At 40.9% G+C, this 144,179-nt stretch overlaps 1 protein-coding gene across 3 annotated transcripts; it reads left to right on the top strand.

The window, feature by feature from the left end:
* The first annotated feature begins 27,545 nt into the window (after positions 1 to 27,545).
* LOC142158211 (phosphatidylinositol 5-phosphate 4-kinase type-2 alpha) lies at positions 27,546 to 141,958 on the top strand. Of its 3 annotated transcripts, none has more exons than XM_075211946.1 (11): positions 45,725 to 45,869; positions 46,045 to 46,624; positions 114,738 to 114,835; positions 116,266 to 116,362; positions 124,830 to 124,982; positions 131,115 to 131,261; positions 133,424 to 133,462; positions 137,062 to 137,175; positions 138,439 to 138,682; positions 140,514 to 140,617; positions 140,913 to 141,958. In XM_075211946.1, exons 2-11 carry the CDS (start codon positions 46,484 to 46,486, stop codon positions 140,991 to 140,993), a joined length of 1,218 nt encoding a protein of 405 aa, XP_075068047.1. In that variant the 5' UTR covers positions 45,725 to 45,869; positions 46,045 to 46,483; the 3' UTR covers positions 140,994 to 141,958. The 3 variants fall into 3 exon arrangements, with proteins under 3 accessions (XP_075068049.1, XP_075068047.1, XP_075068048.1); XM_075211947.1 differs by having other exon boundaries at positions 45,725 to 45,902; XM_075211948.1 differs by lacking the exons at positions 45,725 to 45,869; positions 46,045 to 46,624 and adding an exon at positions 27,546 to 27,655.
* Positions 141,959 to 144,179: the final 2,221 nt, after the last annotated feature.

Below are 144,179 nucleotides of genomic sequence, written 5' to 3'. Positions count from 1 at the left end.
TCTGTCCCTGATGATTTTCCTGTAGAGAAGTGGCTTCTTTGCTGGCCTTCTTGACACCAGGCCATCCTCCAAAAGTCTTCGCCTCACTGTGCATGCAGATGCACTCACACCTGCCTGCTGCCATTCCTGAGCAAGCTCTACACTAGTGGTACCCTGATCCTGCAGCTGAATCAACTTTAAGAGAAGGTCCTGGTGCTTGCTGGACATTCTTGGGTGCCCTGAAGTCTTCTTCACAACTATTGAACCTCACTCCTTGAAGTAATTGATGATCCAATAAATGGCTGATTTAGGTGCAAACTTACTAGCAGCAATATCCTTGCCTGTAAAGCCCTTTTTGTGCAAAGCAATGATGACTGCACGTGTTTCCTTGCAGGTAACCATGGTTAACAGAGGAGAACAATGATTTCAAGCACCACCCTCCTTTTAAAGCTTCCAGTCTGTTATTCTAACTCAGTCAGCATGACAGAGTGATCTCCAGCCTTGTCCTCGTCAACACTCTCACCTGTTTTAACCAGAGAATCACTGACCTGATGTCAGCTGGTTCTTTTGTGGCGGGGCTGAAATGCAGTGGAAATGTTGTTTTGGGGATAAAGTTCTTTGTCATGGCAAAGAAGGACTTTGAAATTAATTGCAGTTCATCTGATCACTTTTTATGACATATGCAAATTGCCATCATAAAAACTGAGGCAGCAGACTTTTGTGAAAAATAATATTTGTTTCATTCTCAAAACTTTTGGCCACGACTGTAGATTCATGAGTACCCAGGAAATATATTATACATTTGGACCTTTATTCATTATTATATTTTTACTCCACTAGGTATCTTTTCACTATTACTTATCTCTGTATTTTTTTTATACATGTACTTCATTAATTTCTGTATTGCATTTAGTGCTTCTTAATAAATATTTTGGTTACATACATTCCCTCCGCCATATCCTTGGTCATTGTTATGTGGTTTTTGTTGGCGCACCTTTCTATCTCTCCCCTTTAGGGTCCTGTAGCAGCCTCACCCAGTGTTGGACTAAAACATAAAGAGCCCACCACGAGGGAATGCAATGGTCATTTGTTTTTTTTTCCTGTGCTACTGTCATCTGTCGACATTTTTTCATGAAATTGTTTTGGGGACATTTGTCTGACCCCTGTAGTGGTGGTAACTATGAGTAAAAAACACAGAACTAACTCTGTACCCAAAAGACAATGTTTACCATAAAGCAGTGTGAGGTCCCGGCTGTACCCAGTTGTCTGTAGAGACAGCAAAGTGTTTAGACCTTGCTCAGTGTTTTTAGTGTTCAGCTCAGCTGGTTATGATATCAATGATAAAGCTTGTACACTTAGTTCTCACTGTAGTAGACTGTGCTTCTTTCATACACTGTTCATAGGAACACACTGGAAAGTTCCTTGTTGAATCATAACTTTATATTAAACTGTGCAGTTATATTAGCATCCAGACAGAACACTTCTTGCATGTAACGCCATAAGAATAAGCTATTAGATTCCATGTGCAACAAAGTACAATACTATGATGCAGAGTGACAACACAATAACACATTTAGGAATAGCTCCACCAGCCGTCCTTCCAGTGTACTCACTCATGCAACATTAAGTCTGAATCTGTTGCAGTATCATCATCATCATCATCAACAATTATTTATATAGTGAAAGCAAATTCTGCAGTGCTTTACAATTGGGGACAAACAGTAATAAACAATACTGGGTAATACATACAGAGTGGTAAGAGGGCCCTGCTCGCAAGCTTACAATCTGCAGGTCAATGGGAGTCAGATACATGAAGTTAAGTCTACATACTGTATATTGGTCCAGCCAGATTGCAACGAATACAAAGTGATTTTTATGCTATGTTATACTTGCCTACTTTTAGGCACTGAAGTCCGGGAGATCCCAGACAGAGGGCGTGACTAGATGGTGGGAGAGGGCGGTCAATTGTGTAATTTGGCCCCGCCCCCCCGCAGCGGAAATAATATTTTGATGGGGGGTCGGGGCCAATATGACGCGAGTCACCATGAATGGCATTATTTTGGCCAGGTATTTGCCGGATGCAGAAGACTTGCCTGTTCTCACAGGAGTCCGACCCGGATTTCAGGAGTCTTCCGGACATTCCGGGAGAGTTGGCAAGTATGTGCTATGTGATGCAGTCTCAAAGCAATGTTGATCTGGGGTCAGAAGGTTGTTGTCTTGTATGAATTGTGTAAAGGGTGGTAATAGGGTAACCTTGTGAGGTTAAGAGGGTGGTTGAGGAATATTATAAGATAGCCTGAAGAGGTGGGTTTTTAGAGAAGTCATGAAGGTTTGTAAACCAGAGGAAAGTCTTTTTGTATTAGGGAGGGAATTCCACAGAGTGAGTGCAGCCCGAAAAAAGTCCTGTAAACAGGAATGGGAGGATGTGATGAGAGCGGAAGAGAGAGGCAGATCTTGTGCAGAATGGAGGTGTCGAGTTGGTAAATAGTTTGGGACCAGTACTGGACGTATCCTGCAGTGTCTTGTGTAGTAAAGGCGAACAGACCTACACCCAAATTCATCAGCGCATGTATATTTAGATCCTAATTGTTGAATTCAGGCGTGCGTATATCCAAATTCCGTGTGTTTTAAAACAAGTGCAGGTTGTGCTCAGTAAGCGTGCTTTGATGAAACAGGCCCAGGGCAGGCAGAACACGGCAAGCGGGGTAAGCTAGGCCGGGGGGGGGGGGGGGGGGCGCCATGCTGGAGAGGCGCTCCCCACGACCTGCCTTCCCCAATGTCCACTGCTCCAGGAAAGTAAAAAAAAATCACTGGACCCGGCGCCCTCCTCCTCCCTGCTACCAGCTCACTAACAGTGTTGGGTATCACGTCATCACATCCAGACACTGTCAGTGAGGAACCACACAGGGAGCAGCACAGAAGGAAAGAAGGCAGAAGAAGAGAACATAATATAAGGTAAGCAAGAACGGAGGGGACAGTGTAATAAAGGGGAAACAGTGTGATGATTAAGGAGGACACAGTGTGACAATCACTCTATTGATTTGCATCTTGTACTGAATAGTTCTATTGCTTTATCGTTATAGTATCTGTGTTTTATTGAAAACCTTTCAATGATCTAGGTAGAGTCATTTTCATGCATCTCAGGCCCACACTGTTCATTACAGCTAGAGTAGTGAAAATATTGAATGCATCTCCATAAGAATCGGAAGACACTGCAATATAATTCAAGAAAATAATGGACACATCTTAGAAAAATGTAGAACATACAGGGTTGCTGCCATTAATAAAAACACATGGTAATGTGTTGATGAGACGGGTATTCTGAATGCCGATATAGGGTTACGACCAAGTCATACTATAGGCCGAGCAGTCTATGGAACTGTTATGGGTCCAGTAGTACAGGGGGCCATGTCCCACAGAAAAAAAATGTACCTTGTAATACAAACTTAATATCATACTTGCCAACTCTCCCGGAATGTCTGGGAGACTCCCGCATTTTCCCGGGCGAGTGTGGCAATATCCCGGATCTGCCCACTTCACTAGGAAGTGGGCAGAATTAGCTACCAATCGCCACGATTCCTGGTGAATCGCGGCATTTGGCCCCGCCCCCCGCTGTCAAATGACGCATGTGCGTCATTTTGGACCCGCCCCCATCACACCCACCTCTCCCGGAAACCAACTTTATCAAGTTGGTAAGTATGCTTAATATTGCTTCAATACAAATTGTATCTAAGCAGTTATAATAATAATTATTAAAATTACTTAATATATAATTCTCACTAATGTGCAAAATAGCTACTAGTGCAATTAGTTCTCTGATCTTATTAGATAGAGACTGAAATTGGGGCAGACGGTGTAGTGGGTATGACTTTATGGTGCTGCACATCAAAATTTTGCTATGGGTCAAAGCTGGATTATCTGTTAGAAAGTGCGGACCTAGTTGGTGTGACGATGAATGTGGGCACAGTGTGACGAATGAGGGCACAGTGTGACGAAAGAGGGGGCAAAAGTGTGACAAAGGAGGGCACAGTGTGATGAAGAAGGGGGCATTTTCTTCTCTTCTGTACTTCTTACCAAATTAATTTGCCAAAAATGTAAAATTTTATTACAAAAAATACATATTCTTCATTTATATTATTCATATAACAATAAATATTCGCTGTTTAATATATGTATATGTCTTACTCTCCTTATTAAAGTTTATTATATGATTTGTATTAAAAGACAAAAAGCATTATTAAATGAACAAATAATTTATAAAAGAGGGGGGCAGAAATATATATTTTTTGCAGCGGGCTCCGGACATGTCAGCACCGGCCCTGATCAGGCTCTATATTGTTACAGCAGAGCTGCACTAGTGGGGCTGGTATCCATTTAATCATGAAAGTCTTTCCTAAGTGCTCCAGGGATTGTATTCCACCAGCTGTGAAACAATGACTTAAAGTAAAATTGACAGTGTTCATAAATCCACTTTGTGTCAGAGAAAGGGAACCGTGTCATTCTGTCAGACATCTATGAGACATTTCTGACTGAACTAGCCCTGGATTTCACATAGCTGATTGCCGAGACGCAGGCGTACTAACTACCTTAATGAAATACAGACATCCAGCTTCCCGTTCCTATTATACAACAGAAGATTTCCCCTCTCCCGACGCTGTGCTGCTGTATGAAAGACATGTTAGACAATTAAAGTAAACAGAACAGGTCATGTTTACAAAGTGGTGATATGTTATAAAACACACAAACAATGGGTGGTCTGCACATCTCTATAACTTTAAATACAGAACAATCAGGGGCTGGGGGTAGAGGTGTCACTGTGCTACCTGAGGCTAAAAATTGCCAGCCAGCCCCTGAGAACAATGCACCATACTGCAGTGGCTGACTGGGTAGAATACAATCAAGACGTAAGAAACGCTTTGAAAATGCATATATCATATTATAATACACAAGTGATGTATATATGTAAAATATATCCTTATATAAATATAATTATATAATCACTTATGATTGGAACAGTGATCTCACTCCTGTAAAGTATGACCTACATTTTGAGAGCAGTGATGTGTCACATGACTCATTGTGAAAGTGTTCCATAATGGAATATATGACTGTCAGTAATGGTAAAACATACCCTCATACAAGCAACTAACTTTGTTTTAATCAAAATTTGTGTATTATTAAGAATAAACTATTCTCATACAAAGGGTGTTTTGTGACCCTGGCTTTTTAGTGCCATCATTTTCTGGCTGAACAGTAATAATGTATTTTATGGTAGAGGTATTTTACGCTGTAACCCGTTTTCATAATATTATTAAAGCCATATATTGTCATCAAGTTGGAGAGCCTAAGCCAATGATGACACTAATTGCCTCATTACACCCCTACCCAGTTGCATGCTCTCAGACCCAGGCAATTAGCCAAATAAAGAATGCTTATGTTTATTAACATAAAATGACCAACAGATTTTTTTGAAAGGGTTAAATCAATCACACTATAACAGTTGTAACATAACACACAGGAAATACAATACAACACAATACCAGTCTCCTTATATCTAACCCTGGGGTATCCCTTTCAGGCTCAATTTGTGGCATGGCAGTGGTCTTGCTGCAATGTCACCCCGCTTTCAGTAGGCACACACAATCACAAACACAAGGGTGAAGGAAGAAGATCACTGGTCCTTGCAGTCCTTCCCTGTAGCCCTCATTTCGTGTAACCCATAGCCAGTCCTGATATCCAGCTGCCATGATCTAACTACTGAATCTCTCTTCTGGTCTGCAGACATTGCCATTACCCTTGAAGCTTCTGAATACAGGGAGGGAGCTAGCTGTGCTGGCTATAGGACTGGCAGCCCATATCTCTCGAGGAGTGACAGGGACTGATAGCTGACCACCTCACTCCTTGACCCTGCAGAGTCCGTAGATAACAAATTTACTCAATGGTTCTCAAAAAGGGAGCCTAACCACTGATGATTACTTTACCTCTCTCAATTAATCCCTTCCAGTCTTTTAGTGAGATCCAGAGCTCAAACTTAATTGTACACACTGTGTGGTTTAGTCAGCCCTCTGTGTGCATAGTTCCATTACTAGCTGTGTATCATTGCAAATGTACTGATTTTTGTATTAGAAATGTATTAATTTCTGATGCAGTAGGCATATGTTGGAGGAAATGTGTTTTATAAGAAATGACGAAAGGAAATCCCATGCTAATTAGGCCTTTTCATTTGTGAATGACCAAGACCTCTATTAACCTGAATGCAAAGGAGGGGGTTGTCAGAATTTAATTCTGTGTCTTAGAGAGAAAGGAAACCAAAAAAACGAGTAATTTAGGAAATCACAGATTGATGTAAATTTTGTTATGTTTAAATTGCATTTAAATCCAAGTTTAGAGAACATATTACATCCTGATGCTAATCATTGAATGTCATATCTCACACTTTGTGGTGCCAGGTATAAAATGGGTCTGGTTTACCCCCTGCCAATATTTGTGTCAGAAACAGCATATAAAGAGCTCTGTTTGGCCATATAATGTATTATACCATCTGTACTTCTGGATGATCACTAATACCTCCAACCAGTGTGTAATGGTCCTTTGGTATGGACCCCTTGAGCAAAAAAAATCACTGCTTGAAGATTCTGCCTGACGCCTTTTGCCTGCTGTATCTTGTGACCATGTCACTCACCGGACCGTGAGTGCCTCTTCCCGGACATTTAGGAACCGTGGCCGTCCTCCATCCTGAGGGTCTGCGCATGCGCAGCCCTTTTCTATACTTCAGTGTATGTCCCTTTAACTCAATTGGCAGATCAGGCAACACTCCCTATATTAAGCACCTGTGGTCAACACCACGTTGCCTGATCTTGGAGTCTCATTCCTCATGAGTCTCTGAAGGTGTTCCTGTGTTTCCTCGTGTATTCAGCGCTGCTGATTCCTGTGGTTTCCAAACCACTTCTACCTCTGTGGTTTCCAAACCACTTCTACTACTGTGGTTCCATACCACTTCTACAATCAACTGTATCATCGTGACTGTGAGCTGATTCCTATCCGCTGCCTCCGTTCACTACAGTCTCCTATACCACTTCAACGCTATTATATTCCATAGTGACTGTTCGCTGATTCCTATCCGCTGCCTCCGTGCACTACAGTCTCCTATACCACTTCAACGCTTTTATATTCCATAGTGACTGTTCGCTGATTCCTATCCGCTGCCCCCGTGCACTACAGTCTCCTATACCACTTCAACGCTATTATATTCCATAGTGACTGTTTGCTGATTCCTATCCACTGCCTCCGTGCACCACAGCCTTCTCTCCTTATCCACTCACCTGTGCATCATCAAGTCTGTGAGCTGATTCCTAGCCGCTGCCTCCGTGCACTGCAGTCTCCAACTTGCAACTCGCCTGTGTTCATCATCGTGACTGTGAGCTGATTCCTATCTGCTGCCTCCGTGCACTACAGCCTCCAGCTGGCAACTCGCCTGTGTTCATCATCGTGACTGTGAGCTGATTCCTATCCGCTGCCTCCGTGCACTACAGTCTCCAGCTGGCAACTCGCCTGTGTTCATCATCGTGACTGCTAGCTGATTCCTATCCGCTGCTCCTGTGCACGTCAGCCTCATCTCATCTCTCCCGTGGGTCCGCAGAGTCCTGCTGCCGCTGCCAGCGCTATCGTCCATCTACTGCTGATCCGCTCTCCACGCCTTCCTGTTTCCCGCTGGTCTCTACCCTCCTGTCAGCATTGGATTCGTATCTCATCAGCTACTCCTCTGCTAAGATCATCTCCATTCTCCTGGGTGCTCCATGAGTCCAGTTCCATGTGTTACTGATTCCTGTGGATTCGTGTCCCTGTTGGTCTACTTACCTGTGCGCTGCACCTACTAGACCCCTGCCTCTTACATCCAGGGACTTCTCATCCTGTCGGCCTCCTGCCGCCCAGGTATCACTGCACTCCTATCTGACTGCCTTCTGAACCACGGTATGCATACTTCTCATTGACTGTGCTGGTGTATTGCATATGTTGCTGGACTGTGTTGGTTCTCCTCTGGAGTCTGCAATCCGCTGAGTCTTTTTGCCATCATTGACTGTGTTACCTTGTGCTGGATTACTTCAGAGACTTCCTACATTTGCAGACCTGTTCAGTCATTTATATATATTGTGCATATTACTGTGGATCGTGTTTAATGTGCCCGTGTACATCCTGTGTTGCAGTCCCTCCTCGTACACCTCCTCACATATATATTCAGTGGTACAACTTGCTGAAGGCAGACCACTGATTCCTGTTCCGGTATCACCTGTTCCATTCCTCTCACATAGCAGTGGTACAACTTGCTACCGCAGACCACTGACTTCCCGGATACCTCCACTTGGATTCCATTCCTTCACTCAGACAGCGGTACCACTTGCTATCCGCAGACCGCTGACTCTCATCACCTCCTCGTTTCTGTTGGACATTCCTCTTCACTATAGCAGTGGTACAACTTGCTATCGCAGACCACTGACTACCTCCACTTGCCCTTGTCCATACAGTTCCTCGTGTATTATTACCCCCACATCACCAGTGCTGCTAGTCATAGACTTTCCTGAGCATCTCATCATCTACTATTGCCTGTTCCGTGATCACCCTGCTACCAGAGCACACTATTACCATCTACATTGCTCTGGTAAGCTTACCATCTGGTGATTCCTGGGTAAAGACTCCTAGTGCCCGTGACAGTAAGATCAGGCCATGACAGACCCAGATACGGAACCTACCGCCAAAGAGATGCTGCAGCATCTGGTCAGCCGTGTGGAGCAACAGGATGCCCGCCAACAGCTGTTACTTCAGTGTTATCAGTCATTAACCTCCCAAGGAACATCTGGACAGACTGTGACAGCTATTCCTGAGGCTTCTGTGCTTTCCTCCGTTTCCCCAGTGCCATCCCAGGTGTCTACAGCTTCCACGCTTCACCTGCCTACTCCGTCAAAGTACGATGGAGACCCCAAAACTTGTAGGGGTTTCCTTAACCAATGTTCAGTCCATTTTGAGCTCCAACCTCAAAATTTTTCTACCCATCGTTCCAGAGTGGCCTATCTTATCTCTTTGTTTTCAGGACAAGCCCTGGCTTGGGCCTCCCCTCTGTGGGAGAGAAATGATCCTATATTGCAAGATAGTGCCAAATTCATTTCTACATTTCGAAGTGTGTTCGATGAACCAGGTCGTGTGACCTCCGCTGCTTCCAGCATCCTCCGCCTACGACAAGGACCTCATACAGTAGGCCAGTACGTCATTCAGTTTAGGATCTTAGCCTCTGAACTTCAGTGGAACACTGAAGCCCTAGTTGCCGCCTTCTGGCAGGGGCTCTCCGATAAAATTAAAGATGCACTGACTACTCAAGAGCTTCCTTCGTCACTTGAAGATTTGATCTCTCTATGCCATCGTGTTGATATGAGATTTTGTGAAAGGGAGGCTGAGAAAACAACTTCTGCTAAAGCACCTCTTCGTTCTAACCCTCAATTTCGTCCAGTTTCACCCTCTGTGATTCCCATGGAGATAGGACGTTCCAAATTATCTTCCGAGGAGAGAAAACGAGGAGTAAAGAATAGACTCTGTATCTATTGTGCTGATTCCACTCATATTCTCAGCTCCTGCCCTAAGAGATCGGGAAATGCCAGGCCCTAACTAGTTCCGGAGAGGTGAAGTTAGGGTCCCTGGAGTCCTCTCCATCTTCCATGAAATCTAAAGTCTGCGCTTTTGATGTTACGATTTCCTCTGCTACCAAGACCTTTGAGTCACAGGCATTAATTGATTCCGGAGCAGCAGGAAATTTTATTTCCAAATCATTAGTAAATCAATGGTCTCTACCAGTGATTACCTTAGAAACACCCATTACTGTGACGGCTATAGATGGATCACGTCTCATCAACGGTCTCATCACTCAGAGTACGTCTCCAGTAACACTTCAGATTGGTGCCCTGCATCATGAAGTAATATCGTTTTTAATCCTTCCTGTTACGACAAGTCCGATTGTCTTAGGCCTTCCATGGCTTCAGTGTCACTCTCCCCAGATTGACTGGCGCACCCCTCAAGTCACGTCTTGGGGGTCTGAATGTCACCATCGTTGCCTTTCCCAAGTTATTCCTCTCAAAGTACAGCAATCTTCCATCTCATCTACCTCACCGGGACTCCCTGATCAATATGCTTCATTTACCGATGTGTTTGATAAAGCTCAGTCCGAACGTCTTCCTCCTCATCGTTCTTGGGATTGTCCGATCGACCTTCTACCTGGCAAGACTCCCCCCAGGGGCCGGGTCTATCCACTCTCGTTACCTGAGACTCAAGCTACATCTGAGTATATACAGGAGAACCTCCAGCGTGGGTTTATTCGACCTTCCACCTCTCCCGCTGGAGCTGGGTTCTTCTTCGTCAAAAAGAAGGATGGATCATTACGCCCTTGCATAGATTTTCGTGGACTCAATGCCATTACTATCAAGAATCGGTATCCCATTCCGCTGATCACTGAGCTATTCGATCGCATCAAGGGAGCCCGTATTTTTACTAAGTTGGATCTTCGTGGTGCCTACAATTTAATCAGAATCCGTTCCGGTGACGAATGGAAGACAGCGTTTAACACCAGAGACGGGCATTACGAATATCTGGTAATGCCTTTCGGGCTGTGTAATGCCCCCGCTGTTTTTCAAGGCTTCATCAATGAGATCTTTCGGGACTTATTATATGAATGTGTCGTCGTCTACCTGGACGACATATTGATCTTTTCCCAGGACCTGCCTTCTCACCACAAACACGTGGCAGAAGTCCTCTCCAGGCTACGAAAAAATTCATTGTTCTGTAAATTAGAAAAATGTTCATTCGAATTGCCCCAGATTCCATTCTTGGGGTATATAGTTTCCGGAGTTGGCCTGAAGATGGATCCAGACAAGGTGAATGCTGTACTACATTGGCCCCAGCCAACTACTCTTCGTGCTATTCAGCGTTTTTTAGGTTTTGCCAATTACTATAGACGCTTCATTCAAGACTTTTCTTCCATTGCATCTCCTATTGTGGCCCTGACTCGAAAAGGGGCTAATCCTAAGCAATGGTCGCCTGAGGCTCTTCAAGCCTTTCAAACACTCAAAGAGTCCTTCTCTTCGGCTCCAATCCTTCGACAGCCTGATGTGACACTCCCCTTCTTTCTAGAAGTAGATGCCTCTAATGTGGGCTTGGGAGCTATTCTCTCCCAACGCTCTGAACAGCAAAAATTCCATCCTTGTGCCTTCTATTCTCGGGGTCTTCTGCCCGCAGAGAAGAATTATACTATCGGGGACAAGGAGTTACTGGCTATCAAAGCTGCATTAGAGGAGTGGAGATACCTATTGGAAGGAGCTCGCCATCCGGTGACGATCTTCACGGATCATAAGAACTTGTCATATCTTCAGTCTGCTCAATGCTTGAACCCTCGCCAAGCAAGATGGTCTCTTTTCTTTTCCCGGTTCGAATTAATAATAACCTTCAAACCAGCTGCCAAGAACAAAAAAGCTGACGCTTTATCTAGAGCTTTTGTGACGTCCTCTGATAGAGAAGAGGTTTCCAACCATACCATTCTAGACCCCAAATGTATCTCACTGGCTGCCTCATCCACCAAAACGCTACCATTTGGGAAGACTCTCGTGCCTCCTACTCTAAGGAGGAAAATCCTTTCGTGGTTCCATGCCTCTCGTTTTTCTGGACACGCCGATGAACACAAGACCTTTGAGATGCTCTCTCGAAGTTACTGGTGGCCTTCAATGAGGAGAGATGTCAAAGAGTTCATTGCTTCCTGTGAATTATGTTCCCAGTTCAAATCCTCTCGCAGAACTCCAGCAGGGTTGCTGCGACCACTACCCATTCCGTCCAAGCCGTGGACCCATATTAGTATGGATTTCGTTACTGACTTACCACCTAGTAAGAATCATAACACTATTTGGGTGGTGGTGGACAGATTTTCGAAGATGGCTCATTTCGTCCCTCTGTCTGGTTTGCCTTCCTCGTCTATCCTGGCTGAACATTTCATTAAAGAGATCTTCCGCATCCATGGATGTCCGTCTGAGATTGTGTCAGATAGAGGAGTACAATTCGTTTCCAGATTCTGGCGAGCCCTTTGTAAAACCTTGGGCATACGATTAGCACTCTCATCTTCTTACCATCCGCAATCTAACGGACAGACTGAGCGTGTCAATCAAGATCTTGAGACTTTTATAAGGATGTTCTCTTCAGCCAATCAAGACAACTGGGTAGAGTTGCTTCCTTGGGCCGAATTCGCCCATAACAACATGTACCATGAGTCATCATCCAAAACTCCATTTTTTGTGGTCTACGGTCACCATCCGTCTTTTCCGGAATTTCCTGCCCTCCCGCCCACCCAAGTTCCAGCGGTGGAGATTGCCTGTCAGACCTTTAAAAATATCTGGTCTCAGGTCAAAACCTGTTTGAAGAAAACATCTATCAAATATAAATCTTTCGCTGATAAGAACAGGCGGGCTATTCCACCACTAAAAATTGGAGATCGTGTCTGGTTATCTACTAAAAACATTCGTTTGAAGGTCCCATCTATGAAATTCGCCCCTCGTTTTATTGGTCCATATAGGATCATTCAAGTAATCAATCCAGTATGTGTGAAACTTCTTCTTCCTAAGAATCTTCGGATTTCTAATGCCTTCCATGTGTCCTTACTCAAGCCTCTTATTATCAACCGTTTCTCAACTCCTCCCTCAGCTCCGCAGCCAGTTCAAGTTCATCAGGAGGAGGATTTCGAAATTACTGAGGTACTAGACGCAAAAATTTCGCGAGGAGTACTCCGTTTCCTCGTTCATTGGAAGGGCTTTGGTCCTGAGGAGCGCTCTTGGATCAAAGCTGAAGATCTTAATGCTCCTGCCCTTTTGAAGAAGTTTTATTCCAAAAATCCGGACAAGCCCGGTTCCAGGCGTTCTGTGCCCACCTTTAAAAGGGGGGGTACTGTCACTCACCGGACCGTGAGTGCCTCTTCCCGGACATTTAGGAACCGTGGCCGTCCTCCATCCTGAGGGTCTGCGCATGCGCAGCCCTTTTCTATACTTCAGTGTATGTCCCTTTAACTCAATTGGCAGATCAGGCAACACTCCCTATATTAAGCACCTGTGGTCAACACCACGTTGCCTGATCTTGGAGTCTCATTCCTCATGAGTCTCTGAAGGTGTTCCTGTGTTTCCTCGTGTATTCAGCGCTGCTGATTCCTGTGGTTTCCAAACCACTTCTACCTCTGTGGTTTCCAAACCACTTCTACTACTGTGGTTCCATACCACTTCTACAATCAACTGTATCATCGTGACTGTGAGCTGATTCCTATCCGCTGCCTCCGTGCACTACAGTCTCCTATACCACTTCAACGCTATTATATTCCATAGTGACTGTTCGCTGATTCCTATCCGCTGCCTCCGTGCACTACAGTCTCCTATACCACTTCAACGCTATTATATTCCATAGTGACTGTTCGCTGATTCCTATCCGCTGCCCCCGTGCACTACAGTCTCCTATACCACTTCAACGCTATTATATTCCATAGTGACTGTTTGCTGATTCCTATCCGCTGCCTCCGTGCACCACAGCCTTCTCTCCTTATCCACTCACCTGTGCATCATCAAGTCTGTGAGCTGATTCCTAGCCGCTGCCTCCGTGCACTGCAGTCTCCAACTTGCAACTCGCCTGTGTTCATCATCGTGACTGTGAGCTGATTCCTATCTGCTGCCTCCGTGCACTACAGCCTCCAGCTGGCAACTCGCCTGTGTTCATCATCGTGACTGTGAGCTGATTCCTATCCGCTGCCTCCGTGCACTACAGTCTCCAGCTGGCAACTCGCCTGTGTTCATCATCGTGACTGCTAGCTGATTCCTATCCGCTGCTCCTGTGCACGTCAGCCTCATCTCATCTCTCCCGTGGGTCCGCAGAGTCCTGCTGCCGCTGCCAGCGCTATCGTCCATCTACTGCTGATCCGCTCTCCACGCCTTCCTGTTTCCCGCTGGTCTCTACCCTCCTGTCAGCATTGGATTCGTATCTCATCAGCTACTCCTCTGCTAAGATCATCTCCATTCTCCTGGGTGCTCCATGAGTCCAGTTCCATGTGTTACTGATTCCTGTGGATTCGTGTCCCTGTTGGTCTACTTACCTGTGCGCTGCACCTACTAGACCCCTGCCTCTTACATCCAGGGACTTCTCATCCTGTCGGCCTCCTGCCGCCCAGGTATCACTGCACTCCTATCTGACTGCCTTCTGAACCACGGTATGCAGACTTCTCATTGACTGTGCTGGTGTATTGCATATGTTGCTGGACTGTGTTGGTTCTTCTCTGGAGTCTGCAATCCGCTGAGTCTTTTTGCCATCATTGACTGTGTTACCTTGTGCTGGATTACTTCAGAGACTTCCTACATTTGCAGACCTGTTCAGTCATTTATATATATTGTGCATATTACTGTGGATCGTGTTTAATGTGCCCGTGTACATCCTGTGTTGCAGTCCCTCCTCGTACACCTCCTCACATATATATTCAGTGGTACAACTTGCTGAAGGCAGACCACTGATTCCTGTTCCGGTATCACCTGTTCCATTCCTCTCACATAGCAGTGGTACAACTTGCTACCGCAGACCACTGACTTCCCGGATACCTCCACTTGGATTCCATTCCTTCACTCAGACAGCGGTACCACTTGCTATCCGCAGACCGCTGACTCTCATCACCTCCTCGTTTCTGTTGGACATTCCTCTTCACTATAGCAGTGGTACAACTTGCTATCGCAGACCACTGACTACCTCCACTTGCCCTTGTCCATACAGTTCCTCGTGTATTATTACCCCCACATCACCAGTGCTGCTAGTCATAGACTTTCCTGAGCATCTCATCATCTACTATTGCCTGTTCCGTGATCACCCTGCTACCAGAGCACACTATTACCATCTACATTGCTCTGGTAAGCTTACCATCTGGTGATTCCTGGGTAAAGACTCCTAGTGCCCGTGACAGACCAACAGATAAGAGCTCTCAAATTCCTTCTGCGGCTGTCTTTTGTTGAAACCAACGCTCTGCCTGCTACCCTGCAGTTATGATCCATAGTAAGTGGTCAGCAGGTACCAGCCAACCCACAGCAAAGAAGCACTGTAGCAGCTATACCAGCTACCCCAGAAGTAAGCAGTTCTAGGTGCCATAAAGGAGCCTAGTGGTGGCAGTGAGATTCTCCTGCAATTATTGTGCAGTTGACATTTACAGTCGGCGAGTGTATCGTGGCAAGGTGACACCAGGAGGAGTGGTCAGTAACAGGTGGTGAGAAAGAAACCCAGATAAACTGTGCAGGAAGAAGATCCCGTCATCCTTCTTCCCCAACAGACTGGGTGGTGAAGTAAGTACATTCGGTCACGCCACCTGTCCCAGAACATGAAGATCTGGGGAACAAGAGCAGTAAAATGTTCTCCAACCAAACTCTTTGTGCAAAACAAGGAGCATACGTTCTAAATTGTCAACCCCTCAAGACCTCCCCGAAAATCTTCTTTGAACTGATATAATTAAATGTTTATGTAAAAAGTATTTTATGTTGTAACCCACAAGAAACAACCATATAGTGTATTTGTACTATTTCCATAAGTTTATTAAAGCTTGTTTACTTGCATATGATGAGCTAGTAACACTATTATTAGATAATTGCATGATTTTAACTATACATCATGGGTACTGACCTTCCCTACTCTTCTCAGAAACATCAACCTGTGGAGATTCTGAGAATGAATGAGCCTAAAACCTGTCTGCTTAGTCTATGATATGTCAGCATGGTTTTACACAGCCAATTAAATATATCACAAATTGTTATTTCAGAGGACAATATTCAAATGCAATACAGCACATCTGACCTGTATTCTAGTTAGAGATGGTCACTGACCCCCGTGTTTTGGTTTTGGATTCGGTTTTGGATCTGGATTACCGTCGTGTTTTGGTTTTGGTTTTGCAAAACTGCCATTGCGTGTTTTGGTTTTGGTTTTGTTTGGTTTTGTTTTGCTATTTTTTGGGAAAATCCATGTTTTTGGGCCTAAATTAACCCAATTTAGTGCTCCAACTGTTTTAGAGACAAGTAATCTAATTGTTGAGGTAATAAATCATCCAAAAAAACAGTTTAATCCTTCGTTGGTACACAAAACAGATTGTCTTCCTCTCCATCTATGCATATTGGCAATGCAGCCATCGTCTTTGATTGTATATTACACCCTACACTTATAGTTAAATATGTAAAGAAATGGAAAAAGCCAGTTTGGTTTCTGTCTCTCAAGGCTCCCCTCCACTTGTATAAAATACCAAAAAATTCAGCCATTATAGACTGTACAATATTAATTGACATGGAGAAAGCCAGTTTGGTTTCTGTCTCTCTAGGCCCCCCTCCACTTGTATAAAATACTAAAAAATTCAGCCATTATAGACTGTACAATATTAATTGACATGGAGAAAGACAGTTTGGTTTCTGTCTCTCTAGGCCCCCCTCCACTTGTATAAAATACAAAAAAATCCAGCCGTTATAGACTGTACAATATTAATTGACATGGAGAAAGCCAGTTTGGTTTCTGTCTCTCTAGGCCCCCCTCCACTTGTATAAAATACTAATAAATTCAGCCGTTATATACTGTACAATATAAATTGAAATGGACAAAGGCAGTTTGGTATCTGTCTGCATCAGATCCTCTCTCCACTAGGAGTAAAATAGAAAACTATTCAGCCGTTATATAATCTAGAATATAAATAGAAATTGAGAAAGGCAATTTGGTATCTGTCTGCATCATAATCATCAACATCATCATTAGCGCCCTCGTCGCCTACACAAATCTCCCCCTCATCCTCTTCTAATTCCAAAGTGGCATCCTCAATTTGGGTATCACCGGCTACACTCGGGCTATTAAGGCACACATCAGCAGAATGCTCACGATTAGACATCCCACTGTTGGATGGACTCTCCACAGGGATTGTTGTCATTTGTGAATCAGAGCAAATATTCTCCTGTAATGCCTCACTGTTATCTTGCAGCTCGGCTTTGACGCGTAACAGTAGTTGTGCACCAATTGTAGGCTGGGTAACTTTTTGGGATCTGCCACTAATAGCCAAAGGTGAAGGCCTCATTCTCTCTTTGCCACTGCGTGTGTAGAATGGCATGCTTGCAATTTTTTTTTTATCGTCACTTAACTTTTGCTCAGTTACACTTCTTTTTCGCTTCAATACAGTAAATTTTTTTGGGGTTTTTGTTTTTTGCACTAATTTGAAAACACTCTGTTGTTTGACATCGCCTTGGCCAGATGACGTACTGGGAACACTAACATCAGGACTGGTGACAGAACCTGGTTGCTCATTCAGATCATATGTGGACTGCTTTGAATCCATTCTGAGCGCAAACCACTGGGGAGTGCTAAAAATTATTTAGTAGATACTGCTGACAGATATGACTTTTGACAGCCAGAAATATTAATGCACAATTAGGGAGGACACCCCAAAAGCACTGAGGAGTGATAAAAATTATTTAGTAGATACTGCTGACAGATATGACTTTTGACAGACAGAAATATTAATGCACAATTAGGGAGGACACCCCAAAAGCACTGAGGAGTGCTAAAAATTATTTAGTAGATACTGCTGACAGATATGACTTTTGACAGACAGAAATATTAATGCACAATTAGGGAGGACACCCCAAAAGCACTGAGGAGTGCTAAAAATTATTTAGTAGATACTGCTGACAGATATGACTTTTGACAGCCAGAAATATTAATGCACAATTAGGGAGGACACCCCAAAAGCACTGAGGAGTGCTAAAAATTATTTAGTAGATACTGCTGACAGATATGACTTTTGACAGCCAGAAATATTAATGCACAATTAGGGAGGACACCCCAAAAGCACTGAGGAGTGCTAAAAATTATTTAGTAGATACTACTGACAGATATGACTTTTGACAGCCAGAAATATTAATGCACAATTAGGGAGGACACCCCAAAAGCACTGAGGCGTGCTAAAAATTATTTAGTAGATACTGCTGACAGATATGACTTTTGACAGCCAGAAATATTAATGCACAATTAGGGAGGACACCCCAAAAGCACTGAGGAGTGCTAAAAATTATTTAGTAGATACTGCTGACAGATATGACTTTTGACAGCCAGAAATATTAATGCACAATTAGGGAGGACACCCCAAAAGCACTGAGGAGTGCTAAAAATTATTTAGTAGATACTGCTGACAGATATGACTTTTGACAGCCAGAAATATTAATGCACAATTAGGGAGGACACCCCAAAAGCACTGAGGAGTGCTAAAAATTATTTAGTAGATACTGCTGACAGATATGACTTTTGACAGCCAGAAATATTAATGCACAATTAGGGAGGACACCCCAAAAGCACTGAGGAGTGCTAAAAATTATTTAGTAGATACTGCTGACAGATATGACTTTTGACAGCCAGAAATATTAATGCACAATTAGGGAGGACACCCCAAAAGCACTGAGGAGTGCTAAAAATTATTTAGTAGATACTGCTGACAGATATGACTTTTGACAGCCAGAAATATTAATGCACAATTAGGGAGGACACCCCAAAAGCACTGAGGAGTGCTAAAAATTATTTAGTAGATACTGCTGACAGATATGACTTTTGACAGCCAGAAATATTAATGCACAATTAGGGAGGACACCCCAAAAGCACTGAGGAGTGCTAAAAATTATTTAGTAGATACTGCTGACAGATATGACTTTTGACAGCCAGAAATATTAATGCACAATTAGGGAGGACACCCCAAAAGCACTGAGGAGTGCTAAAAATTATTTAGTAGATACTGCTGACAGATATGACTTTTGACAGCCAGAAATATTAATGCACAATTAGGGAGGACACCCCAAAAGCACTGAGGAGTGCTAAAAATTATTTAGTAGATACTGCTGACAGATATGACTTTTGACAGCCGGAAATATTAATGCACAATTAGGGAGGACACCCCAAAAGCACTGAGGAGTGCTAAAAATTATTTAGTAGATACTGCTGACAGATATGACTTTTGACAGCCAGAAATATTAATGCACAATTAGGGAGGACACACCAAAAGCACTGAGGAGTGCTAAAAATTATTTAGTAGATACTGCTGACAGATATGACTTTTGACAGCCAGAAATATTAAAGCACAATTAGGGAGGACACCCCAAAAGCACTGAGGAGTGCTAAAAATTATTTAGTAGATACTGCTGACAGATATGACTTTTGACAGCCAGAAATATTAATGCACAATTAGGGAGGACACCCCAAAAGCACTGAGGAGTGCTAAAAATTATTTAGTAGATACTGCTGACAGATATGACTTTTGACAGCCAGAAATATTAATGCACAATTAGGGAGGACACCCCAAAAGCACTGAGGAGTGCTAAAAATTATTTAGTAGATACTGCTGACAGATATGACTTTTGACAGACAGAAATATTAATGCACAATTAGGGAGGACACCCCAAAAGCACTGAGGAGTGCTAAAAATTATTTAGTAGATACTGCTGACAGATATGACTTTTGACAGACAGAAATATTAATGCACAATTAGGGAGAACACTCCAAAAGCACTGAGGAGTGCTAAAAATTATTTAGTAGATACTGCTGACAGATATGACTTTTGACAGCCAGAAATATTAATGCACAATTAGGGAGGACACCCCAAAAGCACTGAGGAGTGCTAAAAATTATTTAGTAGATACTGCTGACAGATATGACTTTTGACAGCCAGAAATATTAATGCACAATTAGGGAGGACACCCCAAAAGCACTGAGGAGTGCTAAAAATTATTTAGTAGATACTGCTGACAGATATGACTTTTGACAGCCAGAAATATTAATGCACAATTAAGGAGGACACCCCAAAAGCACTGAGGAGTGCTAAAAATTATTTAGTAGATACTGCTGACAGATATGACTTTTGACAGCCAGAAATATTAATGCACAATTAGGGAGGACACCCCAAAAGCACTGAGGAGTGCTAAAAATTATTTAGTAGATACTGCTGACAGATATGACTTTTGACAGCCAGAAATATTTATGCACAATTATGGGGGACACCCCAAAAGCGCTGGGGAGTGCCAAATATGAAGAAAAAATAATAAACCTCTATCCTCCTCTCTGCACTAGCGATTTTGGTTAGAGCAATTGCAAGAACAATATTGTATTCTCTGTCCCTGCTCTAATTAGCCTATGACTACACCCTGCTCTCTCCCTCTGTCAAATGGCGATGGATTGCTGTGGAGGCGTGTATTTATAAAGTTGAAGTATCGCGAGAACCGAGCCCCGAGATCCGACGACGTCACAATGACGTTCGGCCTCGATTTGGATTCGGAATGGGCGGGAGAGTACCGAGCTGCTCAGCTCGGTACTCGGATACCCAAAGTTTGGGTGGGTTCGGTTCTCGGAGAACCGGACCCGCCCATCTCTAATTCTAGTGACCAAAATACAGAGAGCATTTTAGTGTGATATATATACAATACAGAAAGCAATCTAGTCACCACTATACCTTACAGAGAGCATTCTAGTGACCAATATACTATACAGAGAGCATTCTAATGTTATATACACTGAATAGAGAAAGCATTCTAGTCACCACTATACCTTACAGAGAGCATTCTAGTGACCAATTTACTATACAGAGATTATTCTAATGTTATATACACGGAATAGAGAAAGCATTCTAGTCACCACTATACCTTACAGAGAGCATTCTAGTGACCAATATAATATACAGAGAGCATTCTAATGTTATATACACACAATAGAGAAAGCATTCTAGTCACCACTATACCTTACAGAGAGCATTCTAGTGACCAATATACTATACAGAGAGCATTCTAATGTTATATACACGGAATAGAGAAAGCATTCTAGTCACCACTATACCTTACAGAGAGCATTCTAGTGACCATTATACTATACAGAGAGCATTCTAATGTTATATACACACAATAGGGAAAGCATTCTAGTCACCACTATACCTTACAGAGAGCATTCTAGTGACCAATATACTATACAGAGAGCATTCTAATGTTATATATACCTTACATGGAGAATTCTAGTGGCCAATATACCATAAGGAGAACATTATAGTAAGCAACAGACAATACAGAGGCCATTATAGTGAGTAATTTACAATACAGAGAGTATTCCAGTGACAAATATACAATACAGAGAGCATTCTTAGTTACAGAAATGCTATACAGAGAACATTCTAATGATCACTTTACAAAACACAGTGCATATTAGTGACCACATTACAATGCCTATCCCATTCTGGAGTCCTTTACAGAATGCAGACCATTAAATCACTGTGGAGCCCAAATTCCTGGTGTTAATACAATGCAGATCCCCAAAATCTCCTGCTGCCTTCATTATGAACCTATCAAATTCCATTCACTTCCAATCGCATTACAATTTTCATACCACCACTTCTTAATTTCCACTTCGACCACTGCACTAGACAGCTTCCTGTACTCTGTTTAGTGAATGACTGTGACTATCCACCAGAGAGCCAGAAGCTGTCTAGTGGGTGATAACTTGCTTTACCACTAAAGCATGGGGTAATGTCAGGGCCGGTGCTAGGGTCCATGGCGCCCTAGGCATTTTTACAAAATCGGCGCCCCCCCCCGCGCAAAAATCGGCGCCATCCTCGCTCCTCACCTTATCTTTCCTTACCTTGTCTCACCACCGCCGCCTCTCTGCTCCATCTCCTCCCCTCCACTCACTGACACTAGTGAGTGGAGGGGAAGAGACGGAGCAGAGAGGCGGCGGTGGTGAGCAATAGCCTCTTCCCCCCTCCCCGTGCATCTGAATGCTGTGCGGCGGCCGTGACAGGTACTGTCAGCGGTCGCCGCACAGTTTTAAAGTCATTTACCATTCTGTGGCGCCCTCCAGGCGCCCTCCAGAGCCCGGCGCCCTAGGCAAGTGCCTAACCTTGCCTAATGGGAGCGCCGGGCCTGGGTAATGTAGGGATTTTACAGCTTTATCTCTCTGACCACAGAATATAAATGGCGATAGATCTGGACCCTTACAGAAATCTGCTCTGTCATTGGTTCTATGTTACATTTCCAATTTAGTGCCATTCCCTTGTGGTGGATGAGAAATTCTGTATGTTTCTGCGAGAGCGAGCACATCCCTTACTTATCATTGTATTGGTAGATAAAAGAGAACACAAGGGGAGGTGGTAGATCCATGGAATATTCTCCCAGCAGATGTCATGGTACGGCTAAAAAACATTGACAAGGTAGGAACATGAAGAATACAGGACGATCACGTTACAGGACATTAATGCTAGACAAAGGACCATCCTGTATAAAATGGGACATAAGTCTGTTATTATTATTTACTAACTGAAACCTTCCTCTTTGTGTTTGCATTTTTTTCCCCCAATGCATAATCTTTATATCATTGACCTGGCCTATGATAATCCCAGATTTCAGTTATTATAGGACTGACGAGAACAGTTTTAACAATAATCTATGTGATTATCCAGATTATCACATAGATTATTGCAGAAAAATCTGCCACTTCACGGCTTTCCAGCTATCCTGCTAAGATCCCTTTCACCAAATATACTGTGGGTGACATTTCTAAGGTAACTGTCCTCAAAAGGTGCAACAGGAATGTGAGCAGCAAAACATCACAGTGATAAAAACTGACAGCCGTGTGCATTGACCATCATCATCATCATGACCAATGTTTATATATATAAATATATATATATTGTGGCAAAAGCCCGCTACTGCAGAAGCACACGCAAACAATTTCTTCCTTTTATGTAGTTTTATTGTCAGGATGGTAAATGTTTTGACACCGTACAGATTTCACAGCATTTCTTGGAGACCCTAAATGCTAGCTAGACATAGCTCTGCTCTCTCAAGACCAGCCAGCTTCCCCAGCGTTGATCTCTCTGAACAAATGGCACAAACAAGCTTTTATACATGTTACTCCTCCCCCAGCCTTAGCTTGATGGACAGGTGACACACCCACCTTCTCTTTAAAAGAAAACACCCATCAGTGGCTCTGTTTGCCCAGACACACCCTGTCTGTTTGCTGAGAGGAAATCATGTAAGTTAACAAACTTTAAACTACACATACGTTTTTACCTGGTTTAATCTCAACCTAGGTGCATAACTGTGCCAATGTTTTATTCTGTTTGTATACTTTCTCTGCCTCTTGTCAGAAAAATGCCTCCCTTTGTTACAATATATATATATATATATACAAGTTAACCCGTGCATGATACTCATGCAGTCTAGTCAAATCAAGCTACTTAAGGTGTTAAAAAGGTTCTTGTCATGCATTTGGGCCATAGCCCAGGCCTCAACCACCAACCACTCCCCACTGTCACCCCCGGCAACCACCAACCACTCCCAACTGTCACTTCTCCTTCAAGAAATATATATATATTTTTTTAAAATCTTTATAAACACTTTTAACAATTAACAAATTTAATTAACAAATTAAAAACATCTTAGTATACCAAATTTCAGCCCTTTCTGAATTTTTTTTCCCACACACACTAAGAATTTAGTAGGTCAGTGTATAACTCCGCCCAGCAGGTGGCGCTGCAGCTTGGTTTTATTTTTTCCACACACACACAGACAGACTAATACACGCCACTAGACATTTATATTATAGATATATATATATATATATATATATATATATATATATATATATATATATATATACACGCACACACATATATATACTCCCCAATACCTGTATAGCAGCGATGCTCTTGCAGTATATTTCTGCATCTATAGTACACATCAGATCATGAGCAGATGGAATTGGAATACGGTGCAGCATAATTACTACTGATTAATCTTGTAAGCTTTTTTCATGTTCAAATCATGTTGCTTTTTTTCCTAACTTTTTTATTTAAATATTACATTATTGTGCATTTTTAAAATATAATCATAATTAGTTCCATATCTGTTTGATATAGAACTGAAATGAGATTTCTATAACAATTTTCTGAACTCTTACAGGTACTATAGGAATATATCTTGGTCAAAGTCAGCTGTGGGTCACCATATATTACCCCATTAACTTATATTAAGTTGACAGTGCATTCAACGGATTCATAATCAGGACCCATTTTTGGGCAGAGCAGAGAGGTAACTTGTCTTCATTATAACATTCAGTAGATCCTCAGGGCAACAGATCAGCCACACCAATGAAGCACTTGTCAATACATTTGTCACATTTTTGTTTCATCTAATCATTTGCGATATATACTCCAAAAAAATACAAGTAGGTTAATTGGCTGCCATCAAAATTTACCCTAGTCTATCCCTCTCTGTCTGTCTGTGTGTGAGTGTGTGTCTATATTAGGGAATTTGGACTGTAAGCTCCAATGGGTTAGGGACTGATGTGAATGAGTTCTCTGTACAGCGCTGCAGAATCAGTGGTGCTATATAAATAAATGATGATGATGATGATGATATATTAATCAATTCCCGGGTTTTAGTATTAATCAAGCTGACTAGTGGGGGCCCAACTTTCTTTCTTCCCTGGCACCTTCTCACTCCAACCTCAGCCCAGCGCTCGAAGTTATAATGATAATGGTATTCTGATAACAATATTCCAATTTGTAATAAAATATATCAGATTCTGCCATGCTTGAGTCAGAGAAGTGACTTTGCACAAAGCTCTCCTCCCCCACGGTAATCAGAAAAACAGGATTTGGCTTTTGAGGCAGGCTACATGCTGTGACGAACTTCCTGTGGCGGGTTAACTCCATCCAGAAGAAAGGTTTTCATATCATGTAACAAGAGGAAATGAAACACTGTTCCTCTCCTGCTTTCACCCAGGTAAGACACAGAGCCCAACTGTTGGTAACTGTAAGTTGAATGGAATGGAGGGTTGTGTACAAGTGAAGTGGCCTGGGAGATCATTTATAGTAGAGGCTGGTTAGTATGGAAAAATCATGACTGCACATATATATATATATATATATATATATATATATATATATATATATATATATATATATATAGGGGATACACACACCTCTCCTTCTCCCCACACACAAACAATACAGACACACACCTTTACCAATAGGTAAGACCGATTCCTACACTCCCATACACCACACAATAGCTAGTCAAAATACACAGACAATAACTTGCATATTTGTAAAACAGGCAATGAATGTTATGTATTGTATGAACATCTAAGCTATACCACTATACCACCTATGTTAATAGAGCAAAAAAAACCTGTTGATTTTGCATAATAGACACTGCCTACTGTTTTATAATGTGTATATATATATATATATATATATATATATATATATATATACACACACATTTTACATTTGGAATGTTAGTTAAGAATACAAAACATTGTAAGGGGAGCTACATCTTGTGTGCAGTTTTTCTTGACGATATAAGTGGCCAATTTTGCTTAAAGAACACAGCCATGAATAAAGAATGGTACAAAAATATCCTCCAAGAGCAACTTCTCCCAACCATCCAAGAACAGTTTGGTGAAGAACAATGTCTTTTCCAGCATGATGGAACACCTTACCATAAGGCAACATTGATAATTAAGTGGCTTGGGGACAAAAACATCGAAATTTTGGGTCCATGGCTGGGAAACTCCCCAGACCTTAATCCCATTGAGAACTTGTGGTCAATCCTCAAGAGGCGGGTGGAAAAACATAAACCCCCAAATTCTGACATACTCCAAGCATTGATTAGGCAAGAATGGGCGGCCATCAGTCAGTATGTGGCCCAGAAGTTGATTGACAGCATGCCAGGGCGAACTGCAGAGGTCTTCAAAAAGAAGGGTCAACACTGCAAATATTGACTCTTTGCATAGACTTAATGTAATTATCAATAAAAACTTTTAACACTTATGAAATGTTTATAATTTTACGTCAGTATACCATAGCAACATCTGACAGAAAAGTCTAAAAACACTAAAGCAGCAAATTTTGTGAAAACCAATACTTGTGTCACTCTCAAAACTTTTGGCCATGACTGTAAGTTGTTATATAAATTGGTCCTGTGGATTTAAGGGAAAAAAAGAATTATATTTCTTAGGTTAAATCAGAATTATCTTTGGAAGGAGTTGGTAGACGGTAATAGTCATAAATAACCTTATTAAATGGTCATCCATACATTTGCCAGACTATTAGGATAATACCCCAGTAGTCAACCTTTAACATATACCTTCCAGAACTGGCTGACATAGGTAGCTCCTATTTGACTAATAAAGTATTGCAAATGTTTAATTGTTTACTCCACTATTAACACGACATAGCTATGGACACTCACACAACTTTCCAATAGTGTACAAACAGTTATAATATAGGTGTAGAGACCAGATTAACTCCAGACACATGAAATACTCGTCACAATACTAGCCTTGTATGCATACATACATTATGCTTGTGCAATTGCAAGGAAAACATGCAGCATGTGTATTTTATAGGTGTCCAGATTTACTGATTGTCCACTTAATCCTGGATATAGTGCAAAAAGCTGAAGTGATTAAGCGAAGTGTGTTATGTTTGCTGTGACATAACTGGTTCTTCTGTGCATGAATCCACCAGCCTGACATAGAGAGGATTTTTTTTTGCTAAGAACACTGAGAAATCAATTAAACAAGCTCTAGATTCTGAACCAGAGTGATGCAAGATAAAGAAACACCACCATCCTAACCATCATCTGCTTTCCTTAAGTAATAGAAAATACAGTGTATGTATGTATGTACATATATATATATATATATATATATATATATATATATATATATATATCTACTATATAAATGCCTAGTGGCGTGTGTGAAAAAAACCAAACCAAGCTGCAGCGCCACCTGCTGGTCAGAGTTATACACTGACCTATATATTTCTTGAAGGAGAAGTGACAGTTGGGAGTGGTTGGTGGTTGCCGGGGGTGACAGTGGGGAGTTTTTAACACCTTAAGTAGCTTGATGAAGGATGTGGCGATGAAGATGAAGGATGAGGTGATGGAGAAAAATGATGAGGGGGTGACATGTGGACAAAACCACGTTAAAAAAGGACGCTTGCGTAGGGAAGTAACGCTCTTCCCCTGAGGAAGCCTGGGCTAGGCCCAAATGCATGACAAGAACCTTTTTAACACCTTAAGTAGCTTGATTTGACTAGAATGCATGAGTATCATGCACGGGTTAACTTGTATGTATATATATATATATATATATATATATATATATATATATATATGTAATGTCCGAATGTGTTGTTATTTGTCTTGTAACGTTTTTTTTGAGGAGTATCAACTAAGTCATTCAGCAAGTGTAAAATAAGTGGGATAAAAATGTAGCAGATGAATTGCATACAGGGTTAAATCGTTGGTCTTAGATTGTCTATGAATCCAATGAACTTTCAATCAGTGTCGGTATAACCACTTAATGGCTCATATAAATAATTTTCCAACAGCTTTAAACCAGATTAATTCTTATATGCTCCGTGTGTAAATCTAACATTTTTCTCTCTAGTCCCTCACGGCACTAAGCGGCTATTGACATATAGGAGATGTCAGCTGCAAGCCGGAATCCTTCACAGCTCCTGAACATGCAAGAATTCCACTGTTATACGGGGGGAACCACATGTGACAACTGGCCGCTATAACAGGTGCGTCTGTTGCAGACTGAATTGTAATTCTGTGTTGTATGCCAAGTCATGCAAGGATCTTAACTCCTTCCTTCTGGAGGAGACCAGTCATTAATCATAATTGTGTTTCATGTTATCCTGTTCTTTGTTATATTCACTTCTCAATAGTCTAACCATTCTCCTCTTGTGTAATGAAAGAAATATGTTAGAATTTTCTCAGCAATGAACCTGTTAACGTCTGTAGAATTCTATGGTAGAAAGTACTTAAATTAACTTTACAGCAAGATAAAGTTTAGCTTTTTTTGGCTCTTAAAGTGCAGTAACAGCTGCTTATCATCAGATATGATATCAGATATCATCTGTATGATAAAAATAGCAGGGGGGGGGAGAAATATACAAATCAACATTATTGTGACAAAACTGAGTTATACATGGTAGTATTAGGACTCTTGTTTATTCATATGATATTTCTAAGAAATACTTGTACGTTCTTTTGCTTTTACACGTAGGGCCTGAACCAGGGCCTGATTAAGGGTTCTGGCCGCCCTAGGCTAATACGGCCGCAGCGCCCCCCCCCCTTCCCCTCCTCCGAATATATAGGTGTATAGGAACACTCCTGAATATGAATGTTCAGGTGTATTCTCCAGCATTCAAATTTAGACAGATTGTGCCATTGTCTCTTGCCTGTCCTTGCTCTTCTCTCTTGCAACTTTGTTATCCTCTCGCTGGCTTTTGGAAAGTTGGCGTCCTTTTTTGAAAATGCAAAAATGTATTATAATGCAAACCCTGAATGATTAGGCCCTTTAGTTAAAACAAAACACTCCATTATGGCCAGCTAAAAGTACCCCATTGGACAGGCATATATAAGCAATATCTGAATATTTGTTGTCAATCAAATACAAACCTCTACCAGCCCCATCTCACTAATATTTAGTATTCTAGTGATTGCTGAGACCACCCATGTGACCACCACACAATCATGAGATTCTGCCCCCCAAAGCTGCTCTATTTTTTAAATACCCCCTGCAGCCATTTTCCTTAACCACAACCCCCCCCACAGCCATTTTCCTTAACCCCTACTGCAGCCATTTTCTTTACCTCCCACCCTGCATCCATCCCCCTTGCAGCTATTTTCCTTACCTCCACTCTGCTAGCTAGCTATCCCCCCCCGTCACATCAAAACTCCCCCAGTCACATATATCAGCCCCCCTCCTCTGCCCTCCTTCATACATATCAACCTCTCTACCTCCCTATAGATTTTCATGGCAGCCCCCCCCCCCCCTCCCACCCTATAGATTTGTATGACAGTCCCCCTCTCCCTCCCTATACATATGCATGACAGTCCCCCCTTTCCCTCCCTATAGATATGTAGGGTAGTCCTCCCCCCTCCCTATAGATATGCAGGGTAGTTCCCCCCCTCCCTATAGATATGCAGGGTAGTTCCCCCCCCCCTTCCTATAGATATGCAGGGCAGTTCCCCCTCCCTATAGATATGCAGGGCAGTTCTCCCCCTCCCTATAGATATGCAGGGCAGTTCCCCCCCTCCTTATAGATATGCAGGGCAGTTCCCCCCCCTCCCTATAGATATGCAGGGTAGTTCCCCCCCTCCCTATAGATATGCAGGGCAGTCCCCCCCCTCCCTATAGATATGCAGGGCAGTTCCCCCCCCTCCCTATAGATATGCAGGGCAGTTCCCCCCCCCCTCCCTATAGATATGCAGGGCAGTTCCCCCCCCCCCTCCCTATAGATATGCAGGGCAGTTCCCCCCCCTCCCTATAGATATGCAGGGCAGTTCCCCCCCCCTCCCTATAGATATGCAGGGCAGTTCCCCCCTTCACTTACCTGTAGTTGTGCCAGCGTCGCTCCTCTCCTCAGATCAGCAGATAGGAAGTGAAGACGTCCTGCTTCCTGTCTGCTGCACAGCAACAGGCAGTCTGGCGATTGGCTGTGTGTTGCTAACCACTGACCACCAATGCTTTTGATCGTCGAGCCCTCCACCCCCCCGCGGCGATCCCCAGCGGCGACCCCCCCCCTCCCCCACCCCAAAAAAAAAAATGAATGAAGAAAAAAAAAATAAAAAAAATAAAAAAATAAAATAAAAAAATACCCACAGTGCAGCGCCCCCCAGGACCCAGCGCCCCAGGCTGCAGCCTGGTCAGCCTAGTGGTTGATCAGGCCCTGGCCTGAACATACAAGCTTTTTCCAGAAGTTATTTTGGGCCATTTTAAAGAACAAAACGCACACGCAATAAGCCAATAATATGTTATCTATGTAGTCTATTGCTCATTGTTTTCCACGATTTTTGGGGTTTCGTGTTCCCTTTATTCAGTAGCAGCCCGTGTTAATGTCACACTGTTTTTTCTCTGCTCTCAAGGAAAAAAAGTAAATCAGATAAACAGCAAGAACAACATATAAGCAAAAAAGTAACACCAAAGTAAAAAGTAAAGACAAAACGTTTGTATGTCCAGGCACTAAAGAATACATTCAATGATTATCAGAAGATAAAGGGAAAAAGAAATGGATAGAAAAAATGTTCTTTTGCCTGGTGAAAAATATATTCACGGCCAATCATCTTTATGTACAGGTATGTATGGATTCTGTAGATATGGCACTGTATAGAAGACATCTTAAAGATTCCATCCAATAACTGGGAAATTCTACGCTTCCACTTTTTTCCTATTGCAGCTATAAGGGCAGAATTCAGCAGTAGGATAATAGGTGGGAGGCTTCAGGACAGAGCATCTTTGTTCACGTTGAAGGGTCTAAATTTACTTTGTGCAGCCCACATAACTATACCTTTTGAGGGGAGGCACTTATGGGTCTATCTGGAACCAGCAAGGCCATCTTTCAGAAGACTTTATTGTTTTGTGCATGCCCTCCTGCCCTAAGTCTATGTAGCACAAAGTCCAGATGGATCCAGCACCTTCATTTGAGAGTTTAATGGGTTCATTAAAGATAAGCATAGTGTACCTTTTTTGTTCCTTATGGTAATTTGCACAGGCCATATTGTCAAAGCTAAGTCTGAGTTACAATATAAAAGTTGATCATCATTAGAACGGATCTAGGTATGTCAGGCGCTGCCTCAGCACTGATAGTAGGTGTGAGAGGCGGCCACCTATAGCTTCCAATCTCGGTGTCCCATTGCCTAGCAGCGGCTACACCAGGCAGCTTCCATTCGCTGACCACCAACACCCCCCCTCCTATCAGGTCTTTACCAGGGGTATTTATGGAAGGCTCTGGCACCACTAGGGTGCCAGAGTATTGGTTTCACCCTGCTACAGCACTTGTTCGCTTCCGGATCCTGTTCCAGTTCTGAGTCGGCTATCTCTTTGACCTCCCTTTGGATTACGCTTTGTATCTTGCTGCTAGTTTGGTTTCCTGATCCCCGGCCTGCCCCTGACTATTCTTTGGATTATCCTCACATACCTTGCCACCTGTTTGGTTCCGACCCGGATTGATTGACTTTGCTTTGTCCACTCTATTGCTACGCTGGTGGCTGTCCTGGAGAACCGCGACCTGCGCACCCTCTTGCAGCAAAGCCCAAACTCCATTGCCGGGGTCCCTGGTGAATATCAGGGGGGGTTAGACTCTGCGCCTACTTGCTCAGCTGTGCCAATACGCTACGGAATTTGCTGGCGCTATATAAATAAATGTTGATGATGATGATGAATACCAGCTAGTATGTCCTCTCTGAATGTGACAATGTAGTAGTCAAAACCACAACAGCAATGTGATAGTTTCGTTAAATGCAAAAATGTGATGCTCTTTTAATTTTATTCAATGTTCTGCTAATCACAAGGAGTGGTGCAATAGTCTACTTATATCATGTAATATTGTTCTACACTACCTCATCATCTAATAGTTATGTCTAGCAGATTGATTTTCTTATGGCTATCTTGTAATTTGAGTGTATATTCTGTCCTGTCTAGATTCCACTGTGTTACCATTGGACAGCAAAGCCTATCATTAAAGCCGTTTGAGATACTTGGCTTGAAATACTAAGATCACAAATGGAAAAGATCACATATATCCAGACAGATGGACAAGGACTATGCACATACCTATGAGTGACAGATAAGACATGAACATTTGCAGGTAGACATAATAACAGACAAGGATTGATTCATTGCAACTTTAAATGTTATAATATGACATTTCTCAATAGCACAAAGCATACTGAGGACATAAAATCAATATTATTTATCTAAGATTCTATTAAATAGTTAAGGATACACTAATGTCATAATGTCAAAAACATTAGCATTATAATAATTGTAATGTCAATACAGCAATGAACATACTGTATGTGTCAGGGAAGGACTGGCATGATGGGAACCATCAGAAAACAGTTTCCACTACATGAACTAAATGGTTGCTCAGAGGGCTGAAATTTGGGTGGCCGGCTCCAGGCTTAGCTCATGTTGTCTTGTCCCTCCCCCAGGATATTTTATACAGTCCCTGTTCCTGTTCACTTCCTCAGGTAAGAGTGCCAGAGTTCAAGTTTGAAGACATGGACTGAAAGCAGTACAGCAAGGACCTTAGTGTGTGGTGGGAAATATACACTGTACTCTGGAAGTTGATTCAGTGATGGTAATGGGCTGTCAGGGAGGTTCTGGGAGACGGCCCTGTGATACCTAACACAGTTTCAGCATCAAAGGCGAAGCTGAGTACTGACCATTGACTGCCTCTCTGCCCACTCTGATGGCATTGTTGAGGATTAAGATGGCATTGTTGAGGAAGCAGAGGGGTGCCAATTATGCAGCCTCAAGAGGCATAAGATATCAGAATTCCAGTCAATGTTGCATCAGAGTGACCCGCTGTTTAATGGGTAGGGATTGGACAGCAGTGTCTGGTTAAAGTAGTCCTAGAAGTGCAACAAACCATCTGATAAAAGTAAGGATGAAGTTTGATTCAAGGACATCTATGGTACTCACCAGTTAAATCAATTACAGGATTACTCTGTATTCATTGCCACCTTCTGTTCAAGAATTCCATTTTGCAACTTATTTTAGGTCCTAAACCACTGATGATTAGCAAAAAAACCCCAAAAAAACAACTTAATTTAAAGCATTTATTACTCTCAAGTCACTTTTCAAAATCACCAATTGTATTTAGCTCTGCTTTGAGTAAAATGTGTTCATTAGACAATTTGTGACTATGTGCAGGGCCGTCGCTGCCATTAGTATTGCACCACATTTTAGTGGTGCCTAAAACACTGAATGAGCCACATCAAGTCATTCATTTACTGTTTTTATCTTTGACTGTGGTGCCCCAGCCCTGAGCGCTGGTGGCCCTGGAAATTTACATTAAACACACCCCCTTCCTCCTTGGCTGACCATGGGGAAGATTGGGTGTGTTTTATTAAACAAACTTGAATGCACCCTGCATGTTTCTTACCTTGTGCTGTAATGCTGCTGGTCTCTCCTTAATGTCAATGATAGGCTGTGAGTATGACATCACAGGGCAACGCCAAACTCCCAGCCTATCAGAACAGAGGAAAAGCAGTATTCGGTTCTCCTGTGTCGCTATAAAGAGATCAGTGATCTCATCATCATCATCATTTATTTATATAGTGCCAGCAAATTCCGTAGCGCTTTACAATTGATCTCAATCAGATGTAATTGCTCTATGGCACCATAAAAAACTAGGACTGCAAAACATGTGTATACACGGAAGTCCAAAACAATGGGTCCAAACTCGTCCACGTCAGCCTGACGCGTTTCTCCGCCTACGCAGTTTCATCAGAGGACCTCTGATACAAAAGAGCGCTAAAGAAAACTAAGTTCCAGCAAGGTACCCTACCAATATACTGTGGATGTATGTGACTTTCAGCTGCACTTTAAGTGCCAGGAGAATGTGAGCTTCATCGGTCGGATATCTTTACCCACAGCTGGTTTCTTGTAAACAATCCTTACCTACAGGAGGACCTGCTCTCTTAATAACATTGCTATATCATACCATCTTCCAGTTCAGGAATACCAGTATATCGCTATTCATAGATCTTTTTTATATGCCTATGTCTATACATGTTTGTGTATGCTTACAGAGCTCTGTCAGCTATTAAGGTGTTTAAATATCCAGCTCGATCCACGGATGTTATATTACATTTTTATGTTCACAACATTATTTTACTATATGTTTTAATAAATTTGATATATTTTATACATCAGCGCTGCCACATTTTCTATTTTTTAATTCAACAGCTAGACAGCCTGGGTTGGTTTACACTATAACAGTTACACCCTGAGCTTGGGGTCAGCTGCCGAAGTGAACACCGACACCAGGCAGGTCAGCACAGGACTCACATTTCTATGGGGTATGCAAAAAAACAGCATGTCTTTCTCTCAGAAACTACCAGGCCCACACTGAACAGCACCGGGGCAAACCTTGCACAGTGTGCTGTAGTGAACAAGATAAGGGTCTGTGGAGGTGTACAGCGATAGGAGCAGAGGGCCAAGGACTGAGGCGTTTGGGACCCCCAATGGGAGGAGTCATGCGAGAAGTGGAGGAGCTGGAGGTAGAAACAGAAAAGAAGTGACTGGAGCGGTAGGAAGTGGCCCAGAAGGGCCACAAAGTCCAAGGGAGTGAAGTGTGTACAGGAGAAGAGGGTGGTCAACAGTGTTGAGAGCTACAGACTGGTCCAAATTATGAGGATTGAAAAGTGACTCTTAGGGGGAATTCCATTCCTGGCGATGTCCTATTAAAGTCTAGTGTGATGAGGCTCTGCAGGATGTTAGGACAGTACAATAGTGATGATTTTTGCTCACACCTCATATATGTTGACACCTGGAAGTGCAGACAGGAGTTCTCATTGAGTTGAATTTCCCCCTTATAGTAGAGAGAAGATCATTGGTGACTTTAGTGAGGACAGTCTCAGTGTAACGGAGGGGATGGATGCTAGATTGGTAGATGTTAGGCAATAACCATTTATGTAAATATGTTTTAAAGTTGTTTGTTACAAATTAATTTCAAGTATACTCAATGATTGATAATAATTCAATTAAAGTTTTGTTAATTTTATATTTTTTGGTTAATATTGACGTAATTTCTCCTTCTTGTGATTGCCCCTCTACAGTAACCCCTAGACCAGGATAATGAGGCTTCCATGTGTACCAGGACTACATACTGTGCACACCTGCAACATTCCCAAATGGAAAATCAGTACATATTAGGTCATGCCCCTTATCAGCCCAAACCACACCCTGATAAGTTCAAAACATGCCCATTTCAGCGAAGCCACGTCCACTTTAGGCACCAAAACCACAATCAGGATGCTTAATTTGAAAAATTCTAACAAGACCATTATATAAGTTTCTTTTGTTCAAGCACAAGTTCCTCTCCCGGGATGACTCACAAAATAACAGTAAAACCAAGGTTATTCATCAGGGAAAGAAATGAGAAACTCTACAGGTCGCAGTAAGCATTAAATGGTAGCACAAATAATTTCTTTTATGTGTAAATTCTCAAATATTATTGCACAAAAATAGATTCATCTGCACTCATTTGCAACATAAAAGAAGAAAATAGCAAAAGCAGAAGTTCGCACATTTCCAAAACTTACATGGTGCTTCTGGTCCTAACTCTAATCACTGGCAATACCGCCAGTAAGTAAAGTACATTTATAAACTGAGACAAACATTACAAGGAAGTCAGCCCAATACTATAGGCAGCTAATTAATCACCTACGATGCCCGGAACATCCACAATGAAGCTACAATCTTGTTTTTTTACAGGCAATGGTACAAAGCTCTTGTGCACTTGTAGGGCCTTATTCATCAAGGAACGTATATACAGCTAATTTGTGCGTATAAGCCACAAAATCCTGTGCATGCCCAGGATCAGCTCATACGCCACAGAACGCAACCACGTTCAATTAATTTTTGAGCGCAAAGAACACATAGTACAGCCTACGATTTCAAGGAGGGAACGTGGAAGGCGCGTTTGACTGTAGTCAATGTACAGTAAGGGCGTGCCAATCCAGAATGCACACAGCAGCGGACATCCAAGTTCTGGGCAATCTCAAAAGTACTCGTTTTTCAGACATATCTCTTGTTCCAGCTATACGGCTAATCTAAGTGCCTCTGTAGTATCTTGTGTAGAAGAGCAGACCTACACCCGTATTCATCAGCGCATGTATCTTCAGATCCTTTCCTTGTTGAATTTGGGCGTGCGTAGACCCGACTTACGTGCGCTCTGAAACAAATGCACAATGCGCTCAGTATTCGTCCCTTGATGAATCATGCTCATAGTGAATATTCCCCATATTTGAACCTTTTACTAGGGTTAAACTAATTGTGCAACTTGACTGTTTATAAACTTTAAGCGCCTAGGTGATACATAACTTTAAGTAATGCATTACATTAAGTTTTGCTCTCAACTTCTAAATTTCTGTTATCCAATGTTGGTCTTCGCATTATAAAGAATTAGGACCATCCCACTACTCCATCTGTATAGTTGATATAACTTGATCTTCAAGTATCTGATGACTGCGCACCCGAGGTGCTTTTAACCAATCCATGGAATATGTAGCGTGCATACCGTTCAAGCCAAGTGGTGAATACAACATAAACATTGGGTCTAATTCAAATCTGAATGCAACTTACATGTAACTTGTGTTTGAAAAAAGAGCACAGAACTTGTGCGTAGTTCTGACCATATTCAAACCCAAGCGCATCTCAAAATATGTTTCCATTTGTATCTGGGAGTAAGTGTGCTCTGCCTACACAGTAATTGCCGTATGCAGACACACAGAAAAGAGTGTAGTATACGCACAAGCGTAAGTACAATAAAAGGTCACGTCTATAACAAAAATGTAATCATAATATAAAATAACTATTTTATCAGTATAATCCATTATATAGATATTAAGTTTTTATTTTATTTTACATTAATTACTATTTTTTTTCTTTCTAGGCATGCGCAGAGATATTTTGTGCAAGGCACGCTACACATGATTCAAGCCCATTATGAGGATTTAGAAGTATTGTTGAACAAATTGCTATTTAGTGTATTTTTTCCAGCCGTGGTCCATCCAGAGTTTAATATAAATGCTTTATGCAGTGTCAGATCACACCTATTCTATAGAATGTGTATTCTGTGGCCACTATGAGTAGGCTCATTATTCTCTAGACGGATGCAAACCACAAGGGAGCGTAAGACTGAAAATCTTACATCCAATTGTGGACCTGCTTCCAACAGAAGTCCTTATTATACATATATGGAGACATTAGCATATACAGAGACATCAGACCCATTTCATCTGCCCCTGAACTTAGCACTAAAATGACCTGGGCTTAATTAGCTGATGTAAAATGCTTGTTCTATATCATTTAATTAATTGAATCCAAGTTAATTCAATTAGAAAGTCAATGCTCAGTCCAGTAGCCGACAAATATTATCTCTCAGGTGAAATGGATCAGGATGACATCTCTGACATATCATTTGCTGCCCTGGAAAAAGACAACAACAACACATCACACTGCCCTGCAAAGAGGTCTTCTTCCATGCTAGAAATTGTGATGCTAAAGCATTTTTTCCCTCTGGTGTAGATGGGAATTCCAGACACCTGTAGCTTCTCCCCCCTCTGTGTACCCACCACACTGATCTTGCACCACAGTCAATAAGCATGTCTTAGGTTTCCTTTTGAAAGACACATGCATGTGCAAACGGTCTCACAAGCAACAGCTGGTAAAATGGAAAGCAGCATTTGGCTGTAACCTGACAGCACAGAGAGGCAGCTGTCTCCTCTCCTGCTGCTAGAGAAAACCCTTATTTAAAAAAAAAAACCAAAAAAACAGAGACGCTACCAATTCCCATACAAATTAATTTTATACTGGAAGCAAAAGATCATCATCATCATATATTTAAATAGCACCACTAATTCCGCAGTGCTGTACAGAGAACTCACTCACATCAGTCCCTGCCCCATTGAGGCTTACAGTCAAACATAGGACTCAGATACGTGTGGGGCAGTGTAATTCTAAAAGCAGAGCGGGCTACCAGGAGGGTGTAGCGGCATTGCCTCCAAATGCCATTGTCTCCAATTTCTTCTATGGGGCTCGGCAATGCCGTGTTCCGTCCCTATAAAGATAGCTGTATACTATCAGTGCCTGAATAAGGGTCCAGGCTAATACGCTTGTAGCACCCCCTTATCTTTCATGCCAGGCTTCCTGCAATTGGCCTCTCCCAGTGGACTGACTACTCTGCTACTCATCATGATGGCCACTGCCCTGAACTTTATTTTCTCCAGACTTTGTTCTGTTTCTCAGACAAGCTCATGTCCACCTCTTTAATCTCTGAAACTCTACCAAGTCTTCTCATGTTTTTACCAGCTTAGTTATATTTTTAGAGGTTCATTTTGATCTTTCATTTATGAGGGCTTGAGCATTAAGAAGCTGTTTCCAATGATGTTAATAAATTGACTTAATCAGATAGTGTCTTTTAAGTGGCATTTTTAAATTTAGTGATTTTTCACATAAAGTGTCTGAATGATATAGTTATCCTTGAGGTATTTATATGTATTTTATAAGTGGAATGTGCCTCAAAGTCAAACCTCTCCCAGTTATCCTTAACTATTTGTATTTTGCTGATGTATTCAGACAGGACCTCTTTAACCTGCTCCATGGTCTTAATTTTCTGTTATATATATGCAACTTTGGCATCATGACATTAACTTTCTGTAGATTTTCCTTTTCAGCTTTTAGTTTTTCTTCTTCTTTTGCACTCTGACATTGACTTTGACTTGATTATTACAATGGACTGAGGCTGGGATTGAAAGGACTCAATCTGATGTTCTAGGTTTGCATTGGTCATCTTCTCCTCTTTCCATTCCAATACATTTACCTATAATTGTGGCCTTGTGTGCCTCCCACACCAGTGAAGGTCAATAGATTAATTAAGCAGAAAGAAGGGCCTCTGAAATCTCCACACAGTGAGAAGGATTAAGAAGTAATGACACATATAGGCGCCATGTAGTTTGATCTTTAGGGAAGTTGGAAAGATCAGTTTGAATTGATAGGCCTGAGTGGTCTGTCCAGGGGAATGGGCACACCTTGAAAGAAATAATCAATTAGGGAATACTTATTGTGAGTATAGAAATAAAAGGTGTAGCCTGTCTCATCGCCCTTAATTAACTGACAGGAGTCTACCAGGGAGTGCTCTTAAAGTAAGAATGTAATTTTTTCTAGTCAGACAAGGGTGTCACAAATCACCCTATGGGGCATATTCAATTGTCGCCGTTTTCCGCGGCGTTAAAACTACTACCGTTATTACGGTAATAGTTAGCTGGATTTCAGCTCGTGGCTCAGGGAGCTGCGAGCTAAAATCCAGTGAGCAAACCACCGTAATAACGTTTTTTACAGCAGTGGGCCTAACGCACAAGGATTCTTCTGAGGAGTCCTGGATAGGGGAGGAGTCATCTTGCATTAGCAACATGGATGCAGGACTAACTCTGATCACTTGTGAGGATATTGATGATGATGGTGTTGGGGGTGTAGAATGCAGGGGCTGGGATCTAGATGAGAGAAGGGAGATAGCTGATGCTGGACTGCTTGTTGTTATTTTTTTAGCATAAGTTTTTGATTTTCCCAAGAGCTTTCCATGAACTTGCTTCAAATGGCGTAACATGGATGAGGATCCTAGATGGTTAAGGTTTCTACCTCTACTGACTGTAGCTTTACAATGTTACAAATGGCTAGACACCTGTTGTCAGAATTTGGGTAAAAATAATTCCACACATAAGAGGTGGATTTTTTGGTTTTATGCCCAGGCATGACAATAGCCTTCTTATCACTGGCAAAAACTGCTGCAGTCTTTCTTTGAAAGTGTATGAAAATAATATTGTGACCTGTGAGGTGGTCAAAATTTACTGCAAATGACTTGAAATTAGTGTTATTGAGGTTAATAATAATGTAGGAACAAAAAACAAGCACAATTATGTGATTTTAGCATATTTTAGCTATATTTCTAAAAAATACAGATCCAAAACCAAAACAAACGAGGGCGGTTTCGCCAAAACCAAAATCACAAAGTTAATCCAGATCCAAAACCAAAACCAGAACACGGGGTATCTATATATATCCATATAGCTATCAATCACATATGTATTTATCTATCTATATATCTCATATCTACGTATATCATATCTATCTATCTATCTCCTATCTATTTATGTATCTATCTATCTAACAGATATCTATTTATTTATCTATCTCATATCTACCAATATCATATCTATCTATCTATCTATATAACTTTCTAGCCCATATCTATCTATCCCATATCTACCTATATCATATCTATCTATCTCGCATCTACTTATATCATATCTATCTGTCTATCTATCTATCTCATAGTTGCCTACTCTCCCGGAATGTCCGGGAGACTACAGAATTTTTGTAAGTTCTCCCGGACTCCCGAGAGAGTAGGCAAAAATCCCGGATCCAGGTGTCCTCGCTGTTGAAGATGGCGGGGCGGGGCGAAACACGTCATCGTGGCCCCGCCCCCTGCTTCAATTGGCTAAAATGGCTAAATTGATTGACAGGGGGCGGAGCCTAAATGTGCCCCGCACATGGCCACGCCCCTCGACGGACCCCCTCCCAGACAGATGCCTCTAAAAGTTGGCAAGTATGATCTATCTATCATGAGATCATGGTCTCACTTGATCTCTCTCTCTCTCTCTTGAATTACTTCATGTATATGTGTTAGAGCAAGTTGCCATTTCTTTACTGCACAAACTCATATACTGAAGTCACTGTATTACTTATAAATGAGTGATGTCCTGCAAATCTACTAATTACTGTACATAAGGACAGACAGGTAGAACAAATATAATAGCTTGTTCTTTAATCTCTTTCAAATGAGATTAAAAAAAATGAAATAAAGCAATGACATTTACCCCTATGAGATTTAGTAGATTTGTCAATCAACACGCAGAATTATAAAGTACAAGAATGGAAAATAATAAGCAAATGTATTAGATATACTGAGTGTAAAAAAAGACACAGGTACATTATTTATATTAAAAGTCATCGTTACCCTTTATGTCACCTGAACTTTAGCAGATATCCTATTCCTGTCACCTGAGGACATCCTGTAAAGTTATTTTCTGCTCTTGTTTTGACAAGGTGACATTCCACCTAAACCTGCTCACTCCAGTCATATATATCTGCTCAATGTTATTTCCAGTATCTCTTCTCATTGGTGTATTTTCCATGCATGCATCAACATATATATATAGTTCAAAACACAGATAGATTATAGGGATCACTATAACCAGTTTGTATATATCATCCTGCTAATCTGTGGGATTATTCTGTTATTCACTTTCTTTGTGCTGTATTTGTTTTCATGTCATTAACTGTGTGAGGTATTTTCCTCAGATTTACATGATGTCATCATCCCAGGCATTATAGCTCATGACAAATCAGCAAGTTCAATCTTTAGTCACTGAAATTCCTGAGAAACACAACTAGTCTCCAGAACCATGCTGCAAATGATTACATGTAATCGGGCCTGTCCGCAATGTTTATATGTAACTCTCAGTGTTCTGGGAAAACGTAAGTACAACAGAAGTTGCACCTCTTGGAAGACTTACTGCTTGATATTTCCCATATTACTATATTTCTATCCCTTCCCTTTTCCATCATAATGGGAAACATCTGTGGCCTGAACATGGTAAATAGGCAGATATGAGTTTGATGTTTGTTTCATATGAAGTCATATTCTCTTTTGCCCCATTTTATAAAAACAAAGGTCATACAATAGCAAGACTATTTTGAGTGAAGCCCCAAGGAAGCAGTTTAAAACCACATAAAATATGTTGACTTTTGATCGAAGCTCAGCACTCAATTATTCTACATACTTGTGCATTAAAATCCACTTTTATTTGGATAAGTATAATATTCGGTAGATCTATAGATCAAGTTAGACTAATACTCTGAAAACTTGTAGAAAAAAAAATATAATGGGTCTTCAAAAACTATGATGTCTTCAATAGTGAAAGGTTTTAAGTTGTTACTGCCCTTTTTAGAACTAGAAAATGTGCTTGAGCCCCTGGGCATAACAGCCCACAACTTGCAAACATAGAAATGTATTTTCATAAATAAATAAATATTACTTTAATAATATGCTGCATAAGATATATTATCCGTACATCTACAGTATTATATTACAGTATTTAAGCTTAGCTTTCCAGTGAGAAGAACTTGGTTCTTGAAGAAGGGCCTCAGTGACTCAGTGTAGGTTGCTAGGGGACCTTCCCAAAGAGGAACTAGTTGAGTGTCTAGGGGGCCTTCTCGAAGAGGAACTAGTTGAGTGGCTAGGGGACCTTCCATAAGAGGAACTAGTTGAGTGTCTAGGGGACCTTCCAGAAGAGGAAATAGTTGAGTGTCTAGGGGACCTTCCAGAAGAGGAACTAGTTGAGTGGCTAGGGGACCTTCTAGAAGAGGAACTAGTTGAGTGGCCAGGGGACCTTCCAGAAGAGGAACTAGTTGAGTGGCTAGGTGACCTTCCAGGAGAGGAACTAGTTGAGTGGCTAGGTGACCTTCCAGGAGAGGAACTAGTTGAGTGGCTAGGTGACCTTCCAGAAGAGGAACTAGTTGAGTGGCTAGGAGACCTTCCAGGAGAGGAACTAGTTGAGTGGCTAGGGGACCTTCCAGGAGAGGAACTAGTTGAGTGGCTAGGGGACCTTCCAGGAGAGGAATTAGTTGAGTGGCTAGGAGACCTTCCAGGAGAGGAACTAGTTGATTGGCTAGGGGACCTTCCAGGAGAGGAACTAGTTGAGTGGCTAGGGGACCTTCTAGAAGAGGAACTAGTTGAGTGGCTAGGGGACCTTCCAGAAGAGGAACTAGGTAAGTGGGATAGGACCTCAGCTGGTCTGGGTTTCACTTATACAGCCAGGTTTTTGCATGTCCTGCCCAGTTTCCAGAACATTGTGTTGGTTTCAGTGATCTTGACAACCAGACATATTTCAGTAATGCTGTCCTGAATTAAAATTGGATTATTGTTTACAAGTGCACAGCATGAGGACAAAATCAAGGAAGGGCAAAGAAATTACCAAGAAAGGGGGCAGAGAGATTCTTAAACATAAATGGACCATCAGTAATCTCAAAAACTAATTAACACCTAGGGACACAGCTGGACAAGTGGGTTCAGTGGTAAATCAATTTGAGATAACTACTGTTTACCTTTAATTGATTATGGTAATGCTCAGAAGTACAAGTTTATTTTGTTTCACAATTGCTTCGGAACTCGGAACAAAAGTGGATTACACAGCTGGAAAAAGGGGCCTTGTGGTGCAAATAACGATGTATGAGATGTTCTTATTCCTAAATAACCATTGGTTTCATAAACAACCCCTTGTGTCAGTTTTTTGTTCAGTTTTCACCAGTGCAAATTGATTTCCAGCAGTAAAAATTGACTTAGCAAATCTGAACATATGGACTATAAGGGACTGCTGTAGATCCTAGTTCCTCCAGACAGTTTTTGGCACATAAAACCCATGATTTTGCAAGATTATTCCTCTGTGCGCAAAGATTAACAGATATTTTAGGAACAGGATTCTGTTTTACTGCATTTTATTGTCCAAAACAAATCAAGTGGTGTCTTTAAAGGGGTTGTCAACTTTTAGGCAACCTGACTTCTGCAGCCCTACATCCCACCAGAACCTTCACATGGCTTCATATCTGATATATCGACAGCAGTCAAAAGTGGACTGAAATTATCCTAGTGCTTCATTTAGGATGGTGATGTTCATTGTATGTAGCACTTAAATGACCAGGCCAGTGAATTTGAACTTACCGTCCATTCACACTGACTGGCTGTCCTCTCTCATCTGTCAGCGTGACGTTTGTGTATTATATATAATGGACTTTGTAAACACAATTCACATCTTTTTCCTGAAACTGTTATATGGTCACCTTAACAATTTTGTACTGTTCTAGGCCTGACACTCCATAAGCCAAATTAGTAACGGTGTATCCCATATACTGAAATCCCTCTGTTCAATACTCCTTGGGTATATTGCGGGTAAGTCTCACGGACTCCCGGGAGAGTATGGCAATCTCCCGCATCTGCCCACTTCGAATTAGGGCCAAAATGCCGCGATTCTCCGGAAATCGCTGCATTCGGCCCCGCCCCCGTTGTAAAATGACGCAAACGTCACGGGGGGCGGGTCCAAAATTAAGTGATGTCAGAGCCCCACCTCTCGCACGCCCACCTCCCCCAGGGAGGCTCCCGGACACCAACGCCAAAATCTTGGCAAGTATGTTCTATATGTACTCTGAAACTTCCCCAAATGCCACTCAGGCCTCCACAGATGCTACTCACATGCCATTCGACCTCCCTATATGTTACTCAGACCTCCCCCACATGCTTCACAACTCCCCTATATCCCCATATGTCATTTGCACCTCCCCACGTCTATAAAATACTCTTACCTTCATAGCTGGCCTGGAGCCCCAGCGCAGGAAGGAGGGAGAGCATGTGCTGCAGAATACCTCACTCTCTCCTCCTCTGATTGGTTGTGCTGTATGACTTCCCAGTGATCTGAAGAGGAGGTCACGTGATGCAAAAGTCAGCTGCTCCAGTTCAGTCTTATTCTCTGCTTTATTACAGAGCAGACAAGAAGTCAGATTGGGAGCAAAAAGCTGGGGGCTGCAGATGAATGCCCGCCAAGCAGGGCTGGTGCAAGCATTGGGGACACCTCCACCCCCTCCGCACGCGGAAGTGTTGCCCTTTACCCAGCTGCTTCTTTCTTCCTTGGAAGGCAAGAGGTGGGGATGACATCTTCAGACTGGGAGTGTGACGTCATAGCATAACTCCCAGTGTAACACTGACATGCAGGACCAGCAACTTCACATGTAAGAAGCTGCTTGTTGCTTCTCCTTCATGTCAGCGGCTTGCACTCCATGTAGGGTGTTGAGTTGGCATTAATGGGTGGCAGTATGCCATTCAGTATCTTAGTGGGGATCTCTTATCTAGGAACCTTTTGCACAGTCAGTTCCAGAAAAAAGTAGAAAATGAAAATAATTGCTGCCTTGTCAAACTTTTCCTGATTAAGTCTGAGTCATTAAGGCAAAAAAGGAGTAAATGTTCTCTGGGACAAACCATGTTACAATGAAAGGGGTGAAAATTAGTTTATTATTTTGCACATAAGTTAAATACTGGCTGTTTTTTCATCTAACACACAAATACTTAATAGCTTTATAATTACACTGAAATGTAAAGTTGATCTAGGACATGCCCTACCCCAACTATAAATCTGTCCCTACATTTGAAATCTACCTCCCCCTCCAATGCAAAATGGTTTTGCCCAGGTGCAAATGTTACTCCTTTTTTATGCTTTGCTCTCCTTAATGACTCAGGCCTATAAACTTAATCAGTAAAAGTTTCCTTTTGCGAGCACTGTGAGGAGCACTGCTAAACAGCTAAAGAAGGAGGAGATTGCCAGGGAAAGTGGGGAAAAGCCAGTGGTAATTTTTAATTGTAATTTAATATATTTTAGGCATGGTGCTTTCATTTCTAAAACTTTTTTACCTGGAACCCCCTCCCCCCAAGTGTTCTGTATAATAGATCCTGTATCCATATATTACATCTGTACATAAGGTTGAAATAGTTCAATATTTTACCATTTTGGAAATAACATACTAATATTACACAGGAAGACATAGGTCCTCACATTTGCAGGTGCCTTGTCAAATTTGCTACTATTTTATCTTTTAGAATGCTATTATAATCATGTGACGTGTTTAAATTAGTTGATCTATATTAATCAATGCGCCCAGTAGCAACCAGTTTGACTTCCTAATTTGCCATGGCAGTTTCAAGCTTACTTAATCTACAGCAAAATATCAAGTACGAATACATGTCAGTGAGTGATTTAGATTTTCCCCCATTGTCTTGTTGAACAGTCAACTAGAAGCCAAAGTGTCTAACTGACAAGTTAAATGAGTTGGAGAAGACAAAAAAATGTGTTTTTCACGCCCTCCCGCACGAAATCTGCCCAGGGCACTGGCTGATGAAACCAAGAAACCTTGCGCTATAGCGCCTTGCAGAGGCCGGGCCCGGCCGCCCCTCCTTTATCATCCTCCTCCTCTGAGGCTGTCAGTCAGAAAAGCTGCAAGCGGCCGGAAGCGCTGGGAAGATGCAGCCAACTGCACGAGCAGCAGGGACTGAAGGATAGAAAGGGAAGGGGGCATTCAAAATAAATAAACCCCCAAGAGTTCTGCAGACCCTGGTGAGCCTGGCATGGAGGGGAGTGTAGAAGTAGGTGTGTGAGTGTCTTCTTTTCACTGCAGGGAGGGATCAGGCAGCAGCAGGAAGATCTGTGTGTGTGAGTGAGTCTGTGAGTGTACGAGCTGGGCTGTGCAATCATCATTATAAGCAGCAACCTATCTGTCTCTCGTTTGCAGTGAGAGCAGCAGCTGCTGCAGCATCATTCTTTGCTGTCATCCCAGCGGAGAAGAGATGGATGGATAGGAGCCACTCCAGGACGCAGGAGGGAGGTCCATTAAATCAAACCTATTGCTTGGCATGAGAAGGAAAGACCAAGAAAGGGGGCCAGATCTGTAGTAGATGTCGGAGAAAGAGATAGAGGGGAAACGCCTACAGATCTAGATCATACAGACATCTCTCCCCGAAGAGTCCTTCCTTTCTGGGCTGGATTTAAAGAGCCTTTGCCTGGCATTTGCAGTTTGCACTATTTCCCCTCACCTCCTATCCTATGTATCAGCGCAAAACTTTGCAGGATCTTTATTATTTTTGGGACTGGATGAAGCCTTAGGGACTGCAGAGAAGCCGCTTAGGTAACCGTTCTGCAAGAGGAGAGTGGGATTTACGTCGGGGGCGATCATGGCTGCAGCCAGCAGCATTTCCTCCACCTTGGCTAGTAAAACCAAGACTAAGAAAAAACACTTTGTGGCTCAAAAAGTCAAGCTGTTCCGGGCTAGCGATCCTCTGCTGAGCGTCCTGATGTGGGGAGTCAATCACTCGGTAAGAGCAAGACAGAGTGGTCCAGAGTCTGATTAATAGGTCTCTTTTTTTTTTTTCTTTAGTGGTTGTGACATTTATTTCCTAGTGGCTGATTGTCCCAGCCAGTGACAGGACATCCAAGTACAGACGCGACCTGTGCTGTAAGACAATGCGCTGCAGTGTATTGGATCTGATATAGTGCACACAGTACAATAGGTGGCACAGGATATATGGAAATACATGCTAGGGTTATTTTTGTGTAGAAGGAACAGCACAACTGTTCAGTAATATCAAATCTCATGCAAACTGGCCACATGTAAAACATATTACATGTCCTTTATGTTGTGTGCTACTGCTGCTGGCAGATTATTGTACTTGGCAATGCAGGGTTGGCATGCCATACAGTGTCTGCTACCTGCCACTTGCTAGTTTACATGCTCTTGATCAGTATATATTTTCTGCTTTGTAGTTAAAAGTGTTGGTGTTGGAACTTTTTATTTTTTAAAACCTTTTTTGTGATGAGCAACACAAGTTTGACAGTTTGCATTAACTGGGCTACAGTATGAGATTACCTGATGAGAGAGTAAGGATTTTAGACACCCTGCCAGGTTTTTTTTGGACACTGCAGAGGTCAATGCAGTACATCAGTCGGTTCCACAGAAAATGACAGGAAATAGAGCAAAGGACAACTTTCATTTCTCTGTCTCCTCCATGGTTTGACTTGTATTTTACACTCTTATCTACATATACACTATGAATGTCAATGTGTTTATTGGTTTGCAATCTAGGCCGGAAAGAATTGTAAGCCTTGTCCAAGTTATAAGCTGTCGGCAGTCTCTGAGAATTGTTCCAATGTCCTTTTAGACCTTCAGATTAATAATCGTTACTGTTTAGGAGACATTCTGAAAATGTCATGGATTACATATATATTTCAATGGCTGTACATTTTGCAATTTGATTTGGTGATAGAAATGGACTTTAATAGATTAAATGGATCCTAAATTTAAATGTTATTGTTGATATGATACATTTTCCAAAATGATAAAATACAAAACAGAGTTTTGCACAATGTTTGTGTTAGAGCCTTAAATTCTCCAAAATATGTCCCATTTCTAGAAAGTAGCCCCTGTTAGCCCACTAGACAATATAATTGACGCCATGTTCATGATGACCAGTAAGATAACTCCAGCTTTGAACATAAACCAATTCAGAGACAAAGGTTAAACGTCTGCTGGTGTCTGCGTGTAAATCTGTATTATAGCTCAGTCCTGCAGGGCATCTCTTGTCGGTATTGGTGCATGAATAGATTTGACTTGTAATCTAAGATGATCTTGTATTTGCAGTCATTCAAATAGGCATCGTAACGGTGTGTGTGCCTGTTCTGCCTACTCCATCCATACCATTGCAATTCCTGGAGTGTCACCCGTGTAATTTTAATCTGATTAGTGGATAGAAAGAAATATGATCGCTGCTGGCTGATGGCTTGAGCTATGAAACTTTAAATATCTCTGCAGGATTTTTTTGCCCATGCTGTGACTTATTAAGAAATGTAATGTTATTGGATAACTGAACTACAAAGTGTTCTGACTGATCATTAAACGGAGCAGATGTTGTTCAGTTTCTAGCAAACATAATTATTGCATTCTTTCCATGACATTATCTTAAATTAAGATATGAAAGGATGCGATTCTCAGACTGTGTAAAGCAGGCATAGGCGGCCTGTGGCTCCCTAGCTGTGGTTGAACTACAAGTCCCAGCGTGCCCTGCCAGCCAGAGGCAACATTTGGCAACCTGTGGACCTTTGGCTGGTTGGGCATGCTGGTACTTGCAGTTCCACCACAGATAGACACCATCAGGTTGCCTAACCCTGCTGAAAACTATAGAGTAGGATGATTATTTGTAAATGATACCTTTTTTTTTTTTTTTTACAAGCCTTGTTTTATTGTTGTGTATATGAATTTACATCTCGCTTTAAAATGCCAAAAGTTAAAAGCCGATTTGTAAAGCATGTTTTATTGGAGGAAATAATTTGTTCTATATACAGTACTCTATTATATGCTCATTAATCTGAGGTCAGTAAGACTATGAACTCAATGAATTACTTATTCATTACTTGACATTCATGGTATACAGAATTCATTTCTGGTATTAAAGATACAAGGTCATTTCGCTACGAATTACTTATTAAATGTAATATAGAGTAATGAAAAGGGCTTTTACCTCAGTTGTGCGACTCAAGCAGGTGGAGAGCCATTTGTGATGAGACTCATGTGAATGTATTTGTGAGTTGGAGCACAGATTTAGCAGTGTTGCTACCTCATGAATGTGGGATAAAGCCAGGTTACTTTCACCCTCTTCACTGTCTTTGCAGGGGGGCATTTGTAGCAGCCTTACAGAGCACCAGACAATTCCTGTGACCGGGTGTAACAGTCCATTGCCTTTTAAATATTGTTACGGCAACACAGGGACTAAACCTTAATTATGTCATTCTATTACCCATTCACTGTCATCCACCTTGTCTATAGCATCCTAGACATCTCTGCGACAGTAATTTATATGCCCTTGTAGGTGTGTAATTGTTTTATAATACACAAGTGATGCTAAATTATGTTAAAACACCTGTAAATACTTTCTGCATAAACCGGGGGATTTGATGTCAGGAACTACAAACAGCGACTTCTGCTGTCTTCACTTCAATGTTCACTAGTAAAACGTTTGCATTATAAGCTATATTGTATTCAGTATTGTAGATTATTATGGATATTAGGGGGATCTGTGACCTGTATAACAGCACATTTTAAATTTGCCCCCCCTGTAGTGCAACATGGTTTTTGCCAAGTTGCATTTTTTTCTGCTTAGGTACTTGAGCTAAAATGAGGCCCAATATGTCTTATCGGAGCTGCTATTATGGAACAAGATGACATTCTCATACTACAAAGAGCAGTAACAACTGAACCACACTGAAGCTGAGTTCAAAGTAAAATTGTACATTTGTTGGCCTAGAATATGATACTCTTTCATGTTGCATAAAGTTTTTATTTTAGAGAGAGCTTGTCTTTAGAATGCCTTCATCTCTGTTCTGTGTATAGACTGTTGATGATCTCTGTAGATTATTATTTATGTGATGTCACAATGCAGTGAAACAAAACATGTATTTTCTATTCACGCATAAGGGGCAAGTAGCACACAGGACTGCAGCAGACAGTCCTAATTTTTAATGTTACCTTATTTCTTGGGAGAGGAACATGCAGATTTAGTAGCTGACAAAAATTGCTACAATTGTTTACTGTAGAGGAGTAACCAATAGATGTCCCTGCTAAATGCAAGAACCCTGCATCTTATCTGATGCGCTATGCAGTCTTCTTTTGTACCACCCGGAGGCAAATATTAGCATTATATAACTAAAGGTTGTCTAATAGTACAAGAGTTTTATCCTAAGGCTTCAAACCCACTGGTTTCGTTTTTCGTTCGTTCTGCTACAGTTTGTAACAATATTACATTGCATGATACAGGGTCTGAAAATGGAAGCCATTGTTTCCAGGGACCCCATACCCACTGTCCTTGTCCCTTGTATTCAGCAGCGAGTGAACCCATAGGGGATGCCTGGGCAACCTCCAATGACATCCTGGACGCAAGTCAAAATGCAGATAACAGCCCTATGTCAAACCGCATTTGTATTTGGAATGTGGTTTTATGGATCTAAGACCCAATGGAGCTCAGCTGAGGCGCAGGTGACATTTTAAGAGGTGTTTCCCATAGACACAGTAGGTTGGCAAAGTAAAATGCCAACGTAATTGTGCCCTAAGAGAAGCTCCTGTGTCTTTTGCTCTATGGCTCATTCATAATGGCAGAGGCTACAAATCTTAGGGTCCTAATTATTGAGATTATTGTAACAAATAATAATTAGTTGTTGTCCGCATTTTCAGAGCAGTGTATGTAACTTACCGCTTTGCCACTCCAAGCTAAATAAAGTTTTATTTAAAAAAACACAGAAAATATATTTTAACAAATAAACATAATTTAAACTGTACTGCAAAAAAAAAAATGTTTTATTCTACTAATTTTGCTGTGGTAACACTATTCTCAGATGGCGTTACCAGAACAGGCATTGTGCGGTACAATTATACTTGTTAAATAGACTTCCCTATGTCGGCGACACTTAACCCCGTTATAACCTGTGCTAAGCCGTTTGATAGATTATATTTTTGCCACCATTATGGCTCTTTGCCCTTTGAGAAATAAAGCCTAAACAATTTAAAATGAAGAATAAGTTTTTGTATTAGCAAAAGCCAAAATGGTGAATTTAATCTGGAGATTTTTTGAGTAAGATGTAAGATAGAAGAGAGGAGTCAAATGTGGCAATTTGTACATTGCTGTGAGAAGTAATTGATTGCAGGGCAGAGATATGGCTCTCTGTTCCTAGTCAACCATCCAAAAAGCACGATTAGGACAAGTGAAGCATATAATATCCACATGTAGTTGCACACATCATTGCCTTTCCTTCATAAGTGCAATACTATGTGGGTTGCCTTTCTGCATCTCTCTGTTCTCCTCTAATACTGAAACTGTTATCCATCCTTTGTTTCTAAGACCCATCAAGTCTCAAGGTGGGATGATGCACCCAGTATACACTAGCAGTGACTTATTTTCCTGCTAATAATATTTAGGATTCGTTCACAGTTCTCTGGTGCTAAAAGGATTGTAGCAATCCCTGAATTAAAAAGACAATGGGGTATATTTACTAAACTGCGGGTTTGAAAAAGTGGAGATGTTGCCTATAGCAACCAATCATATTCTAGCTGTCATTTATTTAGTATATTCAACAAAATGACAGCTGGAATCTGATTGGTTGCTATAGGCAACATCTCTACTTTTTCAAAATCCCAGTTTAGTAAATATACCCCAATGAATCTATTGAAAGCAATCAGCCATGACAAGTCTTCCTAGGCTTAAAAAAACGGTAAAGCGTTCCTGTCTCAAATTGTGGTCACATGATTGTATGCAAGCTGGACACTAGGTCATACGGTCATCTCAGGAGCTGCCATCTTATGGCGCTAAAGTACCTCTGTTTTAAATCTAGCTGATCACCTTAAATACATTGGTTGCCATTTTAATGCTGTGGGTAGTACAGTCCCTTAAATTTATTTTTTATAGTTAACTTATTATTCATTTTTCTTTTGTTTATATTGTGCCAACATATAAGTGTTATAGTATAGATAACTTATTACATTATTTCCTGTTCCAGGTGAGCTTACAATTTATATTCTCTATTGTAAATACTCTGTGCTCAACAGAAGCCGGTATGTCTATGTCTCTGATGGAGGAAACTAGAGCACCCAGAGGTAATGTTAGCGGTCTTGGGGCGAAACACACAACTGGAATCGCATCTAGGCCCCAATGCTGACAGGCAGCAATGTTAGCCACTGTACTGGCCAAAAATAACCAATGATTTATAATGGTGTAGTTCATATCATAGAGTTCCAAAATGTTAATGTTGCGCTTAGCACTTTAGACCGCATAATGTTGAGTAAACGCAGGGTATTTGCATTACCCATCCACTTTGACAGCTATTATAAAGAAACAATAATTAGCAATAAACAAACAATCATCAGCAATGTCTCAGCTTTTAGGAGCGTAATGTATCTCTGAAGCTGTAGTTCTGCTACAGGCAAGACTTGGTGACAAAGGATGTTGGGAATTGTAGTCCAACAACACTTTGAAGTGCATCACTGTGTTAAGTGCTGGAGGATAAGAATGTTGGTTATTGAGACGAGACTGTTTACAGACAACTGACTGTGTATTCCAAGCACTTATTGACAGATGGTCATATCTTCTGTTGCGTTATCAGTAACGTTCAGTTGGGAATTGACTTTGTGGTTTAGTAATCCAAAACGTGGTGAAAAATGGATTATTGTAGCATTAAGAAATCTTACAATTTCTTCTTCAAACACAAAATTTACATCCCCATTATTCTGTGTCTTGTATTGACAATAATTGACATTTGTTCAGTAGGTGTGGTGAGGTGGCTATGGAGGCAGCACTATGTCAGGGATCTGCTATGTAACTCAGAATATTGTACAGATTGTTGTATAAAGTCAGATTGTAAGAAGTCAGCGTCTGTGTACAGAAGTCTGTGCTGTACTTGCTTAGCAAGTGTTGTGACGTACAGGCAGCAGGATGTTACAGGCTGGGTATACCTTGTGGAGGAAGTGGTGTTTAATTAAAGTGCAAGTAAAGCCAGTATGTAACATTATTATATATCAAAGGCTGTATATTGCTGAGCTGAATATTACATCTGAAATGAATAAGCTTTTTACATTTACCTGAATGTGTCCCTTATACATTTCCCTTCTCTGCCGTAGGATGCTATCTTAGGAGGGATGTACTCCTCTATCTAAACAGGCAGACACTGGCCCTCATTAACGAAGCGCACAGGAGGCACATGGCAAAACGCTTTGATTTGTAGCACTGTGCATGAAGGTGTCTACGACTACTATCAGCTCTCAGGAGGTGCCTGCGCAATATAGTCCAAAAGTCTAACCTCCTACCACCCATAATACCCCCCTTCTACTGAAATTAACAGTTTAATTCTTAAAACAGTGCTTGGTTTAGTCCACCAGACCCTAAGAATGAACATGCTATAAAGTGACCTTGGATTGGATTGTAAGGCTATGTATACATTTCCACATGGGGTGCAATGTTTTTTTCAGCTGAAGCCCTGTAGGGGCTCCCCTCTAAAGCCATCACTGCACCCGAGGCCACTGCTTTGTTCTCAAAAGAGTATAATGGGGACCTCTTCTTAGCAAAGCATGCACTCTACTCAATGGAGAGCAGAACGGAGATCTCGAGAGACAAGAAGGGTGTCACCAGGCCCTTACCCAAAGTTGGCAGCACAGTGGTTAGCACTTCTGCCTCACAGCACTGAGATCATGAGTTCGATTCCCAACCAGAGCCTTATCTGTGTGGAGTTTGTATGTTCTACCTGTGTGAGTTTCATCCAGGTGGTCCGGTTTCCTCCCACACACCAAAAAATATACTAGAAGGTTAATTGACTGTTGACAAAATTAATCTCAGTGTGTGTGTGCTAGGGAATTTAGACTGTAAGTTCCAATGGGGCAGTGAGTGAATGACAGCTATTCTTTGTGCAGCGCTGCAGAATTGGAGACGCTATATAAATAAATGATGACGCTGTGGATCCTGGCAATGCGCTGTTCCGTCCCTGCCTCAGAGCAAGTTTCAGTATGACAGAGAGACTGTATTCCCTTTAGCGCAGTGCAGTGTGTCACCCTGGGAGCATCAGAACTCTGCCTTCTTCTGGTTGGAAGAGCGCAGTGTTCTAAAACGTGTGATGCTAACCTTACATGGCTAAACTGCAATGCACAGAACGTATTCACGGCATCAGGCAGGCTGCATCCCTTGTAGCAACTTTTGTTCTGCTTTCCAAGTAAATGTTTTAAACTTTACTAATTTAATGGCATCTTGGCTTCTGTTAATTTTACTCGCTCTACTCAGCAGTAAATTACACAGACAATTGGAATGTGACAGTAGAAATGTGAAGAGTTTAAACAGGAAGTGGTTTTGGTGAGTAGATTTTAGAAACTGCTTTCAGATTGCAAGGTCCTTTTAGATTTGTAGTTTTGCTGTTGTACTCATCAGGCTGAGGCGATGCGGCTTGTCAGTTATTGTGGAGCTACAAGTCCCAGCGTGGTTTCGGAGCCAGGAGCTGGCAGGACAAGCTGCAAATTGGAGTGAAAGCATAGGATGCCTACTTGTGGTTTACAAACATGGAGATTCCGAAACTACTATCTGCAACTTTTATTTGTCTGAAGATCTAATATCTTTAACTTCCTTCCTGATATGACAATAAAAGCTTTCACACTGTTACAAACTATTTGATTTGCATAGTAACATGGTTGAAAAAAGACACCAGTTCATCAAGTTCAACCTATTTTGGATCTCCTGCGATCCTGCACTTATATTTGAAACTGATCCAGAGTAAGCAACCTCCAATCTGTTTCAATTGTGAAATTCCCCCAGACTCAATATTGCAGTCCTATTTTTACCCTATATCCACTACTAACCTTCATTTTAATTAACGGTCGTATCCCTGAATACACCTTTCCGCTAAAAATTTGTCTAACCCTTTCTTAAACATATCTATTGAATCTGCCATCACAACCTTCCCTGACAATGAATTCCATACCTTGACTGCCCTTACTGTAAAGAACCCCTTCCTTTGCTGGTTGTGAAATTTCCTCTCCTCTAACCTTAGGGGGTGACCGCGTGTCCTGTGTATAGTCCTTGGGGTAAAAAGTTCCCATGAAAGTTCTCTGTATTGACCCCTAATGTATTTGTACATAGTAGTAATATCTCCCCTTAGACGCCTCTTTTCTAAAGTAAACATGCCTAAACTGGCTAACGTTTCCTCATAACTTAATGACTCCAGACCCTTTATCAATTTTGTCGCCCTTCTCTGAACCCTTTCTAGTTTCAAATTAATTAACTATTGAATGTTTTCAATTTAACATGTTTTTGAACTATATTATGTGACTGTCTATATGTCTTTGATCATAAGATACTCTGTCTGTTCGAGTACATTTCAATCATGGTTTTTTTTATTGCAAGATGTTTACAATAAATAAAAAGTATAACGAGCAAACAAAAAGAAAAAAAAACACACAAAACTGACATATGTTATGATAACAAGTGTTTGCTAATCTAATCAATGAATTGACATTTTAGTTATCCAGGTTAAAAATATAGTAACAAGTTAGGTAAATGGTTAACTATAATAAATAATTATTCATGAAAGGGCTGACATAATAGCAGTTGTTCCAGTACAGAGATTTGAATCATATGTAGTTGTGTCAGTGGATACATTAACAAAGCCTATAAAACAGAATTTCTGTACATTTAATAACATAGCTCAGGACAACTCATAAACAGGTGGGTGTGCGGGGCAATGCCAACCAGGGACTCAGAAAGGGAAGTCCGTGGATATACTAGTCAAGAGGCACATAAACCTCTGTCTCCAGAATGTATTTAATACTTGGGGGTAAATGTATCAAGCTGAGAGTTTTCCGGTGGGTTTGAAAAGTGGAGATGTTGCCTATAGCAACCAATCAGATTCTAGCTATCATTTTGTAGAATGTACTAAATAAATGATAGCTAGAACCTGATTGGTTTTTCAAACCCGCCGGAAAACTCTCAGCTTGATACATTTACCCCTTGGAGTTATACCAGCGAAACCATTTCTGATAATACTTATGACTGGCTGTGCTAAAAGGGTTGTAGCAATCCCTGAATTAAAAAGACAATGGGGTAACATCTACATGCAGTGTTAGACCTGTGCCCACTGGTATTAAAAAACATGCTTTTACATGCATTATGTAACACTAGTAAAACGGTATGTGTATGGAACCTATTGGTTTCAATGGCCTCATACCCACTTGCACTATTAGTTTTGAACTTCAGCTGCATCTTTTGGACACTGTCTGTTCTGTTTACTCCTGGTCACTGCAAGTGACCGTATGGAGGTTAATGTAGTTCTTCCATTGACCCACCCGTCCCCCGCCAACGCAAGTACTGGTTAGTGCCGCTTGTGAAACGCAATCTTGTTTGACATGCGGTGTCATCTGTGTTTTTCAACACCAGTTGGTAACAAGCCTGTCTGGACTTGGGTGTTTTTTCCCACTAAACTAGTCATGATAGACTAAATGGGCCTATGGTATATGTGCTATAAATAGTAGTGCCTGCATAACATTTTTCATTCATTAGATACACTTTTCTGGACAGTGTATCTAACTGTACTGTTACAGCTTTGCAGCTTCATACTCTTCTCTTCAGTGTAATTGGAATTATATGCATTGCTGTGCATATTCTTGACCCCCTGCCACATGGGCATTTGCCCGTTTCAGTGGGTTTCCAATCACCAGTTCAAATAGTTCATGTAATGATGTGTTAGATATGACTGTTTGTGAATATACCTAAAAACGTGTATTGCAAAAATCAGCAAAAAATGTGCGCTGACTGGGAAAATGTATTCATTTTATGCGCTAGTGATCTGACATTTCATAATACAAACAGGCCTTATATTTTTTGGCTGCTATTGATGTAGTCTTAACCTAGACGTTCAATGGTTAGCGGTTTGTGCACCTATATAATCACAATGCGTCCAGCTCACACTTGTGCTGTATAGAAAGGGCAGCACAGTGGCCTAGTGGTTAGCACTTCTGCCTCACAGTACTAGTGACATGAGTTCGATTCCCGACCATGGCCTTATCTGTGTGGATTTTGTATGTTTGCGTGGGTTTTCTCTGGGTGCTCCGGTTTCCACCCACACTACAAAAAACATACTAGTAGGTTAATTGGCTGCTATCAAATTGACCCTAGTCTCTCTCTCTCTGTCTGTCTGTCTCCCTCTCTGTCTGTCTGGGTATGTTAGGGAATTTAGACTGTAAGCTCCAATGGGGCAGGGACTTATGTGAATGAGTTCTCTGCACAGCGCTGCGGAATTAGTGGCGCTATATAAATAAATGATGATGATATAGAAAGCAATGTACAGTAAGTAAAACATTAAAATTAACAAACTTGGCAAACATTCCCATCTTGAAACATAAGGTTGAAGACAGCTGTTAAATGTCCTTACCATGGTCAAGTGGCCAGAAAAACACAATTAGACGTTACATGTTAGTACCTAGAGTTCATGTGTAGCTCACGGGTTGGGCCTGCAAATGGGTTCTTGTGAAACAAGTACTGATACAGATGACAGAGGAGTCTTCTGTACATAGCATATCATTAACATTTTGTAATAAATAAAACCAAGACCCTGATTAGATATGAGTATTAAAAACCATACCGAATTATATAGTGCTTTATTTTCCTTCTAAATTAATGTGGCGCATTCGACCTCATATTGTTACAGGAGGTGCCTTGACGTTGTTAAATGAACTTACCCCAATATTTGTGCACAATAATCTCCTATTCATGTATATGTCGACACATAGGGGCATATTCAATTGACGGCGGGATCGCCGAAAACCCCGCGCTCTAAAAATATTACCGTTAATACGGTAATCCTGCGCGTAAAAACCGTTAATACGTTAATTTACTCGCTGGATTTCAGCTCGCTGCGAGCTGAAATTCAGCGAGTAATTACCGTATTAACGGTAATATTTTTAGAGCGCAGGATTTTCGGCCATCTCGCCGTCAATTGAATATGCCCCATAGAGCTTTATATATTGTTTTAGAGGGCTGGACTTACTTTAGTTTTCACATACGCAGTGGTCTCAATTGTCCTGGCAGCACTTTCTTAAATGTTTTTGTGCACTTGTACAAATGTTATTGATTTAAAGGTTTCACTGATCCATATAAGAAGGTTCTACACTCAACGGATATATATTCCGGTCAATCCATAACTTTTGAATGATGCATCCCGCTGCTTGTATTTTAATTAGTGAGTAGAGCCTTAGAGCATTTTTGTTCTTATTTAAATGATGACGGCTACCCTTAGGTTTTATCTATCTATCTATGAACGCATTCTAGTATTAACGTGTTGGCGATTAATGTGTCCAACGAGGAGACTTGGTCACGGGGACAATTGTTCCCTTTGGCTGCTACTTTTTCTCTCTTATTTAAGTGTATTTTGCCCGAAAGCCACCTCCTAAGCAGGCCTAGTCTTCATGTGTTTGGGTTTACTTTGTTTTGTTTGTAGAAATATCTTCCACGATGTAACCGCTAAGAGCAGAGATGTTGGTGTTTTAAAAATAAATAGTCTGCGGTGTTTGGATAACGGTTCTGGAATAGAAGATCACATCGCTATGGGATTTGTCAGGCTTGTTTTATACTTTGCACGCTTTTAGTATTAATCCTTTGTTATTTCTACATGAACTGGATGTGATTTGCATGACTGTTTCTGTTGATTTTGTGCATAAAACCCCATTTCAATTTTCGAAAGGAAAAGATGACAACTTTTTGTGAAGTGTCGATCACACTGACTCATGCAAGGCCGTGTATTGAAGAATCTCTAACTAAGGGCTAGATTTACTAAGCTGCGGGTTTGAAAAAGTGGGGATGTTGCCTATAGCAACCAATCAGATTCTAGCTTTCATTTATTTAGTACCTTCTACAAAATGACAGCTAGAATCTGATTGGTTGCTATAGGCAACATCCCCACTTTTTCAAACCCGCAGCTTAGTAAATCTAGCCCTAAGTGTCATTTAAACTTGTATTTGTTGTGTGGACTTCTCTTCTTGCGTACTGGTGTCATTGGCCATATATGACCAGTTACTGCTATTATAGGTAATATTTTGGCCCTGCTTATACAAGCTGTTTTATGTGGTGGGCAGTTTACATTTGTAAGAAAATACATGCTGGATTAATAGTGTATCATTGTTATTATGATTAGCGTTTATATAGCAAAAATAATAATACGCAACACTGCACAGAGAAGATGTAGTCATTCACATCAGTCCCTGACCATCAGAGCTTACAGTCTAAATTCCCTACCTCATAAATTAGTGTCCATTAACCTACCAGTATGTTTTTGGACTATGGGAGGAAACAGTAGCAGCTGGAGGAAATCCACACATGGATAGGACATATGGGGGGGTATTCAATTGTTAGCGAGATCCCCGGAAAAACGAGCGTTCGAAAAATATTACCATTAATACAGTAATATGCGCGTAAATACCGTTAATACGGATCTCAGGGAGCTGCGAGATGAAATTCAGCGAGTAATTACTGTATTAACGCTAATATTTTTCGAGCGCTCGTTTTCCGGGGATCTCGCTAACAATTGAATACCCCCCCATGAAATCCAAACAGATAGGGCCATTGTTAGAATCAAACTCAAGACCCCTGTGCTATAAGACAGCATTGCTAGCCACTGTACTCTCTGTTTAAGAACCCATAGTCGAGAGAGGTGAGCTCTTAAAGGTAACATCATACAATTATCTATTGTTCAGTAATGGAGTCTCTTTCTCAACCGCACCAAAGGAGTGGCCTGGATAGCTGCAGGGGTAGGAACGAATTAGGGAGGTTTTAATTTGAACTGAACCCATGTGAGATCAGGATAAGAGGTCCTGTTCTATTTTCCATTGGCAAGAATGCAGTTTTACTTTTTATATCTTAGTTCTCCAAACTTCTTCTGTTACTACATTTAGTACATATATGATGAGTTCTACAACTACATTCTTGTTTCTCCTTCAATTAAATACCGCTTCTAACTTGTACCTACGTTTCCTGTATACTAAGTGGCTGTTTTGTACATAGCAACCAATCAGAGTCTAGATATCATTTTCTAGATTGTACTAGATAAATGATAGCTGGAGTTTTCCTTTTTAGAAGGTTTGGCAAATCTACCTCTTAGACTAGCTGGGTTCTCAATCTAAATTGTTCCTGTTTTGTAGAGGTTGTTGTTACAGTCCTCTGTTATTCCTTTTTATGTGGCTGGTTGCATTATTATTTTATTTGGTTAAAAAAAAAAAAAAAAAAAATTTTTTTGCAGTCTCTTTTGTCAAAGAGAAGTCTTTACTGTTCCCTTATATTAAAACTCAAAACTACCCTCATACATTTGCATAACAATCAATGCTTCCTAGAATGCATCTTTTCTCATGACAGCTAGAAGGAAAGTTGACATTATGGAATCTAACAAGTCATGAGGAATTTCCTGTATTTGCCTGATGTCATTCAACTCCTTCAGAAAGTTTTGTAATATTGCAAGATCTGAGTGTGTTTTTAACACTATTTCTTCTTCTTCTTCCTTCTTTCTTTTTTTTTCTTCTTCTTTTTTCTTTTTTTTTTTCCTTTTTCGAAACCTGGATGCCATTTTGCTTTGCTTTATTTTTGTCTATGAAATGATTAGAATAGTTGGAATGTTAATTGTATAGTTGCGGACTTTCCAGACCTCCCCTCGGTAAGATGTGGAGGGTAGCTTGGTCAGAAACGGACGGGACTTAATAACATGATGTTACCCACTGTGATGTGACGACCCCACAGTGGGTAAGGTGGCTTGATAATGACAGTCATATTATCCACCCACCGCTTCTGTCTGGCCTGATTCCGGGAGATTGGCAGACTTATGGAAGCCCTGGAGACTACCTACTCTTTCAGCAGTGACTTTTTTGGTGGGGTATATTTTATGTATTTTTTATTTACAAAGTGCCCTTTTCATATACTTGTCAAAGGAATTGCTCCTTTGGAACCAGATGATGTCTCTTTTAAAGAGACTCTTCAATGTCTTCTGTTGGGTCTTACAATGTGCTCTATCATATAGAAAAGAAAATGCTAAATAAAATAATAACGATTAACATAAAAGTGCATTTTTGAGGTAATATTACATGCCGCCATTGCATTTAAACATTTGCAAACTGTAAAATGCTATTTTATTTGCTCACATATGATATGCTACTCACCATGCTACGTGGAGGTATACATACATATTTTATTTTAAATTAGATGGTTTAAACCTCTACGACCTGGCTTATTTCATGAATTTGCTGCATCTGTTTCAACAGGGATTTTTTATTTTAGGTTTCGACTCCAGCAAATTTTCCCTCAAAATATAAGGGTTTCTTTTAACATACTGAAATAGATAGCTCTCTATTTGATGTTGGTTGAAAACATTTAAAACCACACAATTATTTTTTTTCCATAACCTTTATTGTGGTCACTTTTACATAATCTGAGCCATTCCTGAAAATCAACTTGAAATACATTACAGGTCTCCCAAGGTCAGGGATACTGAATATGTATACTTTAAATCAGGGCTGGACAACCTGTGACTCTCCATGGGGTATATTTACTAAACTGCTGGTTTGAAAAAGTGGAGATGTTGCCTATAGCAACCAATCAGATTCTAGCTGTCATTTTGTAGAGTATACTAAATAAATGCTAACTAGAATCTGATTGGTTGCTATAGGCAACATCTCCACTTTTTCAATGCAATTTACTAAATATACCCCAAGGTATTGTTAAACTACAAGTCCCAGGATGCTTTGGCAGTAGACCCAGAGATTGTCCAGGCCTGCTTTAAATCAAGGTCAGGGAGTTATAGGAAAAGAAACAGGGTTATGTTTCATCTTTGTTCTCCATCATTTTTTAGAAGTAAAATTAAGTAATTTAAACAATTTTTGGGGAAAACAGTAAAATAATTTTCTTTACATATGTATATTTGTCTGCTGTTTGTGTTACAGGAGCAGATTGTTTGAAGTAATTGGCAATAACTCGCTTTGAAGCACTGAATAACTTTAGGCAAATACCAGTAAAATCTGTCATGTTGGTGTACTTGGATAATGAACTGAGTGCTAATTACCAGCTGACTACTTAGGTAAAACTAGGATACATCATTAAGAGCTGGAAAAAAATACCGTTGTAGAAAACATTTTAACAAAATACTCTACAGGCAATTGTGCCCTGTTATTAACATTTGTTAACATGTTGGATGTGTGAATGTAATTTCATATAGAGGTGTGTTTAATACCATGATCTCCATGCATCTGTATGACAGAAGCCTCACATCACTACCCTATGCTGTTGGAGACCCCTGTCTATTCAAATCAAGCTCTCAGGCTGGGATTTACTAAGCTGTGGTGTACTGTGCGCTTATCATATCACCATACATCAGATGTGGTTTGAAAACACAAACCGCAGTATGCATGAAATGCATGGGGGGCAGTTTGAAAAATCCCAAAATCTGCATGCAGAGAATGCCAGCCTGCCCCTTATCTACTGTATCCTCTCAATCTGACCCTTCTGTTATATCTCTCTGAGTTCGATTCTCGACCATGGCCTTATCTGTGTGTAGTTTGTATGTGCTCCCCGTGTTTGTGTGGATTTCCTCCGGGTGCTCCGGTTTCCTCCCACACCCCAAAAACCATACTAGTAGGTTAATTGGCTGCTATTAAATTGAACATACTCTCTCTATGTCTGTGTATGTGTGTGTGTTAGGGAATTTAGATTGTAAGCTCCAATGGGGCAGGGACTGATGTGAGTGAGTTCTCTGTACAGCGCTGCGGAATTAGTAGCGCTATATAAATAAATGATCTACCGTATCTTCTCAGTCTGCCAATTCTGTTCTACTCCACTTTCTATCTGCCCTTTATCACCATATCCTCCCTATCTGTCCAGTCCTATCTCATTACTTTATATTTGCCTCTTATCTACTGTATCCTCTCAATCTGCTCGTTCTGCCCTACCCCTCTCTTTCTATCTGCCTTTCTCTACTTTATCCTCCCTATGTCACCATTCCTAAATCATTTCTTTATACAGTGGCTTAGTGGTTAGCACTTCTGCCTCACAGCACTGCGGTCATGAGTTCGATACCTGACTATGGCCTTATCTGTGAGGAGTTTATATGTTCTCCCTGTATTTGCGTGGATTTCCTCCGGGTGCTCCGGTTTCCTCCCACACTCCAAAAACATACTAGTAGGTTAATTGGCTGCTATCAAAATTGACCTTAGTCTCTTTGTGTCTGTCTGTGTGTGTGTGTGTATGTTAGGGAATTTAGACTGTAAGCTCCAATGGGGCAGGGACTGATGTGAATGAGTTCTCTGTACAGCGCTGCAGAATTAGTGGCGCTATATAAATAACTGATGATGATGATGATATCTGCCCCTGCACTTCTATAGCCTCTCTATCTGCCAATTCTTTCCTACCTCCTCTCTTTCTATCTGCTTATATCTCTGACTCCTATTGCTAAATCCAACCTTCTCTCCACCTCTTCTTTATTTGCACGTATTTCACTCAACTTGCCCCCTCTCCCGTTCCACTACCCTCATTATCTGCCCCTACCATACTTGCTTAGTTTCTCTCTGCTTGTCTTCTTTTTTTATTTTCCGCCCCCACCCCCATCCCATTGTCTTTGCTGCCCATTTTATATCACGATCCCCATTTATTTTCCGCTCACCATCTCGTGCCCTGTTTACGCCCTGTCTTTGTACTTTTTAGCGCTTGTAACCACAAATACATTTCTCTGGCGGTTGTAAAGTTTTCTTCACACCTTATAACTGCCTGAAAAATAGAGCGTATTATTCCATATGGGCTTCCAGCTCCTAAACTGCCTTATACAGCTTATGAACCACTTTTAACAACAGTTTTCAAGCTTGATTTAAACATAAATATATATTGAAATATATATTGCAGCCTGTCCAGAGATTCTATTCAAGGACTTAGCTGCACATTTTTACTTGGATCATACTCGGTCACACATGAATAGAAGTAAAATGCGTAGTCTAATCTTGAATTTGTAGAGTAAACAGTTGGTTTTCATTGTAGAGGTTTTACACTGAAATGTAAATATCAAGTTCTTTCCATCCAGAATGGTTATTCAGTAAGTAACACAAGATTCTACACAACCAGACCTGCTCACACTAGCATTACAATCAATAAAGAAATGAATAACATGTTTATCTGCAAACATAAACATATAAAAATAGCCTGAGCTGTCTCCAAATGCGTTCCATGGTATTTCATTCTAACAACTTTCCTGAGGGCATATTAATGATGTTTAATATACAATCTCACTTTCCATGTACACGAACAAAGACTATTTCATGAGCCAAAGAAAAGGAGCCATTGGGTTTAAAGATAAAAATGACTAAATCACAACAGGCACTTAAGTGGGTTGCCTGTTACCCAGAACCCCCCTTTCTGCGCTTGTATCAAACTCTGATATAGACATTGGTGCAGGTGGCTCATGGTACTTTCTGATAAGAGGTAAGTGGGAGGGATGACGGGGATCAACGATACATATGACAATGGGCAATCTGTCATTGTGGTATGGGGGAATCTGGCATTAGTACGGAGGTTTTGTGGATATTATATGGGTACACCGTGTAAACAGAAGGCAAAGACTGATTAAAGAATGTCCACTGTCTTGATGTTCTGCAACAATCTCTTGGTGATGTCTAGTATTGTTCATATCATCATCATCATCACCATTTATTTATATAGCGCCACTAATTCCGCAGCGCTGTACAGAGAACTCATTCACGTCAGTCCCTGCCCCTTTGGAGTTTGCAGTCTAAATTTCCTAACACACACACACACACACACACACAGAGACTAGGGTCAATTTGATAGCAGCCAATTAACCTACTAGTATGTTTTTGGAGTGTGGGAGGAAACCAGAGCACCCGGAGGAAACCCACGCAAACACGAGGAGAACATACAAACTCCACACAGGTCAGGAATTGAACTCATGACCCCAGTGCTGTGAGGCAGAAGTGCTAACCACTGAGCCACTGTGCGTTTTTTTGGCGCAGTGGCAGCCATTTTGTTTGAGTACATATCCAAGTCCAGGTAAGTGCTTTGTGGTACATATAAATAAGTGATATTACTAGTTCTTCATCAGTTAATTGGCAGCATTCTCAAAATGGCTGCCCCCACTGTGTATTAATGACAGGTTAACTTTAAGCACATTGGATGCTTCGTGCAGACGTTTGTTTTTTTCCGTGACTTTGGTAATGGTCAGAAGTTGTCAGTTGTGCACATCTGAGAGAACTGTATATGGAAGAATCTATATATTATTAAAAAGTTATTAAGCCTCACATTTTTAGAGCGTAGGAAATTGCCACAGCATACGGTCGTCCTCATCAATTATTTATTACTGGTGTCTGTGAAGGAAAAAGCAACGTTTTGTGTCAGACACACACGGTACCTGCAGCCATTAACTACAAATATAAACAGATGTGAATGAAACTGAGTGCTATGTTGGGATGAATTTGATGAGTAGTGTTTTTCAGATTTTATTGGCTATTTACATTTTACTTGTACACAGCTGCTCTGTACAGAGAAGCTGTTTTACACATTGCGTTATGTGATGTAATGCACTTGAATCACATTGCATAATGCAAATCATTGAGATGACTGCTGAGTGAGATATTGAAAAGCATCAGAATGTATTAATGAAAAACTGTTTTATTTTAAGTGGAAGCAGCCACAGCTTATGACAACTGCGGGCAAATAAAACACATGCACGTGTGTCCATAGGTTTTTCAAAAGTGGTGGTAACCTTGTTATAATTAACAGATAAAGTCACACAAAAAAATGTAAATATGAACTATGTATTTCAAAGAAGCTATAAATCCCTGTTTATGATTAGAACTGGAATGAACTAATTCTACAGTGCACTATTCATTCTACAGCAACCAATGGTGACTCTGCTTTCACTCACAACCATTACACAGCAACCAATGGGAACAAACTGTTACTTACAGCACTTCATAACAACAAAAGGGAACAATCGGTTACACACAGCACTCCATAGCAACTATTGGGAACAAGCTGTTACTCACAGCACTCGATAGCAACTAATGGGAACAAGCTGTTACTCACAGCACTCCATAGCAACTAATAGGAACAAGCTGTTACTCACAGCCCTCCATAGCAACTAATGGGAACAAGCTGTTACTCACAGCACTCCATTGCAACCAATGGGAACAAGCTTTTACTCACAGCACTCCATAGCAACTAATGGGAACAAGCTGTTACTCACAGCACTCCATAGCAACTAATGGGAACAATCTGTTACTCACAGCACTCCATAGCAACTAATGGGAACAAGCTGTTACTCAGAGCACTCCATAGCAACTAATGGGAACAAGCTGTTACTCACAGCACTCCATAGCAACTAATGGGAACAAGCTTTTACTCAGAGCACTCCATAGCAACTAATGGGTACAAGCTTTTACTCACAGCACTCCATAGCAACTAATGGGTACAAGCTTTTACTCACAGCACTCCATAGCAACTAATGGGAACAATCTGTTACTCACAGCACTCCATAGCAACTAATGGGAACAAGCTGTTACTCAGAGCACTCCATAGCAACTAATGGGAACAAGCTGTTACTCACAGCACTCCATAGCAACTAATGGGAACAAGCTTTTACTCAGAGCACTCCATAGCAACTAATGGGAACAAGCTGTTACTCACAGCACTCCATAGCAACTAATGGGAACAAGCTTTTACTCAGAGCACTCCATAGCAACTAATGGGTACAAGCTTTTACTCACAGCACTCCATAGCAACTAATGGGAACAAGCTGTTACTCACAGCACTCCATAGCAACTAATGGGAACAAGCTGTTACTCACAGCACTCCATAGCAACTAATGGGTACAAGCTTTTACTCACAGCACTCCATAGCAACTAATGGGAACAAGCTGTTACTCACAGCACTCCATAGCAACTAATGGGAACAAGCTGTTACTCACAGCACTCCATAGCAACTAATGGGAACAAGCTGTTACTCACAGCACTCCATAGCAACTAATGGGTACAAGCTTTTACTCACAGCACTCCATAGCAACTAATGGGAACAAGCTGTTACTCACAGCACTCCATAGCAACTAATGGGAACAAGCTGTTACTCACAGCACTCCATAGCAACTAATGGGAACAAGCTGTTACTCACAGCACTCCATAGCAACTAATGGGTACAAGCTTTTACTCACAGCACTCCATAGCAACTAATGGGTACAAGCTTTTACTCACAGCACTCCATTGCAACTAATGGGAACAAGCTGTTACTCACAGCACTCCATAGCAACTAATGGGAACAAGCTGTTACTCACAGCACTCCATAGCAACTAATGGGTACAAGCTTTTACTCACAGCACTCCATAGCAACTAATGGGAACAAGCTGTTACTCACAGCACTCCATAGCAACTAATGGGAACAAGCTGTTACTCACAGCACTCCATAGCAACTAATGGGAATAAGCTGTTACTCACAGCACTCCATAGCAACTAATGGGAACAAGCTGTTACTCACAGCACTCCATAGCAACTAATGGGTAAAAGCTTTTACTCACGGTACTCCACAGCAACCAATGGAAATGAGCTTTTACATGCAGCACTTCATAGCAACCAATGAGAATGTTGCTTTCACTCACAGAGCTCCGCAGGAATGAATGGGGACAGTGTTTTTACTCTCAGCACCCCACAGCAACCAATTGGAGTGATGTTGTCACTATCACCATTTCACAGCAACTAATGAGAATTTTGCATTGATTTATCTGGTTTAAAAATAATTTATCAAAGGAAATTGGGTGTTTGTTTGTGTTGTTACACAATAGTGTCTCTCAGACAACATGGATTGGACACAGACATGATCCAAGTAGATCTGGCGCAGTAGTCTTTGTGCACAATTTACTTGATTGTGACAATCTGTACCATGTATTGACATCTCTTTCAAAGATGGACCATCACCTAAAAATAGGTTGAGCTTGTATATGATTAATAACCAACCTTTTACCTAGCCAGACTTTGAATTAAAATTATTGCACGGAGCGCATGCTAGACTGCTTGTGTTGTGCGTCACATCTACCCAAACTCTCGCACCAAGTCACAAAGTTACAGACCGTTAACCTTCAAAACTCCCTATTTACAGCTAGACAGACACAAATTGGGTAGTAGTGTAGACTTCAAGACTCCTCCCACAGTGACTACTCCTCATCCATATCTCCCAACTTCAGTGGGACACTTCCGAGTTGAAGGGACTGTCCTTCTTCTCCCCACCCATGGAAGTTGGGAGTTACGTCCCGGCTCACTATAGTGCCAACCCTAGGAATTCTGCCACCCTAAGCCAGGCCTTTTTTCATCATTTCCACAAATTCCAGTCTGAATTCTAGCTATTTCCTCTAAAGTCTGTAGGTGTCTTATACAATATAACAACAATCTGATTTGTATATAGTATATAGTCTTTAGACATAAAAGTATTGACAGGACTTTATTGTTCTAGGTAATTTTAGCTATACTAAACTGTTCATGTAATAAATGAAAGGTAAATTTCAGCGATACGGATACGTAATTTATTGCGTTGATAAAATAATTAGGGCAATAAGGGTTTGTTTTGTAAGTAGGCCTCATTGTCCTATGAAATTATTAAATGCTTCATATATCCTTTCATAAAATATTTGTCACTTTTATAGAGAGTAACACAACCTGGTATCCCAATAAAAAGCAATACACCCTCATACGCTTACTTAAATGGACATTTCACAATTTTATTAGCCAGAGGAAAGAATGCAGCAAACTATGGGAGCCTATGACTGTCGGTTGTATAGATTAAAGTCAGTCCTTTGTTAACCTCACAACCAAAAAAGTGTGGTTTGAATTATTGTGTCAGAAACAAAATTCTCGGATAGATGGGTGGTAGAAGGGTAAAAAAGTGGTATTGCTGCAGTTTTTTTTTTTTGTTTTTTTTTTTTATGTGTTTTTTTTTTTTTTTTGCAGACGTGTCCATAATTGTCCTAGTACATTTCAAGGTGTCCACTACTGTCACTTTCGAACCCCGACTTTCATTTACTGAAGATTTGTCCTTTTTCTCTACTGCTCAATTTAGCTTAACTTATGTTGTAGTCAAAAGAGTGAGGGGACATTGCGACTGTCTTTACTATATGTGTCACTTTTATGTGTTTTGAAAGTTTCGACAATGGTCAAAGTGAGCATAGATGTGTGCTTACCTGCAAAGTGCATCCCATCAGCCGTATGAGATGCGGTTGGCTAGCCTGCTCCTCTGACTTCCCAGAGAATAAGAGTGCGTATGCATTAAGGTAGAAAATCTACCCAAAATGGGGAACACCTCCCTTCACCTTTCTGGCTCATTTAATTAATCCTGTCCCACAAAGTGAAATCTTGTTTTTCCACTTGAGTGAAAATCTAGGTGGTACCACTACATGCAGCTGTTTCTCTGACGATTCTGTAATACAAAACGGGCAGATTCATTCAGTTCGTCAAGTTAAAATGGCAGAGGAGAGGGGTGTGTGAGCCAGCGGACCAATCGCAAGCTGTAATCTCTTAATTGCGGGTTATTGATTGGTCCCCCAGCTTCTCCTCTACTCCTCAGTTTTCGGTCAGGGGAGGGGGAGCCTCTTTTACTAGGTGGTAGCAAATACCAGAAGATATTAAATCATTCATATAAGTATGTTCTCCACATGTTTGTGTATCCTCCAGTTTCCTCCCATGCTCCATAACATACTGGTAGGTTATTGGTAGGCTAAGTGGCTGCTGACAAAATTAACCCTACTGTGTGTGTCTGTGTGTGCTAGTGAATTTAGAGAGTAAGCGCCAATAGGACAGGGACAAATATTTTCCCTGTACAGTGCTGTGGAATTGTTGGTGCTATATAAATAAGTCTTTTCCCCAATGCAGCTTACAGTCTAAATTTCCACATAAACAGTAAGTTCCAATTTTGTCAGAAGCCAATTAACCTACCAGTATGTTTTTATGGGAGGAAACCAGAGCACCTGGTTCTCCCCACACAAATATGGGGAGAACATACAAGCTCCACCGTTGTGCTCTGGACGGAACAGAACCCAAGTGTCCCGGGAGAGTAATACATATATACATTTATATACTAATACATGATTCCGTTGACACTTCATTGGCGAAAAGCACCAAAATGACAGAAATAAAGTTAGGTTAACTGTTTGTTTAACAAATTCTTGAGCTCCCCCCGCCTTATACTTTGACATTTGTGAAGTAGTCTTTAAGCAGCTGCTTTCTATCAACCCTGAAAGACAGAGAGTAAAGGAAATGTGGTCTATATTAAGCTAGTGCCTGTCTTTCCATATCCTGCACTTGTAACTTATCACCCTGTCAGAACCCCCCCCAGCGATGCCTCATTGATGTAATATTCTGTCATCTCTGCAGACTGGGCTGTAGATTGCTCAGTCCAACTGAATTCTGTTGCCTGCATTCTGTCTACTAGGATATCATCATCATCATCATCTATTTATATAGCACCACTAATTCCGCAGCGCTGTACAGAAAACTCAGTCACATCAGTTCCTGCCCCATTGGAGCTTACAGAGAGAGAGAGAGAGACTAGGGTCAATTTGATAGCAGCTAATTAACCTATTAGTATGTTTTTGGAATGTGGGAGGAAACCCACGCAAACACGGGGAGAATATACAAACTCCACACAGATAAGGCCATGGTCGGAATTGAACTCATAACCCAAGTGCTGTGAGGCAGAAGTGCTAACCACTAAGCCACCGTGCTGCCCAGGGTATGAGCACATTCGGTGCTAGGGGACAGACGGTCCTTAACTGTGACGTCCACTTATTTATTTATATTTATTTTAGTACTAGCAGCATGGTGAGATTATACTTACCAACATTTGAAAAGAAACATTAGGTCAAAATAAGCTATGCCCAACCTACTTCCCATTCATCTCTCATGAGATGTGTGACCTTGGTACCTGGAGAAATCAAATTTATTGGTGCACTTGTCAGTGTTAGAAGTGACTGGTATGTTTGGTAAAATGGTATGTGTGGGCATGGTTTATTAGTGCTCCTTTTGAGCACTCTCCAATCATGCTGGGTGAGATCTTCAGTCAGCAACCAATCATCAACTTCTGCTTGGGCCTTGTATGCATGAGCTCAGGTGTGGTCCAGACGCTAAGGAGTCTGGGAGATCGCCCACTATTTTGGGAGTCTCCTGTCCATTCCAGGTGGGACGACAATTTTTCTAAATACTGGGCGCAATTCACATTAACTTTTCTTATTTTCTCGTCTTTATGCATTAATATTTACTGCAGGGGGTGTTTCAGATGTAAAAAATTATATTATAACCAGGTTCAGCAAATTTATCATGATGGGGATTGCAGTATATCTAGGTTTACCTAGACTGTACCGCATGTGGCATGCACATACACACCTTCCTGGCTGCAATCTGTCCCTGCAAGTTATCTTAAGATGCTGGCAACTGTGGTGATTATGGAGAACTGACTGTGGTAGCCTAGGGGAGTAATTAAATATAAACCAGGTCCTGCTGATGCAGTGCAGTCGGATCTGTATTTGATTCAGCAGATCAAATGCTTTTTGACATCACACATGTGGCAATGCCTTGCCAGTTTGGCAGACAAAATTGCCGCTTGTGTGTGTAGCTGAATGGAGATGAGCTACGACCTCTACTTGGATAGCTGTCTCTAATTTAGTATTGCTATCATTTGCCTCTATTCTTTATATTGGTGTAGATAACAATGAGCGAGACCGCTTAACCCTCAAATTTAAATGTGTACCTATAAACCATGAAAGTAAAATACATTAGTTATCTCTCCTTTTTTGGGCCCTATAACAGAGACGGTCCAACCAATACCAGGACTAATGGAAGCTATGTCACTGTCAAATAGTGGCTCTTACTTGCTCTTTAAATCTTTAACCATTAGTTCCCCTTTAAAGCGTTAATCGTGACTTTGTACATGTGTATACAATACATGAAGCCTGCGTATGCTCCCAGACGTGTCTTCATTCTATAGAAATAATTGTGTATACATCTGGCATTGTATTCCTGCCAGACTCCGCTGTGTTTAAAGAGCAGACACTGAACAATAGACTCCATCAGTTATTTGCAATATCACATTGTACAACAGCCACTCACTGAGTTGTGTTTACATGTTGTGTTATCTGTAAATGCTATTGGGGTGTTCATTATTTGTGAATAGAAACTAGCATGGAAATAGAGGCTGATTACCATGTTTTATCAATGGGGTTTGATTAACCTACCTAAACTCTACCTCGCCAGTGAAAACGCCAAGAATGACTAATAAAATAGTTTCATCAGCCAATGCTTATTCTTATGACTAAGCAGAACAGTCAGCGGTCATCAGAGAGACATATTAATAGATTGCAAGCTTGCACAAGTGTGCCTCCCCTGCAATTTGTTTTATCGTGCACTTATTTTATCTACCTTGTATGTCCCTGTTTTATGTATGCCCTGTGGGGAAAACACTTTGACGTTGGTGCAAAGAGCAGTGATGTGCTGTAACCCAACCAATAAGGTATCGGCTATTAGTAGTCTAGCAAAGTCCGGCTAATGAAAGCTAATAATTAATTGGCTGCTCTGTTTTATAGAACATATATTGTGCTTGCGCTATTTTAATAAATAAGTCCCACAGTAACTTTAGTGCAAAGTGTGAACTAATAAATTGCGTATCGTGGATGCCAATCTTCCCCTACACAAAATACATTTATCAACTTAAACTAACTTATCTAAAAGGAAGACTCAGAGACATTGTAAATAGGTCACAGTTCATTAATTAAATTTGGTGGCGGAGAAAGAGCACTGCGGGACAGCTGACTAGACTGATGATCCAAACCAAGCGTGGAAATAGCGCGACTGCCGTGCATCCACTTACCACAGGGAACTAATTCCTAACTGCTTGGACGGCGCTAAACCTGGCGTCAGTGTAACTGCTTCTCGTCTAAACTCACAATGCTGTACGCTGTACCCTCACTGAGCCGGACAAGGGATCCTCCTCACTGAAGGACCAAGAGTTACCACTGCCTCAAAGGGGGCAGTGACCTGTGGCCAATAAGCCATAGCGCCGTATGTATCAGCCTCTGATCGCAGTGCCTTAATCTACAAAACTGCCGCAAAGGTGCAGGTGGGCGGGATCTTGTGAACAAGGATGAGCAACGAGGAAGTGAGAGGACCAATATGGAAATCCAGAACACTCCCATGAGACAGTCATTGGTCAGCCTGAAGCTGTTAAGCCATGCAGTGATTTAAGTGCTTTCGTCTATAGGGACTCTCTTGTCATTATTTATAAAACGGTGCAGAGTTTTTCATTTTCTGCTGGGTGATTTGCCTTAGCCATATACCGTCATGGTGGGTAGTGCTTTATTATGTAACTACAGGAGATATTTTAGTATTCTTAAAACTAAATAATGAGTAGTAATGAACAGAGTCTAAGAACTGTGTGTATATATATATATATATATATATATATATATATATATATATATATATATATATATATATATATATATATATATATATATATATATATTATTGCAATATATGTAGGTTTGGTGCAAAGATTCTCTGCGTCCTAATCAACCAACCGTCTACGCCAAATGCCTGGCACCAGCCCTCAGTGGCGCCCCCAAAAGCCTAGCTCCCTAGGCAGCTGCCTGAAGCGGGCTAATGGTAGCGCTGGGCCTAAATATATTTTCTTACAGGGTTTCCTGGTGGCAGTCATCACCATACCACCCAATTCTCCCTATTTAGGATTTGAGGGGACTGTCCCACCAGTTGGCCGCTATGTTCTGAGTATTGGGAAGTTGGGAGGTATTTCTCTGTTCATGATGGTAGCGCTAGATACACCCGTAGGGGACATGACTCTGCCCCAACATTGCATGATCATGCCACCACTTTGTACGCTGTGCAGCAGCACTTTGTTCCAATAGTAACCCGGACCAATGATGTATCCTCTTTAAGAAAGTCCACCCAAATTATTTCTGCAAAGCAGATTAAACTCCTCTCCACAAATAGCAGAAATGCAGGGTTCCTGGAGGTGGCTGGAGAAAGTCACCGCAGGTAGTGACCTATCAGTCACTTACAGGGCTGACACTCTGTGGGTTGGTGAAGTTGATTGCATGTGACTTGGCTGCCATCCAATCAGCTTTATCAACGCATTGTACCGAACAGTGTATTCATTCAAACATCTCCAGCGTATCAACCCGGAGCGTAGAGTTTTCCTGGAGCTGATGGGGTCTCAGGTTTGGTAAACTTACACTTCTGCTAGTTGGGGGAACGGTGTTTAATTTATGTGTAAAATAAAATGTTCTTATTTTAGCAACTGATAGCAAATCTGTTTGATTGTTTTACAGTAAGTGCATCACGCAGTTCTTGTGGTGTTCTAAAGGAGTTTTACTCTGTTCAGAGCACTTTAAATTCTCTAATGCACAGTTCCCTCTAAACTGAGTGATCTGGAAATAATAGAGGTAAAAACTGCACAGTAGAAGTGTTTATAGTATACAGATAACGTGTTTTCCAGCACTGACCAGAAGCAACTTTTCGTTATATATATATATATATATATATATATATATATATATATATATATATATATATATATATATATATATATATATAAATATTCTTGTTAATTGTTCCTCTTTAAATAACTTAATACAATTAAATGTCTGTTTTAAATGTACAGTACTGTAACTGATGATATGAAGTCTAATCTAGATCTACACATGCAATATACTGTATAGAACAAGAGTACATCTTGTACCCATATACTCTGTTTGTTAAAAACTTTAATTTTGGAGGTAGAGCATAGTTGTCTACTCTCCCGGAATGTCTGGGAGACTCACGGATTTCTGGGAAAGCAGGACAAACTCCCGGATCCTGGCCAGTTCCAATAGTTAAATGGAGGGGACAGGGCTTAGCGACGTGATTCACGCGTCATCGTGGCCATGCCCCCTGCTGTGTTGGGCTAAAAGGGTTGTGTCAGTTTAGGGTGCGGGACCAAATAACATGTCCCACTTGGCCACGCCCCCAGAATCGCCAGCGAGATCTTCTCTCCTGGAAAGGAGGTCTCACAAGTTGGCAAGTATGAAGTAGAGGCTAAACTTTACTAAGGACCTGCAGTCTCTGGAAGATGTTATGTATAGCGTCCTTTTCCCAGGATCCCTGTCTTTCCCGTTACACTCATCTGGTGTCCTGGCTGCTCACTGTATTCTCCAGGCGTGAGAGAAATTATGTAGCAAGATGGACTGAGCCAGGGGGGCCTCTAGTTCTTACTTGTGAACTGGAAAAACAAAAACACACCTTTAGGGTAATTCATTTTGCACAGATGCGTCTTATTCTCAACCCCGTGCAGCCACGTTATGGTTATTGGAAACTCCCTTTGGAAATGAATTCTGCACCGACTTTTGGGGATTGTGGGTCACTGTAGAAAATGCATGTGATGTAAAGCGTATAAACGCCAGTCTTCTACCACCTTAGACCACCCCCCCCATCATTAACTTTAATGTTTCCCTTTTTCTCCTAAGATACTGCTCACTCCAGCCTTATGGAGGTGCAAAGTTCGTCCTGTATAGACTGAGACCATTGTCTGGGGAAGAATAAAAATAAAATTGTTCTCTGAAAAGAGAGTATAGGTGGGAAGGCTGGTTTGAGCCTCATTCATGTCTTAAATAAATCATGGAAGTAAGGTGACACCCTGCAATGTGCTTTCTAGCATAGAATGCATCTAGGTGCTGTGTCTCATTGAAGGCGGGATTACCCGGAGGTTATGAAGCCCCTCCCACTAGGTGTTTACTAGGGAAGGCGGGGCTTGCCGATGCTGGTCACACTCTCTGGAGTCCGGGAAGTCTCCCCCTAATTTGGGACCCTCATGGACATTTTGGGAGAGTATGAGACTATGTAAAGCAACAACTAATTTATTGCATAAAGTGTTTATGCATAAATATATTAATAATACATTTCAGTCAATGGGGCTTATGTAACCCACAGCAAACAATGGCTTACTAATTTATTTACTAGGCAGTTTAGTAAATAAATATATGTTACAACACACGTGAGTACAAAGCACTATATTATTAAATAGGCTAAATGTCTCCTCACTTTCAGAAGTATGGAACGGAATAGAATATTACTTGTATAATAGTATAAGTGATGTTTCTGTATGTGCTTTCTCTATACCTCTAAGCACATTTTTTTGGAAAGTCCATGTATAATTGTAGATGGTAAAGGTGTGTGTTTGGGGGTATGGCCGTGGCTCTTGTAAAGCAGGGCATAGTCTGTGCAAGTTGGGGATGGGGCTTAGTTGTTTTGATTTTTTTCCTTTTTTAATTTTTATTTGTGCAGCTGGACAATTATTTATACAGAGTTAATATTACAGTTACCTGTGCAGAATTAATAGGTATTAAATAATCAATCAATTAATTTACCATAGGTAACTGCAATAGTAAGTGAATTGGGAAGCACGTTATGTGGATTAGTGTGTGTGGCAATTTCAGCCACAACCATTGCCAACAGGGGATTAAAATCAAGCATTGAACAATATAATCTCCACAGTAAAACATGAGCAGTAAAATGGGTCGTACTCAGTGACTTTCAACGTAGCGCTGTCATAAGATGCCACCTGTACAACAAGTCTGTTTGTCCAATTGCCTCCCTACTTGAGCTGCCCCGGTTAACTATAAGTGGTGTTATTATGAAGTGGAAGCCTCTAGGAGCAACAACCGCTCAGATGAGAAGTTGTAGGACACAAAAGCTCACAGAATAGGCAGCCAAGTGCTGAATCTATTGCTACACTCACTACTGAGTTCCAAACTGCCTCTGGAAGCAATGTCAGCACAGGAAATGTTCATTGTGTACGTCATGGATTGGGTTCCCATAGCTAAGAAGCTGCACACAATCCACAGATCACCATGCCAAATGTTGTCTGCAGAGAGTTTAAAGCACACCGCCATTGGACTCTGGAGCAGTGGAAACACGTTCCCGGGAGTGATAAATTGCACTTCACCATCTTGTAGTCTGACTGATGAATCTCTGTTTGGCAGATGCCAGGAGAACACCTCCTACCTGAATGCGCAGTGTCACTGTAAAGTTTGGTGGAGGAGGAATAATTGTCTGGAGCTGTTTTTCATGGTTCGTCCTCGCTCCCTTAGTTCCAGTGAAGGGAAATCTTAATGCTACATTATGGGGCAGCACGGTGGCTTAGTGGTCAGCACTTCTGCCTCTCAGCACTGGGGTCATGAGTTTGATTGCCGACCATGGCCTTATCTGTGTGGAGTTTGTATATTCTTCCCGTGTTTATGTGGGTTTGCTCCGGGTGCTCCAGTTTCCTCCCACACTCCAAAAACTTACTGGTAGGTTAATTGGCTGCTATCAAATTGACCCTAGTCTCCCGCTCTCTCTGTAAGCTCCAATGGGGCAGGGACTGATGTGAGTGAGTTCTCTGTACAGCGCTGTGGAATTAGTGGCGCTATATAAATAGATGATGATGACATTCTAGAGAAAAATGTGCTTACGTCTTTGTGGTAACAGTTTGGGGGAAGGCCCATTCCTGTTTCAGCATGACAATCGTCCACATCAATGCCTTAACTAATGCTTGCGGCTGAATGGATGCGAATCCATAGTCTAGTAGAAAGCCTTCCCAGAAGAGTGGAGACTGTTATAGCAGCAAGAGAGGGACCAACTCCATAGTGATACCCATTGCTTTGGAATGAGATGTTCAACAAGCGCATATGGATGTGATGTGCGGGTGTATTTTTGGTTATGTAGTGTAGTAGTGAAAGGAAAATTCAGTTTCCCGTAAAAAGACAAGATTCACCTGTTCTACAACACTTGTGCAACAATTGTCTTAACTGACAACAACCCCCCCCCAAAAAAAAAAAATAGAGTTAAAGGCGAAATGCCACTTATCAGTCCTACACTTGCTTTCAAGTGCAGATCTGATAGCAGAGTAACATGTACGGGAGTAACCCGCACCCCAAATTGAACATTATACATTTTGTTCAGCTTTGCAATGCAGGGAATGCAGCTCGTTACGATACTATGACATGCATGCCGTGTATGAATGTAACCCATTTTGTTCCTGCAGCTATTTCTGGACAGTGAACAGGGTGAAAACTTGGCAAGACAGCAGCTTCCCTGAGTAAAGTGACATGTTGCTAAAAAATGAAATATAGATTTTAGTGCTTTACGGGCTGGAAGCCAGCGGCGCTGGACACTCCGCACTGTCTTCAGAACAAGAAACCCAATCCAGACCCAGCACCCACACAAACAGCTTTATTGGAATGTGACAAACAAACAATGACATCACACAACTGAAAGCTGAAACTTGCATAAAGAATGTAGCATGACGGACCTATTACAGCCTTTTTATAGTACAGTGGTCATTTATGTCAGGTTTCCTTTTCTTGGGTTTAAAGCGTGTTTGCTGAAAGCATTTTTAATTCAAATAAACTAATAAAAAAGAATAATTATTCTAAACGGCATTTGATATTATAGGGAGTGAGTATTATCGAGGATTAAAAGCCTGTATTTATTTTATTTTTATTTATTTTTTTTAAGCCCAATACAGAATTTTAAATCAGGATAGAGATGTAATTAGTTGTAAAGGTCCAGTAGTATATTATTTATGTACCCCCTTTTCTGGAAATGTCCTTTGTCATTGTAAATAAAGGCATTTTGTCAGGGCCATCTTAACAACATTATGGGCCCCCGGGCAAAGCGGTGCACCGGGGCCCCTAGATATAGATATAGATATATAGATGTATACAGATATAGATTTAGATATATAGAGATAGATAGATGTACTGGCTCAGTGACCCTTGTAGGTTTTTTTTGCAAGTTTTTTTCTTTTGCAGGATTATTTATTCTCATTAAGAGCCCTGCCTATGGGGCCCCCTTGCCCGTGGGGCCCCCGGGCAGCTGCCCATCGTGCCCAATGGAAAAGATGGCCCTGCATTTTGTACACACACACACATTTACATTTACTACTCTTTATTAGTAAGGAATAGGACTTTTGCAGAAGTGCATATATTGCTGGATGAAGTCCAGAGCCTATATTTGAAGAGAACATGTATTTTTACAGGTAAACGTATGGATTTGTATTCCAAGATAGCAGCACCTATGGAGGGGCGAACATTTGCATTGTCCAGTGGGAGCAATCGAGCATATTGGGGACTTTTTGTTGAGTGAGGTTTAGATGCCGAGGTTCACCTACTTTTACACTCATGACATTTCATTTACCGACACAAGACTATATAAATTTCATTAAGGGGTGGAGAAGGCTGTTTAATGGAGGGGGAGTTCTCTAGTGTGTGGGAATACACACATCCCTTTTCTCCCCCCAGAAAAGGACTTGTTTCTTCCACTTCCTCTAAAAAAGTGAAGATCACGCCTCGTCATACTTTCAATGGTAAAACAATATAATAAAAGTCTTCATACACACAAAAATGGCCCATGTAACAAACAAACCCCAATGCCCCCCCTGCCTCTTGTGAATAATATGTAGATGAAACAAAGCCATGCAGTACTTTAGGATCCAAAAGAAAGAGGTTCCAGGTAGATTGACACCACAAACCTAGGTGTAGATCAATTTTCCTAGGCGGGGGGGGGTTGCTTCTAAGTACTGGGGAGTGGGCGTGCACTATTAACTACCCTTAGCAGACAGGTGGGGGCAGTGTACATTTTGTGCACTTTGTAAAAGAGACTTAGGGATGACACTGGTTCCTAGTGAACTGATTGGCTGTAGTCCTATGAATGGTTCAGCATAGTAAAAGACTGCCTCCACTGTGTGTAGTGGACAGGTGCCCTGTAAGGGTTGTACACTATAGGTACAACATGCAGTTACCTGTGTTTGATAAAGTGGAAATTGATTTTTATAGTGAGAATGATAATAATGTGTTGAATTCACCAAAAAGTTGACATGCTGGGCCTGAGTCAGCAAGGCAAAAAAAGGAGTATATGTGATCCTGGACAAACCATGTTACAATACAAGGGGTGCGAATTAGTTTATTATTTTGCACATAAGTTAAATATTGGCTGTTTTTTCATCTAGCACACACATACTTTATAGCTTTATTTTTACACTGAAATTTAAAGTTGATCTAGGACATGCCCTACCCCAACTATAAATCTGTCCCCACATTTTAAATTTACCGTCCCCTCCAATGCAACATGGTTTTGCCCAGGTGCAAAGTTACTCCTTTTTTATGCTTTGCTCTCCTTAATGACTCAGGCCCGCTGTGTTCCTGGTGCATCCAGCTCCTCCGTGGTAATGGAGTGTGTGTATATCATAGAGATCAATGACCTAACGCTGTGTTATCCAATGTCTATGAGGATGTGTAAGCCAACGAGTCATCTTCTTTCAACACACTGGTTGAGTCCTGCTCAATTTCATAATTCTCCAATTGATACATTGAATGGGCAGTGCCAGGGTATCAATAACCTGCAAATGGCAGCAGCAATTCTCCTTTAAGGCACTGAAGAAAGTTTCTCCCACAGAACACAGCCCTATTCAAGTTTATTGAGACAACTTCCTAAAACATCTACAAATAGATATTTCTTATTGAGAAGTTTACATTAGTTTCAGAAAGGATTAATCAAACAGTCCTGTAGGCAGACATCACAAACAACCCCAGACCCAGTAAACCCCGGCTGAAGTGTTTTCTTCCTTTGTACACAATAATTGTATTTAATAAATGACGCCCACATTTGTATTGTGGTGTCATTTTCATCCTTTCTCTAATTTTTCCATTCTGCTGCCTTTGTGGAATGTTTGAACTTAGAACTGGAAAAATATTAGCTAAGGGCATAGAATGCCCACGTTCTTTAATATTTCCCTGTTACTTGTGTGATAAGCTCTGAAAGAGAAAGCTTCGTGGATACTGGAACAACACTTTTGTGTACCTTGGAAAGTGCCTGTAGGCGAGGCCAAGATAAACATTGTTCCTGTTTAGTGATCTAAATTAAGCATCAGCTTTGTATAGGACTTTAGTTTGTAATCTGACATTGCAAACTTTGCTTCCAAGTCTAGAGGTTTGTAACCTTAGCTTTTTTTAAAAACTTTTATTATATCTGGGTTGTGTCTCTGTTTTACTGATGCGCCTATTGGTCTTGATCTGTCTTCTGACTTTGTTTGTATTGAGTAGATCATACTTGCCAACTTTTCCTCGTTGGCTTCACGGAGATCTCGGGGGAGGTGGGCGTGAGGGGGCGGAGCTTGACTATCACATCATTTTGGCCCCGGGGCTAAAATGACACAATATTTGCATCACTAAGCCCAGCCCCCCGCCACTTATCTATTGCGGGGGCGAGAACCGGGAGGTTGCCCTGCTCCCTCGGGAGCCTGGGAGATCTCCCAGAAATGCAGGGGTCTCCCAGATATTCCGGGAGAGTAGGCAACTATGCGTTAAAGAAAAGCAGCTAATGAATCTCTAGAGACTGAAGTGTCTTTTACATTTCTGTCTCCATTACTGAAGTCATGTTGTCTTATCTTTCAGTCTTTGATTAAATCTTGATCTCCATAAAAATGGCCACCTCCATAGGCATCAATACATGGACATAGAACACAATTTGTGAACGGTGTCATCATGCCACAGATGGCGAAGCCAACCACGTCTTGTACTGGCTCAGCATCAGGGAGAATGCCAGACTATTTAGGGAGTGAGGGAGATCATCCCTAATTCAGGGAGTCTCCCTGACATTCAGGGAGAGTTGGCAAGTATGGAGTAGGTACCTTCCAAGTCAATACGTATTTCGGTTGTACACGCTCAATTCTGAATAGCCTCTCCGCGCCAGTGAATTGTTTTTAAAAAGCATCTTTTAGCCAAGTGTTTCAGTGCTTCTTTATCCTATCCTTACCTAAACTAATATTATCTTGGTAGTCTATTAATAAATCTTCTGATTGAAGTACAGTAGGAATATGCCTTTAGTACCGTCTGCTTGAACTATTTTATAGTTTAATTTTCTGATTCAGTATATTAAAAGCGAGATCTATAGCTTCCACGAAAAACCCACTCACTTTTTTAAAATGACCTTTCCAGGCTCTCTTGCTTTTCTTGTGCTGGTGGGCTATTTTTACAGTGTTGTTTTGTGTGTTTTTGAACATCTGCTTTTATTACGTTTTTCAATAAAAATACAGGAGGGGTAACAAACAAGGAACAAAATACAAGCGGAGAATCGTGGTATAACAGACAGAGCATTTACTGTCTAACAGCATCAGAAAGGCTTCCAAATACAGGTGACATAACACATTGACTCTTGAATTTTAATATAACACAAATAATGGCTTTCTGGTCATCAGTACATCCAATCTGAAAACATGAAAGTGAAAATATGTAATTGGGATTAGGGAAATATTTAAAATAAACTTAAATAATTTAAAAAACAAACAAAAAGGAAACAACAACATCAACGCATCAGGTGACATTTCAGCTATAAGAGCTAAATGCAGATGTGTCTCAGCACTGCACACCCCTAGAATAGTCCCACAGGCTGCGTATGATGAGGGTTAGAGGAGGGGGGTGCTTCCCATATTTTAGCTGCCCAATGTCTCATTGCCAAATCTCGGAAGCAGACTGATCCCCCCCACTCCCCCCTGTATCTGCTGAAATCCTATTTTTGGTGCATAGCTAGGATGGAAAAAACCAATTACCCCCTCTTGATAAGGATGATAACCTTCATCAAATCTGTGCTCCTTGACTATATTTGTAGTCTACCTGCATCTGACTCTTTGATTGACCCTGGAGCGACTCTCCTTCTCCTGACCCATTCACAAGCCCCTCTATTGTTCAACTACCTCAACTACACTTTCTGATCATCGTTTTTCCTCTAACGACCATCCCTCCCTTTACCGCATACTATAAGTGTTTTCTTCTTGATTCCAGTTCAGTGATTACAACCCAACCCTGTTTACTCGCTTTCTCTGCTTGTTTCTTTGTTTAAATAAAGAGTTAAAAAAAAACATCCTCAGCATTTCGTTTTATATTTAATAACAGACAGCGTTTTATTTAATATATACCTCATGTCGCAGTGAACTGATAGGCCGAATACTGCCTCAGCTTATAAAATGGCAGCCACCACTGTGAATGACCACAGGTACACACTTTAGGCTAATAAGGTAGATTGAAAAAGAGACCAGCATTGCAACATCACAGCTATTTACTTTTTATATGATGATATAGGGCAGATTCAATTGGCCGCGTTACTGTCAAAAGTAACGTGCCGGCGCACCATTGCCGTTAATACGGTAATTTTAACCCGTATTAACGGTAATGAGCCGCAAGCAGAAATCCTTGCGTCATCCTTACTTGATGACACGAGGAATGATGGATTAATAAATCAGGTTCTATTCTTATACAGAGGTGCACCAAGTTTGCCAATTCTCCCAAAATGTCCAGTTCAATAAAAATTGGCTCAGTCCTTAGACACAAAAGTGGGACAGTAAACACTTGTAATGCTGCAAGCACTTTACTTACAATCCTCGACCCTTGTTTTGTGGTATATGATGCTTCTATTAATGTTGTTGTATCTTACAGTGTCAGGAAAATACTCACTATCTGTACATTTTTATAGAACTTTCACTAAGAAGTATTTTCTACACTTAACAGCCCTGAGAGTCATTACATCAAACTTTTAGAAATTACAGAAAATATAAATATCATTACATTGAAAACCACTAATTTCCAAATATTGAGCTTAGTCAGTGAAATATATGGTGTTTAGGGTACTCTCCCCGCAGCTGTTGCTGCATATTCTGGAGACAGTCAGTCTGGATGGGTTTGTATGTAGTAACAAACTGTCTGCTCACGCAACACATACTGTCCAGAAGTAGCTTTTTCAAAGGGTTTTGTTTACATCGAGAGAAGTGAAATCAGATTTACAGTCCTGTTTTGAACCATTGTGGCCCAGATGTATCAATTAATGCTCATTTTCAGACACTGTGTTACAGTACCCTGGAATGTGGGATGCCTCAGCATTAATGGATTGCATACAATGTAGGTTTGTGGCCTTGTATCGCAGGCTCTGCAGCCTCTTACACAGTTCTGGCACTACATTGTTTCCTCTTTTCATATGTTTGTAGAGACACGTTGAATTCCTTATAATTCCATATAAAAAAAAGATCTAGACACTCCCAAGATAATCTTTTGTATGAAATCTGGTAACATGGCATTCAAATACTACTGACATTACGCAATAAGAAGTAAGTTCTGCCCTTTATTCCCAATCATTACTGGAATTGCTCAATTTGGACTACAATATATTATTGATATTATCTTATTATACCTCCATTTAGTGTGACGTGTTAGTTTTGAGCCAAACCCTCAGTGGCCTGTCTAGGACTCAGTAGAACATTGAACATTTGAACATTTCTTGACATGGATTCAACAAGATGCTGGAAACGTTCCTTAGAGATCCTGGTCCATGGTGACATGAGAGAATCCCCCAGTTGCTGCAGATACGTCGGCGGCACTTTCATGCTGTGACTCTCCCGTTCCACCGCATCACAACGGTGCTCTGCTGGATTGAGATCTGGTGACTGTGGAGGCTGTTGGACTACACTGAACTCATTGTCATGTTTGTGGATCCAGCTTAGATGACCTGTGCTCTGTGTCATGATGCATTATCTTGCTGGAAGTAGCCATTAGAAGTTGGGTAGAATGTGGTCACAATGGGTGCACATGATCAGCAACAATATTCAAGCAGGCTGTGGCATTTAAACAAAGCTCAATTGGTTTAATGTATGCTATGAAAACTTTCCTATCACCGTTACATCACCAAAACCAGCATGCACCATTGACACAAGTCAGGATGGATCCATGAATTCATGTTGTTTACACCAAATTCTGCCCCTTCCATCTGAATGTTGCAGCAGAAATCAAGATTCGTCAGAGCAGGCAAGTTTCCTGTCATTAGCTAACAGCAGTGGAATCTCATGTGTGGTCTTCTGCAGCCCTTTAAGGTTCAATGTTGTGTGCATTCAGAGATGCTCTTCTGCATACCACTGCTGTAATACAGGTTTATTTGAGTTACTGTCCCCTTCCTGTCGGCTTGAACCAGTCCGCCCATTCTCCTCTAACCTCTCTCATTAACAAGGCATTTTCGCCCACAGAACAGACACTCACTAGATGTTTTTTGTCTTGTGCACCATTCTCTATAAACTCTAGAGACTGTTGTGTGTGAATATCTCGGGAGATCAGCGGTTTCTGAGAAACTCAGTCCACCCCTATCTGGCTCCAACGTCATTTAGATCATATTTCTTCCCCGTTCTGGTGTTTGGTCTGAACAACAACTGAACGTCTTGACCATGTGTGCTGTCTGAGAAGGTGTTTGTGTAAGCTCACAGGTAAGTATCTTGAGACTTCAATTACCTTTGGTGTTAAGGGAGAACTCTCGTTCTCTGGATCTGCAGTGAAGTACTCCCCACAGCATAGAGGCGGTGTTTCCCCAAGAAGAATAAAAACGGACTGAAGGCCAACATGCAATTTAACATAAAATATAACAGCAACTTATTAATCGTCTCCTCTTAGTTGCAATTGGAATATACTGCAAATATATCTGAAAAAATACTTAGCAATAGGCTTAACAGAACTGCAATTAAATTGCTTGTTTTCCTTGAAGCATACTCAGTATTCAATATACATTTAGATTTGTATGTTCTCCCTGTGTTTGCGTGGGTTTCCTCCAGGTGCTCCGGTTTCCTCCCACACTCCAAAAACATACTGGTAGGTTAATTGGCTGCTATCAAATTAACTCTAGTCTCTCTGTTTGTCTGTGTGTGTGTGTGTGTGTATATTAGGGAATTTAGACTGTAAGCTCCAATGGGGCAGGGACTGATGTGAGTGAGTTCTCTGTACAGCGCTGCGGAATCAGTGGCGCTATATAAATAAATGATGATGATGATTCTGAGGGAGGGTAGAAGGATGCAATAGGAAAGGCCGGACAGTGAAATGTTGGGTGAAGTCTGCACAGTTTTACTGTCATACACCTATTTCTGACACAGTGTAAATACATTGTTCCAATGCAGTGTCTGTATTTATTGTCCCTCGCTCCTTTCTTTCTCTTTACATTCGCTCCCCAGTGTTTTGTTGCAAGTTTTACACTCAATTTATTCACTAAAGAGAGATAATCCCAGAAGGTGGTCACAATCTTTATAACTATATATAGACTTTGCACAGTCTCTTTCCTCTAATGACAATGTTTTCTATGTTCCTCCAATAAACCGCTTACATAAATACCATGGGGGTATTCAATTGTTGCCGTTAACGCTCTCAAACGAGCGCTCTAAAAATATTAGCGTTAATACGGTAATTACTCACTAAATTTCATCTCGCAGCTCCCTGAGCTGCGAGATGAAATTCAGCGAGTAAACTACCGTATTAACGGTATTTACACGCATATTACCCTATAAACTGTAATATTTTTCGAGCGCTCGTTTTTTTTGTTTTAGCGCGTTAAAAGCAACAATTGAATACCCCCCCTTGTGTGCAGTCCCTGCAGTCATATAAGTCTTTGTATTTAATGTAGCGTTTCACTCTCAGTCCTTTGGACTTTATTGATGGTCGCTTTACTAAAGATTTCTCAGACTTTCACAATAAAGGTGCTGGCAAAACATTGTTTTTGTAGTTTAAATGAAGAATGATTAATTTGGCCACAGCACACTCAAGGGTCATGCATAAAGAGGTCGGTTATGCTGATTCTTCAGTTGCAGAGATGTAATGATTGGTGCTATGTTTAACTGTATCTGATTAATCTGTTATTTTATAAATCCAGCGTGACTCTGCCCTCTGACACTGGTATCATTATATGAGCCTAGTTCCTTCTTTCTTTATTTTCCCACTAACTGTCGCTCCCCGTCCCACTACATTCTGGAACCTGAAGTTCCAGGATCCAAGCTGGCCACCAGGGGCGCACGCAGGATTGTCGGGGGGGGGGGTTTCCCCCCCCCCAAAAAAAACCAAAACCCACGAGAGAGAGCTGCGCATGCGCAGCAGCTCCGTTTCAGCAGCGCTGTCCTATACAATACAGCACCGCCGCGGACGCTTCTTTGACAGCGCCGCGGCTGCTGTATAGGACAGTGCCGCTATGGTGGCCACTTGGTTAGCGCAGGGGGGGTTTCTGGAGACTCAGAAACCCCCCCTGCGTGCGCCACTGGCCACTAACACCTCTGCTCAGTCAGAAGTGTTACTCCGCGTAGCGGTGTATTATATCGAGTTGCTGCCACATGATTAGCTGATTAGATATTTGAAGTAATCAATAGATAGTACCTAAAAAAGTGGCTACTGAGGGCTTGCGTCATTAAGGAGAGCAAAGCATAAAAAAGGAGTCACTTTGCTGTTGGGCAAAACCATGTTGTATTGGAGGGGCGAGGTAAATTTAAAATGTGGGGACAGATTTATAGTTGGGGTAGGGCATGTCCTAGATCAACTTTACATTTCAGTGTAAAAATAAAGCTATCAAGTATTTGTGTGCTGGATGAAAAAACAGCCAGTATTTAACTTAAGGGCAAAATAATAAACTAATTTGCACCCCTTGCATTGTAACATGGTTTGTCCCAGAGAACATTTACTCCTTTTTTTGCCTTACTTTCCTTAATGACTCAGGCCTTGAGTGTATTTACACAGTAACGACTGCAGTAGTAGAAGCGGCGGTATGGCATACCACCGTACACACCTCCACTTCCACTATTGATATTACTACATATTATCCAGCACTTTACAGAGAGTATTTAATCATTTTTATCAGTCTCTGCCCCAGTGGAACTTACAATCTATATTCCCTACCGCACAGACACACTACAGTTAATTTTGTTAGAAGCCAATTAACCTATCATTATGTCTTTAGAATGTTGTAGGAATCAGGAGCACCCGGAGGAAACCCACGAAACACTGGAGAGCTTACAAATTCCACTGGTTTGTAGTCTCTCCTCAAGCAGCACACTGGTTGGAATTGAACTCATGGCCCAAGCACTGTGAGGCAGCAATGCTAACCACTGTGTCACCATGCACTGAATGCATACTTATTAATATTGGTTTAGCTCACCAAACGTGTGTCTCCACTCTTTGGAGGCAGTACATGCACATTAAGGATAAAGGGCACACATGGAAGTAGAGACTTACTGCCTCATTCGCCTATGTCACATGAGATATTGCCTGTTGGTTTTTGGGAAGTTTGCTAAAATCTGTAAATCTGCAAGTCAATAATTTTGCACATGCACTTTGTCATATCAGCTGTTCGTTCTTAGTATCACTGTTCAGATAATTATTTTTTTATTATTTGAAAACATTATTTATGAGCACCTATCAATTCACTAGAAACTAATGACCCTCTTACTTGCCTACTCTCCCTGAATATTCGGGAGACTCTCAAATTCCTGGTAGGTCTCCTGGACTCCCATGAGATAAGGCCATTCCTAGTGAAGTAGGTTGGATGGAGGGCCTCCATTTTGGCACCGCCCTCTGCAGCAAAATGCTGCAATTGTGTGTTTTGGCTGTGGGGCCCCCAGCTCCCTCCACAGTTCACCTCACCGTGCACTTCACCTGTAGGGAAAATGTCGGCAAATATGGACCTCACAGAGGCTTTCAAAGTTTGCAGCCATTTAGATCTAAAATGGTGTAATTGGCCATCAAAAGTGCAGGATACGTGAAGAAATGTTCTGCAGTTCTATACAAGGGGGTATTAGGTCCTCAGGACCTCATTGACAGTTAGGATAAACCATTTTGTTATACAAGGGGTTCACATATATCTTTTTGCATGCAGAGAAAATCATACTTGCCAACTCCCGGAAAGTCCGGGAGACTCCCGAAATTCGGGTCAGTCTCCCGGGCTCCCGGGGGAGCTGGCATTTCTCCCGGATCCAATATTTCACTGAGAATCACTCCATTTTGGAGGGCGGGAGGGGGCGGGGCGAGGCCAATCGCATCATTTTGGCCCCGCCCCCCACGATTGGCCTCGCCCCGCCCCCTCCCACCCTCCAGTCACGCCCCCAACTCCCGGACGCTAGTTTCCGGGAGTTGGCAAGTATGGAGAAATACTGCCTGCTTGTGCATGTAGCACACACATACAAGGTAGCTTTATTATAACATTGTAATTTAGATCTGAGCAAGGACTTGCCCTGACCTATCCCCCCCCCATTGGGTATATTCCATATGTTTGTGTTTTTTGTTTTCATTTTGCTTAGAGGTTTATTAAATGAGGCATTTATTGCTTTTATCCTATAATTTTCTTTCCAGCATAGTTAGACCCCTTTCTGAACAGAAAATAAGCATAAGAAGTAGTCCTTGAGTTGACAGGGATTTTGTATGTCATCAATACAGGTGTATAAGAGCCTTACAAAGATCAACTTGGACCATAGCTCTTGTTTGGACCTGTTGCGACTACTAACATCCTGACAACAACGAGAGCGTCATTAAAATGCAAAATGTACTAATCGCGACGTGTAAAAAATGCAGACTTTTTTCCCACAATAATATGTATGTTTTTTCACATTGTCCCCAAATTCTTGACTGAGCTTCTGAATTAACCTGGCTCATTTAAATGTTTTTAGCTTCAATTAATCAATTGTCAGTAGTGTCAGTCAGAATGTTGGTGCTGGATTCAGGATCAGGCGAATATCTCCCCGATTAAAGGAATCAGGTTGACGTTTATGCGCCAGTGTTTCGGTTATGTTATGTTGGCGCGCTCAGAGATTGCTATATTTGTTCATCTGGTTTAAAATCCAATAAGCTGCATTGAGTGTGTTGATGTGGAGGAGGTGCCTATTGGAGTAGAGTAAACAGCACTGTCCTTATGGCACCACCATGTAAATAGATGTATAAATCCTGCTCAGGTGCAGGGATTCTCTTTTTGGCAAATGCGGAAGTCCAGGTAAAAAAATGCACATTACTGTAAATAAAGGTTAAGTGACATTTGCTTTACATTTGACACCACAGTCTCCCGATCCAGTTTGAAATGAACCTCACAGCACTAATTTTTGCTGTTCAGATGTTTGGATTGGCTAAATGTTGGTCTACACTGTAGACTTTCCCACTTCGTACTTGCCTACACATGGACATGGAAGAGTTCACTGAGCTGAGACACTTTGTCCAGCTCTTACATAATCGTTTGCTGATTTTTCAGACATCCTTCCAGGAGAGGCAGAGACTCAGTGAGGTCAATGGTAGACAGGTCTTAGTGATGTGGCATATTATAATGATCCGCCCACCTCAGTGCTATGATACAAATTGTGTCATCATGTTGCGTAGGGTAATACCGTAACTACATCATCACACTGGTTTCCACATGCTACCGGTTTTTCTATAGAGTGAATGTCAGACTCTCTTAGGAGTCCAGGACGACACTTACTATAGTCCCATGGATGTTCCTGCAAATATTTCTTACGTTTTAATTTTTAAGATAGGCCTGGTCAAATTATTGTAAAAATTAGGATTCCAGGCAAAATGTTAAAAGCCAATATTTGTCCAATGTAAAATGTGAGTTATGTTAATGATATAAAAGAAGGGTATAGTATGGTGTGACTATGTAAAATACACAAATTATATACAAACCTACTTAGCAAGGATTAACATAACTTTGGTCATTTGTATTTTATACAATCAAAATGACCAGCCATGGTGCTCCCCTCCCAAACACACACACATGCATAGCAGCCATGTGTCCCCACTATTGTAATCCTGTTTACCCATAATAGGTGCTCTAGAATCTTGTTCTCCCCACCACTGACACTTTGAATTGCCTTATGAAGCTCATACCTCCTATGCACAGCGTTCTAGAATGTTGTGCTATTACAGTGACCGAACTACCACACAGGTCAATGTAGAAATGTGACTAGTTGTTCTAGAACGATGGGCATAGGAAGTACATACTTGCCAACTCTCCCGGAATGTCCGTGAGACTCCCGCATTTCTGGGAGACCTCCCGGTTCTCGCCCCCCCAATAGATAAGTGGCGGGGGGGGGGAGGGCTTAACGATGCAAATATCGCCTCATCTTAGCCCTGCCCCTTCTTGTAATTGGCCAAAATTGTGACAATCATTTAGGGGGCAGTGCCAAAATTATGCAATTTATCAAACCCAGCCCCCTCTTGCCCATCTCTCCCGGGATCTCCCAGAAGCCAACGAGGAAAAGTTGGCAAGTATGAGGAAGTATAAACAGCTGGAGACCGTTCTAATGGTTCCCGGCTGATGCATAGAGGAGTGGGCTGCATGTGCCAAGTCCATGGGTGGATCTTCTGCAGAGACGGCAGAGCATATAACATGCGCAGGTTGCAAGGGTGCATCTCTTAGAAGACATAGTGACTAGGAAGTCTCCAGACCTACGTTAATGGTTACAGATTGTTCCAGCTCTGCCCACTTCATCTCCTGCTCAATCATGTGTCCCACGTTTTCAAAAATGAAGATAATAGGTGCTCTGATTCTATTCAAATGAACCTAAAATGCTTATCCTGCTGACAAGTCCTCTTTAAATAAATGATAACATTTAATTAAGAGATGAAGTATGTTATCTTCTGGAATCTGTTAAATTTACTTTTCAGAAAGTACACGATGGCTGTTAGCGTGTCCTGGTGTGAATTCTGATACGTAAAGCTGTTACCTCTGCATGAGATTATACTTCCATTAAACTTTATGACAGATAGAATAATATGGGCTGCTCATATATTTCCTTTGTAAGCAGTCGCACATTCTCATCTGAATTTTTCATGTCAAGAAAATCACTGAAAATGTCAAGCGTAACAAGATTATTTAACAGAAGGAAAAAGTTTAGTGGAGCGGGCAGGATGTTATTTCGGCACGTGTCCGTAGTGTAGGAATTTGGAATTTACAGAGTAATGTTTCTCTGACATGTAACAAAGAATGTGTAATACATAAATGTAACGTCTGGAAAACGTTGTTTAATTGCGCATGAAACTGCCTTACTGCCGTTTATGCTGTAAATGTGACATATTTGATTTGATATAGAAAATATGGGCTAAAAATAAAACAGGAGCCATTTGTAATACATGACATGCAAGAAATGTGAATATTTGATAACATTTTTACACTTTAAGGCTGGGCACACACTACAGAAATCTTCACCTAATTCCGTATCAGTAATGATTTTACAAACGACTGGGAAAAAAATAAAATAAAGTCCTGATCAGCATGTCAATTATCATGTGTACACACTATACACGTTTTACAAGATTTACCCTCAGATCTGTGCTCTTTATTTGTCATAAACATCTGCTGAAAGGATCATATATTGGGCGGCACGGTGACGTAGTGGTTAGCACTTCTGCCTCACAGCATTGGGGTCATGAGTTCAATTCCCGACCATTGCCTTATCTGTGTGGAGTTGATATGTTCTCCCTCTTTTTGCGTGGGTTTCCTCCGGGTGCTCTGGTTTCCTCCTACACTCCAAAAACCATAATGGTAGGTTAATTGGCTGCTATCAAAATTGACTCTAGTCTCTCTCTCTCTCTCTCTCTCTCTGTCTGTGTGTGTGTGTGTGTGTGTGTGTGTGTGTGTGTATGTATGTTAGGGAATTTAGACTGTAAGCTCCAAAGGGGCAGGGACTGTTGTGAGTGAGTTCTCTGTACAGCGCTGCGGAATCAGTGGCGCTATATAAATAAATAAATGATGATGATGATACTCTATGGATTTCCTGATTGTGAGCATACACACTAGCAGAATTGGAAGGACATTGTTGAACAAGGTTTTAAGTCCAGTTTAAAAATCAAATGAAATTATACGATAAGCTTTGGAACGACAATTGTGCATCGTTGCAATGTACACACTAATGCAACAGCGAGCCGAACAGTCGTTTATCGTGTGATTGGCACGTTAATCGTCTGAAAAGCCTGTAGTGTGCACCCATCTAGCTTACATGCACACCTAAGTCTAGTGTAAACATCACATCAAAAGTCCAACCTCCGCAAAATGCATCCGATAGAGAATGAGACCCAATCTCTGACATTTCCTCCAGGTGCTTTGGTTTCTTCCCACACTCCAAAATTTCGACTGGGAATTCAGACTGTAAGCTCCAATGGGGCAGGGACTGATGTCAATGAGTTCTCTGTACAACGCTGCAGGATTAGTGGCGCTATATAAATAGCTGATGATGATGGCAGCTCGGAGCTGGTACAAGAATAAAGTCCACTTTGCGCAGTAGCTTATGCACTTTGGCAGAAATCAAAACACAAATCGAAACGCGCGCCAGATCCAAATTGGGTTTTTCCAACGCATCTTGATTGTTTTGTGTTTCCTAAATGAGATTGAAGCCTAACAAGCAAGGCATTTCATTAAAATTGCAGGAGGGTATGTAGAAACCATTAAATTCAAGTTACCAAATTGTAGAAATTCTTTTAAACTATAATTCATATAGGAAGAAACTGAATTATAGTTGTCTCCCAAAGGAATGTAACAGCAGTCCAGCAAGTATAAATGTCAATGACCTTTGCTCTGTATGTAATTTATACAGAATTTCTGCCCTTTTATGTGATTTATTGCTTTACTTTAGGTGCAGATTTTTATTTACTATGAATCCACATATTCAATACATTTCTTTGGAGGTCTGTACTTGTTAGGTTTCGAGATAAAAAAAAAAAAAAGGAAATGTTTGTAGCCTGTAATTATATTCTTTTCCTGTCCTGCATCTGGACTACTTTTATTGGTCCCTTTGATGTTTTAGGCCTCATACACGTGTAAAACAAGGCTGGTTAAAATGTAGTGGAGACCTTTAGCATGTCTCAGTGCTTCCCTGCAGCATAGTGTACTAATGTACTTGCATGAGTGTTATAGTCCTCCAGTATGTGTTACTGATCGCTGCGGGCCACATCCAAACTGACGCAAAGCGAATGCGTATCACAAGCTGTGTGTGTACATGTGCCTTACTTACATTATTTTTCTGTGTCATAGTGGGCCTAAGTCATTAAGGAGAGCAAGGCAAAAAAAAGGAGTATTTTTTCTCCTGGACAAACCATGTTACAATGCAAGGGGTGCAGATAGGTTTATTAGTTTGCAGATAAAGAAAATACTGACTTTTTTTACATGTAGTACACACAAACACTTGATAACTTTAATTTTACAGTGAAATGTAACGTTGATCTAGGACATACCCTACCCCAAATATAAATCTGTCCCCACATTTTAAATTTACCTCCCCCTCCAATGCAACATGGTTTTGCCCAGGTGCAAAGTTACTCCTTTTTTTTTTTTTTTTGCTTTGCTCTCATTAATGACTCAGGCCCAGTATGTTTAAAAGACTTTGACAATGCGCAAAAAGTGCTTAAAATGATGCCTGTGTTATAAGAGGCCTTATTTGTAAACTTATATAACTGAAAATATTTATTTTGTTGTGAAATGTTGTTTAATCCCTTGTGACGTGTGTATTGACAAAGAAAGTAAAAATAAAATAAAAAACAATAATAGAGATTAACAAATGAACAGACAGTTCAACAGACTCATAACAAGAGACTACTTTTAGCTGATCACAGCATGAAATCATAATACAGGATAAGAAAGTTACAAAGCTGGGGACATGAAGTAGCAAACACAGTAGTGACAACTGTATAATTAATTTATAGAATCATTTTATTTAGGTGAGATATGTTAAATATTAGAGAGGAGAATCCTGTCACTTCACATTGTGACATCTCATCCGTGACAAATGGCGAGCTAAGGATGCTTGAATGAATCACACTGGATCTCGTATTAGATTGCTCACCAGTTACGGTTCGGTCCATTTATATTGGCTCTATAAGTGCGTTTAATACGGGAGATCAACTGCTTAGTAAAATGTAGAAATAAAAACAAAATAAATCATCCCCTACTTCTCCCCGATATAAGTTTACTAAATATGTCACACAGGAATATACGTATTTGGTAGCTCTACTCAGGAAAACAGCTAATACAAATTTGGGGTTGGCATAATTTTGTGAATGTAATCTTTGCCGGAATGTTGAAAAAGTGTTTGTTTTTTTTTCTCCGTTTGCCTATAGTAGAATTAAAATAGCAATATATATATTCCAACATGTTACTAAAATATGTTGTAGACTATAGAATGTGCCATAGTATAAGATACAACCATATTTTAGAAGGTAAAAATAAGAAAAATACATATTTAGGCTAAATGCACAGCAAAGTTCCTAGCGGATGACAAAAACTATGATTATCTGCTAGGTGACAGGCCCACATCAAGCATATAATACATCTGCTTCAGATGAATCTATTTTGATTCTAGGGGGTGTATTTACTAAATTGCGGGTTTGAAAAAGTGGAGATGTTGCCTATAGCAACCAATCAGATTCTAGCTGTCATTTTGTAGGATGTACTAAATAAATGATAACTAGAATCTGATTGGTTGCTATAGGCAACATCTCCACTTTTTCAAACCCGCAGTTTAGTAAATATACCCCTAGAACTGTTCAATGTCTAGTCTTCCTATTTTATTAATAATAAATTAGTTTTCCTAAAACTCACAAACTAAACTACCAAACTAACTACCTAGAAATAAGTAACATGAGATCAGGCAAAGATACTAGAAAGTTTCACATTAACATTGCATCTAACCATGTATTTACTGAAACCAAGTCTGTGAAATGACAGGATCTAGTGAGCCAGTAATACATAATTTACCATGTAAACTGATTCATTATTAACATGTTTTTAATTTTGACCTGTCACCTTCACAGTGGAGGCAGCCATTTTATTAAGTCGAACCAATATTTAAGCCGCAGGCCGCATTCCCATGAATGTCAGTATAGCCCCCAAATAATAGCTGCCTTCATGGGTGACTGGTCCACTTTAAGGGGGGATTAGATCTCTCTTATGTATAAAGTAAATGATTTTTTGGTTCAAAACTTGGCTTAAAGGAAGAGCACAAATTTGAACCCTTCACCACAACCACCACCCAGTCACACACCCCACCACCACTTCATGGATTTTTTTTTTTTAATTAGATGTTGCCCTTTGTGTTCTGAGAGAATTATCCCTAAAATGAGTAATTGTGCATCTCACATATTCATTGTCCAACATTCCTTCCTCCTTAAATTTTTACTGGGAAAATAGTTGATTGGTAAAGAGTAGATGGCAAAATAAGAAATAAAAACCATTAGTACCAACATATTGTACATCACTATACAGGGTAAGTCTAGAGCATTGAAGTATTTATATCTGTGACTGGAATAGACATTTCACTTAATACTCAGCTTAGAACATTTTGTGGTGAAGTGACATTACATGGTATAAGTTACATAACCTGAGGCCCATCAGACATGCAGCTATGTCACCTCAACCTCTCATTACTTTACAATAGTAGTGTAATTGAACTCTGTGTTCACCTTCTGCCATCCTATATCTGAAATCCAATTCCTTTATTTTAAATATAAACATGGGCTCCTCACTTTAGCACTGTTAAGGTCACACTCTGTTAGTGCCTGTCAAAGTGTATCTGTCACCTTCTTATACCAGAGGCAGCCATTTTGAAAGCTGTTCGATATTTGCCTCATGACTGATGTCACTAGTTCCTAGTGAATTGATAGGCTGAATATTGGTTCAGCCTACAAAATGGCTACATATAAAGTGTATTGTTGTGTCTTGGTAATATGTTTTATATATATATATATATATATTTATTGCAAGGTTCCTCTATAATATGAGGAAAAAATAATAAAAAACACAAGATTGTTCATATGAGCCATGAATACCATTTGCAAATATACGTGTAAATAAACTTGTAGGAACTAGAAAAGAATGTCTACATAGCCTATACATCTCAATTACTAATCTGTTAAAATCTTTCATTGTATATAAACTTTCATGATGTATTTGGTTTCTAATTGACCATTGCTGTCTGTGGAGATCTGAGAGCAAATACGTTGCAAGATTCAAATATGTTTTACCGCACCTCAGAACATTTAAACCACATTAGTGTCTGGAATGTTGGCACCTGGTGCAGTGATTGTCCCCTTTGTGATGTCACCTTCTGTCAGAAACTGTATAAGCAGTTATAAAGCTGTAATGCCTGGTTTTATGTAATGTACTTGCTGGCATATAAAGCAGGACTGAGCATGGATGAAAGATAGTGCAAGCAGTATCTGTGCTTTATCTTAAATCCATGTGTATGGGCTATACATTTAGGAATAGATTTGGTTGGCCAATGACTCTTCAGCAGCAAGTGATGAGGTATTTGGCCAAGCTGGAATCAGTATATTGAGATCTGGTTGTTCTCCTCAGCGCCAAAGTGATTTGATCTGGTTAAGGTGACCTTGGAGGTGTCTGATCAGAGTTTCCACAGATTGCAGATTACAAAAGATTGCACTGGATGTAGATGCCATTATTACCAGGAAGTGGCAAAAACAGGACATACATAAAACAGGGACATACAAATAAACAATAATAATAAGCCATGGCATGTTAGACGTGCAGATAACAATAGTAACCCCACATTTCCCACACCCTAAAATACAAAACAGAAACACCAAGTTATGTTTATAAAAGGCAGCAACTTAAATTATTCAATATAACATTTTCCAAAAATGTCAATAAGACTCTGTTCACACTGCCTCAAAAACCCGGGGTTTTGCCTGGGGGGAGCGGGGGAGCCCCGATGACCCGGGTAGGGGCTGAGTGTGAACGGCTCCCCTGCATTTACCCGGGTCGGATGACCCAGGAATTGAACCCAGGACTTTTGCAGGGTTATTCCCGGGTCCGACCCAGATAGCCTCCGGCCTGAACGGTGAGACTCGGGTTTTTCAACCCGGGTATCACAGAAACCTATTGAAAAGTTAAAAGAAAAGAAATCAACATCGCAAGAGGAGCCAATCAAAGCTCCTCTTGTGATGTTGCCAGAGAGACCCGGGCAGACCCTGGTTCAGTGTGAACCCGGTTGACCCAGGAATTGGTCGGGGAGGGAGGCTCTGTCATCCGGCTATATCCTGGGTTCATATACCCAGGATATTGCCCCGGGGCGGCAATGTGAAAGTGATATAAGTGTGAAAAACAAATACAATAGGAAACTGTAACAATATGTAACGTTATATACACATAAGAATCAACTCTTACATATACATTTCTGTCGAGACCACCTAAATCAGTAATGAGCAGCTTGATACACTTCAGGGGCCGCATGGTGTGACCCTCTAACCTTCAAAAGAGCTGCCCATTCACATTGATCTCAGTAACAATTTAAATACAATATGTATTACAAATTAAGTCTATAGAATACATTAAATCAAAGATAGAGACACCTATCTGTAATCACATATCAGCAGTCACATTAAACAAGTGTTACAAGCTGTAACCAACACATCTGATAGCAGGAAGGAGCGGGGGCCACAGCCTGATGCCCATTACTGGCCTAAATGGCTAAACCATCTTCCATCTCATGCACATATAATACTGGCACATCCAGCTTCGCTCCAAGCCTAGTCAGTTACTCTGATGTCTAACTAAGCTCTGTGCTTTCCACTATCGTTAAAAGTGGAGACTGTTACAGAGACAAAATTTTTTACTCGGCTACACATTTCCTTCCATATAGTTAACACCAAGGTGTTTAATAATTGTTTTCACGCTAAGGTGATGTCTGCGGCCTTTCAGAGCTCGCTCTACGGCAGGATAATTTGATCACAGCGATAAAATAAATAATTTCCCTCCTGGAACGAAGAAATAAATGTAATCTTTCACAGTATCCATCAGGACTGTGAGTTCAGGCTTTTCACAAAGAATTCTACTTAATCTTCAACTTCCTGCCTCACAATTGTCCTTTTATTGCTAGGTGCACATTTATGATACGGTTTTATTTTTCTGTGAAACTCTGCGCTTATGGTGAAACACAAATCTCCCGCTAATGCGTACCAAAATGATGAGACTTGCGGGGAACAAAATTAATGAATGTAATCTGTTTGCAACAGACCAACAATGGTTGGCACTAATAAATGGTGGACATAGTTTAATGTGATTGCCAGGAGATATTGTGGAAAAGGACTGAGTATACCAGGTCTATATTTAGGACAAAACAATATTGGAAGCTCTATGTAGATGTTTTGTGAAACTCCAGCACCATGGCTCTACAGAAATGATAATCCTCCTCTAGAAATAGCACATGACCTGGAATGTAGAATGTGATTGACAGGCAGGAGTTAGTATGAGTCTGAGTCAGTCAAGACACAGGAGGTCTATTTATCATTAATGACCAGTGAAGAATCGTAACTAACATTCTGTATCAGTGCTTATCGCAGAGATACAGACTGTTGCACTGCTGCACTTTATGTGCCGGGCTGCTAGCGAGTTGATAATGGTATGGTGTGCCTTTCACTGGCAGCCTAACGCTGCCGTAAAAGAGAGGAAGTGATCATCCACTTCCTTGGCAATCTATTGCACATGCGTGGCTAAATGTTGGATGAATGTGACTGCCCTAGGGAAGGGAGGAAATGCACTGTGAAGGGGGTGTGGACTTCATGCCGAAAAGTAAGTATCGTCATCCTGAGATGGCGTTACGTTTTATAGGAAAGCTGCAAACGGCTATGCTAAGAATTAACATGAAGGGACCCATCCAATCCCAGATCCAACCTGGAGGGAATGGAATACATGTTAAAAAGGCATATGGACCGATGACTCAGGAGGACGTAGTGTGGAGTTTAACAGCCTAAAAATAATAGAGAATTCAAACTTCAAGAGTAGCATCAAAATAGTCTACCCAAGACTGCCAGACTCCGGTGAAACAGATGACAGCGTTATGGAGGATGTATGTGACGTATTCCATGTGGTAGACGTGCTGTATTTCATGTGGTAGATGAGGGGTATTCCATGTGGTGGATGCGCGGTATTCCATGTGGTGGACGCGGGGTATGCCATGTGGTGGACGCGGGGTATGCCATGTGGTGGACGCGGGGTATTCCATGTGGTGGACGCGAGGTATGCCATGTGGTGGACGCGGGGAATGCCATGTGGTGGACGCGGGGAATGCCATGTGGTGGACGCGGGGTATTCCATGTGGTGGACGCGAGGTATGCCATGTGGTGGACGCGGGGTATTCCATGTGGTGGACGCGAGGTATGCCATGTGGTGGACGCGGGGTATTCCATGTGGTGGACGCGCGGCCTTCCATGTGGTGGACGCGCGGCCTTCCATGTGGTGGACGCGCGGCCTTCCATGTGGTGGACGCGGGGTATGCCATGTGGTGGACGCGCGGCCTTCCATGTGGTGGATGCGCCATATACAAGTTAATCGTTGAGTGAGTCTTTGTTTTATACGAAAAGCAATGAAATAACCAAGGTTGTCACTGTGTTTCTATTACTGGTAGCGTGTAAAGTATTTACACATAAGTGCTTATTCCACATAAAGACAGAGGCTAGAGCTATCTTGGGCATTGGCACATCACAGTGCAGCTGATGAAATTAGAACAGAATTGCATTTATGTGTGAGCCATAACTATTTAATAACTTTCATGTAATGCTACACAGGAAATGCCTAAGCCTCTGATTGAGTTACCGCTGTTTCAGCAGGGATATCCTGGCAGGTTGGGAATTCCTTGAGGACTAGTTTAAAAGCAGCTAAATTTTTCAGTTGATGCTAATAAGCCGGAACAGGCAGGATTTCTGCAGTTACAGCTACAGCGTTATTTAAATATCATTTTAATTACCAAAGTACTGCAAGTGATGGCATATGATCATTAATAAATTACATGCAGATAATAGTGATTGTACTTGTTAGGCTCAAAAGTGTTTAGGTAGAAATCAAAATAATTAATGGAAAAGATCACTTTTTACCAGAGGCCCCCAAAATCCATAATGTTCCTCGTATTCTCTGCTAGTGATGTGAGATGGCTCATTCAATCTAGTGGATATCCTGGTTACATTATTCTGAATTTACACATTTATTCTGAGTTAAATAACTTGGATGTAGGGAGATTTCCCATATATAGTGTAGCAACTTTTCGCTTTAAATGTAAGTGCACCAGTGGAGGCAGCCATGTTCCATACCTTACAACCGTCCCGGTGCCAGCAGGACAGCCGCGATTTCGATGGACTGTCCTTTCCGCCATCTCGTTTGTCCCGATCAGTGGAGGAGAGGTGTCTTTTTTTTTTTTTTTTGTTTATTTCTATTGTACACTTCACAGATTGGTTAAACCGTTTTGGCCATGTATACTTTCCATGCATGCTATAACGAACGTGCTTATTTTCTCATATCATATTTGCCTAGTTAAGATGCTGTATATGTATATTCAGTATAATATATATATATATATATATATATATATATATATATATATATATATATATATATATATATAATTGTTTTCTTATTATTATTCATTATTATCATATATATATATATATATATATATATATATATTATAATATAATTTAATTGTATTATTTATTATATAATTGTATATGTTAAGGTATAGTATATCACTGTGAGTGTAGATTTAACCAAATTCTTGGGCGAGACTTATTTCGTCACACTTTCTTGATTCAGAATGGTGTCCCAAGTTCCTGGTGAAGCGATGAGCTGGTTTTCACGAACAAAATGGTTGCCTGCACTGTGTGTAGTGGACAGGTTTGTTTTAAAATGTTCATTACTCATCAAAAATGACCTTGTTATCTTGCTAGCTAGTTGTTGGCAAGTACTTCATGCCTCAGTGGTGCCGCCAGCTCCTAAAGAATTAACGGGCTCCATTGCCCTGAATTTCGTCTCAGCCAACAAGATGGCTGTCTCCAATGTGTTTAGGCAACAGGTGCACTGTTTCTGTTCTCAGTGCCAGATGCCCTTTAATTAGCATGATAGTGATTTATACTGAAGTATACAGACTATAATAGCTAACTGCGGATATCAAGGCAGTGTGCCGTAAAGATACCTCCTGGTATATCTGCCCCAACTGTTTGGCGTTTTGAATTGGCGCATCTTGTTAGTATGCTCCAAGTGCTGCGTAATTGGTGGAGCTATACAAATAAACAACAATAATAATAATGCGATAACGTTTATTCCAGGGAACATCTTGTACTCTCACTATTTATCTGTTTGTTTGAAATTTGTTTCCAGAATTATGACACACATCATACAGAATAATGGACCAATTCTCTTTCTGTTATCCAAAAATAATCCTCAGTGGCAATATTTCAATGCAGTTGTATCTCAAACAAAAACAAAAAATCATCCCGTCTGCTCCTCTGATGTACAGCCATACTGAAGATAGCTTGTGTTTTGTTAATTAGTTTAACGGCATTTTAAAGGATGTAATTAATCACTGGTAGAGATTAATGCCAACAGTGATACAGCTGCTTGTTGACTGGTACAGCTGAGGAATCCAGTATCATTTTATTTAACTCAATTTCCGTTATTCAAGATGCACCTTACATTGACGTTGCAGGTTCACTCAGGTGTTTGTTTATTGACTTTTTCTGTTTAGAAAAATGATTACGGCTTTTGGAAACTGATATGTTTACTGCAACATTGTCTTTATAATAAAACACAAACTTTTGGGGAAATTTAAAAAGTAATTCCATCAATAAATAATATATGTAATGAAAAATCATTGTTTGTTTGTCCGGTTATGTATTCGGACACCTCTGCACCAATTGGGATGAAACCAACACAGGGTGGTCCAGTTGGATCCTTTGCCAAGTTTTCGGGAGGTTTAGGGTCCCGGTCGAAATTTTGACCCAGGGAGCCTGTTCTGAGCCTTCCACTGGATGGATTTGGACAAGAACTTGGTGGTAACATTGGATCCCAGAAGATATACTATGGGGTTGAGGTTCCGGTTGGTTCTCCTGTAGGTAAATGCTGAGCAGAACTTTGACACCGGGAGCCTGTACTCAGCCTTCCACTAGATGGATCTGGATGACATCTTAGCTGCTAAATATTTTTAAAATGTTGACAGTTATATCTAACTCATTGATACCTTAATAACTTGAAGATTTAAATCCGGACAACGCCGAATAGTTCAGCTTGTACCCAATAAATATGTTTGTATTTTTTTTTTTTTAGTTTCTTCCCTTATTCTTGGAAATCCAGGTAGACACTTACCTCACCGTTACCTCCCCTCCCACATTATTTTACCTACCCATTTCCCTCCCACCTTTTTTTTTTTTTACTTTTACATTTTTCATTATACTTAAGTTGATGATTGCAAAAAGTTGTAATTGATTGAAAAAAGTTACTACAAGGCAAGGAATATGTAAAATGCTCAAATATTGATATTAACATTGTTAATGTTTAACCAAGTTAGAATGTAACCCACTCATTCTTGGTTCTTTATTCTCTCTTTGTGATGTTTAATAAAAACAGAATGTGTTAGCGAGCATTCACACAACCTACAGCTCCCTCGATGTTATGGAATTAACCGTACCATCCTGCAAGAGGCTGGCAAGGTGTGCTGGAACTTCTAGTTCCACAGTAGCTGAAAAGCCAGAGGTTGATCAAGCCTGTGTTTAAGTGTAAACCTTTTTTTATGTGATCATATTGTGTGAATATAATGAGCATGGATTGCCAGTGATAGTGGCCTTATAGGGCAACCTGATATGACCGAGCCACTTCATACATCAGACAAAAGTCTTTGTTATGCACCAGTTTTTCACTATAAACAGCTTATTAAGGTGTTAATTAAAAAAAAGAACAAAGCGCATCTGTTAACACTACATATAAGCTTTAACTTCCACTTTTGATTCACCATTCCATGGAATGCCACTCGTTTGTACATTTAAATTTCACTGAACTTATAGGGCCTGATGCTGAGTTAGGAGCAATGCAAAATAAAAGGACCAAATTTTCACCTTGGCAAAACCATGTTGCACCGAAGGGGAAGGTACAATTAAAATGTGGGGACAGATTTATAGTTGGGGCATGTCCTAGATCAACTTTAGATTTCAGTGTAAAAATAAAGCTATCAAGTATTTGTGTGCTGCATGAAAAAGCAGCCAGTATTTACCTTACGTAAATTAATCAATGAATTTGTACCCCTTGCACTGTAACATGGTTTGTGCAGGAGCAAACTTACTTCCTTTTTGGCAACATTCAGTGCTTATGCTGCCTTTGGCATTTTTTAGAGAATACCCCCTAAATTAGTGAATATGCACCCAACATGAACATGCTAGTCTGTCTAACATCCCCATCTCCATTAGTTCAACCGAGAGCAATGGATAGTTAGTATAGACCATACTTGCCAACTTTCGGCTGTTTCTGCCCGGGAGGGGAGGTGGGTGGTATGGGTGTAGGGGGCGAAGCTAGACAGATTGCGTAATTTTTGGCTCCACCCCCATGGTGTAATGATATGTACGCATCATTTTACAGCAGGGGCTGTAAAATGACATTATTCTCAGGGAATCACGTGATGGTGGCTCTAATGCTGCCCACTTCGATAGGAAGTGAGCAGATGCGGGAGGTTGCCCTACTCTCCCGGGAGTCCGGGTGACCTACCTGGAATTCGGGAGTCTCCCAGACATTCCGGGAGAGTCGTCAAGTATATTAAAGACTATATAGCAGAACATAATTAAAAAGAAGGATACATGAGAAATGGTCACCAGTTCACACCTGGCTTTTTACCGTGTCCTGTCATCTAATAGAGCGCCTACTCATGGCTAGGTTACAAAGGACACCGCACAGGGAGAGCACATACCGTATGCTTCAAGCTTGCTCTCTTCCGGGTGAACAGAGGCAGAAATAACCTTGTTTTGTTTAACTCATTACATACTGAATACGGCACTAAGTTAAAAAAACCAAATCTGCAGTCAATGCCGAATGTGGCGTCGGGTTCTTTTAAAATAAATTCACAATAAATTCATTTCTTTGCTGCCCCAGGCATGACCCAGTGTTTGCCTATGTTACAAAAATAGCCCTGATAGTCCTTCTGAGATTACGTTATACCTGGTTTTGTAATAGATTGCAGTACTTTTAAACCATCATTTCTAAAGGATATCAATTGTATTTTGTGTTTGATAAATGCACAGAATAGACCTTACTGTTTCAATGTCATCTGTCTGAAAATCGGACCTGTGCTATGGTTTCACTGAGGATAAATGTCTATGAAGAGTTTGAAGCTTAGTTGGCAGAGGGCACGCGTCTCCAGTTTGATAATGTCCTGTGGCAGGGTTAGCTATCACTTAGCCTGGGCAAGGCTATCCAGTGAAGTTTCCATTGCTAATCTGATATCTTCTTTTGTTACTGGATTTATAGCTTGTCGTGTAAGGGAATGATTTTCACATAATCGTTTTCAAGGTGAGAGACAAAAAACACGTTCTGTTTGCAATTCATGCATTTAATGCGGAGTGACAGTAGATTATTATGCAGTGTGGTGTTTGTGGCTTTTCAGTGAGTTTTATGGTTGACGTGTGCACAGCTATCTATTGTTTTTACTCATTCTGACAAGTTTCCATCTGACACTGACTGGTCGCATCCAAAATGTCAGCATCCATGTGTAAGATGCGTGTTTTGGTCATTTAAAGTGTTGAAGCGCAAGAGTTATACCTGTAAGTGGAAATCAAAGTTTTATGCATTTCAGCAAACGAAATCACACTACATAATATATTTAATTACATTTAATTATAAACCACATATTCTTTTTCTTAGGGGTTTAACGTGCTAAGGGAATGGTTGCAAATTTTGCCCAGATGAAAACTCTGCAGTCGAGCAAACCAAGGCCAATTCGGCACGCTCTTGCATGATGCACATATTTACTGCACACTGCATTTAGAGTTGGCCTCTGCCCCCTCACAACTGTAAATCAGGTGTCCCCCCTCCTCCCCTTTTTCATTTTGCACCCTGAGTCAATTCAAGGTCTATTTTGCAAATGCAAACACCTGTCACATGTTTGTTTAAGCTACTGTCATCTGCAGGGGTGGGGGGTGTAGTGAGTCTACAGCCAGCCAGAGACGGATTAAGACAGAGGGGCCCCTATGGTGTAATCACTTTAGGCAAATACACGGGCAGTACTGTATGCATCACTGTTGGGTGTCCCCAGCTCTTCCTTCACAAGCATACAGGGATGTTATCAGCAACTGTGGGGCCCATTACAAATGAAACAAGGTCTAAGTCAAAACACCCACACTTCCCCACATGCCCATCAGACCTTTCTACATGCCTCTTACATGCCTGTCAGACTTCCCCACATGCCGCATAGACCTCCACATTTGCACTTTACCAAAGAGAGAGAAGCTGGTCCTTTAATGAACTGACACACACACACACACACATACACACACACACACATACTTGTTTTTATTGCATCGTGAGGACCCATATCTGGAACATGGTGTATAGGGACATCCCTTTCCTAATGCTGTGTCGACAGAACAATCATAGGGGTATGTGTAGGAGCGGTTTGTCACCAGAGTTACCACATGAGATTTACACTTTGACTTTGCATAAAGTACTGACACGGACTGCAAGATGGGGAAAGTGTCATGTATTTTAACTGTCTGAGGACATCCACATGCCGGCTTACACCGACACCTAGCTATGGAGGCTACAGCAGTGTTCAACCACAGCGCATCATTTCAACAAGTTTGATCCGTCTTTAAAGCTGTTCTGTGGTTCTTTAGGTAGAATTTCACCCCTGACCAGTTTCAATCTTTCAGTATGGATGGTTCAGCCATGAGACACACAACACAGGTACCCGGCATGTCTGTATAAACCTCATCAGGTGTTTCTCCACAGCCTGGACCTCCTCTCTGTCCCAGGATTTCCCCCGCACTTCTTTGCAACCTGAAAGGAAGTAGAGTGGTCCATTATGGCTCCGCAAAATACAGATAAAACAAAGTTCTTCTGACTAGCAAAACTGTGTGTTACACCTACCCGTGGTAACTATGTCTGGGCACTGGTCTGGTGTTGCCAGGTCCATACATCGCCTCTCTTCTGATGTAGAAGTGTCGACCAAACGCTTGGCCACTTGTCCCTCTGTCACGGGGGATTGCTCATCATCCGACATGTTGCTCTGTAGCTGGACCGGTTCTGAAAAGAAATATATATGTAAATGACTGAGGTAAAAGACATACATTAGACACCAGATTTTACACTTTTCATCCGGATCAATGTGCATCTAGTCCAAATTCTTGCCTTTGAATTCGGCCAGGTTTAACTTACATCTCTTCATGTTTCACCACAGGTATTTCCTTGCAAACAAGCCCTGGCAGGCTACACAGTGCATCCATCTCTTTGTCTGGAAGTTTGCACTGGACTAGAACGCCATGGCCTGCCCTCATTGCCTCAGCGTTGTGTACAAAGTTGCCCCTATTGCGAAGATGTGCCATTTGCATGCACCTTTCTTCCGAGTGCTTGAGGAATTTCAGAACCTACCTGTTCTTGTCGCTTTCATTAACCGCAGCTGCTGGTGGGATAGGTACATAAAATTTAGAAAGCCCCAACCAGCCCCGGCTTTAAATCAATAGCACCTACATTTAATAATTAGGCCTCTCTCCCTGCAACCAACCCCAACTATTAAATTAAATAAAATTACTAGTATTCACATTTTATAAATAGACCTTTTTCCCTCCAACTTGCTCTGCCATTGAATTAATTGAACTATTTCCCCCAACCAGTCCTATGTAACTTAATACCATACACATGTAATAACTATACCTATATAATGATAAGCTTTAGAGTGTGCCTATTATTATGATTAATCTTATACTTTACGTATATGTCTCCAACATATTCTGCAGTTACAATATAAATTGTACATTTGGGACCTGATTTAGAGTTGGATGCAAGTTCAACTGTGGGCTACAACAATCCGTTTTCTTCTATGAAGACAACAAAAGATATTTAAGAGCATTTCTTAGCTGCCAATTTCATGTTGTGTGGATTGCAACATAGATCAAATATGCTTCAAATGAGACTACAAAGACAGTTTTCATTCTGTGAACTGTAAACATAGAGTGTTACTTTGGAGATGATTTGTATGAGAAGTAAGTAACTGAGTCCGTGGGAGGAAGGCGCCGGCGTCTGTGCTCATGTTTGTAGTGTTCCCTTTAGATGTTAGTTGTGTGTGTTGGAAAAAGCCAAATGGAGGCGGCAGTGAAATCATCTCTTTGGCGGCGGCGGCGTGAGGGCGCTGTTCACGCTAGTGCGTCTCCAGCCTCAGAAGGGATCAGGCCTAATTTTTATTGCAGCTAGAAAATTGCTGTGCGTTTAATCTCACATTTTGGAATGAGGGCTTAAATTGCTCCGTAGGACAGGGTGTGCTCAAATATAATATTAGAGGCCTTTTGTATTGAGAGCCTTGGACACTTTTCCAAAATGCTGCTGTCGGCGTTTTAAATACCATTCAAGAAACTAAAGCGCTATTGTGACATCCTCTCCATCGTAGAACTTAATTATATCAGTATGGAGCAAGTAGATGCTGCGCTTTAAACGTGGAGTGAAAATCGCCTGTGTGACATCATCCTAACGGGGAGATTCAATTAGACGCGGAACACCCACGAGACGCCGCGCAGCGGAGATTCCACAGAAAAATGAGCGGAGATTCCTACCGTAACTGCCAGCAGCACAATGTCCAGGGGCCACATCCGGCAATTCAATGTCCCCCAAAGTGTTCAACAGTATAATAAGCCAACTATGTGAAAAGACCTATTGCCTATTGCCGGTAGCAAAGCATGTTTTTGTCGTTGATAGAGGTTCACCCTATACAGCATTACGGGTTACCACCTGCTTTACGTATCGCCGGTGAATGCTTCCCTATGCTTGAAATAAAGTGATACCTCTTGTGTTAATGCCATCTCAGGATGAAGAGGGCTGAAAAAATTAAATTAATTTATTAAATAAATTATTTTTTGTCAGTGCTGCTCTGTTAAAATGCTTATGGCTATATATTTTTTACTTGTCCTTATAGAGGTGTAATGGAAGGTTTTTCAGTTCTACTGTGCATTATTATATTTATTAACATTTATTTATATAGCACCAGCATATACCGTAGTGCATGTGCGAATCGGCATGGTCACGCATGCGCAGACTGGCGGGGTGAAGGTAACTCTTACAACCCCGGGCCAATATCGTAGGGGTAGCTGAGTATAGTTGAGCAGCTACAGCAAAAAAAATATTAACACATTTCAACGAAAAGCTAATATTTTTTATCACCGTCGCACTAAATGGCAATAATAAAATTAAACTTTTTTTGCTGTGAAAAGATTTTTAACAAATAGGCCCCTTGGCGGCCCTGCAGTTAATAAAGTTGCATTGTCATAGTTTGTACTACTTGTGCTGTGTTCTGCTGCCATATACTGCCCCCTAATGGCTGGTCAGTACAGCATTGCAGAATGGTCTGCAGTATAGGACAGAAGAAGGTTTTATTATCCCCTTCGTGACTGGGAGTATTTAATGTTAAGACCATTATACAGAGAAAAACTGGAATAAACAGGAAAACAATTCCACTTTTTATTTTTGTCTAACCATAGTTGCTTCTATACAATTAGTGATTCCAGATATGAGTACTCTATGCAAGGGTTGACCTAGTTGTAAGGCCCATAAACATACATTTAATGTATTTTAGATAATGTCATTACAGGGGAGTGGGGCACAAGAAAATAATTTGCGCATGTCCAGAAGTGGCAGACCAGGCTTTGGAGGGAGAGCGCGTATAATTTGCTATTATTTGGATGGGGGAGCACAGGAAGCAGAGCATACTGGGAATTGTAGTCCTTCTGTACACTTTGTAAAATTGTGTTCTGAAATATTATATCAATGTTATATTCTGGATGTGCTCAGTATGCAGCTTCAGTGATTGGTCCTATGTAGGGTCATGTCAATAGAAACATCCCAAATTTGCAGGGGCTCCTCTGTTTCTGAGGTACAGCACCATTGAAAGCTGAAACAATTTAAAATGGCCGCCAAAAGGGGGGTCTGCCTGCACTGACCAATAGGAAGCAACATACTCCATGCTTGCGGCTCCCTGTAGTCTGCGCGCTCCCACATCCCTAGTCAGCGCTCAGCCCTGTCGTTTGCCGGAGCTCTGTAAGAGAGACAGATGAGCTCCGGGGGGAATATGCATTAAGCTGGGGCCAGGGCTATGATGAGGGGAGGACATAGTGTGACCACGCCAGCTATGTGGTTATGCTGCTTTATAAATATAGCAGCCTCAGCACATGAAAGGAATGTATGTGAAGAAGAGGGAGGGAGGTAGATGAAAGGAAGGTCAATGTATTAATGACAAAGAGAGAAGGACTCTGTTCAGTCCCATTTTCCTGGGACTTGTAGTTCAACAGCTATAGAGCAGCAGGCTGTTTAAAGGACCACTAAACCCCCAAATTGTAATGTTTAAATATGACCTGTTAAAGGACCCGTATTTGCGCCTTCGTTGCGCATGTTATCTTCTTATGCTGTTCTCCGATACACTCATTATAAAACTCGCACTTTTATGCACTTTTCCTTTAACAATGTTCCCTTACTCAGTCTTTTAACCTCACTAAATAACACTTAAGCTTTACCAAATTATTAATCCAATAACCACTGTATTTCAGCAGTGCTTCACAATATATATTCGTTATAACCAATACTCACAACATATGTATGTATTCAGATCAAAGTATTTTACTGGTAACACAGAAAGCCCTGCTGCATTCACAGTTCACACATATATCATATAACATTGTTCTACATAGCGTAGTATATCAATATAAAGCTAACCCTAGGTTCACCACCTTTATTCCTGACACTGTTTTCTTTACATATGTATCTTTAATAAGAATTCGTTTTTATAATATTGATTTAACTATCACACATATCAAACAATAGCTACGCAGCTATATCTACATAGTGAATACTTAAATCTACATTACAAACAAATATAGCTTTATAGATATATGTCATTATCAATGATACTTAGCAAATCCTTGTATCCTGGATCCTCTTCTGTGTCTGCAATGTAGTGAATGTTCCTGTAGTATAGAATCCTTTTCTGTAGCGTAGTTTATATTTCCTGTAGTGTAGTGTCTCCCTATGGAATAATGTATTCTTATAGTATTGTAGTGTATATTTTCTGTAGTGTAGTGTATGCTCGTTGTCCAGGGGTAGGCAGGCAGCAAAGAGAACGAGGGGGAGTCCCGGGTCTGGCTTTTATAGTCCAGACCCGGAAACTCCCAGCCTCCCCAGCGACAACGTGTGTGTGGTGCATGCCACCCAATGGGGTTTCTTGATGTGGAACTGCATGCGTAGTTAGTGTCCATGCACGCGCCGATCACGGCGCATGCACTGTAGGTACTGCGCACATGCAACTCGTGCATGCACAGTTAGTTCCTGTATATGTGCGCGCACGCATACCACGCCCCCCTTCACATGAACCATGAAGGTAGCATGCATTGTTCAGTGTTAACCTGTAATTATGCACCATGGTTGGCATAATTAGTTATGTTAAACACTCCTGTTATTACTTGTATATTATCGTCTCAGTAGTACGCATCATTTTACATATAAACATGTCTAGCAAGCCTATATACTGCTTGACGATATAGGAGGTGAAGTCATGATTTAACAGCTGATCCAAAACATTGTGGAGCACAGAACTGGTGTACAGGAGCCACAGATAATGTACATTTATCCAATTCATCTGTTATTGTCTAGAATATACTACAACAATGTCAGACTCTGAATTGCTTGATATGGACAAAACAACATTCTCTACAATAACCTGTACATGAATTTGGCGAAATGTCCCCAATGTCTCTCGTGTCCAGGCTACAAACCACTGTGTGTGTAGACCAATACTAGCACGCAGTGCGCACAATCGCTGACTCAGTTCTCACTTCCTGCAGCTCTATAACTCTGGGTTTTTAACACACAACTTTTTCATACAGTTTTACCCCTCCCCCACTCCTAGATATGACCTAGTTATCTAACTTGCAGTACGGTTTTATCTAGTTCATTATTATCCGCCAGATTTTTATGTTCTATGCTGGTTGTAAGTTGCAGTATTAACTGGAAACGGCTGCGCTGGACTCACGCCCCAGTTATTGAGGAAGTCCAATGATATTTTTTCACTGCCTCGCAATTATATTGCATCCTGTTTATCTTTGCTGCAGAGTGTGACCCGGAATTCGGCTTTAAAAGAGTTCTACTGCTTAGAAATGTGTAACTTTCAGCCTCTTTGTCAGGGGACACATTTATGGAATACTGGAAAATAAATGTATAATACACTTGTGACAGGATTGTTTAATATAATTTTGCATCAGTGTTTTAACCAAAACAGATCCCAATGTGTTTAGCTTTTAACTGATTTTTGCTACAGTGATACCAAGTAAGTTCCTATTGATCGTGTTTCAGCGTATTATTAATGTAGGTGCATACTTACACTGCAGGACCTCATAGCAACCAATTAGCTACTAGCTGTGATCTTTCCAGGGAAATGTACATGAAAGAAATTGTCTGATTGGCTACTACACAATACTGCCATTGTCATCCCCCTTTTGGTGGAATAGTTCAGGCTCCATTTTAGGGAAAGGGGTCTGTGTAAGACGGACTAGGGGGGTTTGTATGTTCTCCCTGTATTTGTGTGGGTTTCCGCCGGGTGCTCCTGTTTTCTCCCACACTCCAAAAACATACTGGTAGGTTAATTGGTTGCTATAAAAAATGACCGAGTCTGTGTGTGTGTGTGTGTGTGTGTGTATATGTTAGGGAATTTAGACTGTAAGCTCCAATGGGGCAGGCACTGATGTGAGGGAGTTCTCTCCCACACTCACGCAAACACTGGGAGAACATACAAACTCCTCACAGATAAGGCCATGGTCGGGAATTGAACTCATGACCAGAGTGCTGTGAGGCAGAAGTGCTAGCCACTAAGCCTAGAATATAGCTGGTGGCTAGTGAGGAGAGTGTTATAAAGATGGATCCCACCTGGTCTGTTACTTGCAGGTTACTTACATGATATCATTGCGACCGTATCAGGATCCTGTCAGATAATACTAACTGCATAATAAAATAAGCTCATGTGTCCGGTATAATTCATGCTTCTGCTTCCAAAACAGATTACGGTCTGGTTATATTGGTGCTTTATTTAGCATTTTAGAGGTAACTGAGATCAGCCAAGTAAAATGTCTGCTCCCTAATGTTGATGAGTACAAATGACTGTTATTTTATCAATGCTGCTTTTAATCTTGAGTCCCATCATTTTTTTCTGAATATAAAACAAACAAAACACATGGAAGTAGAGATGGGTGAAATTGCAGCAACATTTAATGCAAATCAAGCTTCCGGCTGAAACAGGCCATCTTGGAGAGATGCAATGTTGCAGCAATAGAGTCTTGGAGATAGATTTACTAAAGCTTTTAAAAAGGTTAAAGTGGAGGTGTTGGCCATAACAACCTATCAGATTTTAGCTTTATACATTTATGCATTTATATGTAAAAAGTAATAATAGTTGAGGATAGACACAAGCTCGTCCTCCTGTTTGACATATGTGTACTGCTGCAGGATTGGTGTCAAACTTTACCACACATGTGAGTGGCTAAATTAGATGATGTCCCGTCACCTCCTAGGGCTGAGTGACCAGGTCACTTTCTGCATGTTTGAGGCCTATTACCGTGGCCAGAAGATGACCACACAAACACCCACAAAGATATATATAATGTGCTATCTCCTAGAACAATGTGGCAGCCCAGGAAGTACAGTTGAAACCATGATAAATTCCTTTTGCACAGTGAAATTTCACAGTCATAAAACCATACTTGCCAACTTTCTTCAGCTCTCTTCCGGGAGCCTGCAGCTGGAGGTGGGCGTGAGGGAGCGGGGCGCCAAAAATTGCGTCATTTTTGGACCCGCCCCTTTTGACGTCATGACGCGAACGCGTCATTTGACAACGGGGCCGGGAATCGTGGCGTTTGGGACCTAATTCTGCCCACTTCACTAGGAAGTGGGCACTTTCTAATGAAGTGGGCAGAATTCGGGAGATTTCCACACTCGCCCGGGAGTCCGGGAGACTCTCGCAAAATGCGGGAGTCTTCCGGACATTCCGGGAGAGTTGGCAAGTATGCATAAAACATAAAGGAAGCTGACAGAGATAGGCATTAGTACAAAATGGGCAATCCTGCATCATTATGAATACTTGTCTGTATTGTTGGCCAGTCCTCCATTGGAACCGTCTTGATGACTATTGTAGTGTATACAATCTTTAATATCGGCTGTAGCTCCAGATGCCTGTATGCTTTACAAGAAAGTGATTCAGAAGAATAATATTAGTGTGATCAATGTGCAATCAATTGGACGCTACGTAACATAACCTGGGCAATTTTAATAAAGGCCAAAAGGGGCATTTGCCCTAGGCCCTACCATTACATTTGGCTTAAGCAGTTGTTTTGCTTGTCAAGAAACCTTACTTGTTGATGCTTGATAATTATATATGAAATGTTAAATAGACATACCTCCCAACAGTCCCTATTTTTGCTGGATTGTCCTAATTCCTGTGGGTATATTTACTAAACTGCGAGCTTGAAAAAGTGGAGATGTTGAATATAGCAACCAATCAGATTCTAGTTATCATTTATTTAGTACAGTCTACAAAATGACAGCTAGAATCTGATTGGTTGCTATTGGCAACATCTCCACTTTTTCAAACCCACAGTTTAGTAAATATCCCCCCTGGACTCTGAAAAGGGGATGGCATCATTAGAATGGGGGTGTGGTTTGTGTGGATGTGGGCATGATTTGGATGGATTCTGGGAGGGGCTTATTATATCTTGATTTTGCTTTTTAGAATGTTGGGAGGTTTGTATAATAAGTGACTTATATAAACTAGAACATCATATCATCAAAAATATGATAAATAAAAATCCATCCTATGGAACTGGCTCCCAGCACTGGTTAGGAATCACCAATCTATCATATTTAGCTCTGTCACAATGTGCTCTAGGTATTGTCTTACTTGCACAGAGCTGGTTTGATTGATGTATGTCTAATGTTTGTGTATTTTGTTATTGCAGATCAATGAGCTCAGTCATGTCCAGATACCCATCATGTTGATGCCGGATGACTTCAAAGCCTATTCTAAAATCAAAGTGGACAATCACCTCTTTAACAAGTAAGTAACATGACTTCACACGACTGTCGGACTTGTGCAGTAACATTGCTCTTTCCTGAGTTCTACACATTACAAAGCTGCAATTCCTCGTTTGCATTACAAGTAGGACTTTTCAATAAAGGGGAATTTGAGCCCCTCCAGACCAGGAGACCTCCTAGTAACAGACCCTAGACAGGAGACGGCCTTAAAGAAAATTGCACCCAAAATTGAAACTTCAGTTTAGGGTGGAATATCAGAAGTCATACCCTATCACAAAGGTTCACTTACTTTTGGGTCCAATGTTTACACGTTTATGGGTTCCCACCAAGGGTCTTGCCCTTTGGAAGGTTGGAGGGACTTGAAGTATATCAGGTTAACCATCACTGCATTAGGTAGTCCTGTCTGTCACTCTGACCTTCACAAGGGCCTCACATTACCCTTAACCTCAGTAGTAAGTTAAAACAATACATTTAATCAAATTAATAGACACCTATCTGTAATAACATGTCAGCAGGCATTATAAATAAGTGTTACAAGCTGTAACAACACGTTTGACAGTAAAGCAGGAAGGAGCTGGGGGCCACAGCTGAAGACTCGGAGGGCCACCTGTTGCCCATCACTGCCTTATATAAGCATGCCAATAATTCTATTATAATTAAGTTAAATCTGAAATCCATGCTGGGGTATGTAAAGGAGCTACCAGCAATAGTCACAAATATCTATGTAAACTTTCCGGAGTTTATCAGAACAAAGGATATTTTAGATAAACTAATCAGTATAGGAATATGTTTTCCCTATACACAGCTTACGTCCTGTCTAATGAGACACAGACAATGGACCTCTCTCGGGTATATTTACTAAACTGCGGGTTTGAAAAAGTGGAGATGTTGCCTATAGCAAGCAATCAGATTCTAACTATCATTTTGTAGAATGTACGTAATAAATGGTAACTATAATCTGATTGGTTGCTATAGGCAACATCTCCACATTTTTTCAAACCCGCAGTTTAGTAAATATACCCCTCAGTCTTAAATAGGTCGTAACAGAGAATAATAGCTTGAATTATGTAACAAATGTAATTACAGTGTCAAACATCTCAAGTCATTGAAAGTATGGACCGTTTTATACTTGATTACAAGTGCATTTTAGGCACATTTGTGAATTTTATTAGTAGATTTTTTTTAATATAAGGTAACTCTTTTTTAGACTTAGCAGTATTTTACACAGCTTTTAAAATTAACAGTCTTTGCTTTTTGTAGCTTCTCTGTGTTTATTAGATATTTATGTATTTTATGGGTGTAATTTCATGGTGCAGTGAGTATAATACTTATGTATGATACAGTTTCCATTTTGCTAAGAAGACAAAAGTTAAATTTTCATTTTACATATTAAATACATCTGCAAATTATTCTCCAATCACAGATTCTAACAATACCCTATTTACATTACAGGGAAAACATGCCCAGCCACTTTAAATTTAAAGAATATTGTCCCATGGTCTTCCGAAATCTGAGGGAGAGGTTTGGAATTGATGATCAAGATTTCCAGGTAGGACAATTTCATTTTCTCATTGTTTTTGGGAATTGTGACTTTATCATGTAATATGGAAGGTTCATTCCACAAGTGCTTTGTGGATAGCTCCCCACATTACATTCCAAAGGAAAAGCAGACCGAAAGGGAAAACGCTGCCAGCATAGGGATCATTAATCCCCATGCAAATATTAAAAAAAAAAAAAACCAAGCAATCAATTAGACATTTGCCTTCCTCACTCTTAGCTTAGATTGGTTACAGCTGTTGAATGGTCAGTATGGTTTACCACACATTATGCAGTGAAAAAACAAAAAAAAACCAAAAAAAAATAACAGACCCTTATTTTAGAATATGATACGTTTTTAGCATTGGGGGTTTGGCCTTTTCATATGTTAGCGAAGAAAGTGTGAAATGGGTGGTAACCCATAGCAACCATTCAATGTATACATAGTGTGTTTGTGTGTTGCTGCAAGTGGATTCACAGCGCCTCCTTATTCCCATCCATTTGGCCGCGCATTTGATTAACATATATGAAATGGAATCCCCTAGTTCTACATGATTCCAGCTCCATCCTGGCTCATCATGTATTAGTGACATTGTGCACAGAAGCTTAAGGTGACTCACAGTCTGCACTGTATTTTGGATTGTGTTGCCAAATCATTATTTAATATACTGGTCATACTTAAACACGAAGGGAGTGCAGCTACTTGACGCAGACCTGTCTTTCTTTAGGTGTCAAAAAACAACACTGTCCTCTGCAGTCAGTGTGTCAGGCTTGTAACCAAAACATCTGTTTTGCGCAAATCTAAATTTTGCTATAGTGCTCATTAAATCCACAGTGTTATTTATCAAGTAATCTTTATCACAGCTCCATGGTAATAATCCCTTGACATACACAGCCACGTGTTTAGTCCACGTTGGGTACATTTGAGGCATGAGTGTGGTGCATTACAATTGAGCCACAATAGAACAGTATAGTTGATGGTGTATTAATAGTTCCTGCACAGACCTTTAATAATCAATTATTTTTAACTAATGCACTTGAACAGATCCTAAACTCATTCATTTGTTCTTGCATCCCTGATTTGTATAAGTACAAAAATATCACCCTTAATGAGCAGGCCATACAGTCATCTAATATCTACCATGGGTGCAGGGTGTACAGTAGACTTGGCCCCATGAGTCAGAGGGAGTCCTGTGCCAGCGTGTCAAAATTTTCGACACCCATACTCAATAACCCAGGACCCTCTGCAGCATCAGTCCATTGCTACAGCCAGCGGCGTCAGTCCATTGCTACAGCCAGCGGCGTCAGTCCATTGCTACAGCCAGCGGCGTCAGTCCATTGCTACAGCCAGCGGCGTCAGTCCATTGCTACAGCCAGCGGCGTCAGTCCATTGCTACAGCCAGCGGCGTCAGTCCATTGCTACAGCCAGCGGCGTCAGTCCATTGCTACAGCCAGCGGCGTCAGTCCATTGCTACAGCCAGCGGCGTCAGTCCATTGCTACAGCCAGCGGCGTCAGTCCATTGCTACAGCCAGCGGCGTCAGTCCATTGCTACAGCCAGCGGCAGCAGGCCATTGCTACAGCCAGCAAGACACAGTCCATTACTACAGCCAGCAGTATCAGTCCTTATGATAGTGCTGGCTAGTGAAGACTGTTGTTATTACTAATGGGGTGTAGGGGACATATGTCAGGCTCAATCAATAATATAAGAAATACTTTACAATATCTAAATAAAATACTTAAGTTTTAATAAATAGTAAGATAAATATAGTTTGAACTAGTTACCAATCCTGCAGGTCCTTTTAAAAGCGACAATCTGTGTTTTTTATAGTGTACTTCATACTAAGATGTTTATATTCACTTGTGTAAAGAATAAAAAGGGTGCCTGTCTGGTTGCACCCAGGACATCACAATAGTAAGGCTCTATATGTTATTATTTAGGTAACCTGGGGTACATATATATTAGAGCTGTTCATGTGCCGAGGGCTGCAGCACTGTGGTGAAGTCCCCTTGATGGGAAAGGAACTTCAGTGGCTGTAACATAGGGATTATTGGTTGGTTACACACAGCTTCAGTACACACTGACACTCTGCCTGACACTTCACTGATCCAGCAAGCAGTGGATAAGATGTCAGGTGTCAGTGTGTCTCTATTCTCAGCTGTAGAAGCTGCACTGTCATAAGGTGGAACATACCTGGCCAGAAGGACCTCTGTGTACCCTAAAGCTTGTATTGAGGTACAACACCCATGATTTGCTGCCTGTGGATTATGGGGACTGTAGTGCACAGTAATTATGAGTTTTCTCTCCATGCTCTAGCAAAAGAAATGTGCTTTGCGGCAGCCATTAGTCCGTGACTCTAAAAATATCCCAGCCAGGTTCTAGAACATTTGAAATATTCCAACATAAATATAAATGATTTCCATGCATTCTCCCTGCTCTGTATACATGATAGTAAGGAGCAGCGTGCAAGTATCCCATAAATACATAATAATCTATATATAACATCTTATATAAATATGTTATTCATATTCAGCTGTCTCCCTATTCACACCCTCTACACCCCCAGAAACCCTCCCTCCCTCTAGCTCACTTTATTTTTATTTGCGTTTGGATTTAGTTATTGATTAAACTGTTTCTGTTATCTTAAATTAATTAAAAAATCCATCAGTGACCATCCTGGTTTGCAGAGACCACTTATGAGTCATCGGACTAAACATTCAGAATCGAGGCTCACACTAAGCTGTATTCAGTTATCCAAGTGTAAGCGGCCTCATGGCTCACCATTCAAGGTGAGCATCGGATCATTACAAAAGTCATTTCTTTTATTTGCCAATTCCCTTGTGTTTATTAAATTGCCTGTAATTGCTAAGAGCCTTTGATTGCTGATTGCTGTGTTTGGTCATAATTAAAGGAGGTAACACTGGACATTGGGACAGGGCCATCTTAACAACATTATGGGCCCCCGGGCAAAGCAGTGCACCGGGGCCCATATATATATATATATATATATATATATATATATATATATATATATATATATATAGATATAGATATAGATATAGATATAGATATAGATATAGATATAAAGAGATAGAGGTAGATAGATGTACTTGCTCAGTGACCCTTGAAGGTTTTTTTTGCAGGTTTTTTTTTTTTTGCAGGATTATTTATTCTAATTAAGAGCACTGCCTATGGGGCCCCCTTGCCTGTGGGGCCCCAGGGCACCTGCCCATTGTGCCCAATGGAAAAGATGGCCCTGCATTGGGATATTGTAAATGTACTATTTTTTTAAATGAGAAATCTGTGAAAATACATTTTTGGTCAGCAGTATGTACATTAGATTATACTGTGTATAATAAACTTCATATTTCTCTTTCTCTCTTCTCTATCATCTATCTCCCCTCTCTCTCTCTCCTCTGTCTCACTCCTCTATTCCCCCCATCTCCCCCTTTCTATCTCTCCCCCCCCTTTGTCTCTCGCTTTCTCTCCCTCTCATCATCTTTTGCTTTCTCTCTGCCTCTCATCCTCTCCTTTCTCTTCCCCTCTCACTTCCTCCTCTCTCTCTCTCATCCTTTCTTTCTCTCTCTCTCTCTCTCTCTCTCTCTCTCTCTCTCTCTCTCTCTCTCTCTCATCCTTTCTCTCTCTCTCTCTCTCTCTCTCTCTCTCTCTCTCTCTCATCCTTTCTCTCTCTCTCTCTCTCTCTCTCTCTCTCTCTCTCTCTCTCTCTCTCTCTCTCATCCTTTCTCTCTCTCTCTCTCTCTCTCTCTCTCTCTCTCTCTCTCTCTCTCTCTCTCTCTCTCTCTCATCCTTTCTCTCTCTCTCTCTCTCTCTCTCTCTCCCCTCTCTCTCTCCCTCTCATCCTTTCTTTTTCTCTCCCCTCTCTCTCTTCCTTCTCTCTCTCTCCTCCATCTGTTGCTCTCTCATCCTTTCTTTCTCTCTCTCTCTTTCTTCCATTCTCTCTTTCTACCCCTTTCTCTCTCTCTCAGCTGAGTTACTTGAGTACAGACAATAAAAGGACGTGCATCTGGCAATGGGGTCAGTCATTTTGTGGACTGAACCAATATTAATAAAAAGGGGCCTATTAATAACTCACATTTTTAGATCTGTCCCCCGTAATATTTGTATTTTCCAGTAGTTATAGATGGCGACTTTTCAAAATAATTTCCAGGTCCAGTGAGCGGCAGGACCTGCACATCTCTGTACGTCATCTCCTACACTGTCTGAGGATCCTGGAGCACTACAATGTTTACTGAATGTTATTATAACACAAGTGTTAAATACTCCTTCAATAAATAGTAACTTATGATGCCCAGATAATAAACATAGATGGTAAAAATTGCATCTTTAATGCACAAAAAAGAGAAGTTGTGTAATTGTCAATATTGGGAAAATATGGATATTTATAGGGACAAATCTTTAAGTTGGAAATTAGGGACAATTGACAACTATAATATTGACCAAGAGTACAATACAATCTTGTGTACTGTGCAGCTTCTGACAGATATTACACTAAAGCACTTGTAGATTAGACTAATTTATTATTTATTTATTAAGGCGGCCATACCAAAGCAACGAACTGTATCAAACAACCAGCGACCAAAGCCACAGATAACTAGAAGATTGGATTCATTCTGACAATATGCATAGGATTCAGCTTACAATATGGCTGCCTCCGCTATGTGTGCGGGATGGTTATCCTTTAAAGGCAGCATCCACCAATAGTCAAAGACATGTCTCACAGTCCTTAGTTGAGTCAAAAAGAAATATCCTACTTGTGGTATATTTAAACGGTACATGTAACAATATACAGGATGCATTTATTCTGCAACTACTTTTAAAATGAGCTCTGTGCTTTTGGGGAGAGGGTGGCTGCTAAATACAGTAAGATGGGAACTATCACAGGAGCAAACAGCGTTTTCAAGAGTAGCAGTCCAGGTTTGCCACATCACACTGTACGATATGCTTAGATATAATATACACACACACACGTATGGTAGGTATAGATCCTGACCTGAGATAGCCTACAATGTACGTTGTGTACAAGGAATCTAGGGTTTGAATCTCAGGGGACTGTAACCTGGTGGTCCTACTACAGGAGTAGCTTTTGTAGTAATTGGTCCTGCATCTGGACAGCCCTGTTTACTGTCAATTTGGCTGAAGAGGCCCTTTAAAGCTTCCATCTTTTGCCGACCATCCATATGGTCTCTGTAAACCATTCTATGTCATTTCCTTTACCACTATCACACAACATGGTGACACTATATGACCATATATATATGACTATATGACCATATATAGAAAACATAGACCCACTGAGCAGAGGGTACATGCTGGAGCTGATCATGTCTGCACATGGGTTTCACTCTCCTGAACGCCCCCTAAATGTGTCGTCTCTTACGCCCACCATCTCATTTAAATATTCCTGTCCTGTAAAATTAAATCCTGTTTTTCCATTTAACAGAACTATGAGCATAAGCACTAACCTGATCTACCAAACCCCTCCCATCAGAATCATTTACACCCCCGCAGACACCATCATATTGTCCAGCAGAATGTGCTCCTCATAGTACCGAGCGGCTACGTCAGTGACATCACTTTTGCACTGTGCTTTTGGATCTTTGCAATGCTCCTTATGGAGATTAAAATGACTCCTTTGGTGGAGCACAGAGAAGTGGACTATCAGTGGATGGCCCTTACAGCTACATTCACACTGCTGGTGGTAGTGTATAAACTGCATTGTGTTTAAGTATGCTTTTAATATGTTTTTTCCTATGGGGTTGATATGTATTTACAAGTGCATTCAATTTGCATTTTTTAAACCTGCATCTATGCCTGACAAAGCAGGAAGTTGTTATCTTGTTCAAGCCAAACGCACATGGAAACGGATATGTGAATCCTCATTGCATTTACTGTGTGCTCCTGTTGTGATGAATGAACGTTTTTATAACTACCTTGACATGCATCAGACATACTTAAGAGGGACAACAAGGAGCATTCAAAAAAAAAAAGTTCAACACACAGACAAAACCAAAAATGTACTGTCTCATTTGGGATTGTTATTTCCATTGTTATTTACATGTGCTTATCTTGCATTAGAAACATATGTTAAACACAGAATTTTAACCTAACTGTCTACATGTCCTTAATCTGGCTACACATTTGGTGTCATATACTGGACCGCTGAACACCCAGGTCTGTAGCCAGTTGTGCCACACAGTTGGTAGACCTAATGGGACATCTTGGTCATTGATTGATCAGGCCGTACAGATTATAGGTGCCCCACGTTTTCGGTGTGTATGTGTATATATAATGTGTGTATGTGTATATATAATGTGTGTATGTGTATATATAATGTGTGTTTGTATATATAGATAGATAGATAGATATAGATATATGCTTTAATCTGAAGTCACTTGCGATTTCAAGCATGCTTTTAGTGCAGTGGCTGTTGTTGTAGACCAGGGTTTCTCAACATGGGGTACATGTGTCACCAGGGGTACCTCACACAAATGGAAGGGGTAACACTACCTGTTTCATTTCTACTCAGAATTCTCTTTTATTATATTAGGAATGAAAAAAACATGTTCAAAACAAATTACAATTTGTATTTTTACACATTTAAGGACATAAGAAATTTCTTGATAAAAATGTATACACATTGGAGGTACTTTGGGTATATTTCTCACCAAAAGGGTACTTGGCAAACATTTACCACCATGAGGGGGACACGTCTAAAAAACTGTGCTATAGGTTATGTACTCACCTGCCACCTAGTGGACATCTAAAGACATACACATTCTGCTTACTCTGCTGCTGACTTGTCATAGTTGTTGCATAGAAGGCTAATTGTATTGCATTTAAAGGTGCATGAATATTTATGAAATTGCTAATGCAGCTTTGTAAGTAAGATTTGTGTAAAATAAACTAAGTGCATCTTGTCTAGAAAATAGCCAAGTATGAATTCAATTAAAAGGACTATGTTAATAAAATATCATTTGTACAACACAATTAAATTTTAAATCATTCACAGCTAATTGCTCAAATTAAATACACAGAATATTATTTAAGTACTAAATACAAAACAGCTCGAGACAGTATTCTGATCATAACTGTAACATACCATTTTATAGACAAAATATGAGTTATCATTTATTTAAAAATCTAATAATGGATATTAAAAATGTGGGGATGGTATAGAATTAATTTAAAATTATTATGTCACATTTATAAGTCGAGCACAAGATTGATTGATTTGTGTTATGTGAAAAGAAAATTGGTTATGCCTGTATTTTGCAGCAATAAACAATGTCTTGTATTTTGGAATACTGAATGGAGATATTGAATGCTTGGACTTTTATTGAAGATTTTAACATTAAAATATATATATAGAGAGAGAGAGAGATGTTATTTCGAATAGTTTATATTCATTTTTATTTCTATAAACATTTTGAATAAAGAGAATTAGCTATATAAAATCCTATGACTTTGCATGTTTGTATTGTTAGCTGAAGCAAACAAAGTAGGGTGGAAATAGTGCACTATTGGCAAAGATTATCATTTATGAAACTTTGCGTTTTTGTCATTGTATAATATCAGAGCTTTGATTTTAATATTTTGTATTGTCACCTGAAAACTTTTGTTTAATTTTGTTTTAAGAATTTAAATGACCAAATGTCTTGTGGCTGTGCAGTTTTCCACCTTTATAAGTGTGTCCCACTGTCTTCCAGTATAATATCAGATTTTAATAAATGTTTTTAGAATCTTGCAATATTGTTTCTTTTTTAAGATTATTAAAACACAATTGAAGATTCACTTTCAAGCTGGTTGCTGCAGTGAATTCTTTTTTTTGTTTTGTTTTTTTAAACCGACCAGTCCCAGCATGTTCTAAGAGCCACATGTTTCATTTATCTCCTTTAATAAATAACAATAATTTATTTTTGGAACCTGAAATATATTAGTGATTCTTTATATGATATGTTTCTATTATTTTTCAAATGAATCCTTACTAGAAGTACATATATACTCTCTCTAAGTCAGTTGTTGGTTTTATATTCACTTTATTTCTCTAAAAGTGTTCATTAAATTGTGAGCATATGATCCTATTCAATACAGAGCGGATGTTTGGTGGTTACTATACAATACACAAATCATTCTAATAACTACTTTACAAAACACAGTGCATACTAGTGACTATTATACTGTGTCACTACAGTGTGCAATTTATGCAGTGAAACTTCCAAGACTCTGGTGAGTGGCTGGCGCTATCCACCAATCAGAGTGCTGGGCTGATCCAGACTGACAAGGAGAGACCAGGAGAGAATTGCCCTCCTGCCAACCTTGCCAGCCTGCATCGATGTGTTATGACTGTCGCATCAAAACCCCTTTGGAAATAATGTAATCATATATAATCACTATCTGGAGACTGGTTTGCCATTTACAGGATATCTTTCTGATTTGTTTTCTGTGTTCTGCACTTTTCAGAACTCCCTGACAAGATGTGCGCCCTTGGCTAATGACTCCCAGGCCCGCAGTGGGGCAAGGTTTCACACTTCCTGTGACAAGAGGAACATCATCAAAACCATCACAAGTGAGGATGTGGCTGAGATGCACAACATACTAAAGAAATACCACCAGGTAAATACAGCTCATGTTCAGAGCAGAGACTACAACACCGAGCCATTCTCTGCTGCACAGCTTGCTGGGAATTATTGGGGGATATTATGAAACCCGTTGTACTGATAACTATGTGGTGTTGCCCGTAGCAACCAATCAGATTCACTCATTTTCCTACTGTTGTTTGGAGTATAGGACAAAGTGTCTGATTGTTGGGCAACACCACCGTTTCTACACCATTACCTGCAGCTGTCTGTATCATAAAGGTCCCCTACTGGTTGTTACTGATGTCATACTGTACTATCCTCCTTGGATATTGAGGATAATTGCTTTGAAAGTAGAAAAAGGCATTTATGACAATGGTGCTGAGAATATGCTGTCACACAGCAGTGTCTGAGCATTTGTCCGGAGACTCTGTTCATTTTGAGCTGCCCACAGCTTAGGGTGTGCCCTCCAAGCTTTTTGGGAACCCCAAAACAACTAAATTTTTGCATGTACCTTGACAGGTCGATGATTGGTGTTGGCTATTACTTTCAGTGGGCAACTTTTGTGCAATCGTGGCACATTTTATGTGGGAGAGCACATTTGTATGCAAACAAAGCATTTGTAATTGGGCAGCACGGTGGCGTAGTGGTTAGCACTTCTGTCTTACAGCACTGGGGTCATGAGTTCAATTCCCGACCATGGCATTATCTGTGAGGAGTTTGTATGTTCCCCCCCCCCCCCCCTGTGTTTGTGTGGGTTTCCTCCGGGTGCTCCGGTTTCCTCCCACACTCCAAAAACATACTGGTATGTTAATTGGCTATTACCAAAAATTGACCCTAGTCTGTATGTGTGTGTCTGTATGTGTGTGTGTGTGTGTGTTAGGGAATTTAGACTTTAAGCTCCAATAGGGCAGGGACTGATCTGAGTGAGTTCTCTGTACAGCGCTGCGGAATTAGTGGCGCTATATAAATAAATGGTGATGATGATGATGATGTAATTAAATCATTAATATGTACAAATATGAAAAGAAAAGATGGTCCTAATTTTCCCTTAATCTCCTGATTTAAAAGATAAGTAAATTGATAGGTTTCTGTCCTTTTAGTGCTTTAGTTCAAAGGTTTATACTAAGGCGTCCCTCCAGCTAGCCAGAACTTATTGTGACATCACCATGACCCATGTAGATGTGGGGGGGGACACCTACAGAAATGCCTGTGAGGTCCAGCTCTAATCTCTTGTGTTATGTATATCTATAAAACTAAAATATCTTCATACCCTATAACAATGTCAGACTTTGTATACAGTACACATATTCACTATCCCTATACATTTACATTCTGGGAATAAATATTTGGTGTAGCACCGTTTCAGTAAAAGTAACTTTGCAAAGAATTATGGAAAAGATATGTATTTTCCTAAGTTTGCTTCTTTTCCTAATATAATACCAGCGCGGAAGAAATATTTATTCCACTATGCTGCCAAAATGAACTAAAAGCAGTATAAAGCTTATGTTGGATCGGGTGGAAATCACAAAAATCACACAGAAATGTGAGAATTAGCCTGGTCATGATGTGAGGGAGAAGGGGGGGGCGCATCCAATCATAAAGAGATACTGTACCATTAATATAGATGTAATCTGCATGGTATGCCTTTAATATATCTTATGAGATAACCATCAATTCTGCTTATTATATTAACACACAAATGTGTCCTGATTCTGGCCAGGTAGACTAGGATTGGATGAAATGGTAGACTGAACACTGAGTGGAATATATAGGAAACTAGGATTGATCTGCAAGGAGAGTCGCAGAGAGTTAAATTCTGTGTATTGTAGAGTGGTCTTGGATTAGGACTAATACATAACGGTTTGGATGAGCAGGACTATAAACTGGGAAATAGAAGTGGAAAATAAAATAATAAACTAGGAATTTAATGCTTAACAGACTAGACCAGTATTTCAAATACTCTGCAAACTGAACCGTGACTGGGGGAATTTTAAATATTCTGCTAAACTAAACTGTGGCTGAACTACTACTGGGGGATTTAGGAAACTGGGCCAACACTTTGTGATTTATAGAATGACGTGGAGTTTAGGAATACATTGGTATATAAACCTGCATTCGTTTGTGTCTTGCAACATGTATCACGATGTGACTTCTGCTGCTGTATCTACTGTAACCTGGACTCCGAGGGAACAATGGGATTCTGCCAGTGTAGCAGTAGGGTTACAGTCATTTGTTACATGGACTCGCAGGATGTTCTCTTGAGATATGAATAATGCATGTGAAACAAATCTATATATTCAGAGCAGCTAAGCTTATTGTGTGCCGCTGTGTGCAGAGGAAAGACGTCCGCTCTTAATAAGCTCTCAGAGCCCCCACTGAGCGCATTTAGGATGGAAAATGTGCTGAGTTCATCATCTCCGGGCTCATCAGCTGCCGGCTTTAATATGATGAAAACAGGCTGGAGCACACCAGAGGTCATTTATCATGTTAAAGGTTTAACAACATGTGCTCCATGCTTGCTGCACTCTGCCTCGTGCAACACAAGAGTCACCTTTCTGTGATGCTGGGATCAGGCTGGAGGAGACTGGGATGGGGGCACTGAGATGTACAGCCTGGGTCACTAGTACAGGTTACTCACATCTCTAATTATAGTGCTTTACATTCACTTATTTCTCAATAAGTGAATCAGCAGAATAAATATTGGTGATTAGTATTATTTATATGGTGGTCATTTATCCTGCTGTATGCTGGAAATGTATTTTGCTGTCTAAGGGCTAGATTTAATAAACTGCGGGTTTGGAAAAGTGGAGATGTTGCCTATAGCAACCAATCAGATACTAGCTTTCATTCATTTAGTGCATCCTTCAAAATGACAGCTAGAATCTGATTGGTTGCTATACCCCTAAGAGCATACTTGCCAACTCTCCCGGAATGTCCGGGAGACTCCCGCATTTTGCGAGAGTCTCCCGGACTCCCGGGTGAGTGTGGCAATCTCCCGAATTCTGCCCACTTCACTAGGAAGTGCCCCACTTCCTAGTGAAGTGGGCAGAATTAGGTCCTAAACGCCGCGATTCCCTGGGCCAAAATGACGCGATTTTTGGCGCCCTGCCCCCTCACGCCCACCTCCACTGACAGGATCCCAGAAGTAAGTATGCCTAAGAGTGTGTTCACACAGGCAGTATTTTTCAATCTATATAAGAAGCGCAGTTCCTTTGGTCACTCACTCAAACTGTAACCAACATTCTATTGGTGAGAGACACCAGCATCGTTCCTTCCTAGGACCCCCTGCTCTGGTGTTTCACATGGAAACATAGGACCTGCTTACCCAGGGGCCTGAGCCATCTTCGGACTCACGTCCCGTTGCGTGCTGTATCGTGCGTCAAATTGCTCTGAGTATGCCGAGAAGCTGACTTTATGCCGGACGCATGTAGTCTATGTAAGTGTGTGCCGAGGTTGAGTGTCCTCTCTGTCTGCAAGTACCGGAAAGTCAGAGAGTACTTACTCCCAGTTTCAAATGGAAATGTTTCTTGAGTCCGCTTGTACTTGAGTATGTGCGTACAGGTTATTCAGCTTGCCCACACATTCGTCTTTTTTAAACGGATGTTGCGTTCACATTGTGTTCGAAGATGAAACAGGCTCAAGATCTTTAAACAAGACAAAAAACTAAAATAAAAACTGGATGCATATACAGTTTCACACAACTAAGCTCTGAAATGTCCAATGCTGAGATGGGTGAGATAAATTGGAATTAGTTCTTCTAGAGAAGATGGGAAGTTACATTTGAGAATTGGATCTTAGAGTTGAGACGTGAGGGTGTTATGTTACCAAATCTAAGTATTTTACACAATGTTATAAGGTCCAAAACAAAGATAAATATCTTGGGCCTGATTCATTAAGACACGCAAACCGAATGTAAATTGCAAAAAATGCTTAAAAATGTGGCATTTGCATATCTGTATTCAACAAGGAGGGAATCTGAACATATGTCCTTTGTTCAATACGGGTCTAGGAACGCTCTGGTCTAATAGACACAGGGCCGGATTAACCATAGGGCTAACTGGGCTACAGCCCAGGGGCCTACGGCATCCAGGGGGCCCTTGAAAGTGCTCAGCAGCAGTATTGATCGGTCGGGGACGGGGGCGCCCCCAGCCTGATCAGTGCTGCTGAGCACTTTCACTGCAGTCCTTCCCCGGCGCGCTGTATTCTTCTTACTGAGGAGATCTCGTGAGTCTCACTCTCACGAGATCTCCTCAGTAAAGAGCATACAGCGCGCTGGGGAAGGAGGTAAGTGCCGGGGGAGGGGGGGGCAGCTCGGATCACGGGGGGGGGGGGGGCCTCACGGGGGAATAGAGGACCCCTTAGCCCAGGGGCCTCCATTCCCTTAATCCGACACTGAATAGACATCATCATCATCATTTATTTATATAGCGCCATACATCCAATACAAATGTAGAATATAAAGTCCTAAAAGTTGTTGTTTTTTTTGTTTATCTCCCATAAAATACATGTATTAGGATGATATAATTGTCTACTGTACAAAAAATGCATATTTTTCAGTTGCTCCTGTTTGAAGGCACAAGTTATATATAACATGTATATGTGACCATCATCACTATCACTCTGCTCGTACATCAGACCTGTAACTGGTGCAAGTGATACGGCAGAAAGACACAAACCTTTTGAGATGCCCAATGCTTGAAGCGTGTGCAGCATGAGCTCGGCACGCCCTTACTGTACTTTGGCTACAGGTGTACGCCCATTCCCCTCCTCCGAAATCATAGACTTTAGGAAGTGTCATTTGCGCTCAAAGATGAATTGGATCTTGCTCTGCAATTTTACATACAATATGTCATGTATCGCCATTTACATTCCTTACCTATCTGTCACCAGGGGCGGATCTAGAAAATACTTCTACCCGGGGCGATGTAGGGGGGGCGATTTAGGCCCCGCCCGCTTTTTGACATCTGAGGCTGCCAGCGGCTGCATACTATGTGCAGGTCCGTTCAGCAGTGACAGGTAGGGACACGGTGCTGCCCAGATGCTCTGATTGTGTTTAAAACACAATCAGAGCGGCCGGGCAGCACACTGTCCCTGCCTGTCACTGCTGAATGGTACTGCACATAATGTGCAGCCGCCGGCAGCAAGCCCCTGCTAGGGGGGGGGTGGCGATCGCCCCAATCGTCCCCCCCTGGATCCGCCACTGTCTGTCACCTTTTGTTATCTATATTTTATTGTACTTTGTGTAGTTATCCGAGACCCTAATGTGTCAGAGAAGACCATGATGGGTCCCAACAATTGCCAGCACTAACAGATCTAATAGGAACTGACGTACTGGCTGCTTTCAGATCCAGGATCCTGAGTTCTCTATTAGCTGCACATAGTGTCAGTGAGGCCAGAGATGTAATCGTTCCCAGCCAGCCTACTGGAACCTTATTCTGTGATTGACAGCTGGGGCCCAGCAATGACCGTATCCAGCATCATTACAGAATGTTTAGATAAGTCTCCCAAGTGCCGTAAATATGTAATTAGGTTAATTATTAAGTTTCAGGCAGCGTTGCTGCGTTCCAGCGGTCGAGCGTAATAAAATAATACTTCAAAATGCAAATAAGACACATTGATTAGACAGGAAAGGAATAAAGTAATTCTGGCTTAATTAATGAGCCTTGTGATGCAGACTTGGTAAAAGCTGCTATAATTGCAGCTATGATGTTGCCTACTAGTGATAAAAGCAGATTCCACGTTTGATTTGCATACTCCTAGAAGCACAGAAAGTAGATCTTTGCACAGGGATTGCTCTATACACAACATTATAGAATGTCCATGAAAAAGTCGCTATATGGTGAACTGCTTTTCTCAGTTCATGCTTTCAACACCACGTGTCACAGATGTATCTGAAAGTATTGTTGAATGAAGGTTGTACTATGCTACAAGTTACGTATACTTACTGAATGAAGGTTGTACTATGCTACAAGTTACGTATACTTACTGAATGAAGGTTGTACTATGCTACAAGTTACGTATACTTACTGAATGAAGGTTGTACTATGCTACAAGTTACGTATACTTACTGAATGAAGGTTGTACTATGCTACAAGTTACGTATACTTACTGTTTAGAGTTATTCTTACTTTATCCCTTCTTTTCTTCTCACTGTTGTTATCTGCAGTATATTGTGGAATGCCATGGGAACACACTTCTCCCACAATTTTTGGGAATGTACCGGCTAAATGTGGATGGATTAGAGACGTACATGATTGTCACAAGGAACGTATTTAGCCACCGTCTTTCTGTGTATAGGAAATATGATTTGAAGGTATGTCCCTTACGTAATTCTATACTGGTGTAATAATTCTATATGTTTGGCAGACACTAAGATCCTAACAATTGATAATGATGGTGTGGCTTCATCCTCCACTTGTTAGGTGCACCAAGAGCCACAATGATATTAAGGTTAAAAAGCCAATAACAGGGTATTCCATGGGGAGAACTTTTCTCCATAAGTTCTATAGAATCCGGAGGAATAGTTAGATACATCTGAAATGTCACCTATGCGTTGCTTTGATACATAAATCTCAAGTAGAATGTTGCAGGATCTAACCCTCTGGTAAAAACAACAACAAATAAATAAATTAAATGTTATTCTGTTATACCTTTTTTAAAAATATATCATTAATATTTCAACCTATTTACAATGTACACAAATACCATCCTTGTGAAAATCAGCTGTAACATTGTACCTCTCTGCCGTGCTTCCTACTCGGAGGCACACCCCAATTTTTATGTGAAACGCCTGTCTTTTCAACACCCTAACGGGGGCGTAGCATAGCCAATAATGGGTGTATTTGGTTTGGATGGGGGGCATGGCCCAATTTTCAATTGTAAAACTCTGTAACATTTGTTTATTTATTTGTTGTCAGTTTAGATATGTTTATTGTGTATCCCCAATTATATAGCTTGCGGAGTACGTTAATGTTAATGGTATTGTTAATGATGGTGTATTTCTGCCTAGATAGCAGGTCACCTTTAAATGTCATACAAAATTTTAGTTTTCTTAGATTTTTTTTAGTGCCCAGGTGTTTTATTTATGCCGACCACGTAATCCACATCAATTCCCATAATTCAAGCAACAAAACTGGAAAAAAAAGTTGCTGATTAAACACTGATGAAAACTTCGAGAGGAAAATCAGGTTGCTGATAATGCTTTCTATACAGCTGGATAATTCTCTGTCCTATGGAATTTCTGCAATCAAGGCATGAAGTATTCTTCAGCCAGACATTATGACCGTCTTGGATGGTGCTTCCTGGGGTAGAAGGCAGGAGCATCTTTTATCATGCAATCAACAAGTGCTGTTCAATTGAACGTTTCGTGAACTTCATGAATTATTCAACAGAACTTTCTCAAATTCCAAAAAATGATGATTCCTTACACTTCTTTTTGTGGAAATGGATGATCCTCTATAATTTGTATATGTTGGGTAAACAAAATCAAATTTATTTTCATTTTGGAAATCATATGTTGGAAAACGGCATTCCATTATTATGATGTTCCTTTTATTTTCCATAGGCTTGTTTAGGTAGAGCTTTAATAGGACCACTAAACTCCACCTTCCCATTCCACTACAGGCACCTGAAGCTCCTCCCATATCTTTGTCCTAATGGGATCTGAGGCAGGTCAAAAAGCTGAGAATGCAGTCATTCCAGTTACTGTGACATCACTGCCCATGTGTGTGAATCAACCAATCCACACAGTTCAAAGAAAGTCTGACCAAGCTGTCAGTCACTCTAGGCTGCTCAGAGAAGCCCCTCCCACCTAACATGGCAGTCGGCTGCAGTCGTAGAACAGAGAGCATGGATGACTTATTTTATTAATCATAAACACCCCACCTTCTTGTATGTTATTCAGCTCTATGATACACAGCATTTGACATTTAATACTGTTAAATAGATGCTTTATTTGCTCTTTAAGCACAGGCTAAACTTCTCCATAATCAGCAATGCTGCCCATATTACTAAAACTGCAAGAGCACCAAATAAAGAAAAATACATAATCAATACAATGCATTTCTAATTAAATAAATAGCAAAATTAGCTACATTTTACACAACATAAACATTTAATCCAATGATATGTCTCCCAATATGCCATTCGTCCCCTGTGCCAGGCCAATTGCCCAATATAGGTGACAATAACACAGCTGGTTATAGGGAGGTAAAGAACTTGCCCAGGGACTTAAACTGGGGTCTCTGGCAAGTCTCTTGGTATCATTGTTTTACAGTCTGTGACCTTAGCCTCTGACCTCCTCCTTGTCCCATAGGTGCGTCCCATAGGTTTGCATGTTGGCGCAAGCGTAGGTACTTACACTGGTTGGTAGGGTGGAAATGCGTTTTATAACTTGTCATGGGTGATACAGTTATCTGAAAAGTGATGGAAATACTTTGTTATAAATATTGTTTTTTAATTCGCTTTGTTTCCTAGGGCTCCACTGTGGCAAGAGAAGCAAGCGATAAAGAAAAGGTATAGTGTGTATTGAACTATGTCTTCATGGTCTTCATGATAAGCTTAAAAGCAGGCATTTGCCAAATGGCTTTCTATACTGCCCTGCATTGTCCATGGGGTCCACCTTGAGACAAGCCACTCCCTCCAAGTGTAGCGCCTGTTACCTTATAGGAGCCATGTGACCATGCACTTCAGAGTAGTCAGTATTCTATGGGCAGGAATGCAGAGGTGAACGCAGCACCTGATTGGATGGCTGCAGTTTACTGTGGACACCATAACACATTATCACATTTCCTGGTCTACATAAAAGGGGAATAATCTCACAATGTCATAAAAATAGTACAAGCCATGATATTAGATCGTGTTAGTGACATGCTCTCCTTCAAAGCTCTAAATCTTAATCTTCTTTTCAGAAACCTTTATGGTCTGCTATACCCCTTAGCCTCGGTCCAGTCTTCAGTAGCAGTGAAACAATGTTCTCAGGGTTCACTTAGAAGTCTTTGTAGCTCCAGACGTTTAGCTCACTGAGCCAGCTCCCTACACCGCACAGAGACACACTCTCTCCCGGGATCTAGAAGCAGGCTCCATACACATCTGTTCAGGAATTCAGTTCCTATCATCATATTAATTGAATATTACATTTTTTTTAGTGTATTTGTTATCGCTTGTAAAGTGGTAGGTGTTTTGATTTCAATAGTGTAATTATATTATTATGTAATGAATACTTAGGTAAACATGACTGGCTTGGTCAAAAGATCTGTTTGACACCATTCAGATAAGATATCCGTTGATCTCATGTTTTGTTGTTGGTCTCCTAAATAAAGCTGCCATACACACTGCAAACGTGCCACATGTATGGTCAAATTGGTTCTGGCCGTTCAGTGCTCCAGCCAAACAACCAAATGACTTCTAGCAATGAGGCCATCTGGAAGGTGACTTCACACACAAACCAAGTGGCAAAACTAACACCGGGCTTGCCCATGTGGTGATTAGGGGTGCCCGATGATGCCCTTCCGCTACTGAGGCTACTAGTCTGTATACACAGATAAACTGCCCGCTGCGCTGCTCAGAAGAACGTAACATTCTACACTGTTGGATAAGCTTATGTTGCGGTATCAGGCCAATTCCTATGTATTCATGTTCCCTGAAAGCTGAACCGTCTGGGAAAGATAGTGTTAAAAATGTAGTTTGCTAGCTTTTGGGAGTGCAGCCGCTTAACGGCATTAGACTGACCTTTTAACTCTTTCCTTTCCGGATTGCTAATTTTGATCTTGCCTGCGTTATCTCAGCACGTCCAGCGAGCAGAAGTTATTGAAAGCTTGTGACTATTTGGAGGAACGCAGACCAATTTTGTATTTTATAAACACATTACACATCCAAGACGAATTCTGGACACTGTAGAAACTTTTCTGGAGGAAACCTTCCTATCTATCTGTGTTTTTTGCTTCTGAATAATTTATACATTTTAACTTTAAACACTTTCAAAATAAGTAATGTGACGAAGTGGGTAAAGCCCATCCTTGGGTACGTTTCAAAAGACAGACTGATCGGGATAGTGCAATAGGGGAAAAGAAAAAAAAATCTGGTGCACAGGAAAAAAGGTGTTGTAATCCATTGCACCTAATTCCATTCTAGCTGTCTTTTTCTCCGGCTTACAGAATTAAAGCAAATGTTTGGTTGCTGTGTGAGGGTTACAGGACCTTTTTTCCTGTGCGCCAGTTTTCGGAAACATTCCAAAAGAATGTGGCACATTGCACGGAGTATTTATAGTCGTGTGTGTCAGTATGTTCCTCGTCAACCATCTTCCACTTCATCTTAGATGACCTCCAACACTTGTCACATTCTTGCATCTGCTTTGACTTTTTTCCTTCCCCCAGAAGATTCATTGTTTGCTGAGAGCACATCACTCAGGAACCCATTGCTCAGACAGATTAGTCTTCTCCACGGCATGAGAGGAAGTACTTAGCTCCCCGGCGGCCTGTCTTTTCAGAGAGGAGGTGCAGCTCCAATATGGTATAAAATTAGTGGTTATAGTTCAGCTTACTTTTTTAGCACTGACAGTCTGGGCACTCCGCCAGGACATTAGAAGTCGGCTGCTCCGTGGGGAATTGAAAATGGGAAGAAAGGGAGAAAAGAAAATGATTATAGACAGGTCACATTCCTTGGAGATTGTACATCTCACTAAATGCATTTTGTTGCTGTTCTGACGCTGTCGAACAAATATTTTTTATTTCGATCACTGCGTAGCGTTCTACGTATTTCATAATCAGCGTCGCCTCTGTCCTGAAGTCAAAAACGTTAGATGTCGGAAATCTATATATAAGCAAATTCTGCCACTTTCACATGTTCTGCGAGATGTATTCTTCTGCAGTGACTAGTTCTTAATGTAGTCTCATATTGTTTTTATGGAGATACATTTAATGCACGGGGATTTTTGACACCTACGGTACAAATTGTACAATTTAGTGTAGAATTCTCTGTATAACTGAACTGGAAATGATTTACAATTTGTAGTCAAATAGTTACGTATTTTTTTTAATGCTCCCCTTCTGTAAACTCTGTTTTATTGCAAACATAAATCAATATATTTAACTTCAATAAAAGGAAAATCACATTAGCTGCTTCAGTGTCCTGTGTAACCAAGGATAAAGGGAATGGTATATAACAAGTACACGTTAGGCACATACAATAAACAAATTAGATTAAATAATGGCTTGCTTTGAAAACACAATAATGTGCATTTTTCTTGTATCGCTCTCATTAATGTTAATAAATAATTAATACTGGAAGTAATCACCCGTGTGATCTTTTTAAAAGTGAAAAATTAAAAGTTATTACAAAAAATAACTCGTAGAAGACTTTTGTTCAAGTTATGTCTAAAACCTCTTCTACTGTATACATTGCCGATAACAGGGTAGTTAATTTATTAATAAATATCAGTGACCCAGGAGAGACTTTCCTAGAAATATGCCAGTGTGCTATTAGTAACTTCTGAATGTTTTTATAAGTAAACAGACATTAACTTTCTGAAGACATGTTTAGCTCAGTATAGTCACTGCCCTATACATCTGGTCATAGAGCTATCACTAGTTCATCATCATTTATTTATATAGTGCCAACATATTCCGTAGCGCTTTACAATTGGGGACATAGTAAACTAATAAACAAACTGGGTAAAACAGACAGAGGTGAGCAGACCCTGCTCGCAAGCTTACAATCTATGGGACAATGGGAGCTTGATACATGAGGTTAAGTCTACATTTTGCATTTCAGCCCAGCCAGGCTGTAAAGATAAAAGTGACTCATAAGCTAAATGATTCCGTCACACAACAATGTTGGTCAGGGGGTAGTTGTCTTGTGTGAAATTGTGTAACGGGTAGTAGGTTAAGGTAGTGAGGTTAAGAGGGTGGTTAAGGAATATTATAAGCTTGTCTGAAGAGGTGGGTTTTCAGAGAATGCTTGAAAGTTGCTAGTGAGCGCATGGTCTATGATGTCATGAATGTTGAATCTACCCACAATATGGCTCCCTCCACTGTTTGTGCCAAGTGCTCTTTGAAATGTCAGCTCAGGATGAGTAAATCCTAATATATTCAAAGCTTATTTTATCTTTCCTTTAGGCCAAAGAGCTGCCAACTTACAAAGATAATGATTTCATAAACGATGGTCAGAAAATCTACATTGACGAGAACAACAAAAAGATGTTTCGTGAGAAGCTGAGGAAGGACGTGGAGGTGAGATAAACGTTCATGTTAGATCACCAATGTGCCTGAGGGTTAACGTCTCTGCTTCGCTACGTTAGTAATTGTGCGCAACTTATGCTCAACGGTACCTCAATCACTGTTCTTATATGGAGCATAACATTCCTCTAGTACTGAGGTCTGGTTTAGAAGAAGGTCCAGTCATAACATTCATTCATTCTAGTGTCACCATACCAGCTGTTACTAGTGTTTATTAATAAACATCAGTGACTGGAGAGAGACTTTCCAAGGAATATGGCAGTGTGCGAACAGCATCATCTGAGGATTTTGTTAGTAAGCAGACAGTAAACTTCTGAAGACATATTTAGCCAAGTATAAACACAGGTTATGTCATGTATACTGTTCAGAAGAAGGTCCAGTCACAACATTCATTGTGGTGTTCCCATAGCAGCTGGTACTAGTGTTGCAGTAGTGTTACGTTTGCTTACTGCTTTCAGAAGGATTCTTTGTCTATCAACATGGGTTTACTGTTAGTAAAGGCATTGTGTAAACCCAGAGGAACTCCACTAGTAGAAGCAGCCTAATGCAACCCACTGGCCTTCACGTGTTGCTTACATTTGAAGCATTGTTTGTATGTAGTGTGTACATTTGTGAATTAAAATATATTGACACATATTTTTGAGACTTCTCTTTGCATAAGATAGGTACGTACAGTGTGAGGAATCCTACACTGGAAAACGATTTACATTTGGGAGCAAAGCGTTCTACTTTAGCTGGTGTGGTGCATCTACAAACCAGATCAGTGCCGTATTGTGAGAGCAAAGCTCTAACCTTAGGGCTCTTACACACGGCGCTCTCCCATTTGGTCTTCGAGCTCCAGGAAAGCAGCTTATCCAATGCTGAAAATAGGGTTCATTGATCCCTATGAAGGAAGTGCTGATAGTTTACAGTGAACTGTTCAGTTAGACGGACCATGAACACAAGACAGTAAGATGTGCTGTATCCATGTCCGGCCAGCGATCACTCTGTCGTTCATGTATACTGACGGCACCTTCTTCATAGGGTTATATAGCTTATACTACTTAGCATCCTTAGTGCAAACCATTGCTGTTCTTGGTTTTCTTATAGGAACATACGCTACAAGATATGCCCTAGGAACAGTTCCTCATAAAAAATAATGGTTTGCAAAACACCTTATTGGTTGGACACCAGTTGGACAGTCCTGACCTAGATATCAGACGTTCTTTCTCTATTCCGTTGCTCAGTAATTTAGTACATGTATCTTATACCCATTAGTTTTTGGCTCAGCTGAAACTCATGGACTACAGCCTGTTGGTGGGAATCCACGATGTGGAGAGGGCAGAGCAGGAGGATGTGGAGAGTGAGGACAATGATGGAGAAGATGAAGGGGAAAGTGATGGAACACACCCTGTCGGCACTCCTCCGGACAGCCCCGGGAATACATTGAACAACACACGGCCACTTGCTCCTGGAGAGTTTGACCCAACTATTGATGTATATGGGATTAAAAGCCATGACAGTATGTAATATTCCTTTCTATTCTTAGTTTTTAGTATCACTTTGCCACAGGCAATGAGTGCCCTTTATACAAAACAGCTGCTGTAGTGCAAAAGCAGATTTGGACCCGTTGTGCCCCTCATGAATGAGCCTATTTCCACCAGGGTGCATAGCTTACAGAGCACAACTGGCGCAGTTTGCAGAGGGAAGGCGTTGGGGCGGTATCAGGGTGTTCCTACTGAAGTACAGAATAGGCACATCCGTGTACCTCATTTTGCAGAAACAAGATTTCCTGTGCAGAGCGATATTATTGTAAGGAGATAAAGGAAAATGAATGAAACTAGAAACTAAGCAGTATTTAGAAGGTGTAACAATGTTGAAACCAATGTATGCAAGTTGGATCTACTCCTCTGGCTGCGTCTATGCTACCAGATGTTCTGGATGCAAGTTTAGCCAAAAGGGATATGTTAGGAATGATTTGCTGGATTAAAGACGTCTTTTCTTTGGTTTTGGAAAAAATGCTATTTGTACAGCAGGGAGCATGTGAATATCTTCTGTACTAAGTAATTATTTTACTTCTTTACACCAGTTATAAATGCACTTGTCTTGTGATATCACCTGGGTGCCTGGACCCCTAAACTGCTGGGTCCTATATCAGATGTAATAGTACATATATGGCTACAGTTAGGTGATCGGGAAGGAGGAAAAACACTGGATTGGTGTTTTAAGCATAAAATAAATATATATATATTGTTGTGTTTATTAACTTAAATGATCCAACACACACACACATGTAAATAACAAAATATGTCTGTTTTCTGTATATTTAGCTCAGTAATGTAAGATAAGCACTTATATCAGGGATAGACAACACTTCATCAGCCGTGTGCTCACTAACCTTAGTCTTAATCTCTGTGATAAGTTAAAATAATGCATTTAATGAAAGAGACACCTATCTTTAATAACATCAGCAGGCATTTTAAACAAGTGTTAGAAGCTATAACAAACAAATCTGCACTGGGTCATGAGTTCAATTCCTGACCATGGCCTTATCTGTGAGGAGTTTGTGTGTTCTGGGTTTCCTCCGGGTGCTCCGGTTTCCTCCTACACTCCAAAAACCAAAAACAGATAGGTTAATTGGCTTCTAACAAAAAATTGACCCTAGTTTGTCTGTGTGTGTCTGGCTGTGTATGTGTTAGGGAATTTATTATTATTATTATTAATTTTTATTTATAGGGCGCCACTAGGTGTCCGTAGCGCCGTACAGGGACAAACGAAATTACAATACGAGTTGAGACAGCACAGTAGAGTAAACAATAAGCACAGTAACTCAGTGAGCTCAAAGCACAGCTAGAGAGGGCGGGGGAGGGGAGAGGGGAAGGTCCCCCAAAAATGGAGTCCAAGAGGGAAGGCACGATTGACAGGGAGACCCCCAAGGGGATAGGAGGGAGCGAGAGGGGACGGGGGGGAAGAGCGTCCTCAAGGAGGAGGGCAAAGTAGCTGGAGAGCAGAGTTAACAGTGGTGAAGACAGGAGGAGAGAATACCCTGCTCAAAGGAGCGTACAATCTAAGGGGTGGGGTAGACAGACAGAGAGACACGGGGGAGAGATGGAGGATAAGGATAAGGGAAGGGGAAAGAGGGGAAGAGGCAGAAGATTTAGACTGTAAGCTCCAATGGGGCAGGGACTGATGTGAGTGAGTTCTCTGTACAGCGCTGCGGAATTAGTGGCGCTATATAAATAAATGGTAATAATAAAATCTGAAATCAAGGCCTGATGGAGCTGGTGGCTGCTTGCCTCTCCCTGCCTTATATACTGGACACATTAGTTAATCTTCTGTGTTTTATTTAACAGATGCACCCAGGAAGGAAGTCTACTTCATGGCCATTATTGACATTTTAACTCACTATGACGCAAAAAAGAAAGCAGCTCACGCAGCAAAAACTGTTAAACACGGTGTAAGTATGTCCTCTCATTGGAACCAAGAGTCTGGACTCCCATTTAAAAATTGGGTCTTTGCCGTTGACCACTCTTGTGCAGCCGGGGCTTGTGGGCCACCCGTCAATTGCCAAATCTTTCTCTATCCTCTCTATCCCAAATATCGCCCCTGCCCCCTTATAGCAGATTGAAGGGGTTATTAGAAATGTTGGTTCATATTTTTTATCACCGACATAAGAGGTCTAATCCTAATTCTATGTTTTAATTACACTAACGTTATTTCGTGTGACAATGACCGTATTGTTTCCTCTACAGGCAGGTGCGGAGATTTCCACTGTTAATCCAGAGCAGTATTCTAAGCGCTTCTTGGACTTTATTAACAACATCCTGACGTAACCTCTTGTAAAACCGAGTGAAAGTTCTAGCAGACGAGACGGACATTGATGCAATATGGGTGGAAAGACAGACAGACAGACCGTGCTGTAACTTATGCTTATCATGCAGAGAAGGATCTCCGGCAACCTGCATCTTCTGGCAAAGATGACTTGCGTGGGAGATCACTAACATCCTTCGCTTCCTGGCATAGTCCTAGTTATTTTTTACTTTTTCATGTTTGATTCAAGAAGAAAAGAAACTGAATCTGCTTTTTCCAACTTGCACAGAAAATACAACGCACAGATGCACGTCGCATTACATCATCGGATGAAGTCTTTGAGATCCAGCAGAGCAAAATGCATGTGAAGTTTATTAAAATGGTATCAAACAGTAAACTGTAGATCAGTTTATTTTTATTTGTATTATTTTTTTTTTATTAGATTAAGTCAGTATTCTTTACAATAATAAGAGAGGAAAGATATCACGTTTAGGATCTGCAAATTGCAAACATCACTGCAAATGGAATGGTTCACATGCAGGAGAATTGGTGGCGAAGCAATGAGACGTGGGGTGGACAATATTCATGATATACAGACGAAAACTACAACCTGTGTTGCTTAATTTCAACTTATAGCGTGCGTTGATACCATAACGACAGTGTACATGCGTCTTTACACTTAAGCCACAATAATCTGCACTTTACAAGGCCCTGCATCGTCATTTTTGGGAATGTCGCTGTACCATCCATTTTAATGTCGCAAAGGCAATTTGCTTGCATAGTTTTAGGCACTATCGGTAACCTATTGATTCTATAGCTTTGAAACAAGCAAGTCCATCTTAGGGTTTGGCAAAGAACAACTGTTTACATCGCAGAGTGAGGGCATTTCTATTTATGTTCCCAAGTCTGTGATATTCATGCCTGTATCAAATATGTTCAGTAGACGCTAAGTTTATGTGTTGCAAAAAAATACAGCATTGAACAGTAATGTGTATTGAGTCTGTGGACGCTTTTCACATCTTGTTACCTTGGTCATTCTGTTTTTTTGTCTTAAGAGGCTTAGATGGTGTGATGTCCATGTGTTTTGTTGGAACGCTGTCAGTCACCTAATCAGTGAACAAACATTTGACCATATATACCATTTTAAAGAGGACCTATCACTAGGGGAACCAGGATTTTATAATTAAGTAGAGAATAACAGAACTTTGTCCCTTAAACATATCACCATTCCTACTACCCACTATTCTCCCCAGAGAGGATCTTGTAACCCATATGTTAATCGTTCAACTGAGCAGTGCTCTGTCTCTTCACTGCCTTATTCCGTGTTCTTTGTTAACTTTCTTTACTGGTCTTAGAGCCAGTGAGTAGAAGGTGGAGTGACAGGCAGCTGTCCAGTTGAGATTTTCAGGCTGATTAACACACAAATCAATCCACTTGCCTGAATCTCTACCAGACAAAAAGTAGTGGGAAGGGAAAGGTTTTTGGAAGCAGGTTTCAATTAGTCATCTGGTACCCTGCAGGGTATCCTTAACAAATTATTTGCTATAATTTATAGGTCATGACTCCTATATTTGTCAGAAAATTGTATATTTTTTAATGAGCATTTTTAATTTATGACAAGTTCAAGACTGCGGTATCATCTTTCTTTTATTTTGTTGTTTCCTTGCCTTACAATGTACAGGTGTCCTGGAATAACAATTTTATTTCACTCTTATATTGTGCTCATGTGGTGCCTTTCACATTATATTCCTGCTTCAAGAGAAAATCTCCTCTGTTACAGCACAGCCTCTGAACTCTACACTATTGTGTCGGTCATTTTACATTTCAAACCAGTCTGTGTATAATGGTCAACATAATGCACCCGCAATAAAGCATGTCACTCACACACAGTGAAAGTAGATACTTTGTGGGCTGCACCAGCATTCAGGAGAAGGCTGCTTATCCATTCACTAGGAACCAATGACTTTACTAAGGCTCCATGACTATCAGTCAATGAGGCCTGACTAATATTCATGAGGCACTGGTTTGTACTGAATTGATAGGTTGATATACCTTGAATATAGGTTCAGCCCACAAAATTCCTGTCTCCACTGTGTCTACATGACCTTATCATCATCACCACCATTTATTTATATAGCGCCACAAATTCCGCAGCGCTGTACAGAGAACTCACTCACATCAGTCCCTGCCCCTTTGGGGCTTACAGTCTAAATTCCCTAACACATACAGACAAACAGACAGAGAGAGACTAGGGTCAATTTGTTAGCAGTCAATTAACCTACCAGTATCTTTTTGGGGTGTGGGAGGAAACCAGAGCACCCGGAGGAAACCCACGCAGACACGGGGAGAACATACAAACTCCTCACATATAAAGCCATGGTTGGGAATTGAACTCAGGACCCCAGTGCTGTGAGGCAGAAGTGCTAACCACTTAGCCGCCGTGCTGCCCCAATATTATATTATATTATCCAAGAGCAAGGTTTTCCATAATGTTTTCACTATTATACATACATTGCATGCCCAACCATCTCAGAGAGACCTGCCATATATACTCACTGCGATATACCACAGGCTTCTAAGGACAACTCTTCACATTATTTATTTATATAATGTTAACATATTCTGCAGTTCTATACAACAGGGAAGAAGTCAAATACAAACAGATACTGAAACAACTGAGGGGCCATTTACGCAAACTGATCCATACATAACTATGAAGAAAAGGTGGTGTTGCTCTTTAAATTTCAAAAGGGACGCAAATAACCCTTAATCTCAGTAATAAGTTAAAAATGAATAAAAGAAAGAGACACCAGTCCGTAATAATATCTCAGCAGGCATTATAAACAAGTGTTACAAGCTATAACAAAGAAACCTGACAAATGAGCTGGGGGCCGCATGTGATGTCTTGGGGCCACATGCAGTACTAGGGTTACCTATCGCCCATCACTCTTCTGAACTGTACTACAACATAACAATCCTATTGTTTGCATGGGCAGAAACACATTTATTACACTGTTACCTGTGGAAACTTCCTCAATGGAAGCGTGTCTTAATAAACACACAAAAGTTTGTTTTTGTGAAATGTCACTGGTATTGGAGTGAAATTTACTTTGTGTCCAACAAATTGTGGTTGACATGCATATACAGTTGTTACAGTGTTGTTACCTTTGTCTCTCAGTTCAGTTGTTGTAGAAACTGTTACAATATCG

Source organism: Mixophyes fleayi, chromosome 5 (assembly GCF_038048845.1).
Source record: "Mixophyes fleayi isolate aMixFle1 chromosome 5, aMixFle1.hap1, whole genome shotgun sequence".
NCBI classification, from domain to species: Eukaryota; Metazoa; Chordata; class Amphibia; order Anura; family Limnodynastidae; genus Mixophyes; species Mixophyes fleayi.
This window is presented reverse-complemented; position numbering and strand designations above follow the sequence as displayed.

Bases quoted from the DNA above. Each gene is read 5' to 3' on its own strand.
- LOC142158211 (XM_075211946.1), top strand. From the start codon at position 46,484: ATGGCTGCAGCCAGCAGCATTTCCTCCACCTTGGCTAGTAAAACCAAG. The intron at 124,983-131,114 runs GTAAATACAGCT...TGTTATCTGCAG, and splicing joins TACTAAAGAAATACCACCAG to TATATTGTGGAATGCCATGG. The intron at 131,262-133,423 runs GTATGTCCCTTA...TTTGTTTCCTAG, and splicing joins ATAGGAAATATGATTTGAAG to GGCTCCACTGTGGCAAGAGA.